The sequence below is a fragment of the Haemaphysalis longicornis genome, unplaced genomic scaffold (genome assembly GCF_048455015.1).
Source record: "Haemaphysalis longicornis isolate Haplotype H1 unplaced genomic scaffold, Haemaphysalis longicornis Haplotype H1 scaffold_6, whole genome shotgun sequence".
Taxonomy (NCBI): Eukaryota; Metazoa; Arthropoda; class Arachnida; order Ixodida; family Ixodidae; genus Haemaphysalis; species Haemaphysalis longicornis.
Window position 1 is genome coordinate 74,850,324 of NW_027526407.1, and position 130,141 is coordinate 74,980,464.

The following is a 130,141-nucleotide window of genomic DNA, read 5'->3' on the forward strand; positions in this document are numbered from 1 at the left end:
GATAATCGTTTGTTCAGAGGTAACATTCATAAACAGAATACGCCAAATTCCACCGGCCAGCTCAATGAATGAGCTTTTGAACCAGACGCCCTGTGCGTATCAGCAGCAAGCTCTTCTACACCTCAGCAGATCCTCCGTTGTCGATGAGCTTTGTTCCCACATAATAATAATAATAATAATAATAATAATAATAATAATAATAATAATAATAATAATAATAATAATAATAATAATAATAATAATAACATCCTCTATTTCGTGTGCAGGACAAAGGCCTGTACCATGCTCCTCCAGCCAGTCCCACTTATACGACGTCTTAGCCCATTCTTTGCCTTCGAATTTTCTAATTTACCGTAATTACCCGATTCTAACGCGCACCCGATTTTCCTGGCAAAAAAACCGAAAAAATTTGCACCTCCGATTGTAACGCGCAGGGAACTTTGTTAACAAGAAAAACGAATGCGAGAGAAACGGGCGATTTATTTCTCGAAATAATCTCACTCATCTCCCTTCTCGTCGCTCTCCGCTGACCACAACATCTCGTTCTTGGTGCCGTCAAGCGCGTTCGCGATGCCACACTTCATAACGGACGTTCAACCATGATCGATGGGATCGTGGCCCATGCCTCGCACGCCCATCCTGCGAGCCTCTCCAGAGGCGCACGCTTCAGCCGACCGCTCGTTTTGAACGCGTGAGAGCCGCTGCCGCCATTGCTGTTATCAAGCGCGCAAGTGGATCGATTTGACGATTTGTGTGAACGCCGATAGAAAAGCCTAGGCGCCTATGCTATAGTGCCTAGAATATTCTAGGCACTATACCTATGCTTCCTGCGTCTGAAAAATCGTTGCTAAAAGCTTTGGCGCCTGCTTGAGATGGCGATGGTGATGGGCGGGACGAAATTTCCGTTGTTTCGGCAGTTAGTGCGCGTTAGAATCGGGCAATTACGGTAATCCCTCCATCGTATTAAGGGTCTTCCTCTGCTTCTAGTCCCGTCTCCCGTTGGCCACTCTGTTACCCTAATGGTTCTCCTGTGTTCAGTGCTCCGCATAACATGCCCAGCCCACGCACACTTTTTCTTGGGATGTAATCCACCCGAGTTTCTTCTCTGATATGACCGGCTTATTAGGCGCCACAAAACACGAAGTCCCGTCCGAATTGTGCTCCAGACAGCTGAGGCATCGCGTCGTTGTCAAGGTCGCCACGGTAACATTTCGTTACTGCATGCGTCCACGCTGGCGCCATATGTTGCACTCGCGCAGACAGGATACTCGTTACGTGAATTTCTCCCCCCCCCCCTCCTTTCCTCTCCCCGCTGCATGAGCGCAGCCAGACTAAGCCGAGCCGAGCCAAGCCGAAGCATCTCATCGCTCCTGGAGTGAGCAGCGAGGCCATCATGGTCATCCGCTTGAGTGCCCTCCGGCGAAACCTGGCATCCGTGACTTCCGACGGCGATGCAGCCCCGATGCGCTGCCGTGTCGCGACCCCAAATGCACGCTTGACCGCCCGCCATCCCTGCCCACGAGTGAACAAACTTTATGGCCGCCCCGCCGAAGAATGGCACGTCCGCTGTTTTGGAGGCGGCACCTACCGCCGGTCGTGCGACCAGATGCTTGGCGAGTTTGTGTGTGTGTGTGTGTGTGCGTGTGTGTATGTATGTATGTATGTATGTATGTATGTATGTATGTATGTATGTATGTATGTATGTATGTATGTATGTATGTATGTATGTATGTATGTATGTATGTATGTATGTATGTATGTATGTATGTATGTATTGATGGTAGGGTTTAACGCGCCGGCGCAACGCAGGCGATGAGGCGCGCCGTAGTGGAGGGCTCCGGATTAATTCTGACCACCTAGGGATCGTTAACGTGCGCCGAAATCTCGTACACACGGCCGTTTTTGCTTTTCGCCTCCATCAGAAAAGCGGCCGCCGCGGCCGGGAATCGAACCCGTGACCTCGTGCGCAGTAGCAGAATGCCTTAGCCAATTAGCCACCGCGGCGGGTTGTATGTATGTATGTATGTATGTATGTATGTATGTATGTATGTATGTATGTATGTATGTATGTATGTATGTATGTATGTATGTATGTATGTATGTATGTATGTATGTATGTATGTATGTATGTATGTATGTATGTATCGTTTCAAGATGCCTTCAGTCTAGCGTGTATGACTGTCTGCATGTTTGTATGCATGCATGTATATACATATAGACATACATGTATACATATATATGTCTCATACGTATACATGCATCATGCATATCATACATGAACATCTATATGTATCATACCTATATCATAAATCTATATGTATAGATCTGTATGCATGTATATGCGTGTATGCATGCAGACATACAGGCATATACAGAAGTCCTCTTCCTGAAACGTCAGTAAACTGATTTTTTAATGTTTTCCCGTGTGTCTGCCTTTACTTATCTTATTTTCTCGCGCTCTTTGCGAGTTTTTTTGTTTCCAGGTATATATGAGTTCTTCTACTTTATGTCTTACTGTTAGCTCATTAATCGGCTTCTTTAGCTCATCAAACGAAAGAAGCCGATTAATGAGCTAACAGTAAGATGTAAAGTAGAATAACTCAGGATCACGCTTCAGAACCGATATTGTCTTACCGAAGAAACAGAGTTTGCGACACAAGAAGCCAGCGACAACCTTACACGCATTATCACGAAGTGTGCATAGAAGTCGGGGGCACGATGGCTACACAGGATACTGGTAAACTTCCCCAGAAAACGAAAAATCTAATTAGGAAACGGCAAACCATGACAATCTCCACCCCAGCTGACAGAATAGAACTAGCGGAGCTTTCGAAGTTAATCAATAAGCGTAAGACAGCTGACATAGGGATGTATAATATGGAAAGGGTCGAATACGCTGTAAAGAACCGAGGTAGCATGAAAGCAGTGAAGAGGCGTGTAGGTGTGGGGAGAAATCAGATTATGCACTTAAAGACAAGCAAGGCAATGTCATCACAAATAGGGATAAAATAGTCACAGTAGCCGAGGAGTTCTATAGGGATCTGTACAGTAGCCGGGACATCCAGGATAATGCCGAACGAGAAAATAGTTCAGAGGAGATAGACATCCCACCAGTAACGACAGAAGAAGTAAGGAAGCCTTTGAGAGAAATGAAAGGGGGCAAAACACCTGGTGAGGATCAGATAACAGCAGACCTCTTGACGGATGGCGTAGAAATTGTACTTGAAAATTACACCATCTTCCCGTGGGGAACCCTGATGAGGATGCGAAGCATCATGGGGGTTCCGTGTGGTTCCATTGTGTTGCCGTTATGTTTAGTGATCTGGTGTTTAGTAGCGCCAGAGGGAATTCTGCGTCCGGGTCCACACCGGCGGCAGAGGCACGCAAGTACTGTTGTGTTACGGTGAGTATAGGCGGTGGTTCTCGCGGCGCCGAAACTCGTCCATCGTGTTCTTGCCGATGTTGTCGTCTCTCTGGTAGAACCGGTAGTCTCCGTCAGCGTTGGTGAGGTAAAGGTTGTTGACGTTGGTGCACCGGCTGAGAGCAACGTACACGCCCTCCTCTTCGCAGCTTTGTCTTCTTCCCCTTCTTCTTCTTCAGCGGTTCCCCTACGGGAAGATGGCGACGGTGGTTGAACGCGAAGCTATCTCGTGATGGATTCTTTGGTTGGCCAATCCCTAGGGGCATCCTGCCACAATCATCATCAGAGGCGCTGCGGACGGGGCATGGACACGGGACATCCCACCAAGTAAGAGATGCCTCGCATCTAAAAACTGGCAAGCCTGTATACGCAATGCCTAATGACCTCAAGTGTACCGGAATCTCGGAAGAACGCGAACATCATCATGATCCATAAGAAAGGTGACATGAAGGACTTGAAAAATAACAGGACGATCAGCTTACTGTCAGTTGTATACACGGTACTCACCAAGGTAATCGGTAACAGAATTTCTGCAACCTTAGATTTCAGTCAACCTAAAGAACAAGCACGGTTCCGTAGAGGCTATTCAACAATGGACCGTATCCACACGATCAATCAGGTGATAGAGAAGTGTGCTGAGTATACTGAACCCCTATATATAGCCTTCATAGATTATGAGAAAGCATTTGACTCGGTCAAAACCTCAGCAGTCATTCACGCATTACCGAACCAGGGTGTAGATGACCATTATGTAAGAATACTAGAGGATATCTACAATGGGTACACAGCTACCATCATCCTCCATAAGGAGAGCAGTAAAATACCTATAAGGAAGGGCGTCAGACAAGGAGACACAATATCTCCAATGGTATTCACAGCATGTTTACAAGATGTATTCAGAACATTGAATTGGGACCTGGTGGGAGTAAGGGTTAATGGAGAATACCTCAGTAACCTCAGATTTGCTGATGACGTTGCCTTGCTGAATAACTCTGGGGACGCATTTCAAAGCATGCTTTCCGCACTGGACAAACAGAGTAGAACCGTGGGCCTGAAAATTAATATGCAGAAAACCAAAGTAATGATCAATACCCTCGGGACAGCACAGCGGTTTGAGATAGGTGGCGAGGCAGTAGAAGTGGTAAGCGAATATATCTACTTAGGCCAAGTTGTGACCCCAGATCCCAACCATGAGGCAGAGATAATTAGAACGATGAAAATGGGGTGAAGTGCATACGGCAGATATTCTCAGATAACAAATGACAGCCTACCATTGTCCGTGAAGAAGAAAGTGTATGACAGCTTCATCTTACCGGTACTCACCTACGGGGCAGAAACTTGGAGGCTCACTAAGAGGGTTCAGCTTAAATTGAGGACGACTCAGCGAGCAATGAAACGGAAGATGATAGCTGTAACATTAAGGGACAATAAGAGAGCGGAGTGGGTCAGGGAACAAACGCGTGTTAAGGACATATTAGTAGAAATTAATAAGAAGAAATGGACGTGGGCAGGGCAAGTAATGCGAGGCAAGATAACCGTTGGCCATTGCGACTACAACACCTTCGGTAAGAGGAAAAAACTGTACTTACGTCACATCACAAGCAGAACACGTCCGATCGCCGCCATGCTTCCTGGTTGTCCTTTTCTACCATCATGTGCGGTCACTTCTTTCCCAGCAGGGAAATAAGTTCCTACAACCTCCCACCGCGGCGAAAAAACAGTGATGCGCAGGGGACAGTCCTAGGGGATAGTCCTAGGTCTTTACGTCTGTACTTCCACCAGCGCCGTCGTTTACGGCATGGTCATTCTGCAGGCAGACGGTCGCCTCGCTGGCGGGTTTTGCGTCGGTATTAGTATGGCGAAGTCCGAGGAAATAATTTTTACGGTTATCATCGCTGGAATGTTCTTCTGTCGGAGATCTGACCCTGCCGCGGCCATGACCAAGACGTCTGCCAACCACGGCCTGTGCGACGCGAATTATTTGTTCCACGTTCGTGTGTCGGTACTGTGACAGGTTAGAGATGACCGTGTCGTGAATGTTGTCTTCATGTCTCCTCTTGTATTCGCGCCTATTTCATATGCCAACGTTCCGTTAGTTGCTTTATTAACCGGTTCAACCACATTCATGTCAGGTAGCCCGTGTTTACGGGACATGCCGTTATCGAAGATGTCGTCACCTCTAGCTTCATTAACCGATTGTTATTGTGCCAGTGGTGCTGTTCTGCGCAGTCCCACATGCGGTACTTGCCGTCTTCAGGAGGAAGCCAGGGAATTAATTTCGTTCTGGAGTCTTCCCGTCGAGACTCGTTACTTTGAGAAATGATGCCCAGGTCGAAGCCAGAAGCATCTCGGTTGCGGGAGGCCTCTATGTTGCCTGGCGGTTTCGGCACGGCTATTTCACTGTAAATTGGTGCAGCAAGGTCAGGCACGACCTCAGGATATGCATCCTCCTCTACAGGCACGCCTTGTGCTCCGTGTACCGGTTGAACGGTAACTGTCCACGTCGTTTCATGTATCTTGGTGTCGTGGGTGGATACCGGTGGATACATTCACACACGTGCTTGGCTTTGAACATATGTGTTAACCCGTGATGCATCACCGGGGCATTTGAAGTTGTTTGCGTCGGTGCAGACGAGAAGCTGCGACGCGACTTCGCCATATCTGAGACAAGCATCATAAAGTTCTCTTCGCGGGAACTGCATCGCTTGCCTTAAGATTTATTGCCAGGTTACGATGACCTCACGAAACTCGGCGGTGTCCATAAACTCTTGCTCAGCGTAGTTGCCAGGCAAAAAGGGCTCGATGTTCCGTAGTTGTCCGGACTCGTAGTCAAGGCGTTGGCTTATGGCGCAAATTTCTTCATCCGTTGTGTCCGCTTTCATAATGGCAGCCTTCGCTTGGGAGATCAGTCTCGTTGTGGTAGAGCGTTGAACACTTCGCTTTCGGTATAGCTGACCTCCAGAAGGCTTCGTTCGGGATTCGGTCATGATGAGAGCGGTTTCAGTTCTTTTCAGGCATTGGTCGCAACCGTTGAGGTACATACCATCGTTCGTTGATCCAGCGGGGATTCGGCACCACTACGTTGCGACTACAACACCTTCGGTAAGGGGAAAAGAACTATATTTACATCACATCACAAGCAGAACACGTCCGATCGCTGCCATGGTTCCTCATCGTCCTCTTCTACCAACATCTGAGATCAGTTCTTTGTCCTCGGGGGAAAAAGTTCCAATATATATATATATATATATATATTATTACGTGGCGGCAAGGCAAAGATGAGACGAATATTGGGCAATGATATAGCGATGTATTTACAAGAATTACAAGCGGCCAAGCGGCCATGCAAGAGCGCGCGCCAGCCACGTCCTCTTCGTCGCCTTCGGTGACTTGTCCTGGCCCGATGGGGCATTGTCCACATAGATGTTCCGTGACATCACCCCCCGGTCGAGGACGATTGTCCCGGTCGAGGCCAAGGCAAGGGGTGGATGGCGATGAGGATGAGCAACGCGGTGAGAATATATACAATGAAGTCCTTGTCGCTACTGATGATGGTGATGGTCGTGATGAGCACCGGCCCCGGAACAGCTGTGTCCGCCGCTGACCCCACGAAGCAGCATCCAAAGCCCTCGTAGAAGCGCCGGAGATCTGTGTGGCAGAACGTCGTCGGCTCGGCGTCTGGTCGTGGCTGGTCAGTACGTCTGGTCTCGGCGGCTCATGGGCAGGGGACACGGGGCTGGGCAATGGTCACGTCCATGGCTCACCGGGGCTGGCTTTCCAAGAGCCAGGATGACACCGCTTCATGAGCCGAGGGGCGAAGCTCGGGGCCGGGTTGGGAATGAACCCCGCGCCCTCCGCCAAAATGTTACGTGGCGGCAAGGCAAAAACGAGACGAATATTGGGCGATGGTACAGCGATGTATTTACAAGGATGAGCTATGTACAAGAGGCCATGCAAGAGCTCGCGTCAGCCACCTCCTCTTTGTCGTCTTCGGTGACTGGTTACGGCGCTATGGGGCATTGTCCAGATTATATATATATATATATATATATATATATATATATATATATATATATATATATATCTGTGAGTGTGTGCGTGTGACCAAAACCTAGTTTGGTATCTGAACAAAGTTGCAATATAATCAATAACTTCCGAAAGATACATGGCCTTTCAACCGTTAGGAGTTAGTTTACTTTAGGAATGTGCTCCCAAACTTTCAAGTCTCCGAGCCAAGCACTTGGAGCGCCGGGGCGGGTATCTTAGTCAATTTTACTTCTTTATGGCGTAATTACGGAAATCCCGCTCGCGCTTCTACAGGTTTATTAGGACAAAACCATGATATAGGTTGTTGAGCGTTTGTATGCGGGCGACATTTGTAAGCAAAACAAATTGGACATATCGACTGGCTACACACATATTCAGAAATCTATAAAAAGACACCTAATTTTCCCTGAATCCCGACTACCCCCATGAGGGATTTTTTGAAGGGAACCCTGTAAAACAAGTTCTTATACATTCGTATGGATGACATACATCAACGCGTTTCGTAAGCAAACAGAAATTTCATTCATCACAGCTGTGAGACATATCGGCCATCATCATCATCATCATCATCAACCTGTGTACGCCCACTGCAGGGCAAAGGCCTCTCCCCATGGATCTCCAATTGTCCCTGTCCTGTGCTAACGGCGACCAATTTATTCCCGCAAACTTCTTGATCTCATCTGCCCATCTAACTTTCTGCCGCCCCCTGCCACGCTTGCCTTCTCTAGTGATCCACTCTGTTGCCCTTCATGACCAACGGTTATCTTGCCTTCGCATCACATGCCCTGCCCACGTCCATTTCTTCTTAATTTCTACTAATATCTCCTTAACACGCGTTTGTTCCCTGGTCCACTCGGCCCTGATATCGGCCCGATACATCATCTCGAAACACAGGACTCACCATTCACACGGGTGCAGGCAGGAGGGGCGTGACCTCTCGTGACGTCACAGGTCCCAAAGTGCACAGAGTCGCACACGTCAACCGCAGTGCGTGCCTGAAACCGCTCATAACAAGTTCAAGGCTCCACACACAGCCACACGCAACAGACCGATGGACTGACGGCCGACCGCAAGCCGGAGAGACCGCGTGTATGGCTTAGAGAACGAATGACTTGCCTCAAACAATCGCGCTGCGGCGCGTTGAGAGAATTTGAGGGGAGGGCGCTGCATAATGGCGCACGCGCTTACGTCACGTGGCACCATTCATTTCCCGCTTCCCTTTGGGTCCCCGGAATAGCGTGCGTGAAGTGCGTCCACGCCCGCACAGCCCTCGCTCGCTTCGTGCCGCTAGGAAGCGGCCAGCGGAGCATTTATCCACGCTTGGCGGCAATTCTCGGATCGCGGCCGACCCTGACCGACTGGGCGTTCGGAGGAGGAAAAGCGGGAGGTCTCGCTGCACAGGCAAATATTACGCAACGAGAAAATCGGCATGGCTCACGCCGATTCTGCCTCGTTGTATGCCTTTCTAGTTGACGTAATGTAGCAGGTTTGGCCTCTCAAGTGAGTTGGCAGAATTGCCGAAGGTGGGGGTGTTAAAAGGCAATTGTCTTTTTTGGGTTTCCTTAACCATCAGATGTCTGTGTATGTATGTATGTATGTATGTATGTATGTATGTATGTATGTATGTATGTATGTATGTATGTATGTATGTATGTACGTACGTATGTATGTACGTATGTATGTACGTATGTATGTGTGTATGTATGTATGTATGTATGTATGTATGTGCAAGTATGTATTTATGTATGCATGTATGTATGTATGTACGTACGTATGTATGTATGTGTGTATGCACGTATGTCTGTATGTATGTATGTATGTACGTATGTCTGTATGTATGTATGTTTCTTCATCCGCCAGGTTTAAAAAAAAACAGGTGATAGAGTGCTTGAACTCAAAGTACATGCGGGCCGTGATAACATACAAGACCGTACCAAACTACTGAAACTGCTGCCGTGGTTCATATATCGCCTTATTCAGCGCAAAGGAAACATCACGCATATTTCAGACAAAATATAAGCATGCAGTACCTGCATACCACACAGCTATTATACCATACACCATACTGCAGTGCCGGCATACATAGTACCGAAAGCACCAGCGTTCTTCTAATTATAATACGCGGTGGATTGGATTTTACGGCACCAAACGAAAAGGAACGATACGTTAATAGCGGTTTCTAAGAGCGTAGAGGCAACATAAAACTCCAAAGCATTAGACGTTAACTCTAGCTGCTTTGCGTACGTAAAACAACAGGTCCCGGCAGACGAGTAGCGGCAGCGGAGGAGAAGAGTGCCAAGAGTAGGAAAGGGAGCGGGGAGAGGGGGTTGCACGGCAGGAGCAGCAGAGCTTGCAGCGAAGCGAGCGGATACGAGGAGAATTCCTTTAAAGCGAAAGCTTTAATGCTTTTCCCCATAGACCGGTTGGTCGACCGGAGAGCTCTGATAACATCTCTGGACACACGGCGCATGCGTGAAACGAGGCTCCCGTTGGGTCAGAACTGTTACTTGAAAATCGCGAAAAAGGAACGGTTGTAGGTAAGACCATACACGCATCAATCATAGTATACTTCATCTCATAAACCACATATCGGCATACATTTAGATCAATCGTAAATGCGTCTACTTAGTGCGCGAAAAATCGCCACACGGGAGAGAGAGAGATGAAACTTTATTAGGCAGCTCAAGTCCGAGCCGCGGAGATATCAGTCCACGGAGGAAGGGGGTGTTCCACGGTCCTCCGACGGTGGTGGGCTTGGCGGAGTCCACGGTCCTCCGACGGTGGTGGGCTTGGCGGAGGTGCACAAAGAGTTTCAATGTGGGCAGCCAAGAGGGACCACAGGGCTGCCCGTAGGTTTTCAGGGGGAGCGGCCCAGCTAGACCACGATTAGGGAATATCAGGGGGGAAGGGGTTGGTCGAAAGAAATGTGGAAGACGAGGTCGCCCGTACACAGCGCCAATATGTATGTTCATTGTCCGGATAGCCACCGCATACCTGACAGTGCGGACGGCCTGGGGACTTTTGTATGTAGTGGAGGAACAGATCACAGGGGAGGGACAATGTCTGCGCCTGTCTGATATATGTGGCGTGTCTCCGTGACATGAATTTAGATGGGGAGGGAAGTACCATTCTTGCTTTGCGGAGGTTGCCGAGATGTTCGCGGCGCCTTTTATGGTGCATTGCTCTATCCTCCTTTGGATTGTATTCCTCAAGCCACGGCTGAGGGCTGCCCGGGAAATGAGCGTCGCGGGCCAGAGCATGAGCTCGTTCATTACCCTCTATGCCTTGGTGGCCAGGGATCCATTCGAGGAAAACGTGTAGGTGGGGGTGAGCGTGCATGTATGTTGTCAGGCTAGTGTGGACAGGGGATGGAATGTCATTCGAGGCGAAGCTTCGAAGTGCTCCCTGACTGTCCGTGCGGACTGTAATGTGGGCGGTCCGATGCTGGTGAAGTGTAATGGCTTCTGCGATGGCTTGAGTCTCTGCAGCTGTGGGCGAGGGGACGTTGACGTGATGCCGTACGTGAGCTGTGCAGGGGCCAACCGATGCCGTAGTCGTTGTATGGTCCACAAAACGGGCGTCCGTGTAGTAGGTGTCATGTATTGGTTCGGGCAGATGTTGAGCGCGAGATGCTCTACGTTCTTGATCTGTGGCTTGACTCATGTGTTTTGGTATGGGTAGCACAGTGATTCTTGGTATGGTTTCCCAGGGTGGCGGCGAGGGAGTGATGGGTGGGAGGTGGTCGGTGGGATACCCGAGGGCGCGAAGAATCTCCCGCCCTTGCATTGAAGTTGTTAGTCGGTGGTGCTGAGCTTCATGACAAACTGAGGCTTTTTCTTCAAGAGGTCGTTCTTCGTTTTCGATTTGGGTCTTCCATGGTTTGACGATCGATTGGACGCACTTTAGCTTTCGCGCTTCTGTCAATTTTCTTCTGGAAGGGAACAGTAAAGTTTTTTTTTCTGATCTGGTTATTAGGAAGTGATGGTAATTTTTTTTCCTGTTCGTAAACACGCTCCAATCACGGAGTGTTACATACAAACGTGTCCTTTGTGCTAACACGTACAACACACGCTACCTGCTGGTATACACGAGCACGCTACATACTTCGAGCGAAGTCCGACCGTTGTGATTTCGTAGGGAAAGCAGGTCAAGAGAGTGAGAGAGAGAGAGAGATAATAGAGTTTGTTGAGTCAAATCAGGTCAGCATATATGTGGGATTGCCGTGAGAAAGAAAAAAGATGAAAATACATATACTACATAGGGGCCCACCCACGATGGTGCGCTAATTATCACCGCTTGCCTGAGCATGACGAATTTCGCTGATTTCCTTTGCCGCTTCCGGGCTGACCCAACTCTGTACTCCTTTGCAGTCGTTGGCTGCACATTGTGTTTCCGGGCCCTGACCAACCGCAACTAAGGGGAAAATAATACAGGGCACAGTGACTTTTCTAGGTAGGTAAAGCTAGGTAACTTTTCTGATTGGGATGACAGTGCCGCTACGGTTTAAAAGCGACGTAGTAAAGGGCTGATCTTATCTTAGAGCATCCTCCACCACCCTACAGAGCTTGTCCGTTTCAGTCACATTCCATCCCCGGTGTTCTGACTTGAAAGGTCGAATATTCGCAAACCTCTCTCTCTCTCTCTCTCTCTCTCTCTCTCTCTCTATATATATATATATATATATATATATATATATATATATATATATATATATATATATATATATATATATATATATATATATATATATATATATATATATATATATATAGTAAACATTCAGAAAGTGATATTTCTCACGAGCAAGGAGACGACTTGCATATGAACACTGGGAAAATAACTTGCAGAACTCCACATCGTACATCGTTTTTGTGGGATTGGAATTGGTAGTTTCCGTGTTACTATGGAACAAGGAGCAAAGCTCTGAACTTGAAACTGCGCACACAGCAAGCTCTCGCCTTCAGTATTAGCTGTGCGAAAATACTTTGTATTCAACTGAACAACTCCGGAGTATTAACTTTTCAAAGAACTGTGACGAGCCGGAAAGCTGCGTCTGACCACACTTCTGAGTTACCCGCCCTCGCTGACTCCACCTTGCAAGCTCGAGCGAGGAAAAGGACCAAAACTGCCAGCTTAATTGTTTACGAGCACGCAATGACAGAGAGAGACGGACACAGTGTTTGCCTGGGCCTGCGGGGAAATGTTATTTGTGACTCAGCTCAAGGAAAGTCACTGCGTCCGATGCGTATGTGAAATCCATTACTTTTTTTTTATGGGGAAGGGAAGGGTATCTTGGATGTGACTATCAGATCCTTTAGTAACCCACAACGTGATATCGTTGGCGTAGATGCTGTGATGTAGGTCGGGGATGCCGTAGAGCAGCGGCGCGCCTTATAGGGCCATATTAAAAAGGAAAGGGGAAAGAACAGATCCCTGGGGGGTACCTTTGCCATCGAGGGGTATTGGGGGTGTAATCAATTGTCCAGAGATCTATATCAATCCTGTCGTCGCCGGAAGGACACTGAAGTCGACCTGGAAAAAGGACCACCTGTAGGAACAAAAGTTTTATCTGATCTTTGAGGGGGAGGGGGGGGGGGAATCAGACTCAGTTATTTTCACTCTTGCCTGGAAATACCCTGAAAATCGCATATTTCGTGTTGCAATGATCCTCAGGGGTCCAGGTTTGAACTGGGAACTAGGGCGTCTGGCTCATCGCTTGCGCCCGTAAAATTTCCGAGCTATGTAATTTCCGAGCAATTTTCTTCACAACAAAGGACGTGCATAGTCGCTTCTTCTCCGCGCACTGTGTGACGTGCTGGAAGAAGCTGCCCACAAAATATGTCACGCGCACTTGTCCAAAACTTGCGTCAGGCTAAGCAGTGACACGTTCGCGGCCGGATGGGAGAGACTTCTGCTTGCACACCGAATTTCCTTAGATCACCGAGTAAGCGCAACAAAGCTGGCCGGGGCACAAAAATGTACGGTTCCTTCCGGAGTGCGACTTACGCCTGTGCTGCTCTGCAACTATGAATTGACGGTTGAAAGCTCACTTACCAAGTTCGCCCTGCATTTACAAGGGGGCAAGTGACAAACATTATAGGCCTGCGCATGCGCTCGTATGTTTCCACTGTTGGGGTTTGCGCATGCGCGAGAAGACGTCCTCTGTCTGTCTTCCCCTCACCCTTCTTGTGATATTTCATCATCACCATCATCATCATCACCGCCAGCCTATCTACGCCCACTGCAGGGCAAAGGCATCTCCCATTTTTCGCCAATTATCCCGGTACGGTGCAAACTGCTACCAATTTATCCCCGCAAACTTCTTGATCTCATCTGCCCATCTAACTTTCTGCCACCCCCTGCCACGCTTGCCTTCTCTAGGGATCCACTCTGCTACCCTGAATGACCAACGGTTATCTTGCCTTCACATTACATGGCCTGCCGACGTCCATTTCTTCTTCTTAATTTCTACAAGTATGCCCTTTACACGCATTTGTTCCCTGACCCACTCCACTCTCTTCTTGTTCCTTAATGCTACACCTATTATCTTCCGTTCCATTGCGCGCTGAGTCTCTCTCAATTTAAGTTGAACCCTCTTAGTGAGCCTCCAAGTTTCTGTCCCGTAGGTGAGTACCGGTAAGATGCAGCTGTCATACACCTTCTTCTTAAGGGACAATGGTAGGCTGCCATTCATTAGTTGAGAATGTTTGCCGTGTGCATTCCACCCCACTCTTATCCTTCTAATTATCTCTGCCTCATGGTTGGGATCCGGGGTCACAACTTGGCCAAAGTAGATGTATTCGCTTACCACTTCCACTGATTCGCCACCGATCTCAAACCGCTGTGCTGTCCCGGTTTGAGACAGCACAGCCCTGCTTCAGCTCGTAGCGTGTGATATGTATTTCTATTAATTTTCATTTCGCATTACCTTTGCATTGTTCTTGCTTTCTGAAATAGGGTTATGTGGCGGCAGGACAGATATGAAACGAACCACGGTAGATGGAGCGATCTATTTACACTATGAACGTGGTGGCCATAAGAGAGTTTGCGCAGGCTGCCCCCCTCAGAGCTTCGTCCTCGTCGGAGGCACTGCCCTCTTCATTGTTGTCTCGTGACAATAGCAAACCCAGCCGGCAGCCGGGATAACCTCAGACCTCATAGCCGACTCTTCTTTCCCCCTTCAGGCCCCTGGGCTCTGTTCGTGTTAATACATCAGTCACTCACTCTCGCGTGTACGAGCCGGCGATGCTGACACGGGGATGGATTTTACTCGCCACTGCAACATGCATCAAGGCATATAAGACCAAGGCATAAGACACATCTCTTCCCAGTCCCGCCCAGGTCTTATAAGAAAAACACTCATAAGAAAAAAAAGTTTTTCCATCCCTTCCTGAAGAAAGTCGAGAGGAGCGAGAAACCTTTCACATCAAAAGCGCGTCAAGACCTTCGCTTCAAATGGGTCCAACCTTCGCTGAAAGTGCGCCCAATCAATTGTCAAACATTAAAGACCCAATTCGCGAACGAAGAGTGAATCCACGCGGCGATTTATCGTGCAACAGGTAAACGCATGTAAGATCGACCCAAATGCATACGCCCATATGTGGTTTACGAGATGAAGCTGTGCATTGCACTCCTTGATCGATGCGTGTAATGTCTTATCTAGAACCCGATTTTCAAGTAATCGTTTCGACACCGTGGAAGCCCGGTTTATTCACGCGCGCGCTGTGTGCCCAGAGAACTTATCAGCGCTTTTCGGCCGACAAACAGGTCTGCGAGGAAATGCGTTGTTTTTGCAGCGTAAGGTACACACTGCCCGAGGTTCAGCAGTTTCGTGTGGACCTTGAAGCGCCGTGCTGCGCAAGCGCGAGGAGCATTGGATTGGATTGGATTAGATTAAATTGGATTGTATGGATTGTAAATCTAAACCGATTGGAGTACGGGTGTTTAGAGAATTGGGTCTGCGCATTCCAGAGGAGTGACGTCATAGCCGCGGCAGACGCACTGGCGCCGGCGCGTGCCCAGCTGTGCGCCTCCGTTGCTCTGACGCTGCGCCGGAGCCGCTTGACAGCCGTTTCGCGTGGCTCCTGGAGCAGTGACTGGACTGGACTGGACTGGACTCGTCGAGACTCGACTCGACTCGACTCGACTCGACTCGACCGGACCGGACCGGACCGGACCGGACCGGACTGGACTGGACTGGATTTGATTGGATTGCTGAACCTTAGCTCCCACTACTTATAACCTGGCATAGCCGAGCTAAGCCACTGCTAATTTTTTTACAGGACGCCATCGGTCCCACTAAGAAAGCTTTCGCTTAAAAAAATCATTTTCGTCTAGCCTCGGAGTAGCCTTCAGCAGAAACATCCTTTTAAAAATCGGACTGGTGACATCACCTTAGGGAGGACATGATGGGGCAGGCGTTGTGTGCGTGCCCGCGCTTCTCGTCGGCGCGACCGACAGCGCGAAGCTCATTACACGCGAGAAACCTTTGAGCGAAAGACTTTTTAGGCCCCTGGAGGTGCAAAGACAGTGCAATGGGAGATTTGAAAGGGTCTTGTGGGCTTCTTCAAACCCTCAGGACTGGAGGCCAGTTTGTGACTGTCGTCCTCTCTGCCTCGTTTCGTGCGTGTGTGCGTTTTTGTACAGTTGAACCTCGTTGCAACGAACACTGATATTGCGAATTATCGGCTATAGCGAACTAAATATGAACTTTGGTTTGTCACGTTTTATTTCAATGACACTTACTCTTTTATAACTTAACTGAAACCGTGAGAGCCGCGCGTGATATCGGATATAACGAATAAATATTTAACCAGGAGTGTTCTCTGAGAAGCTATTTGAAAAAAGAAACCCGTCGTCCGAAACTGTAGAAGTTTAAACGCCCTTTTGTTCGTGGACACAGTTGAAAACTCCGTTCTTCTCAGTGCTGCGAGTAGCCACCAGACGAATATCACATCCTTCATCAAATAAATGAGGATGCAGGCCTGTATTGTCAAGTGAACTTTGTTCTGTAGTAATTTCACGTACTCGTGTTCCGGTTCATTGAGGTTGAAATGCAACAAGGAGAAAGGTAAGGGTTACCTTGTTTATAGTGGATTAGAAGCCTTAAAAAAGCATTTCTGTACCAAGTATTTTTGCGTGAGCTAGATTTTTGATTTGTTAGAACCGATTTTTACCTCTACTTTTACAACAAATATTGGATATAACGAACTAATGTGCTCTCTCTCTCTCTCTCTCTCTCTCTCTCTCTCTCTCTCTCTCTCTCTCTCTCTCTCTCTCTCTCCTCGTTGTCGCCATCGACTTTGAGAGCCACGTTCCGTAGCCGAACACTGATGCATCCGCTGTTTGTTACAGCCAAATAGCGCCCGCAACGCGATAGCTACCCAATCGCTGCGGTATGTATACAAAAGCTTCTGCGTCCGGCGATGACGGATATCGGCATTTCCTTTTGGGAAGCGAGGACGGAGTGCACGGCATCATATTCACGCTTTCACGCACCGCCGGCGCGACGAGAAGTGGCCTCGCTACTAAGCCGGGCAGGAAGTGCGTCACAGTTCACTAACCTTCCACGTCACATCCCGTCGCCGGCGGGCCCGAATCCAGCTGCGGTTACGCGTGCCTGCGACCACGTGGTGATTTATGGACCGGTCGCGCCAGACCGGTTCAACACCCCGGTTGATGGAATAATGAGACGAGGGAAAGTGCTCGGAACAATATAATAAAGATGCAGGGAGCAGAAACGTGGTCTTCCTCCGTGAAGGCGGGCTGCTTCCGGTCTGGAGGATGCGCCGCGGTCCCGGCAGGCAAGTGTGAAGCGGAAATGAGATGTCGGAAGCAAAACCGCACGCTTCCGTCCTCCAAATCCCCGGTCGCGCGTCTTGATCATGTGCTCCTGGGAATCGGAAGGCGCGTGAAAATTTGGCAGCGAGTTCGAGGATTTGCCGGGAGCGCGGTGGACCCCCGTACGAGGGCGGTTTATTGAACGCTATTTTATCGAACTTCATTTTATGGAACGCCGTTTCAATGGCAGACGCTTCACCGAAGCCGTTTTATCGAAAGAGCTTTTTCGAAACAGGCTTTGTTGACAGATTTTTTGTTTGGCAAAATTTGTAGCAGTTATATTTTTAGAAAAATACTTCGTGTGGTTATGTTTCTCCAGTGCGCAAAATCTGTTATTTGTTAATTTAGCAGGAGCAACTGTAGCAACGAATCTAGGCGTTACTTCATCCTCTATCTGCGCCGTAGCATACTCCATGGCCTTACGCACGGCCGTGGAGTATGCTACGGAGTATTCTATTCTAGAATACTCCATATGGAGTATGGAGTATTTTAAACATTTTGCTTATGTTTTACTCCACTTTTCCTTCCAAACATGAAGTTATCACCTCTGCTCTACATATGTGCAGCACTTCTCAACGCTAGTGTGCCCTGTGTCAGAAAGTCGCATAGAAAGTTAAACACAGCATTAATATCCCTCTATTTCTACTAATGATTAAATGATTTCCTTCCCTGTATTTCTGCTAATAGTAAACGATTTCTTCCCATTATTTTATTAACGATGACGATTGTGTCACACATGAAGGCTCTTGCGAGTGCATTGCGAGTGCCAAGCAGAGGGTGCGTACGATTGCGCTTCCCTAATAAAACGAATAATACCCTTAATTAATACATTATGTGGGGTGTTCGAAATGGTAAAAAGCTGTTCCTTAAAACAAATTGTGCTTGATTTAAGATTAATTCGGGAAATCTAGGAACGACCTCTGTGAAAAGACTAATTGTTTTATATGTTGAAAGAAACGCGCCCATATACTGTGAGCTTGTCGCATGCAGTGCATGGTACAGCCACGATCACGTGGAGGCATCTGTAGATTAGCTTAGCGGAACGGCAAATTAAACAAGACTAAGAATGTATGTGAAAGAAAAAAAACAGCATTTTCGATAAAACCGGCGAATTTCGATTCGATAGATTCGATAATCGACAGGTTCGATAACCTGTCCGGGAGCTCTGAAGAATAACCCGCATGGATTTATTTACGAATACTCGAAAACGTCGCTCGCAGCACAAAACTCAGCAGCGTTTAATTGGACATTATTGCTTTCGAATTCACAATTCATAAGAAATGCTTAGGTATCTATAAATTTTTTTTTTTTTTAGTGGGCTAACATGGTTCGTGGCATGTTTGGTACGATCGCCAAACCCTGGTTAGTTTTTCTCCTTGGTTACTTTGGTTACTTGGTTAGTTTTTCTTCCCTTCTACCGGCTGGTCGATTGGGAAAATGGGCCATGGAACACTGAACTACATTCTAACTAACGACAACCAACAGGAGCACGAGGGAAGAACAGTTAGAAGAACTATAAGTGGCCTTCCCTAAATTCCACGCCAAACCAGTAGTGACGGACGCCCAAACGCGCACGAAACAATGCTTTCGACAACGCAGGCTCCCACGCGCGTTATTTTCTCTTTTCCGCCTTCCTATGCGTCAGCGGCTCCGAGATGACAAGGCCGGCGAACCGCGCCAACCGCCGTGCTAGCCCATTCTAGCCACCCTAGCCGTGCGGGCCAGGCGTCGACAGAAGATGAATGGCCCAGCGGCGAAAAACAACTAGAATCTTCTAGTCCATTGTAGCAAGCACGGAAGTTGGTTATAGGTCAGGCCTTGTTACCGGAGTGGCGTCGCTCGCACATCCGGAGCGCGTCACAAGAACGTCACTCATGAGACGATGGTTCGGGGAGGGCAGCGGCGTGCCGTGGTGTCTCGGGTAAAGACGTACAGTCTTGTAAAAATTTTCTGGGCCACACCAAAAGCTACTGGTCCACGGATGATTAAAAGCAAAGGCTTCACGTTAGAGAGTGACCGAGTTATTTTTAATTACGACAACTAAGAAAGGTGATTTCACCAGCTTTCTGGCATTAAACATTTCGGTTTCACTGAAAGGTAAGCTTGCAGTTCGAATTATTTGTGTCCTTATTAACTCCTTACATGGGCTAGAAACTTTTGACAATGAATGCACATCACTGCGAAGCGCTTATAAAACCATGGAGGGGTAAAGTTCAAAGCTGCGAATATTGTAGCGTAAGCTAAACTGGCCGAGGTTGAGCAGTTTCGCGTGGACCTTGAAGGGCCGTGCTGCGCAAACGAGAGGAGCATTGGATTGGATTGGATTGGAGTACGGGTGTGTAGAGAATTGGGTCTGCACATTCGCCGGACTGCGCATTCCAGAGAAGTAACGTCATAGCTGCGGCAGACGCACTGGAGCCGGCGCGTGTCTAGCTGTGCGCCTCTGTTTCTCAGTAGCCAAGTCTGACGCTGCGCCGGAGCCGCTTGATAGCCGTTTAGCGTGGCTCCTGGAGAGCCATGCTGCGCATGCGCGAGGAGCAGTGACTGGACTGGACTGGACCGGATTGGATTGCATTGAAAATCGTTTTAGCAGCAGTAAGCATGATAATCAGCTAATCCTAGACAACCAGGAAACCTAAGAATAACGAGCTGAATTTAAGCTCACGCTACGTATATCCTGGCATATATAGTCGAGCTAAGCCACTGCTAATTTTTTTCACGTTCCTTAAAATGAGCCTTGCCTGAACTCATTTAAAATATCGAAGCACTGTTAAGGCGCTCTCACTGTTAAGGAGAGCGTTTATGACGAAAAAAAAAACAAAATAAAGAAAGCTGCTGCGGATTCCACCCAAATTGTTCCGATTGATTTCTTCCGGTCCGGAAGGACACACGAACCTAGATTTTACGAAAACCCGGTTTTAAGAATTTCCCGAATCAACGAGCAAATCCAGATTACACCCCCCCCCCCCTTCCCACGCAGTTTCCTGGAGGCTTAATGCTTTCTCGGTTTTACCACCTTCCCGATTTTTTCGAGATGATTCACAAGTTCTGGTGACTTTGTTACATCCAGGTTCAACCAGTAAAGTATCGTTGTAACAAAATCGCTTTATTCGTATTACCGGTTTATTCGATTCTTTTTTCGCGGTACCAACTGCAGTGCAGGGAGCGCCAGCCACCCGCGATTTTAACGAAGCACTGCTTTTAACGAAATTAATCTCCAGTGCCGAAGATCCAGTGATTTCCAGTAATTAATCTCCAGTGAACGAAGCTAAAGCTTAGTTCCCCGGCTAAAGCTAAAGCTTCGTCATTTTTCCTTAAAAAATAGGATCTGTACTTTCGGTGCAGCGAAATCGTTAATGACGTAGATCAGTAAAGAAAATATTTTTGTTCGGCCTTCCGAACTTTTTTAAAATTTTTATATGCACCCGCCTCGGTGGCTCAGTGGCTAAGGCGTTGCGCTGCTGAGCACGAGGTCGCGGGTTCGATTCCCGGCCGCGGCGGCCGCTTTTCTGATGGAGGCGAAAAGGACGCCCGTGTGTACGAGATTTCGGCGCACGATAAAGATCCCCAGGTGGTCAAAATTAATCCGGAGCCCTCCACTACGGCGCGCCTCTTTCATCGCCTGCGTTGCGTCGGCGCGTTAAGCCCTACAATCAATCAATCAATTGATCAATCAATCAATCAATCAAAATTTTTATATGCCTACATTTGCCGGGAGGCAATGTTGTAGAGGGGAATCGTACAGACAATGGTACTAGGCGGGGCAAGTCCATAAAATATTTTAAGAAATGGAGAAAAGGGTGCGGTGTGGGCCGTGGGAACAGACGTGGCATAAAACATTCTGTTTACGCAGTTCCCCGTTAGCCGCAGCCACGAACACGTGCGTGCGTGCGTACGTGTGTTGTGATTGATTGATTGATTGTAGGGTTTAACGCGCCGACACAACGCAGGCGATGAGGCGCGCCGTAGTGGAGGGCTCCGGATTAATTTTGGCCACCTGGGGATCTTTAACGTGCGCCCAAATCTCGTACACACGTGCGTTTTTGCTTTTCGCCTACAACAGAAAAGCGTGTGTGCGTGTGTGTGTGCGAGAAAGAGCGAGTAAGCGAGCACGCGCGCGCGCGAGAGAGAGAGAGATAGAGAAAGATATAAATATATATATATATATATATATATATATATATATATATATATATATATATATATATATATATAGAGAGAGAGAGAGAGAGAGAGAGAGAGACGCCCTGCCCTTTTCAGGTTGATAACTTAGAAACGGAGTACGGCCCTCATTGTTCGGACGTATTTGTGTTTGAGCGAGAAAGAGAAAGACTCCAGTGAGCAAGTTAAACACCATGCCCTTTTTATGGAGGTTAACTTGGACACGGGATACAGCGCTCATTGTTTGGGCGCTTCGAACGACTGGCGATGACTCTCTGTACGGCCTTCAAAGAACGGTGTCGGCACACGTAAACACGTACAGTTCTCGGGCGGTTAGAGACAGGAAATGATGATCGGAATGAAAACGCAGCTGGGCAGACGGCCTTTTCACGTCCGCGTAGGATTGCCTTGTGTTGCTGCTTTACGAGGCACGCGTTTGTGAAATGTCTCACACGTTCTGGCAAAATACACCAACTAGAGTCACTCTTATTTAGTGACACTAACACCAACTATACAGCCCTCGCGCAAAAAAAAAAAAAAAATTGTTGCTATTGTTATTATTACATTTATTGTTATTTATAATATATGAAAGGCGGAGAGGCTCGAGAGGTTACAAGCATCGCGAAAAAAAACAGTCCGTGGTATTTTTAGTACCTTGCTTGTCTACTGCGTCGTGCAAATGATGATGCATGAGTCATTGTTTTGGGGCATGTTTGCCTCTGGGTGCAAAAAAAGAAAAATTCCCCTGTGAAAACGGAAAGAGCATTACTAGCGAGAAATTACAATTTCCACCTTCGTTTCTCACTAGATTTCTATAAATTCCAGCTGGAATCGACAGCTTCTGACTAGAAAAATTCTCAGTCTAGCTCTAGAGACGATTATTTCCAGCTAGCAGGTTTTTTTTTCTTCCCGCCGGACTGACAAATGCTGGCTGGAAGTAATAGCTGCCAGCCGGAACAACATCTCAATCCAGCTATAAATGAGCTAGGAACTTAATTTCTAGCTAGAAATTCTGCATATTTCTACCTAGAAGGAATTTCTGGTTCAATAATCCAGCTAGAAAAAAAAATATTGCTTTCACCTGGGTTCGAAAGCTTAAAATCTTTCGCGACTTTCACGCCGCACGCAGTGGCTTCAAAAAAAAAAAAAAAAGAACACGGGCGCCACCGGAACGGGTCCACCATCTGAAAAACCGGTTATGCAAAGAGCGGCCGAATTCGGTCGGGCAGCGACTTTTTACGGAACCCCATCCGTCGGGGTCCGACGACAACACGCGCCGTCGCAAGTACACGACGTATGTTTTTCTTTTACGTTGTTCCGTAGTTAATTTCCCGGTCGACGTTCATACGTTGTCACACATTTGCAGTGCAGGAATTTAAGCTGTAATACAAGTTTGTACTTCCATGTCTCAAAGGGCAAGAAATTGAGTAAATGTAGTTGAGTACCTGACGGCGGCAACAGCAGCAGCGGTGCATACGGGCGGGGCTCAGCGGAGTTCCGACTACGAACAAAACGATCTCGCATCTCGCACACGTATACGCGCGACAAGCTGGAATGCGAGACCTGCCTGCTGGGGACGCACGTGCAATGCGCCGGCGGCTGTTTCGGTTCGCATCTGACGCAGGAGCTGTTTCCGGTAGCGGCAGCCAATAGCAAAGCAGCAGTGATCCCAATTGGTCGGTTTTGTTTTGCCGCTTTCGTTTGAAACGAGCGTTTGAAACGACTGCTGAAGTTACTGAAAAATTGCGATTAGAGGAGGAATTTCGCAGTGTTTCACGCGCTGATTCTGATGTCACCAGTTTGATCGAAAAAAATTTATAATTAAGCGGTATAACAAGCAAACCGAAGGACCCGTAGGACCGCCCCATCGGCTTCCATCGCTGAACGCATGTGCCGTCAGCGATACTTGTTACCAAGAAAAACCGAATCGCGAGTTGGCAAAGCAATAGTATAAAGGTGTTTGAGTCTCTGCTGGATTGCATTACTTGGTCGCTGGAATGCGCTTAGCGTAGAAATTGCTGCTTTCCCACATACCCAAGTGACGTCAGTTGTGGCGTCATTTTGCCTAGTAGCGGGAATTTTGAAAGTTGGCCATCAGTAATAGGCAGAAAACAACGTGGTTTGCAGGCGGATATTAGTCGGGCGAGTTATACCAAGGAGAGGTTATTTGAAATGAAAGAACAAAATTTCCAATTCGATATCCCTGAGGGCTCGCTCTTATCGCGCATGCAGATATGTGAGCTGCAAAGAACAACGTACGCCGAGTACTCACCAGGGAAAACAGCGTGCAAATCCAGACGCGGCAGTTTGGAAAATGAGGAGACATTATGAAAAGTGACAACGAACCGGCGGGCCTTAGAGGGTGCCAAAATTAATTGCACGTGCCGTGAACTGTACACAAGACGATGGAGTTGTGACGACGAATATTTTATTTTTATTAGTATCACCTTTTGTGTAACTATTTGTGGTCGTACCAAGCTACCGACGGTTTATGATCTGGATGATCGGCTCCGGCACCGCGCGTTTTGTTCTGCATACCCCAGATAGCGCCGCCGTTCTAGGTTGTTCCAAAATATAGTGAATTAGAATAGTACAAAATGTCCAAGATGACCGCCATTTTCTTACCGGCAAAAATCGTTTTTATTTATTCGCTTGATAAGCCAATAAGTGCCGTCTATGTTCTCGGTGTTAATAAACCACAAAATGCGATCTTCGTGTGAAGTTCGGGCGCGAACGGAGAAGCGGTTCCCAAAGGAATTTTTTTAACACGTCCATTTATCGATACAAGACTATGTATATTGAAAATATGGTTCTTACGGATACTTAGGCCGCCCTCGGGCATTGGTGCCGACACGCCAGCTTCCGACACGTTTATGACGTGGCCGCTGTACTCACGACAGTACGGCGAGGTTGTCCAGTAAGGACACAATACACAACATGGCTGAGGGGGCTGAAACACGTACGGTCGTTCGATTTGATCCCCTTTCCCGAGTATGAAGCACGAGGGTGTTCACAATCAACGCCAACTGGCTGACACGGGGAACCTAGCGTCAGTAGTATTAACTCTATGCTAAAAATTTAGTGACCTAGGGGAACCGGAGAAGACAGCAGGCGACAGAGCTAGCACGCGCGCGCCCTTCCCCGAATGCGTCTCCGCGTTTTAGCGCGCAAAAGTTCAATGGTGGCGCCACATGACGGGACGAATACAAACTTCACGTAAAAGAGAGGGAAGCGCCGGCGCGAAAAAGAAAAGGTGTCGTCTGCTAGCCGGGCCGCGGTCGGTTTGGACTCGCGTTCGGGCTTAGTCTGCGCCCCACAGACCCTGGCTGTCGGCAAGAGAGGCCCAGCTACAGTTAACCACGAGAAAACGCGCCCAGCACTACTTATAGGTTCCGTGCAGTCAAGTTTGCCGAGCGGGCGTAGCGCCATCTACCGCGCCTCCGCGCAACACTGGGTAGGCCGAGCCGCACCGTCCTTACCGGCCGCCTGCTTTAGGCACTGTGCACGCGCCCTTGTTAAGTGGTTAGGTGCGCTTACGTGGCTCAAGTTTGCGGAATACGCTGCAACGGCGACAGGATGGCGTGTTATCGACCGAGAGGCTTTAAAAAGAAACAAAGCCCAGAAGGAAAGCTACTGCCTTCGCTGCCCTGAATCGTCCGAGTTGGGAAGGCTGGTCACAGCCTCACAGGCGGCACAATTCCGTGAATTTTTTAGAAAATGCAATGGCGTTGACTAACAAGCAGATTACATGCTGCTGTCAAAGTAAAGTATATCGGTTTGCCAGCTGTTAATACTCGTGAGCTTACAATAAATTTCCCCTCTTAGCGAATACCGCGCGCATTGGCAGTATTTGCACGAAGGTTGGTTTTTCTGCTACGTGCATGTGTCTTCCGCGGCGTTTATAATGAAAATTCATGCGGCACGTAACACTCAGCTTTCGTTTTAACGGAGCTCACAACAGCAACTTCAGAGAACAATAAAAATAAACGGAGTTTATGATGATTGTAATATTTGGAGGCCCTGCTTACTCCGTAAAAAGGAAGAGGTAGTCTTGCAACGAAACCCGTGTATATTGTGAATTTATTCACGGAAAAGGAGACGGAAGGCACAGAGGTTGTAGGCTTTGGCTCCTGAGGCGATAATTGACTTCGTGCACGGAGCAAGGATACGTGCTCGCTCCGTCTTCTCGGGGTGGGACGAACTGGTACCAGCGGAAACGAACTGTCAGGGGCGAGGAGCAAGACGCATTCTGGGAATGTTTGGCAATAATTCAAGCCGTGAAATTGAAAATCGTCGTCAGGTTCATTTCCCGGCCGCAGCGGCCGCTTTTCCGATAAAGGCGAAAAGCGAAAAGGCCCGCGTGTTGGAGATTCTGGCCTCGTGAAAGATGCCCAGGTGGTCAAAATTAATCCAGATCCCTCCACTACGGCGCGCCTCATCGCCTGTCTGGTGTCGGCGAGTTGAACCGCACAATCAATCGAAAATCTCCGCCATTTGGTGCGCAGTTCTCTATGATTCCCACCCGCATGATCCACACTGGAGCCCGCGTATTTAAGGTAATTATACTTGCTCTGAACTCAATGCTACTAGCACGTAGCGCAGCGTACACACCACACTACACCCAAACAATCGATCCTGTGAGACGGGCACCGTACTCGCGAAACCACGGCTGTCCGATTTCAAGTATGCGAACAAAACGGCTTCTTCCCAATGCTGTGAACAGCTAATTAATTTGTGCTTTCTAGTGGAAACACAAACTCACTGAAAAAACTATGTGGAAACGTGAAAACGTGCGCACAAAAGGCTCCACCTGCGTTCTGGCTATGCATGGCAAAGTCAATGTCGCTTGCCCTCCTCCTCCGTACGCGTAGTCAACAGTTTAGTAATTCAGTCTATTCCTAGCCCGGTGCGGTGGAATTACTGTAGTATCTTTTAAGTAATATAAAACTTAAAAATTGCGTATACTACATTTGATCCGGTGCCGCCAAGCAGGAGCGCAACCGAAACCCGAGCACGCTGGCGAGCGGTGGCCGACCCAGTGTTTTTCTTATTCCCCGATGGCGGCGCTGGGTGTCGCGGATCAGTGTCGCCCTCTGTTCACTGCACGGCGCCTATATATATAGGATGCAGTGGCTCGTTGAATAAATACAGGAAGGAAAGCCAGCAGTCCAGCAGGCCAAGGAAAGCAGGGGAAAACTATTTTCGTTTTTCGAATAAAGGTATACCATTTTTTGACAAGTTGGAGGGTGGCGAGAAAACACGCGCCTAAGGGGGTGGGGTCTTGACACACGACCCCGGTACTACACGTCCAACGTACCACCAAACGTGCTTCCTTACTGTGCTAGTCTTCTGGCTTTCCTTTCTACAGACGTACATAATTTCTTGGCACAAGAAAGCAAGGGCCTACTTTCGATGTCTGTTATGCAGTATTAGCCTCTGACGATTTTTTTTTCTCGCACGAAATACCAGTGTTTGGCTCCTGAACACAGAGGCTGCAACCATGGGCGTCGGCAGGGGGGTGCAAAAGGGGCACTTCTCTCCCCCCCGCCCCCCCCCTCAACACCAGCACTTGCCCCTTCCCCCTGCAATGCAACGGGCTTGGCCCCCCTTCAAAACAAAATCCTGCCGACGCCCATGGCGGCATGCAAGGAACACAAGGATACTTTTGCACACGGGAAGGTGAAACTATCGCCTTTGATAACCAACATATACCTGGCCCTACACCAAATGCCAAACGAGGGCCCTTTATAGCCTATAAATGCGGAAAAGAGGGGGAGGGGAGGGATCAACTGTCCCTTCGCACGGTTACCAGCACTACCAAACAAACGTTTTAACCTCACGTCACTGTGCCAAGAAGGACAACACTTTGGCATTGGCGTAATAGGGCCGTGATTACAAGTTTAGCTGATTTTAAAGGGCAAGCACTTTTTTGTTTTGCCTACGCGGATTAGATTTAGTGGCTCTAGCTTGTGTAGTGGCTGGAAGGTGGACTACAAGCAAACTGAAGTCCATCCTACTTTCAGGTGCAAGCCGTTGACGATAGCACTGTGGGATTTTCGATTAAGGTTCGGATTTGAGAGGTTTGGGTTGGTTGCTCTCCGAACCTGTTGATGGCGTGCACGACAAAATATGACATTTCAACGAATGAAAAAATAAAAATGGGAATTTTTTGCAATTCTTCCACAGTTAGCCCAGCAGAAAAACTTCCAAGGGCAGATTGAGTACAGTGCTCTATTTAAAAGTGTATTCTATCTCACCGTAGCGTAAACAGTTTCTATAAAACTTCCACCAAAAATAGCGCCTTAGGTCCTCCAGGTCAGCATAGGTAACGTGTTCTATTCCTGGCTGCGAGAGATTTTTTCCCTTGGTGACCTATGTGCCACAGGAGCTTGGCGTCTCAGGGAGTACACTTTGAAAGAGAACATCTTTTGAATGAAATAAAAGACGTTAGGTTAACATCCGGGCTGAATTTAACCTGGCGAAAGCCTTAAGTTCGTGTTAGGTGCCCCATTGGATGAAAAACCAGCGCTGTCTTTGTACGGCACAGAAATTTAAATGACTGCCACCCAGGAGAAAATGGTAGCTGGTCCCAGCTGGTTTAGTTGAACTCCCAGATGGGACCAGCTAGCTCGCTAGTTACAGCTGGGACTTTTGCCATAGAAAAACTGGTAGCTGGTTTAAGGTTAAATTCCCAGCTGGGCCCGGCTGGGAATTTAACAATAAACCAGATGGAACAAGCAACCATTTTCTCTTGGGGAGTAAATAAGAAGCAAATTTGAGTTGGTGCGGGAATTGAACCCAGAACTCAAGAGTAGAAGCTGAGTGTGTTACCACAGCGCCATCTGAGCATTTTGCCAGTGGTGGAACAAAAGTTAACCTAGTGCGTGTTGGGCAGTTGTCATATCACGTGACAGGTGACCGCGACGGCACCTGAGTAGAACAGATGCATTCCAGTCACGGAGAGCTCTGATTCCGCGCGACAGCTTGGGTTCAAGGTGGCCACCAGTCCGCCCTAAGCGGACTTGAGTGCTTTCCTCGAAGTCTTGTTTCTCAGACCATGCAGTCCAAGTATCCAAAGTGGGTTGTCCTCTTGATTGTGAAATTGCTCACCTTGAGGTCTTCGCATTCTTGGTTGCTTGTATTGCAAACCGCGTATACGATCATGGTTTTCTTACATGGCATTTGACGAACAAACAAAAGCATCTTTTGCCAACATTCACCTGGATTCCCACAAAAATAAACAGTAATTTCGAGAGGCATTCTGTGCAGTGGCTGCAAGTTTATTATTGCACGAGTTACTTGAGGTCAACAAACATGGCAGTTTCTTCGGGTGAAATTTGTGTGTGTGTGTCTGTAGTGTGAAATTTCACATTTTGAAGTGCAATTCAACCCAAGGATCCCAGACACAGTGACAACAATGTTCAAGAAATTTTGGAAAAAAAAAAAAAAGAATCACAAGGACACCCAAGCACTCTTTTTTAGTCGTTGATTGATTGATTATGGGGTTTAATGCGCCGAAGCTACACAACTTATGAGGCGCGTGTTCGTCTTGCGAGTTGTGAACATGAAAACCAAAAACGTCAGAGGACAACTGAACGCCGGTCAGTGCTTTTTTTAGTTCTGCGGCACGAGTAATGTTTTGGACTTTTACTACGAGCTACGTTTTTGAGTTTTGTGCTTAAATTGGTGCAGCTTATTTTTTTGAGTTTCAATGTCAGCATTTAGGCAGTAGATTGGAACCATTTGGATGACATAGCTAAGAACTGTACAGCCACGCAGAGTGGCCTGGCTTACTGGTGACTGTTTCGCCTTTGGGAGAGGCCAGCGGAGTACATGCTTGACAACAACACACTGCTGCCTCTGGGTGTCTCTCCGATTTTCCCATGGCTCTGCGCATGCCCAGGTGTTGGCTAGCAACACGATCCTTTCCTTGTGTTTTATTAACGCGAATCATGTGCAACGGAATGCTTGGCAGTAACTTCAGTTTAGGAGCCGTTTCTTTGCTTCCGATGTCGCCAATGCCAATTTTTTTGCTCAATGGGCCATTTATGCTTTCGCATTAAAGGCAGCCAAAATAGTTTCCAAGGCTCCAAGCTCAAACTGACAATCACTGCTTCATCACTGCTTCTTGCTTCATCACTGGGCACAAATAATTTTTTTGGCAGTTACCGATGCCACGTTTGATAAGGTGTGTCACGGCACAGAAGTGATCTTTTTGTACAGCATTTATTAGAGACAGGGTCTGGAAATGTGTTCTTACAAACGCATACTAATCTTTGACCCAAAAATGTCAACATCATCGAAACCTACCATTTGGGGGCATACAGTTATATTGCCCTTAAAAGACAGTACTGAATGTACAAAACCTTTTCACGTCGATGATGTGCCAAACGGGTAATGTACGGTACGATGAAACATTTCTGCATACCGAACACGTGCCTATAAAAATGTGCATAGCTTCCCAGAGGCTATCCATTCAAGAGGCAATCCATTCAAACAGCTTAACCCAGTCCTTATAATCACACTGGGTTTTAGACACGACATGCTACCAAGTTAAAAAAAATCGTAGTTTATGTAACAGAATAGGCGAGAAATGATACCAGAAAATAGGCAAGAAAGATGTTATGAACTTGAAATTTTGCAATGAAAGGTGGAGCATGCTTCACCACATAATAGGTATACATTAGCAAAAGCATTCAAAGCAATACGTTAAATTTCCAATACTACGTTTAGCCACAAATGCATTTAGATGTCCTTTTTTGCAAAAAATGGCGACAGACACATCTTACATGCAATGGATTTTTTAAACAAATTACAAAAACTGAGCATGACAGTTTGAACACGATTCGTCAACACGTAATAGGATGGAATCAGCTATATACAAAACTATGTAGGCACAATCAGGGAGTTGTCTATGCATTGCGTTGTGGCTCTACCGAGAAATACAACATCAGAGCACACTTACCGTTGCGTCTTCTATGGCACTTCATGATATGGGATAGTTTAAAACACAAAATTAGAAATCAAAACATTCCTCTGCAATGCACGTCGAAAGATGTGAAACAGTAGAAATTATATTTTACGTCAATCCTTGGGGTAGACTGGCTATTGCAGATCTGTCTCCAATCACCTAATAGTCTTTGTGACAACATAATCTGGAGCTTGGCTCCCACATTCATTTCAAATGCTTAACAAAAACAGTCTACTCATGTCACCGTGCCTCGCGTTAAATCAGAAATTTCTCCATGTGGGACTGCAATTCATGCACATTTCATTGAGGGAAAGCCTTAAATGCTAGTCAAGGTCACTAGCCACCCAACCTACAATGCAACCCCTACATGAGATCTCAATCACACCAACACTATCACTTGGAACTTGTTGAACGCTACTTTACATCTCTTGAACACAGCCAGCGCACAGCACTGGCAACAACACGTTGCGAACAGCCTCGCTTAAAAAAGAAAGAAAGAAAAAAAAAAAACCAACAACCCCGGACCCATCGAATCCTCTTCTCAACCAAGAACCACAGAGGCCCAAACGAAACACCACACGATCCGAAGTGCCTGCTAAATGTAGCTGCTGGTCTTTGCTGGACATTGCCCTGGAAATGGTTACCGGTACCGGCTTCTTCCAGGGGCAAAAAGTGCAGCTTGCTCCACTGGCAACATCACTGGTACCGGGTTATTCAACCGGCAACATCACCAGTACCAGCTTGCTTCCCTGGCATCATCACCTGTACTGGCTTGTTCCACCGGCAACATCGCCAGTACCGCTTGTTCCACCAGCAACATCCCCACTACCGGCTCGTTCCAACGGTACCAGCTTGCTCCACTGGCAACATCACTGGTAGCGAGTTGTTCAATCAACATCACCAGTACCGGCTTGCTTCCCTGGCATCATCACCAGTACCGGTTTGTTCCACCAGCAACATCCCCACTACTGGCTTGTTCCACCAGCAACATCACCAGTACTGGCTTGCTCCACTGGCAACATCACCAGTACCGGCTTGCTCCACTGGTAACATAACTGGTACCAGGTTGTTCTACCAGCAACAAGTGTGGCTTCTTCCACCAGCAACATCACCGGTACTGGCAACAAGTGCGGGCTGATTAGACCAGGCGGTACCCTTCAGCTAGCAAAGAGTAGTGATCCCGGCCTCTTCAGGTATGTCGCCGAGCCGTGGTCACTTGTCCGGTTCCCCCGGCGGCGCATCGGGAGGTGGCGCATCGTCCTCGGCCTCTTCAGAGCACTGGTCCTGGTGGCAGTGCCAGTCCTTGCGCTGGCAGAAGAGGCTGCAGTAGCTGATGCGGTGGCACCCCGTGCACTCCAGGAAGGCCTCCCGGTCACAGTTGGCACACCTCTGCACGGGCAATGAGAAGAACATGCAGGGCCCTCTTGTGGAGAGCATTTCGCACAAACACCCTGTTATACTCGGTGACAACTTAGGAATGGCACCGGAAGTTGCCGCTGTGCCTTATCACCGTAGCCGGATGTTTCTCCGCGCGGCGCAAGTAGGGCGTTGCTGGGAATATTTTGAACATGGCGTGAGCCATTCCCGTGATTTTTTGTACTTAATACGCTTATAAACAACTCCAGTGACGACAAACAAACTGCGTGAGACAAGGCAGACGATATCACGCATTCATAGCGAACCCCTTTCAAAACGTGCGTGCACTGATGTCACGGGTCCGGCGCTTTGGCGGAGTGATGCACTACATGAGGTGGTGCCGTTCTTGAGTTGTAACCGAGTATAGTAACATTTGTTGCACCAGAGCAAGAAAATTATCTAGATGAAAGGTGGCTACAAAAGAGGAGGAAATTATGAATCATTGGATGCCATGTAAGGCCCCCGTCAAAATTTTCAAGGCCATGCCAAAGGTTTCTGTCCCAAGAAGAAGCCAAAGAATATGCTTAACGTTTACGAAAATATCTTAGGACAAAATGAAAGAAAGGCGCTTTCCCTAGCTTTCTGGTATAGAATGTGTCAGCCTCGCTAGAGAGGTAAGCTTGTACTTTGAATTTTTTGCGGCCTATACACTCTTGCCACAGTCTAGAAAATTTTGACAAAGACTGTACCTTGACAGGATTAGGAATCGGTTCACCATAACTGTTGCAGCATGACATTGCAAGCTTGCAAGCTTTGCAACGTGTGTCACCGCATCACGTGGTCTTCCTTCCTGAGCCACCTTTATAGAAAAATTAAAGCTGTTCCACTCAATGTGAAAGCTGTCGGAATTGCAGAGCAGTGATTCGCCATAATGGGCTGTGGCGCCGTTATCCGCTCACTGCTACCACCCAACGCAATTCAAATTTCCCGCCTTCGCAGTGGTCGCGCACTTCCTGCCTGAGACTGCGCCAGCGGGAGTTCTGTTCTTTTTGTGCTCGCTTTTCCTCCCGCACGTGCCGGCGTTGCACTGCCACTTTTTTTTTGCTCACTAACATAAAAACCAACCCAACAAGCATTCCCAACTAAATGAACGCGGGTGCTGGTGGTTAATTACTCATATTTTGCCTCAAATGTACCTGCCGTTTCCTTTGCGCTAAACAACGAGGAGATGTATGACAAGCGCCAGCAGTTCACGAGTTTCGAAAGCTTACGACTACCGTAAAAACCCGCGTATAATACGAGGTTTTTTTCCAAATTTTACTATGTAAAATTTGTGCCTCGTATTATATGTGGATCCCAAAGTATTCAGCCGAAAATTTGCACTTTCGATTTCGGGTTCAGGGGAGGGAGGGCCATCTTGCTGTGGCGTTAGCTGGCTGCTGCTTCTCGCAGCCGGCGCCGTTTTGATTGTTTTGACCACGCGAAGGATCGCCACGTTCACTGCAAGTCTATCACGATGTCAGGTGCACGAAGGCAGTATTCAGTGGCAATTAAAAGAAAAGTTAATTCATGTGCCGAGACCATCAGGAATTGCGCCGCAGGACGGCAGTTTGGCGTCACCGAAGGCAGCATTCGCGGGTGGGGAAAGCAACTGGTGCTTGACTGGATAAAGTCTATGTGGTGTCGGCGGCCGGGAGCACTGTTGGGGGTTCCTGTCAGTGCTGCCACCTGGGCGATTCCGTGACGAAGTTGTTGAGCGAACCCCGAATCGAACTCATCGTCATTCCAGGAGGAATGACATCCCAGCTGCAACTGCTAGACGTTTGCATCAACAAGCCTTTCAAAGACTGCATCAGGTCCTGCTACCAAGAGTGGATGAGGTCAGGAGACTCGTAAGTGACAGCTACCGGATGGCTGATGCGGGCTTCTCCAGCGGTGCTTTGTGGCTGGATCGCGGATCCGTGGGCCAGCATCCCAGAGGAGCTCGTCAGTCGCTGTTTTAAGAAATGCGGCATCTCGAATGCCCTTGATGGCACTGAGGACCACTTTCTGTGGGAAGACATTTCCAACAAAGCGACTTCAGGAGACAGCGGCAGCGAACCTGACGATGACTGAACGGACGTCGGGAGACAGTGCCAGCGAAAACTGACAATGACTGAAGGGTAACTGCAGAGCAAATAAATGTTGTCTGTGCTGTTTCCCTAGTAATATATGTGGGTGAAAACTTTTTTTCTGATTTTGCTGTCCCCGAATTACACCTCGTATTATACGTGGGTCCGTATTATATGCGGGTTTTTACGATACATAAACCGCTTGGTTTTCGAAACTTCACCGTGACAACGGAACGCTGTGTGGCTCTACTTGGGCCCAGCAAGCGAGCTACGACAACAAGGCGGGCCCCTAACGTGCTCTGCACTTAATCACTGCTTCTTGCGTTGTTGGGCTCATTCCTTTGTACCGGCCGTTCCTCCGGCACCCACTCTTCATAGGAGGAGGAGTGCCAGAGTTTCTGACTATGCCAGAGAGCTAGCACTACACAAAGTTCCCCGTGCCACTTGCCTTTGGGCCGATGACGACCTGTGCGTCCACACTGCCCTGTCGCTGCTGTTCCTGGCTGGAGGGTGTTTCTTTATCGGCTCGGGATTCTGCGACACTCCTGGACAGGCTGACTTGTGCTTCGACCCACGTGTTGTTCATGGCCTGTGCTCGCGGGGGATGTTGACGCCATGGCGGACGTCAAAAAGTTTGCACCGGGCACTTATAACAACGTAAAAAGTTGATGAGCTGCTACACGGTTAAGGAACTGGCATGAACGAACAAAATGCACGGGTTGTTCTTACCCTTTCCTTCCATGCTACTGACTTTGCTGCTTCGATGAAGAATGACGAATCAAAATAGGCAGAAAATGCTTCAAACAAAACTATCACTTAAGCAGCATAACAGTCTCCACTGTCTTTTTCAAAACCAACCTAAAGAGCATAATAGCCTACTTAATTAAACCAGGCAAGTAAGCCAAAAATGAAATTTTACAAGGAGATTCTGTTCAAAGGTGATTCACTGGTTGATTTCTAGAATATCCTCACTTATTATATAGTACATACAGTAAACTCGCACTAAGATGAACTTGAAGGGATTATAAAAATTTGTTTGCACTACCAGGAATTCGTGCTAAGTGCCTTTGGTACTGCGTATGTCACAGGAGAGCAAAAGCGTTGTTTGTCTTAATCCTGAAATTCATCCTAACCGTTACTTTTTATTATGCCACCGTAAAGTTCCAAGGGAACGCCCACCCCTAAAACATCACCCACCCACATTTGGGGTGAAATATTCAATTTACTAAAAGACGCCAACGATCGCTGACCCCCTAAAATCGATGGCTTTAGTGAGCAAAATAAACACCATTCATGTGTCAATGCGGTCACTTATCGGTCCTTCGCACATTTGACCCGAAAGTTCGCCCATCCCGTATTTTTTCTCAACATCTCCACAGTTTTGTTTAACCGTGCGGCCACATTTTTACAGTTTTTCGCACCTGACCCAAAAGATCGCCCATCCCATATTTATCACTGGATATCTCTGCACTTTGGGTGGGCTTTCTTTCGGAACTTTATGGTAGTTCCTTGCTACACAATTTTCGCTTGTAGCACACTGCACTCGACAACGCGTAATTCTGTTGTAAACAGACCAGTAAGGCTTAGAACTGAAACCCCCCCATCCACGCGGAACAAACACCTACCTCTTTCTTCTCATTTTCAAGCTGCGTCCGAAGCTGCTGAAGCGCTGCTTCTCTCGCCGTCACGCTCTGGGCCTTCACCAGGTCGACCTGCTTCTGAAGCTCCTGCACTTGCTTCACCAGGTTTTTCACCATCTGTGAGGATCATCACCACCAGCATAAAAATGGTGTCAGTCCGAGGACACGGCTTCAGAATCAGCTTGCTCATGCATGCATGCATGTATGTATGTATGTATGTATGTATATATGTATGTATGCATGTATGTATGTATGTATGTATGTATGTATGTATGTATGTATGTATGTATGTATGTATGTATGTATGTATGTATGTGTGTGTGTATGTATGTAATGTATGTACGTATGTATGTATGTATGTACATACGTATGTACGTCCGTATGCATGTATGTATGTATTGTTCATTGGAAAGGGAACATCCACCAACAGGCGTAAATTGTCTCGCCTAGGGGGCGGACACTGGAACGCCTGCTGGCGTAGGGAGGAAAGAACACAGAGGAATGGGAGGATAGGGGAGAAGGTTGACATTATCATGTATGTAACACACTGGGCAAGTTGACAAGGATAAATATAAAACACAAAAGAAAAACAAAATTGCTCATTTGTCACATTCGAATATGAAAGGGTGGAAAGTAAGAAATACGCGGGCTCACCCAAATGCCCTCCTGCCTCACTCCACAAGCTGATAAAAGTCGTTTGGAGTAAATAGATGGTCCCAGGTGTTATCACTTCAGAAAGACACTTGGCGGAGAACGCTTTGTAATTTTGCCACAACTGCCCAGAAAAAGTGGCTTCTCTAGGAAAGTGTTTAGTGCTTGGCAAGCCACGCTTATCAAACTGTTTCTCAAACAAGGGCACTCTCAAGGTGAACCAAACAAACACGCCAGCCAGTATTGTCACAGATGTTTTGTTATCCACAAAACCAAAGAACTCGATGGCCTGGCATTAGCCCCAGTGAGAGGCGCCTCGGTCGATTGTAGGGATGTCAAAAACTTGGCTGCAAACGAAGACCGCCAAAGGAACTCCTGACAAAATGGAACAACAACAAAAAGCGCCCGCACTGGACGTTACAATGCACAACTTAATCTTTTGGGTGTGCCTTTCTGTGCTCACATCTTTGTTCCCGTGCATCGTCTGTCCTCCAATGCAACTAATTTATGGACATGTTGCACCGATAGGTCCACCTTATGCCAAGCTTGTAATAAGCCATAGAGTTTCATTCTAATATACGCAAGAGGAAAATCTAGCGGCAGTTTCTAGGTGAGCTGCGCTTCAGCGAGTGTGCTGCCACGTTCCACGTAAGGAACGTTACAGTTGTACTTGGCATGGTTTACCAACAAGCTCAAAAGTTGCCTGCAGCTGCAAAAAAACACAATATGTTACTCTTTAGGATTATTTAAATTTGTTTTATCAATAGAAAAGTGAAGCTTCCAAAGATATATTTGACTGAAATTATTTACAAGCTTCATACAACACAAACAAAACGTAACCTTTCTTTGTTGACTTCGGCATTAAAGGAGCCATGAAGAGAAAATACAAGTTCGTTTAATTTGAAAGCACTAGGACTCAGTATCTCACTCAGCTCCATTAGAGACACAAAAGGTGTTTTTTTAACAAAAAAAAAGCAAGAAGTATTTAAAAACTTTCAAATTTTGCACCACAGTGACGTGTCATGAGCAAGAATGACGTCATACGGGCCAACAATAAAATATAATTTTTAGTGCGTTAACTGCACGTTAGCATTCAAGTGATGCGGTCAAATGGAACTAGAGGCCCCATTACGGACGTCCAATCATGTGTCGTCGTGACAGGTCAGTTGGGCGGCCGCCAATCGCACAAACAAGGTTCCGTGACGTCATAAAAAAGTTGCGGGAAATTGCCTAGGGGGTCGCCACGGCTTCACACGTTTTCTTTAATATCTTCATTATTTGTTGGAAGATTGCGATGATATTGGTATCATTGTTATCGGGACTAAGCAGTCTTTCTAATAAACCCAACTTGTATTTTGTCTTCATGGCTCCTTTAAGAGTGAAAAGAAGCCACGTGGCAAGCCAAGCCGAATAGGAGAGGAAGGCTGCAAGCTGCTGTTGTGGCGTCCATGACAGCAGCAATACATTTCCCTCTAGTATATATTAGTATAAAACTCCGTGCAACAAGCAGACAACTTTTACCTCCTCAAGCTGCCACCACTGGCGCTGCTCAGTGAAGTCGGAGGTCGTGGGTGTCGGGCAAGGCGTCGCGGTCGCTGCGGTCGTCGTGGTAGTCTCGACGGTGGTGCCATCTATGCCAAAAGAACATGACCTAGTTGCAAAGTGTGAAACCTCTGCCACAGTTCTTCAATATACACTAGTCGGTGTATATATATTTACTTATTTTACCCTCAAGGAAGTGGGAACTCGTGTAGGGGGAGCAATACAACAAAGAAATAAAAAAAAAGTGCGGCAGCAACAACAACTAAACATGTTCACTTAACATGTGTTACATTGTTAGTAATGCAGTGCGGAACCGTTCGTTATCTTGGATGCCAGCAATCGGTCCGGGAAGGTGGTTCCATTCGTCTGATGTACGAGGAACGAATGACTGAAAACAAGTGTTAGTTAGACATGTCATAATGTCTACTTTCTGAGGGTGGTAAGTGCGGGACGAAACATACGAAGGTGGGGAAATGAGAGCTGTGCGTAAATAGAGTTGTGGTAATAAATTTTATGAAACAAGCAAAGTCTACTGTGTTTTCTATGAGTAGCCAGATGAGGTAACTGTAAGGAATTTTTCATGAATGCAACACTAGCTGTTCTGCTGTAATTGTGGAGAATGAAACGAGCGGCGTTGCTTTGGACTAGTTCGAATGATTTAATGAGAGTTTCAGAGCTGGGGTCCCAAAAAGAAGCTGCGTATTCAAGTTTTGACCTAACTAAAGTTTTGTATGACAGTGTTTTTAACGAGACCGGTGCGGAATGAAAAACTCTGGCCTCTGCGGCAATTATTCTGACATGCACCCTCCAGGCACAGCCCTGCGAAAGACAATAGCCCTGAGACGGCAATGTTCCGTGACATCTGAACACACTGCCCAGTCTACGTTCGCGCTTACCGGACAAACCATACACACACGGAACAAATGGTTGGACTGACAAAGCCACATAATGAATTCCACTGCATATGCGAGTTGACAATCAGACCTTACATCTGATAAACCGCGCTAACGAACAAATGACAGGAATGTGAAGCAAACCATTGAATAGAACAGGCTGAAGGGAAAATTGTGCGCAGTGCTGGGAAATAAAAAACATGGCATGTACAGCCGGTAAAACGCTTGTCTATAACAGCGATTTCAACTTCAACCAGCTACATCCGAAAACTTCCGAAACATACTCGTTCCAAACATGTCGGAGGCAAAAGCGAAGGGCTAAGACTTCAGAATTCCGCAGTAGTTTTATTCAAATCCCGCTCCGGCGGAGCAGGATAGGGCTGAGAGTACGAACGCTGTGTTATAGACAAGCCTTTTACCGGCTGTACATATTTTACGTGGTAAAGCTTGACAAATAATGCAGTTGGAAAAAGAAAAGAAAGAAAGAAAGGAATCAAATATACGCAGTCCAGGGAAATATTCCACATATACCACACGACAGTAAAAAATTAGCAGTGGCTTAGCTCGGCTGTGCCAGTATATACATAGCGTGAGCCAAGGTTCAGCTGGTTATTCTTAGGTTTCCTGGTTGTCTAGGATTAGCTGATTATCATGCATACTGCTGCTAAAACGATTTCCAATCCAATCCAATTTAATCCAATCCAATCCAATGCTCCTCGTGCTTGCGCAGCACGGCCCTCCAGGAGCCACGTCAAACTGCTCAACCTCGGCCAGTGTAGCTTACGTTACAAAACACAGCGTGCGTGATGTTTCCATGGCAACGCTCGACAAATAACGAAGCAGAAGATGAAGAGGGGGAGAGTGCATACTTGCGACAACGCCGCCATCAACGAGGCTGCTGACCAGCAGACGTGCCGCATCCGATACCAGCGTCGTCGGTGCCAGGGTGACCACAACTGCATACGAGAAAACGAATAATGAAAGTGAACAAAAGAAATCGCCACGATAAAAAAACAAATAAGAAACAAATGGCAACACATATGTCACGGAAATGCCTGCAGTCGAATGAAGGTGCACCTACAGTAATGTGTGCACTTACAGACGCCAGTAGTAAAAATATATTACTTTCACTACTTGGTTACACAAGAATGTAACCTTGTGGGTACTTGGCAGTTGGCAATTATAGTGGCTTTGCCACCCGACAGCGTAGTCATGTGGGCAGCCAAACAAGTGGTGATAGTACACAACACATATATACACCTTGTTTAAAGAGGACATGCAGACAAAACATGTGTGGTTGATTCGAAACATTGCTTCGTTAGAACCATACTGGCACTGCCTTTAACGTAAACTTTGCTCAAATAAGCTATATAATTAGGAAGAAAGGGAATGGCCATGCGATCCACTAGCTCAATTCCTGCAACAGAACCTATGATGTATATGTGGCAGCTCTGCGATTGGCTGAGGCCGGAAAAAGCAAACGCAAATTAGGCACGGCTTATAAACTTGCTGAACGAGCTATTTGCACTTAAATGTAATGCATATTCATTTTACTGCAGTACGAATGGTGGGGTAGACAATGAAAGTTACGAAATAGAAGTACCGATGCATACTGCTTTTGGAACTGCACACATGATGCTTGTTTTAGCTGCCCAACCCTGCGGCGCTTTGGGGTTGTCTCAGGCGACACTGGCCGAATGGTGCAAGCGACGGTATCTTACGTGACCATATTTGTCGAGCGAACACCATGTTTCACGAAACGATTATTTTCTACGTCAACAAAAACAAGCCACGCACAAATATGGTCAAAAACAAAGCAAAGCCAGAAAGCGGCCCTCCCTGGTATGGTGGCGCCATCTGGGTTGACTAACGGTAAACAAGTCTCTGCAATCGGCTGCAGAGTGCTTCCTGTGATGTCATTGCAGACGTCAATAAAACACACGATTTGGTGGGAGAATCAAAATTTGAACTTAAATTGATTAATTTCTCAGTGAAAAAGCATCGTTTGCATTCGGACAAGCGCTGGGGGCACTATAAAACACGAAATCTTTCGAATAAAACAAACTTGTATTTTGTCTTCATGGCTCCTTTAAAGGAGCCATGAAGAGAAAATACAACTTTGTTTAATTTGAAAGAACTAGAATTCAGTATCTCACTCAGCTCCATTACAGCCAAAAAAGATGTTTTTTTAACGAAAAAAAAGCAAGAAGTATTTAAAAACTTTCAAATTTTGCGCCACAGTGACGTGTTATGAGCAAGAATGACGTCACACGGGCCAACAATAAAACATAATTTTCAGTGCGTTAACTGCACGTTAGCATTCAAGTGATGCGGTCAAATGGAACTAGAGGCCCCATTACAGACGTCCAGTCATGTGTCGTCGCGATAGGTCAGTTAGGTGGCCGCCAATCACACAAACAAGGTTCCGTGACGTCATACAAAAGTTGCGGGAAATTGGCTAGGGGGTCGCGACTGCTTCACACGTTTTCTTCAATATCTCCGTTATTTTTTCGAAGATTGCGATAATATTGGTATCCTTGTTATCGGGGCTAAGCAGTCTTTCTAATAAACCCAACTTGTATTTTGTCTTCATGGCTCCTTTAAAGATCCCCAGCAGAAGGTCAAGACTAATCCGAAGCCATCCACTACGGCATGCCTCATAGCCCAGGTGAAGCTTTGGCACGTTAAACCTCAAAAAACTTTGAACGTATTTCAAGGAAATCTTTAAGACACTACTCCGTGTGTCATGATAACATCTACACCACACAGTGTATGTCTGAGCTCGAGAAGGACAAAATTGAAGAGACAGAGCTGTGCCGGGAACTCGAAGCCTAACCCTCATGAAAATCTGCCGAGGTTACCCCATCACGACACACAAAGCAGATCTAATCTTCAAACAGACTCTAGCACTTGGGGTGAGACACAGAGCAGACAAAGTGGCTGCAACAGAGGTTAGTGCCAACACAGCTGTGCTTGAAAGGGAGTTTGACAGAGCTGGCGCACGCATGCAATGTGGAGTTGTCTCGAGTGCACTTCAATCTGGGGTAGTTGCACGAGTGCAGCACTTACGGTCCTGAGTTTTGGATGGCGGCTTTGGAGCCAACGCTGGCAGCTTGACGGGCGGCTCGTCGGAGGACCTTCCGGCAGTCATCGCCTCTTCCTTCCGTTTCCGCTTGTAGGGCGTGTACAGTCGGACCGGGCCACTCTGAAAGTCGCATTCTCGAGCTCACTGTTCCACTCGTGACAAGTGAGAACGGCATGATGAATTACCGTATTTGTTCGAAAAGAAGGCAAGGTTTTTACCAAAATCCGTAGTCTCAAAGTCATACCCCGCCTTATATTCAGCTCAGTATATATATATATATATATATATATATATATATATATATATATATATATATATATATATATATATATATATATATATATATATATATGTATACATACATACATACATACATATATAGTGACTTTTCTGACACTGCACCCTCTTTATATTCATGACCGCCTTATAATCGAATAAATACGGTACTACTGTCTGTTATGAGAAGCAGTACTGTGATTCTGCTCGCATAATGCTGCCCCTCATGTTGGTGATGAGTGATAGCGGGCAACAATTATTATCAGCCCGATGTTAGTTTTTGTTAGTTCCTGTTCGATTATTGCACTCCTTAAAGGAGCCATGAAGAGAAAACAAAAGTTTGTTTTATTCGAAAGATTAGGTGTTTCATAGTACCCCTAGCGCTTTCCCGGAAGCAAATGATGCTTTATTCACTGAGAAATAAGGCAATTTAAGCCAAAATTTTAAATCTCCCGCTAAAATTGAACATTCCGTGACGTGTACAATGGCGTCATAGAGCCGGTCCATGAAACAGATACTTAGTATGTCGACTCCATATAGCACCCACACGCGGGAGTCGATCGAGACGGCGGCCATTTTAAAAATACTAGTAAAACTTAGTGCACCCGCAGCCCTAGTCATGGAATCGCCTGATCCGGAGAACAAAACTCCCGCCGAGGAGCTCGGGCTTGCATTTAACAACCTCACACCACTTGAACGCTCAATGCTTCTAAGTGCACGAGCGGCAAGAGTTGCGGGATACGCAGTGGACGGGAAAGCGACCATTCCGCGATAGCCACAACAGACGAACGCCCTGCCGTCGGCACCACTGCCTCGTCAGCCCCGTCGCGACGGACGAATACAGACTGGCACGTATGTGCCGTATTTTCATTATGGTTAATAATAGTTCAATTTCAGTAGCAGTATCGCTTATGCCAGTTGGCCGGTGTCGTGTATGGAAAGCCGTTCGCGCGAGCTCTCTGCTTCGACCAGAAAGATACGAGCGTCAATGTGCGGTGTTTACGGCATTTTTTTCCCCAAGGTCACAGCGATTTGACGAAGTTGGCGACGAGCGCCAGCATGTCCCAGGAGTGAGCTAACGTAAGGGTCCCTGCCGTAATCACTTCCTCGGAAATGAAGCGAGCACACTCGTACTTCCTTTAGCTCTCTTTCTTCTCCGTTTGCAAAGTTCACAAAACGTAGCCACTTGCTTCGCCGAGGTTCGTCGTTGGGCAGTACATGAAAGTAGATCTCCTCACCGGCGGGGATGTCACACTCCCTCGACGATTTGCCCGTACTACATGGGCATTTCAAAACGCAGCAACGAACTTTCATTGTAAAGTACTCGAACAAACTGAAGTTTTGAAGTTTTCAGTGGTTGTAAACTGGAAACGAGCTCGTAACGACAGCAGCAAGCCAACACCATTCGAAACTTCTGCGACGACTGGCACTATCTCATCGCTTCTTGCTGTTCCTTACTCCCCTCGTTTCTATTTTTACCTTTGCTGGTTGGCGATATGACGGCCAACCTCCTGTCAAGGGATTAAGATACAAAGCAAGGTCGCGGCTATACGTGCTGGAACGGTTCGTTGGCCCCTAAGAGCCTCGAACCCGAAAATTCGTCTGCGCGACGGCGAGATGTCGAGCTCGGCCGGCGGTAGTTTCGTACGCATTGGCGCACACGCTTGCGTGTTCGTTCGGAACTTCAACCGTTCACTCCACCGTTCTTTGTCATAAAAAGAATGTGCAGTATGTTTCACAGGCATTTAGCTCGCTATGCAAACTGTAAGCCCTGCCTAACGTGCGTTTGCTTTTGCCGGCGGCCTCCGCCAATCGCAGAGCATTCTCGAGTGACATCATAGGTCCTGTTGCGGAAAATGAGCTGGTGGGTCGCATGGTCATTTCCTTTTTTCCTAATTATGTAGCTTATTTGAGCGAAGTTTGCGTTATAAGTGGTGTCGTTATGGTTCTAACGAGGCAATCTTTCGAATGAACCAAACTTGTGTTTTCTCTTCATGGCTCCTTTAAAATAGTGGCCCCGGGGAAACACTCCTCCTTTCACTTTTTCTCCCCCTGCCTTTCGCTTCAGCAATAATAATAACTCCAGCATTAAGCCTTTTAGGGGTTAAGCCCCTCAGGGGCTGGGGCTGTAGGCGTCTCCTGTCGTTGTTGTAATCGTCGTCTCGTGTAGTCACGGTACGAAAACACCCGAAAACTTGTTTACGCCTTCGTCTGTCTGTCTGTCGCGCTAGAACATAACGTACTAAAAAACACTGGGACACTCGTTTAAGCCTCGAGCTAGAGAACTTTGTGCTTCAACGACACAAGACTTTTACAGCAAAGCTGTATACCTGTACCCCCCAACGGTTTCATCTCCGTCGGCAAAAACGCCAAGGCGTCAAGAATACACTTATACACTGCATGCTTCGCGCCCTCCCCAGGTTTCACGATAGTGGAAATAGCCCCGGATTTTTTTGCATTGTAGTAGCGAAAAGTAAGAAGCCTGTTGGTATGCCGTGAAGCTCAGCTGAAGAATAGGACGTGTGCCGCCGTGCGTGCACTGTGCTTGACGACAACTCCATCTTGTATTGTGCATGAGTGTTTCTCGCCGCACGTCGCGTTTGCGTACTTGGTGCGAATAAAGTGTTCGAGTGCGATTTGAGCTGGCATCTTTACAGCCCAAGTGGGGTACACTGGACTGGCCTGGCTGCGTTAGCTGTGCGCCGGGCCGGCCCAACGGAGGCAGCGCTGAAAGGTGGTCAGGGTGGCTGAGAGGGGGTGGCAGAATAAAAAGTTCTGAGAGGGCGAGAATACTACCTCTGCCCCATGCGCTGCACCTCCTCGCGTTGTCGCCATGACAGTTATAACGCTTTCAAGGCCAACATAGCGGCGGCTTCGCTATGGCAATTACCGTATTTGCACGATTTTAACGCGACCCCTGATTGTAACGTGCAGGTTAGTTTTTTGCATGGTACTGACTACACTGACGGGGCCCGTCACTTTAAAATCTGCACTACAGTGACGGGGCCCCGTCACTTTAAAATCTGCACTACAGTGACGGGGCCCCGTCACTTTAAAATCCGCACTAGTGACAGGGCCCCGTCACTTTAAAATCTGCACTACAGTGACGGGGCCCCGTCACTTTAAAATCTGCACTAGTGACGGGGCCCCGTCACTTTAAAATCTGCACTACAGTGACGGGGCCCCGTCACTTCAAAATCCGCACTAGTGACGGGGCCCCGTCACTTTAAAATCTGCAGTACAGTGACGGGGGCCCCTCAATATAACAAAATCAAAACCAGCCGGTTAGCCACCGTTTCTCGTCCAGGGATTTGGTGTAGTGGTTCAGCCGCTGACTACGGACGTTGTAGTCCGTGGTTCGATTCTCGCATCGTGTTTTTTTATTTTTTTTTTGTGTGTGTGTGTGGCCGCGTGGTTAGAGTTTTGTAACAGCAAAACAGTTCACGCGGTGAGAGCAGTCGGTCTTGGTTTTTTACTCAAGCGGCCGAACCGCTCCCGCTCACTGGAGCCAAGGCCGACGCAGCCATCGCCAGTTACGCCCGATCTCCTGTAATTATTACCAGTGATTAATAATTAACAGTGACTCTGGCTAGTCAGTGAGCGGAAGCGGTTTGGCCGGTTAGGTAAAAATCAAGACCGACTGCTCTTGCTGAAATATTGTGAAGCGGGCGTCGGGTGGCGGCTTGGAGATCCGTCCGGATAGAGCTAGAGTTAGTCCGACCATCTGTAATTATTAATAATGATTAATAATTATCAGTGATTCTGGCTAGTCAGTGAGTGGTAGCAGTTTGGCCGGTTGGGTAAAAATCAAGAGAGACTGCTCTCAACGCGAGTTGCGTTTCCTCTGGACGGAACTTTAGGGGGCCCCGTCACTGTAGTGCAGATTTTAAAGTGACGGGGCCCCGTCGCTGTAGTCAGTACCTTTTTGCATTGGGGAACTTCAAAAATATAGCTTGCCGCTGATTCTACCTTGCAGATGTAAAAAAATGACACTACGTTAAGCCGTGCACCTGGCAGAAGGCATTTTATTTTAGGAGACGTTTTAGGTACACCAAAATTTACGTACGTGATGTTGGCGGACTGTTTGGGATTGGATTGAGTTGGATTTCTCTGTAAGTCCGGTTTTGCTTTTGTGTGTGACCCGTAACATGAACACAAATTTTTGACCTAAATTTAGCAAAAAAAAAAGGTGCGCGTTTGAATTGTGCAAATATGGTACCACACTGTTTCCCCAGGCTCAACAGGGGAGGATCTGGCGCTAGTATACCAGAATTAGCCTGGACGCTGGGTTCAAGGCTAAGAGGCTGCCACCTGTTGTTACAACGTATTGTAGCATGCACTAGGACAAAAAATTTTTTTCTTGGAGCTGGATGTATGAACCATACTTCATGATGAATATTGAGTGATGCTACAATGTACTAGAAGGCAGAGGTGTGTCTTGCAGGGCGCGAACTAGTGGCGAGCGTGGATCCTTTTTGCAAGGAAAAAACTGTACAGAGCAGATGAGTTCATCAGTGAGCTCCTGCTAAAGCCAGTGCCACTTAAATTGTTTTTTAACTACCGTGTTTTCAACCCCAGAGTTCCATAAAGTGTCTTATATTCCCGCTACACTGGCGTCCGAATGTCATTCGAACCAACTGCAATTCGACTCAAATGAGGGGCTTCAAATGCCATCCAGAATCCGCCGTGCTCCACTACAATTTCGATGGCATTGCAAAGCTTTATCAATCGCTCGCCGTGTTGCGTGGCACTGCTGCTGTCGAGTTCTGTTTATACACAATAGTGCAACAATCAAATTTAGCAGCAGTCTTTGGCATTAAAATGATATCGAATTACGAATAACGCAAGCTTTGACCTGGTTTTTGCTTAATTCTGAATTGCAATCGAGCTCTTTTGTGCTGTCTGGCCACACTGGTTTGTCGCTTGCTTGCACTGGTGCTGAGAGTATGGAATTATTACATCCAGATATCATGATTTAAGTGAACGAGAAGTAAGCAAAGTCCCACAATTAAGAACATTTTGTTTGTTTTAAGTATGCGAGTAATGTATTGGTTTACGCTGACCGGGACGCTGTGAACGAGAGTGCTAGAAATGGCATTCGAGAACCCCAAATGTCTCTCCGGGTGCTCATTTGGCTCGAATGTCATTTGAGACGAATGGCATTTCAAAACCCAGTGGAGAAGCACAACTTCACATTTGAGTCAAATGGCATTCGGTTCGAAGGACATTCCAACGCTAGCGTAGCAGGGGTATTATAAAACTTCAAGCCATAAAAATGAGAAATAAGAGTGTTAATGGCAATGAATGAAGGGATATTGCAATAGACAAAAGTTGCGAAATGAACAGGTGAGCGTAGGAGTTTTTCATCAGGGGCGGTCTTCTCGTGTTTTGTCCGTTTCGTGTCCGTTCCAAAAATGTCCGTTTTGAGCAAGCCCTGATTGGCTAAAAGCGAACAACCGGATGTGACGCCATGCAAGCACGGCAAAGGTATGAGCGGCGGCTTCTTGGAGCAGCCGATTTGGAGCAGACGATTTTTCGTCACCTAGTTGTTGATTCGCTGGCAGAATAATACACACATAAAAGATAGTTTAAAATGGGTCTAGTCATTTAAAATGTGTTAACAAGAACAGCTGCGCAAAAGTCAATCCAAAGCCCACCTACAACTGGAAGTACGACACAATAAGACGGACGCAAAACGGACGTTTTCAAAACGGACGAACACGAGAATGCTGCCCCAGAAATGTTCACAGCACAATGGACCCCCCTGCAGCTACGCCCTCTTTTGGCGGCTTTCAAAGCTTGCGTACCACGACCATGTCGTCGCAGCATGCTGCGCAGGTGCAGGAGGTGGCATGGGGCATGAGGATGCCGTCCTCGATGAGGCAGAGCAGGGTACGGCCCGCGTATCGGATGCTCCGCTTCCAATCCTTGCTGTTGGCCCGGCCGCACAAGGCCTCAAACTCCGATGGAGTGTACCACCGCACGCCGGACTTGATGCACCGGCCCCTCCCTCCTGCAGAGGTTGGAAACACAGGGGGCGTACTTCAGCGCCCGACGTTGCAGAGGAAGAACTCTTTTTAAAGACGACAGTCTTTTTTGGGCTACTTAAACGCAGAAATTTTTGTCTCTCTGTCTGTCTGAGACTCGATTCAGCCACCCGGCCACAATGAAACAGAAGCTGCGCAGAGGTCTTATATACCCACAGCCAAATCTAAACGTCTAAGTCCTGTGCCTAATGCTCATGCTTCTCAACATTGCTGAACAAGAACAGGACATTACGCAAATGTGAGGCAGAAAATCGATATGTCAATGATATTTACAGTGTTCCTCTATGAAAAAAAATTTATGGATGCTTGATTTTTGCCATAGCAAATGAAATACTACATCAACTGCAGAAAACCGTTGCCTGCTGTTGCCAGCTCTATCTCCTGGCGGCATTTAAAGGGACCCTGCAACACTTGCCATTGACTGCTCTGAATGTATTTTGGGGTAAAGTCTATTGACCCTGCAATCTCCTCCCGCAAGAATTATGAAAATCCGTTCACTATCACTGAAACTACGCGCGACGAGAAATCGCGCATAATCGTTCCCTCTCAACGCGACTACGGACAACGCAACGAAAGCTGCGCGCTCTCCCCCGGAGATGGGGGGCGGCTCGCGGGGTCTTCTTCAGTGGCCTTCGATATATGACAGGCCAGAGAGTTTTCCCCTTTTCTCCGAAACATGGAGGGGTCAATTTCCGGTTTGGTGCCGCAAAAAAGCAGGCATGGCTGCCTGCTCGGAAACACGTGCTAAGGCTGGTAGGGCGTTTTTTAAGCAATAAACGTTTTTTGTCATCTGATCTGGCTGAAAGGGGAGTATTTGTTTATCACTAAAACTCCACGGGCACTCAAAACACAAAAGAAACGTCAAAACTGCATACAGGCTGGCTCAGGCATAGAAAAGGTTGGCACACAGCGCCGACGACGGCGGATCGTCATAGGAAATGTGAGAAATAGGTTGCGAAGCTCACCAGCGACAGCCAACAGGCAGCCATTACCTCAAATGACGTCGTTCAGGCCATACCAGGAGTGCATAATGAGGAAAAGTGAAGGGAGCGCGGTTGTTTTCTCTGCGTCTTTCACAGCGATTTGCGCGCTCACCGCTTCACGTGCACGTGTAATATTTGGCCCTGGTATTCCTGGCAGTGTAATCTAAACGTCATTCAGCTTTACTTGCACTGCTCAAAGAGTGTTGCAGGGTCCCTTTCAGAAATCAGATGGCAATACGAACGAAAGGTTCCACGTCCCAGTTGAAATGCTCGTGGAGTAGGCCAACGTGGTTGTATAAACGTAGAAGGGTGGCTCAATTCACGCGCGTCTCGCCGTACGGCAGCGCTGGCATCGAGGCACCCGACTTGGAGCAGTGAAACGTGGTAAATTTAAATTGACTTGAGCAAACTTCTAGTCTGTTATTTTGGGAGAAACAAGACGGGAGAGCAACAGCATGAGAGGTGAGTGGGAAAGAGAAAGGAGACACTTCTAAAGACACTGAGACAAAAATGCCCACGTATCTGCCACCTATTGATTGATTGATTGATTGTAGGGTTTAACGCGTCGATGCAACGCAGGCGATGAGGTGCGCCGTAGTGGAGGGCTACGGATTAATTTTGACCACCTGGGGATCTTTAACGTGCACCGAAATCTCGTGCACACGGGCATTGTCGCTTTTCGCCTCCATCAGAAAAGCGGCCGCCACGACCGAGAATCGAACCCTTGACCACGTGCTCAGCAGCACAACGCCTTAGCCACTGAGTCATCGCGGCGGGTGTACCTGCTCCTTTCGTTGCAAATGTCGATGAAAGGAGCAGATACGTGGCCATTTTTGTCTCAGTGTCTTTAGACGTGTTGATCTTCAGGATGTCCCAGACCGCTATCACCCCTATTTTCTCCGAAGGAAGCCGCGCCAAACACAGTATAGAGTAAAGAAACAATGTACACAACCACTTTCAATAAACACCCTTGGTTGGTGTAGTATTTGCTTCTTTCTCGAGTTTAACCCAACCAGACAGAGTTCTGTTGAAGTTGTTCACATACAAGCGCTTTTGTACGTCGTTTCTTTACTCTGTCCTGTGTTTGGCGCTGTTTCGTTCACAGAGGTACCAATTTCCCTAAATACAAACCCCTGTCTTCAACTCCAACTTCCCCCACTTTTTGCCCACACAAAAACTCTGTTTAATGCCTCCAGCACAGGATGCTCAAATCGTTCGAACAAACATTGGAAAGAACCAAGGGCCGTTGTTAACAAAACACTTTGCAATCTCTTCTGCAGAGTGTGGATTTCATTCCATTTCAGCCAAACATGGCAGACTAAGATGCAGTTTGGTACAGCTACTGTAAAGCTACAGATTGCAACAGCTGTGTGTGTTTGTTTGTGTGTGTGTATGCACTAAACCCTCATAAATACGAAGTCGTTGGGGCAAGAAACTGACTTCGTTACAGACAGTGCTTTATTGAAAGAAGGGTGATTCGCTTTGTTTGCACCAAAGTTCAGACCATGAATAACTTTGAATAAAGCAATGTCATTGCGGCAAGCATTTACTATAAATATATGGAGAGAGCAGTGTTCGAAGCGACATTTTATTCAGGGAGCTCGAGCGAAGAACGAGCAAGCAGACACCATGATGATGAGTATTACCAGAGTTGAGGACGAAATGCTGGAGCACGTACGCTAATGATGATTATAATGTGAAGATGAAGGGGAAACATCGAAGGCAGTTTGGAGTTCCCAGACCAAGAGCAGCTACGCCAAACGGCTCCGGTAGATTGACTAAGGACGCTCACAACATACAAACCGTATTTAGTTGAATATAAGGCGAGGTTTTCCCCCAAAATCCATACTCTCAAAAAAGTCATACCCTGCCATATACTCAAAGCTCAGTATTTATATATATATTTATATATATGCATATACGCCTTTTTTTTACTCTATAAACTGCACCCTCGCCTTATAATCGAATAAATGCGGTACATGCAAACATGACCATCAGGCATACGCAATCTCTATCCTACTGTTACTTAATAGTGCTGCTTCTCAGTGTCCTGATAATCTATTGCCCCACTGCCCTAGTTCACCACACAAATTGCGTTCAGAGGACAACGTTACCCAAGGCTTACCCAACCCAATGTTACCCAACCACACTCCAACAAATGCAGTCGTCTTGTCTCGGTACAGCACTCTAAAAATTGGCATGGCAACAAAAGATAAATGCCACAGCATTGCCTCTGTACATAGCAATTAGAGACAGCCAAAGTCACTGAGCAGACAAACAGCACGCCAACCTGAGCCAAACTTGTTCTTGTGGAGGTAGCCGCACACGTTCCGACAGCGCACCATCAGTTCCGGCTCGTGGACCGATTCGTCCCAGTTGTACTTGTACTTCTGCCCCGTCCCGCTGCCATCTTCGTTGGGAGACTGCGCTGCAAGCGATGCCTGCGCAGAAGTCGTGCAACCGATGGTGAAAGACGAGATGTGAGAGCTATAGTAAGGCGGACAGTCAGACTAGTTGGTCACTGTTAATTGTACAGTGGAGACAGGAAACTTCCTCCGTTGTGGGCGATACTTCATCAAAAGCAGAGATGATTCGCTTTCAGTGCGATGAAGGGGAATAACGTGCAACTCATCAACCAAAGTGATATCGTTATGATGAGGGTGCACCGTACTTATTTACAGCTCGGTTTACAGCCCAAAAACACGAAAAAACAAAGAAAGGACGAGAAGAGCTCACCCTCAACCGGATGTTGTTGATCATACACACACACTTAGATGGGTGCTTCACAAAACTGAAGCTCAAGGGTTAAAAATAAAAAAAGAGATACCGCGATGTTGCCTTCGAAGCTTCTAGAACAAACCCATGCACGCAGCTTGTTGTTGACATTTGTCTGCAAAACTGAATTCTGTGCCGTGGACAGAAATAGACATCTGGGTCCCACAGTAGTTTCCATTCTCTGCTATGTGTGGTACACTTCCACAATCTCCACTCAGTTTGATTGATTGATTGTACGGTTTAACGTGCCGACGCAACACAGGCGATGAGGTGCGCCGCAGTGGAGGGCTCCGGATTAATTTCGACCACCTGGGGATCTTCAACGTACACACGGGCGTTTTTGCTTCTTGCCTCCATCAGAAAAGCGGCCGCCCAGGTTTGAGTTTGACATAGGATGCCGGTTGTTTCAAATCTCAGAGTGCAGCCACACGCATTGTAAGGGGCAGTTAGATGGGAATACACGGTGGCTTTGGAAATATGCGGTGACTAAAGAACTTGTGTTTTTTAGTACTGGTTTTTGAACTATTTTTTCTTCAATACAATCGATCAACGCACCCACATCAAGCTCCTGCTACTGTCTTATGTCAGTGGACCAGCTTAGCTCAATGTTCCACATTCCACACAGGCGACTTGACAACAACAAAAATACGCTGACAGTTTCACAAGCTCCCTATGCACAATCGAGCGACCAATAAAACCCTCTCGGTCAAGAAAGGACAGCGTGGCCACTTAAACTTTTTCGGAATGGCGAGGTGTGAAAGTTTGCACTGCACAGATTATCAGGTGTCTTCTTACGGAGTGTGAGAGGTGGACTGTTTGCTGTTGTTCCAAGTGTGCTTGCCAAGGTAACGTGATAGTGAAATAAACACATCATTCATATTCCGTTCTTACCACCAGCATATTTTTACAGCCCAACAATGTGTGACTTAACTGAAAGGGGAGGAGTGAAGAATCTGTGGCAGACCACAAGTGATGTCATACGTCCAATCCATTATGCTTGGTGGCCAGTTGAACCATGTATGATACCAACACAGTCAACACGCAAGTCGACTCTGATTGGTTAGCTCGTAGGTTACCGATGGAGTGCGAAGCAGCATACAACATGTAAGGAGTGCATTCAGGTCCATATTGGCCAGATCTGGATGAATGCAGGGAATTGTGTTTTCAGGGCACAGTAAAATTTGGCTGACATGCACTCTGGACAAGCAAAAAAATTATTGGGCTTTACATGCCGACGCTACACCTGTACTATGAGGTGCACTGCAGTGGAAGGCTCCGGATTAATTTTGACCACCTGGGGATCTTTAACGTGCGCCGAAATTTCAACATACGGGTGTTTTTGCTTTTCGCTTCTATCAGAAAAGCAGCCACCACAGCTGGGATCGCACCCACATCCTTGTGCTCAGCAGCCCAACGCCTTAGCCACTAAGCCACTCCGGCAAGTTGCGGAGAAGCACGCTTTGAGTTTTTGCAAAGTACTGCACAAGCTGGAGTGTTCACATTGACCGCTCACAACTTTTAAGCTGCCATCCATTTTTTTGGAAATGATGTGCAGAACACCTGCTAGTAATTCTCAATCACGAAGGCTGCCTCATCGATATCGTAATTACACAAGGGGTAAACTACAGCACAACAACTCCAAGCATGAAGACATTACGAGTGGCTTCTTTCGTGTTTTTGTGTGTGTGTGTGTGTGTGTGTGCGTCGCTGAGTGTCCTGCTACTTCCCTACAGTTGTGCACAACGAGGAATATAATTTTGCCGGTGTGTAGCATTGACTTCAGGTGACCCGAACAAATACGAGACCACAACATTTGCAATCAAGTTCTTGTTTGTCCTTTTAACGCTAGAGGCGCCCAGGGGCACGTTCGTTTCAACTTCGTGCACGTTTTGAAGTACGTATTCCAGTGAATAGTGATTCCAACTGCGGATCAGGGCTTACCCGGTTTTTGTTCAGCACCGTATACATGCATAATGAGCGCCATGCACCGTACGACCACATATCAATCAACTTTGTTGACATGCCAATGTTACGCGAGGCAAATGCCACCAAGAGTAGTCAACTCGCTTAGAAAGGATCGCCGCGGACTTCTGAGAAAACGGGCGGATGGCAAATGGTACTTGCCTGCGCTGTTTTGAACACATCTAGGGCACTTTGATCGTGGATCACGATATGAGTAGCCTTGATGCCCGCCTGCTGAAGCTGCTCGGGGGTGATAATGCCTTGAGTGGCCAGGAGGACGTTCGGGAGGCTGTCCGTCATCACACTCACAGTCTGCGGCTCACCGCCGGCGAACGCAGCTTCGTCGGATCCCGGCGGATCCTCCGCAAAGTTCATGATTACGGGCGTCTCCGATGCTTCGCCCGATTCCATTATGATCATTCTCTGCGCAACAACACTCACACGCTGCGCCTCGGAATACGCGCACTCTCAAAAAACACTCGACATCGTCCAAGGTGCCCCATGATCATTTGTGTTTGTGAAGACTACGGCTCGGCATTTCTGCGCTTCTGTGCCGCGCAGCACATTCTCGGCGGTTTGAGGAGGAGGCAAAGGTAGAACGAGTTGTCGGCAATCGGGAAATCAATCTGACCAAGCGCGCGACCAATGTTGGCGATCCCAGTCGCTTATTTTCGCCCGGTTTTGACCCGCCCCACATCAAAGATGATGGAGGCCGCCATATTGTTTTTTGCTAGCCGCTTGCTTTTTTCCAACGCTTTGATCAACGCAGATGAGGATAGATGACCTTGATACAGCTATCTGACTCTGGCTTCAACTTACGGAACGTTTAAACTAATGATTACTGGCTCGAGCAGCCCACTTAGGACCGGACTAAATAAAGCTCTAGGGACCTTCTTACAAGAAACATAGAACTAGCCATATTGTAATCGCCGTAGTACCGTAGCTGAATTACAATTTTCTGCTTTATAGTGTGCTTATTAAAATAATAACTTTAGTTTATATAAAAAGTGCTAGTTAAATTATATTTGAGTAAGCACCATTACTTTTAGTTTGAAGTTTATTATGAGTTATGTAAGAAAATCGCCGTCTGTTTCGCATTTTGCCTCGGTTTTCCTCGTCTCGTTTTGCTCTCACCCAAACACTCCCGTTTGCTCCCGTGTGGTTCCAGTAATGTAGTTTCGGTGTGGTGTCACGTTCGCAATTTCAACTAAAAGCATTTTCAATTGTCTCGTGTAACAGGTTCGCCATGCGGAGCAGTGTCCCGTGAAGTGCGTGGCCGTGTTCCCCAGTCGCTGTGACCGAGCGTAGCGCCGCGGTGTTTCCCGATGTGTCAGTGTGTCTAAGCCTAACCAGCACCCTGATATGATACCACGTCGAGACAAGACCTGGAAATATCGCCTATCTCACCCGCAGACATGTCGAGAGGAGGACTCGGATTCCGCAGAGAGCCGCAGGCAAGTCACGCAGGGATTAGCGGGCGCCGTTTGGAGTCGGAAACGTTGCGCGAGCGGCGCTTTCGAAAACGTTTGTCATGACGTTCGGAGCTGTTGTGCCCGTCAACGCACGCGAACCATCATTTTTGGCAACCTGCCCTGACCCCCCAGCGTAAACACGCACATTCCTGTGGTGGTCCAGCTGAAATTTTATCGCAACGGCGCTTACTTGTATACCCCAAAGATTACTCAACATTTAAGCGCGCCAGCGCTGTTGTCACGTCTTTCAATCGAACCCGACCCGCACTAAGATACTCTTGTATTGCGTGCTCTGCCCAAACACAGGTGACTGCAGAATGGTTAATGGTAAATTCGATGTGAAATTCGAACTTGTTATTTGTTCCTGTGAAACGGCGTTCTCTGAAACCTGGTGAAACTTTTGCAGGGACTTCATTCACTGAATAATGACGACGATCTTTTGACGGATGAAGTCGAAGATGACTACGATGCCCTCAACGATGAGACCTTCGGAGGAGGTCTCGGTGAGCTGGGTATTCGATCTTTTCTTGTACACCTGCGTTTTCGTTGCGCGGGAAAATTGAGTGACAGACGTTGAAAATGAAGTGACATATCGTTTAAAGACTTACCACATTTCATTGGTGCACGCGCTAAAGTGCGTTCCTTGCTTTGCTTGCGCAATTACTTACATAGCACTTTTGCGGCTGGTATACATAAACCACAAACATTGCCTTACTGCAGTGCTTGTTTTGGGCCACTTTTTATTGAACAGCCAGTTTTGTTGCTTGTTTTAGGTAACCAGTTAACAAATGTTGAGTAGGCTATGCTGCGAACGTGAGACCACGAAATGACGTTCGCATCTCATGGGTTGCGCTTGGGAAAAAAAAAATTGTGGGAAAATAAGAAGCATGTTGGAAAATGGGTTTGTCAGGGTGATTCCCGTTTGTAGGAGTAAGTGACGTTATGTCACGTGTGAGTAGAGAGCTCCAGCATGTGTAGAATTGCTTCAACAGAATGTCGTTCACGTTGAGTTGCCTCCAAGCAGAATAGTGACCACAGAGCTACGGTGTCGTGGTTGGAAGGTAAAACTGCAGTCAGGGCAGGCCAGCCAAAGCAGTTTGGTGAGTTAGTTAAAAATGCTATGCAGAGACTGAAGCGACATGTCAGGCTTGCTTTGCTGTGAAAGCAAAAACGACAAAAAACAACACAGCTTGGACTAGTGGTGCAAGGCTGGAGAAACAGCAGAGCAGGCCTCCCCTCTCCTTTCGTCGGAGACCTGGCCGTTGCACCTCGCACGGATTTCCTAACTTGCCGCTGAAAAGTTCTCCATGGCCGGCACGCCTGAATCGTTCTGTCCGCGTTCTTTCATACCTCTCACAAGCTGGACTGCGTTAGCACGGGCTAGAACCAGTGTCATTCGGCTTCGCGAACTCGGTGGGGCATAAACACACGTGTACTGACAAAAAGAAGAGCATGCGAGATCACGCCCCAAGCGCTGGGCAGTGGTGCTGGTGCGCACGATGACCTCATAGCTAGGCGAGGCTTAGCTCCACATACGTGGCTGGGCGAAGGTCGTGCCGGGTGCCTTGCGCTGGAGGAGTTTCTTTTCTTGGTATTTCTTTTTTTTTTTCTTTTTGCCGTCACCAACGGACGAAGCTCAAACTTAAACGGCTGTGCTGTTAAAAGGCGGTTCGTTCGGCACTTCTTTTAGCCGACTCTGGCTCTGTTGGCCAGTGTAGACAAAACTGAAGCCCTTCTCATCTCATTCGTGCTTTCAAGCTGCTGATGATGGTTTGTTGCAAGGTCTTGTAGGTACAGCCAGAGTCCTTCAATACTTTACTGGTCACGAAACTTCGGCTCTCGGTTCATATAGGGACCGCGCGCGCCGCTACAGGCGCCACCTCCGCACGAAGGTCATCCAGCCGCCGCGCGTGCGGCGTATTGGCCAGCTCTTGGCGTGCAAACGCTCGCTGCTTTTGGTGTCTGCGCGCTGATTAACTGCGTTTTTTTTCGTAGTAGTTAGCTATGAATAGTCCGGTTATTGTATTAATCACCTGCCTTCAATGGGGTTTTATTTTTCGAAGTAAGTTACCGTAAACTTCGGCCGCGAACGGCAACGGCTTCTGTGTGCTCTGGCACAAGCGCTGCGCCGTCGTGTTTACGGATTTTAAATCTATATTGTTTCTTTTCTTAAAGCAAAGTTGTAAATACCACACATACGGTAGCTGTGTAGTCACGAACTGCTGCGGGCCTATCGATAATACAATAAAAAAACTGAAAGAAACCAAGTACGCGTCGTTCAGACTACGCTTAATGAATCCGTTTATTGCTCTGGAATGCACAGAACGCTAAAAGAGATCTAGCCCAATAGTATTGTCGTTTCGATGAGTGTGTACATACTTGAAAACATATAAAAACACTGCAGAAACGCGAAGGATCAAGACACGAAGAGATACAAGGTGTTTCAGCGAACACTTTCAAAAATTCTTAAAAATAGGCTCTTCGAGAAAAAAAGAAACCCTCTTCAGAAGGAGATTGCTAGCTGCGGCGGACACCAGATAGTATCAAGGGTGTGCACATTAGTTAGGTGGGTAATTAAACTCTACTAATGAACTTCTTAATTAGCGGAGTTTGGTGGTTGTTGTCAGTGGTGATTTTGTGGCCCCACAGAAGGTGATTTCATATCAGTTTTTAAAACAACGAAAAAGTCGGTGTTTAAAGCCCTGTAGCGTGAGGAAACCTGTCGTTGTTTTCCGCTCAAAAACGAAACTCGGCGCTGAAGGAGCGCTAAAAGCCTTGAGCGAACGCAACGTCGGCTGGTGACGTGTTTCAATGAATGTGGCGGCCAAGTCGAAATGTAAGTACAATTTTCCCTAGCTAGGAAGCCTAGCTCAGCAAGCAGCCACAGCCGCGAAAGCCCTCCTCGCCCAGCAAACAAACCTTTCCTTTGTCTGATGCGCTTTCTAACACACATCGATTATAAACGAACAGCAAATAAACCTAACGAAAAAAAAAAGGAACGGATGGTGACGTTTCACATCTTGCACGTCTGGTATCCGCGTCAGATGTGGTTGAGACAATAAAAAAAGAAAAGCAAAACTGTCGCCAACGCCCACTAGGACTCCCGAAACGGGCGACAGTGTTGTGGGCAATGGCTAGCCTCTTTCTTGCGCCTACCAACGAAACAAAAGATAACGCTAGCCGTGTTATAAGGTGGGCGTTGATCATTGAAAAAATACAAGAGGCGATGGAGTTGATATCAGCTGATTCCCTAGCGTGGGGAATCACCAGAGCTTTTTTGAATTGGGCGACACAGTCACTGCAACACGTCATCAGCGGATGTTGCGTTTGCACTAGACTTCTGGCGCACCATGTGCGCTGCGTTTCGGTTTCATGGGGGGAAAAAACTTGATTTTTGCGGGCTGCAGGGCTCTACAGGGTGCATTTTTCTTAGCTTTAAAAACTGGTCCGTTATCGTCGTTTCCGTGGCTACAAACTCGCCATTGGCAATAACCACCAAACTTCGCTAATTAAAAAGTTCATTACAGGGTTTTAGTTAATTAACTATGTAATTCGCATATTTCTCATAACCGCTGACGTCCGCCGAACCTGATAGCTTGTTCCTTAAGAGAATTCCTATTTTTCTTGAAAAGCCTACCTTCAGGAATTTTTGAAAGTGTTCACCGGAACACCCTGTATATGTTGCACCGTGTGTCCTTCCGCTTCCACGCTTTGCAATCCTTGCAAAAACAGAAAGCAAAAAAAGGACAATGAAAATGATTTTATCACACGCAACAAAAAATTTCAGTGTTACGAAGGGAAACAAAAGAGCGTGGTCCAGCGTACAAAAATTTTTTTCGCGCTGCGATGTGCAGCACACGGAGGAAACAGAATATTGCTACGTAGCCAAGAACGACGCAAAGCTTTTATGAATGCAGCGAACTAGCGATCTCCTGCACTACAAAAGACTAGAATGAAACACAAACGTCGAAGAAGCAGTCCGCAGTGTGACGTGAACAGATGAACGTCGATAAAGTGAGTTGCGCGGAGTTTGCTATGCATGCATTACTCTTGGAACGTTATTAATTTCAGATCCATGGAAATGGGATCGAGTACATTGTCGGAGAAACAAAAAATCAAGTTAGTGACAAGGTGGCACCCTTTCCATATCAAACAATATTGCCCAACGTACGTACGATCAAAAAGAGCAAACGGGCGCTCTGGTTGAAACGGCAGATAAGAAACCGGAATCGGCCACGCGCGGTTACAAAACAAACAAAACGAACCCTAAGGGATAATTCGCGGAAATATGAAAAGTAAAACCACAAGGACGTCCCGAAGTTCTTGTTAGACGCGAGCATGAGCACAAGGTAATACAAGTTTGCAAACAGGCAATGAAGCACCGCTACAACCTGACTGATATGACACAAATTCGGCTTTAAGTTAGCCTTGTACAATTCTAGGTCCACGATGCTCTCAAAAGGGTACATTGCTTTTTCCATTCTCACACACAGTGCATTTGCACACACTGTCGCACACTTATAATCGAAGCTGAAATCTCCCGTTGCTTGCCTTGGAATGGTGCCCCTCCATTTGTCACACAGCTGCCCGTCGCTCGGTCAAAAGAACAAGCAAACATTTTCTGTGGTATCGTTGTACAAGGAACGACATCCCGGGACGCAACTCATGTTCGACATCGTCGTTGCACTACTTAAGTCGCATCACTAGAGCGCGATATGCACGTTACGTTTTTTTCCCGCACGAAACAAACACAACTCGTCCCGGCTCCGCCGTTCGAGCCAGCGCAACGCCGCCCGAGGAGTGACCTCAGTGAGAGGGTGGCGCCACCGCGCGGCGGCCAAACACAGCATATGAAGCTCTCCCATTGAGTTACGGAGCAGTTTCGTGACCAGTAAAGCATTGAAGGACTCTGGTACAGCCCAGCTTTTGCCTGGACAGCTGTTCTCCCCAACTAAAATAGCAAAGTGTTGGTGCTTCAAATCAATGAACTCTCCTTCCTAGCACATTTTTTTTTTCTCTCTGGCCGGCTTCTACAACACCAGGGGTTTGTCCAGAATTTCTATTTTGGGGGGGGTGTCGAAGTCCTCCTATGGGGAAGGTGGGGAGCGGGGGGGGTGTAAACCACTGGGCGGGGTGCTCGTGGTTGTGGAATCTTTTTGGGGGCTGTCGAAATCCTTCTGGGGGGGTGTTGGTTGGGGTGTGTACAAATCCCTGTACAGCGCGAAAGAGGTTCCTACTCAACCCAGCTCGAACCTATCGATATTTGCACCCCATGCAACCAGTGCTGGAAGGACACGCGAGCGCAGTGGAACCACAAAATCAAGAAGCGCACGGTTGATCGCTTTGGGGACCGGAACATTGAACTTCTTCCCCACCCTTTAGTTATGTCGCTGCTGTGAGCGTGTTTGACGTCATCAGGGGGCAAAAACAAAACGGAATTCATTCTCGTGAAATGTTGCTGCTCTGTGGTGGAAGTGCAGCTGTGCCTACGTTGTGGGTCCGGTTGGTCGGCTCTCCACTGATAATTGTAAGGCAATTTGGAGAGGTAAAATGAAATCGTGAGCCATTCCACTCGGTGAATGTGGATGACCAGTGAAGGTCTTTGATGCACAACGTAGAGTGACAGAATTTAAGTGAGAGGTATCAGCAGATTTTATTTCTCTCGAGCATTGACGGCTGGTATCTGAAGGAAGACACATACATGCACACTTTTGTTTTGACTCTACTGGTCTTAAAAATGGTGCTTATTGTATGGAGCTCCCATCTGCTACACTACATTTAGAGTAGTAGTATTAGAATAGAATTGCATGCTGTTACTCTTGCTGCTCTCGTGCAGCACCAATTGCGGAGAAACTGCCCACCACAAGTTAGAGCGAACAAAACCGAAAGGCAGTGACGGCTCTCGCTGCCCATACACCGGTCACTCTAAAGGGAAGTGATAAATTCTTAGTACGAGGGTTTATTACGCGGGCAGACACGATGCAAAAACGACACTGCACTGACCCCAGGGGTTCAGTGCACAGCTGTCAACGTCTGCACGGCACTGACACCTGTCAGCGTCTGCCCAGCCTGGCATTGAGCGGTCAATGTCCACCTGCATAAGCTGACGCACGCACGCTGAGGTACAAGAATGCTGCTACGTTGCAAACCGGAGGGCTCATTCGGGCAGCGTTGGCGCTCGTCCGCTGACCTAAACGGTGCAAGCCGTTAGAGTGCGAATGCAGGTCAACTCCAAACACACGACGGAGAAGCCCAAGATTCTAGATGGCGAACTAAAGCCCGTCCTACGTGGTGTGATTTTCCGTGCGAATTCGCAGATGCGGTGCCGTTCGTGTGGCAAAACTACCTTTTTACGTTTCTGCGGCAAAGTGCCAGATGTTTGGAATGGTCGCACATCCTGCCGAATCGTGTGTTTTCGGGACATCTGCCATGAAGTCACACAGGGGCGGGTTTTGAAACGAACTTCCAGTGCGTCATTAGGCTCTGCAGCCTTGCTTGCTGTCAGTCCTCCCAGATGGCGCCGCTGCCATACTTATCCACAGACCTTTGTCCACCGTTGCTTTGTTTTTGACCGTACCTGCACCTGCTCGTTTTTGTTATGGTAGAAAGTAATAGTTTCGGGAAGCATGGGTTATGCTCGACCAACAGGGTCACGTAAGACAACGTCGCTGGCACCAATTGGCCAGTGTCATGTAAGAAAATTCCAAAGTGATGGACTGCTACGCAGCTGAAAGAAGCATGGTGCACCCAGTACCAAGAGCAGTGCGCATCGGTACTTCTATGTTTACGTATATTTTCGTAAGTTTCATTGTTTACTGCACCGTTCTTACTGCCGTATCATGAATGCATCACATTTAGGGGCAAATAGCTCGTTCGGCAAGCTTATAAGCCCTTTAAGGCGTTGCGCTGCTGAGCACGAGGTCGCGGGTTCGATTCCCGGCCGCGGTGGCCGCTTTTCTGATGGAGGCGAAAAGCAAAAACGCTCGTGTGTACGAGATTTCGGCGCACGATAAAGATCCCCAGGTGTTCAAAATTAATCCGGAGCCCTCCACTACGGCGCGCCTCATCGCCTGCGTTGCGTCGGCGCGTTAAACCCTACAATCAATCAATCAAGCTTATAAGCCCTGCCTAATTTGCGGTTGCTCCTGCCGGCCTCAGCCAATCGCACAGCTGGTCAGATGACATCATAGGTTGTGTTGCAGGAAATGAGCCAGTGGGTCACATGGCCATTCCCTTTTTTCCTAATTATGTAGCTTATTTGAGCGAAGGGTGCATTAAAAGTGGTGTCAGTATGATTCTAATGAGGCAACCTTTCGAATGAACGAAACTTGCGTTTTGTCTGCGTGGCCCCCTTTAATGGCAAAGTATGAATAAATAATTAAATGCAATTCATTGAGGGAGTGCAATAAGACTAACAGTATCATTCTATCTGGCCTGTAGCAGAAGTTATGGCCATTTGAAGTTTGGTCGTAACTTCCGCTGCAGACCAGATAGAATGATATGTGTTAGTCTTGCTGCACTCCTTGATTTGTGCGCGACTCACTGGTGCCTTGTTAAGCTGCATCACTCTAGCAGTTTTCTCACAAAAGCTGTGAGTATATCATAACTGTAAAAATAAAGTTTCTGATCAAAGACCCTAGTGCTTAAGCCAAAACCTTCCGGTGATGCTTTCTCTCGAGCCCTTCTTCAGCAGGGGGTGTGAGTGTTTCGACCTGGTGCTCATGTGTGTTGACTTGTGGTTATGTCATGCTTCGCAGATGATGGCTGGGAGGAGGTCCACGAAAAGTTTGCAGAGCTCGAAGATCGGGCCAAGCACCCCCCGGACTCCTCCTCTGGGGCAGTTCCCCTAGCCGAAGAGGACCCTCTTGCTCTAAACCAGGTGGGTGCCTCTCTCTCTCTCTCTCTCTCTCTCTCTCTCTCTCTCTCTCTCTCTCTCTCTCTCTCTCTCTCTCTCTCTCTCTCTCTCTCTCTCTCTCTCTCTCTCTCTCTCTCTCTCTCTCTCTCTCTCTCTCTCTCTCTCTCCATCTCTCTTCCACGATATCTCTCCCTCTCTCTCTCTCTTCATCTCTCTCCATTGCTCCCCTCTCCCACCTCCCCATCTCTCTCTCTCTTTTACCCATCTCTCTCTTTCTCTCACTCACTCGCAACAAATACACGCAACAAGTACAAGTTAAAAAAAAGCGACCCATCAGAACTGTCACAAGACTAAAATGGCATTCGTTAGCCACGAACCTGTTTGGCTTCACACAATGTCATCGTCGTTACCGTACTCTTTTTAGCTGGCACCCTTAGTGTGGGCACAGTGTAAAGAAGCTGTCGAGTGCATTTTCAATCCCACATTTTTTGAACGAGCCTGCGCCCCCAACCTTTCTGTGATGTCGTCCCAGACTAGCCCTGAGACCCTTTCTATAGTGGGCATTTCTTTCATTGATGCCGAGCTGCCACCTTGGCTGAGGGCTTGACGAGTTCCCGGCTGCGAGAACAACTTTCAGTTTAGAGGCGGCACTATAACGACAACGGTCTCGGCGTAATAGCACTGAGCAGGCAAACTTTTACTGCCGAGCCAATACTCTAGTCTAGCCACTATTGCCGAATACGGAGTAGGCGAGATCAAATTAGCGGCCCCATTGCTTATGCTTTAGATAAGGGGTTGGAAACCTGTGGCTTGCTGTTGCAGGAGGTGTTTACTGCTTAGGAGTATGATTCAGGCCCCAGAACGATGTCCGAACCCCCTCTTCCCCTCACCCTGACTTCCTATCTGAGGACCTACGTGGCAATTTTGACCTCAAATGGGGTTACATACCGTATTTTTGCACGTATAACCCGCCCCTGCATATAATCCGCTCCCCCACTTTCAGCCTGCCAAAAAATTAAAAAAAAAATTCCTCGCGTATTGCCTGCACATTTGATACAAGAAAGGTTGCACCAAAGCTACTGCTCAAGCAACACATCACGTACTATGTAGACAGAAAAAGCGCACATTTGGCAAGTGGAATACATTGACCGCGAGGCGGAAGTCACAGTTTGTGAATAAAATTCAATTGTTAGAGTTCGCTCGTCCTTGTTTTTTTCTTCCTTGTCTTGTACGTTTTGCGCAATCGCTGTCATGCAAGGCTTGGTCAGTGTTACTGCGTAGGAGCTTCACGGCACAACATGCATTGCCGTAAAGCAGCACTAAAGGAAAAACCCCGCGTATTATCCGCACCCCTACTTTGCCACTGAAATTTTCACATTTTTGGTGCACGTTACACGCCCGAAAATACGGTAGGAACAAAGCAAGATCATTTCTAGTTGGCAGTGTTCCTCATCTTCGCACTTAGCCAGGATATTGTCAATTATTGTTAGATATTACTGTCAATTCGGTGATTCTTCTTCCTTTGACCGCAAAGCCTTTTCCTTTCCTTTTCCTTTTGGCCCCCACCGTGTCAACATGCATATTGGCCCTCAGAGTCAAAAAGGTTGCCGACCCCTGCTTTAGATAGTAACTACAATACCCTGTATGCCTGTTTTGAGTGTTTGATGAGTACTTGTTGCATATTAATATAAATCCCTGAATGTAAGCCGGCTCATAAATTTTGTATCCCGCTTTAAAAAAAATCTGTTTGCTTAAATTCGAATAAATACAGTAACTGCCCGAGTGTCGTAAGTAAGCTTGGCTTATGTATGTATGTGTGTGTGTCACACCTGAGGATGGGCGTCTGAATGGATCTTTAGCTCTGCCATTTTGGTTCGTTGTTTCAGAGTTTTTAATCCTTGTAGTGCTGGAGTTCTCAGGTGTGGCACACCTCCGGTGTCGCACTTTCTCCTCCCCTTTTCGAGGAATTTTAACGGAGGTGGAAAACGTGCAGGTACATCGTTGACGTGGCTGCCGGAAATTCAGACTGGCACTGACACGTTAATGTTACAGAAAGGAAAAAAAAAAAGAGAGAGAATAGGCGCGTTTGAAAGTAACGGCCTTCATCAAGGTAAGGAGAAAAAGCTCTCCTTATTGGGATCCCACCAAAACTGTTTATGCCCTATTGTCAGTGCCCAATGCTGTGCAAATGACATGAGCTTGTGTCCCAACTGACTCGATGGAGGAATGAAGTCAGAAAACCCGGAAGCAAAGAATGGACTTAGGCGCCGCAAGGCAGGAACGGGTGGAGGCATTCGCGGATCCAGAGGGGGGTCCGGATGTCCTGACCCCACTCTTGATTTTTAAATTTATGCTCCCAAGAAGATGACCCCTCAGGTCGTACGAGAAGTCTAGTTTAAAAATTTGTTCTATTTCTTGTATTTTTTGTTTCCCGAAATTTCGGTGAAATAGAAGGCTACTATTCTCCTCCTCATCATTACCATCATTATCACTGATGGAAGCTGACCCCCCCTCAGAAAAAACCTGGATCTGCCCCTGGTTGGAAGGACGCGGGGGAGACCTTTGTGAGACCTTTGTCCTGCAACATAGATAGGAGGAAGATGATGATGACGTGTCGCAATTTTTCCGCAGGATGTGGTACAGCGGAGCATCTCCCACCTTGGCCTGGAGGATGACAGGGATGATGACCCGGCGATTATGTCCTACTCCAAGGCCACGGCTTCGGTGAGAGCACCGCCCTTTTTTTTTTCTCTCTCTCCTCATGATTGCTCTCTTGGTTGTTTTTCAGTGTGTTTTGCTTCCGTTCCCTTCGCTTGTGTATACCGCTTAGCTTGGTACTTCCCCCATAGTGAGTTGAACAGGGTAGCTCTTGGGAGGAGGGAACTGACGTCTGTTCTAGTCGTACGAAAGATTTATGTCCTGTGCTGCTGGGATGTGTTGGCGAGTTGGTTCATTTTACAACAATAAAATTGAACGCAGCAAAGGACACGGACGGTGAAAAGGCCCGTCCCGTCCCGTCCTTTTCACCGTCCGTGTCTTTTGCTGCGCTAAATCTTGTTGTTGTAAGGAATATGTTGTTTAGGTGAGCAATCTGTGTCAGGCGGGTGCTTTCTCGATGGGGGTTACATGTGTAGTCAGCATCTCGTGCCACCTTTTCGGAGCGTTCTCCGGTGCTTTGGAGAGCGCGCCTCAAACTTGGGAAAGTGCTTGGACCTGGGGTGTTATTTTTGCCTGGAGCGACTCCGAGATCCGACGAGGATAGTGGGGCGTGAGGCCGCGACTGTGCCGTGCATGTTGTGTAGTTAAAGCCGTTTCTTGCACCGTGTACTGTAGGAAGTGCAGGTTACGGGTGAAAAATCCAGGCATTCCCATAGTGTAGCAAGCAAGCAGTCAACCTTCACACTTAAGAACAGTCGGATAATGGGAAACTCAGCGAAGCTGTGTCGACGGTGCGACGACATTGCATTTGTGATGTGATTAGATGGGGTGATGGTACAGCGTTGCGTTAGTGATGTGATTATGATGTGGTGATGCTGGGACATTGTGGTGGTGATTTGCTTATGTTGCAGTGGGTGCTAGTAACTCTGTCGGGCTGGTAACTCTCTTACTAACACCATATTGTGTTCACAACTCCTCAGCCAGTGAACCCGGCAGCTGTCAATTGGCGCGTGGTGATGCCTTGGTTCACTCCCGCAGTGCATGCTGGGATGGAGCGGTCGGCCAACGCGGTCTTGCCGAATGCATGCCACCGACCGCTGCGCCGTGAAAATCTCCCCAGTGCTTGTCCTCTAGCGTGCATTGAGAGCCGCTGTTGGATTTGCCTAGTGTAGGTTTGGACGATCAGGAGCGATCAGTTTATCAGGTATTCGTTGTTGTGCAGAAGGCAGATGAAGTGCCGAAGGATATGCGAACGCAGATTGCGGCATTGTTGTTGTTGATCGCTTTTTGTGTGGCGCCCGGGCTTGTGCCAGTTGTTGACACCGAGCCAGACAAAAGAAATTTTCCAGGGTTCTGCGTTGACGTTACTTGATCTGACCAGAGAAGCTGCAACATTTTTCTTGTTTTTTTTTCCCCTCTCATCCAGTGTTGTTGTTTTTGAAGTTGAAGAGAGTAACGATCGTTTGCGCTAACCCGACTTTCTCTCGCCGGCCGCCGTCTGCCGCCCGTGCCTCTGCCGTGGGGGTGTGTCTGCAGCCGTGGCCCGCGGAGTGGGGGCGCCCCAGTTCACCACCTCCGCCGGCGATCCTGCAGCAGCAGTTTGGCGTATGTCCTGGGGAAGGAGACAACCCCCACCCTCGCACACATTTGATTGCTACCGCATCATCGCACTGCCAAATTGCTTCCCCACTCCCCCGATCTGTGCTGGCACAACCTAACACATGCAGCAGGGTTAGCACATGGGCAGATATTGAAGGGGATCACACTTCTAAAGAACCTTTCTGACGGGTAGAGCAAGTGATGGGGAGTTCTTGTGATCTTGTCTCCTTTGGAAAGGCCAGGTGGCACTTAGATGCGAGCACAGCTTCATTCAGTTCTTAACGGGCTATTGCCGGAAATGATTTTTGAGCTTAGACTTAGCCAGCTGATCTTTGAGGCTTTTCGAAGTGTTGCAAAATGCCATATTGCTTTTAGCTGTTAAGGGGGCAGGGTGGTCTTAGTACTATTTTTTTTATTTACTAACCAATTTTATGAAACTGCACAGAATTATAAAGTTCTTTGTGCTGATTTCAAATCTGCAATCAGATTTCCTGCAAGTTTGTTTATTTTTCTGAGATAATTATTAATTGCCGTTACTTTGGGTCACAATTACAAAATAACCACGCCACGCAGAATGGCTAGGCAGACAAATGGCTAGTGAATACAGTGTTGGAAGAACATTTTTGATTTAGCTATTTTTGGTCACTTACAACACACTGAACTTCGCTCCTCCCGCACTCTGCCAGAAATGGCTCACAGGTGGCGGCAATTGAACGCAATAATAGTTTTTCAAAGCCTCCGCTTGAAAAATTTGTTCCCAACATTGTATCCTCCACACATTTGGTATCAGAAGCAAAAAAAAAAAAACATTACAGTTGTATGCTGAGACATCCGAGGGTGAAATGCTAGCTTCACATTGCAAGAAAAGTGCCGTTTCACCAGGGAATCCTGCGTGAACTGAACTGTAGAGTGCACTTTAAAATGCTAGTTACAATAAAATATGGTGCCTTTTGATGAGTAAATTTGCGGATAGAAAAGTTGCCTTGGATGCCGAAAATGCCGTTAAGAAAACGATTTTTTTGGCCGTTTTTCGGCCCCAAAGACCCTACTGCCCCTTTAAGGTGGATTGACGCTACGAAGGGTAGGGTTTGGCAGAAGTTGCTTCAGTATGGGGTGTTCTAGGAACACCGGGGAAATTCGTGATGCAGTTGTGTGCTAGCCCTGACGCTTGTTCAAAAAAGGAAAAAAAAAAAAAAAAAACCAACAAAAACAGAACCCTTTAGTGGTAGTGGCTTGTAGCACCTTTGTCTCCTTTTCCAAACTGACGGCATGCCCAAATTCGAAAAGTGAGGGGCCATGTGCCCTGTGCGCTTGCGGGCACATTTTGCATGGGGTGCAGAGGTGGGGCCCGTTTTTTTTTGCGGTGCACCCATAGAAGAGTGAGAATGTGAAATGACCACCAGTAGTAGCACCTACATTCTTGCTCTTTCTCAGTTATCAGTTATGCTCTTCTCTCCACCGCAGAAGTGGTGTGTAAAGAAAAACAGATTTTGGGCGTACTTTGTACTAATTTCCACACATGCCAGTTTAATTAAAGGGGTCATTAAATCGATTGACTGGCTGGTAGTTTTGCGTTACTTTCGGGCACGCCAAATGGGAAGGAGCGTTAAGTGGCAGCTTCTACCTACCAGGTGCTTCACCGAGAACTTCCCAAGTTCCAACGGGGTTTGCTTCTTGGGAAATTTAGGTTTTAGGTCAGCACTTCATGCACGCACCGATGAGAATGTGAAAACTGTTGCATGTTTTGGTGGCTCGCCTCGCCACCAGGGATACGAAGTGGTCCGATCAGAGGCCTGCCTTTCTTTCTCATTGCACTGGGAAAACAGGAGATCTTGAGACTGGAGCCATGATACCTGTGATGTGTTTGCCTGTGGAAGTAGTTAGTAGTTTCTATCTCCATTTTTTCTGGCACTTGTCGTCGTTAGCCAAAGTTCCGATACACATTGTGTCTTCACAAAGACGTGTGTGAGTGAAGTAGTCGAGCTGACCGGCTTTGTGGTGCATTGTGGCTTGGCCAGGGATCCCCGAAGACCGAGACCATCTGGACGCCGAAGCCAGTGGCCCCGCCCGCCCCTGACGACCGCCTTTCATCTCTCCTGTGGAAGCTGCAGCACCAGCATCCACAGGCGCAGCAGCAGGCTTTGCCCAAGGTTGGTTTTGGTTCCTGCAAAGCCTTTGTCTGCGTGTGTGTGTGTGTTTGTTCAGCTTGAAGATTTGTCTGAAGGCTGCGTCGAGAGCTGTGGACAGGCCTGGAGGTGGAACAGACAAAAAGTGGACAGAAATTCAGTAAATTGTCCACTGTTGTGCGCTGTTCTTAAGCTGCTTGTTGGAGCGACTTTTTTATAGCCACATTTGGCTATGAGGAGCCAACAATGTTGGGTTACCTAATTCTCTTACAGTTTTTCATTGTTTGTTAGCGTGACTTATTTATAGCCACGTTTGGGTATGAGGAGCCAACTATGTTGGGTTACCTAATTCTCTAACAGTTTTTCCTTGCCTTTGTTTTCCAATTTACGCTACAGTAGCCGACTGATTTTTCGGATCTGGAGGTGAACGAAAAATAGTCCGAATAAAAGAGCAGTCTGAAAAGTCCGTGAGTCATTACTCCTATCAGACTACTGGCGGTTCCTCTGGAAAGCCCGGAAAAAAAAAAAAAAAAAAAAGATCGGCTGCTGTATTATCATAGGAGGTGTTAATTGCACAAATTATGCATTTTTGTGCAAATGTGGGGAATTACACAATTGGGCTTGGCTGGGGGTACTCTGAAAGTAATGCTACCCATTCAAAGTGCCGCGAGTGCAGGTCTTGTTTCGGGGTAGTGTTGCTGCCGTGTTCACAGCGGTGGATAGAGGTATTGTGGCCAGGTTACTGAATCAGGGCTCTGGAGGTTTGATATAAACTGCGTGCTCTCGATCCTGTCTCTTGGAAGGCGCTTGTGAAGCGTGTTTGAACTTTTCCATCTTCATTGCATGCAGCCACAGCAGCAGCCGCAGCAAGGGAGGTCTCCGTTGCCGCCAAACGTGCGCACGCTGGAAGACCTTGAGCGAGACATGCTGTACTCGGCTGGGAGCCACCCCGTTCCGATTGGGGTGAGTCGCAGGGCTCACGCGGGCCCAGGAAAGCTTCCGCTTCAAAACTTGTGCATTTAAGGGGGGACGCGGCTTTCAACTTCGGAAAAATGACCAAAACATCGTTTTTTTGAAACCCACATATTCGGCTTCTATGTTTCCTATTCTGTGCGTCTGCAAAGTTTTTACGCTGAAAAGCGTCGCAAAGTGGCATAAAAAAATACTTTTGTCAGGCGCGGTGACAAACTATCAGCGCAAAAGGGCGAAAAAACGGCAATTTTCGGAGCGCTCTATCTCCGCAACGGTGCTACCGGGCGCGGCCATTTTGATATGGTTAGATCGGCCGAGCGATCGTCTTTCCGGTTCTGCTCGTCTCTTTTATCTTCGTTCATTCACAAACGCACAAACGGCAGAAAAGAAACGACGCACAAACGAAGCTAGAAATAGATGCTGAAGCGCTATTGGTCCCCGGTCGGGGCGCGGAACACCGACCCTCCTGATTGGATGTTGCGGGCGCAACGCAAAATGGCGGCCGCCTGAGCTGCGTAGCGAGTGGATTGAGTTCATTTTCGCCGCTGCGCTCGGACGAGTTTCTGTTCAATCTGTGGTGTTCAACACGGACGTTATCGCGATGGGAATGCCAGAGATAACGAGCCGGATTACGGGAAGTTGTGTGGCTCGAAAGGCGGAGGTCATCGAACGCTTCGTGGGGCGCGTGACTCTACCGTCGCCAGACCCCGGAGGGTGACGCGGTGTGCGCGCTTGCGATAGCGGTTCGTGAAGTGAACTTTTAGTTGGATTTGCGATGTTTACACGCTTAGTTATTGCTGTGATTTGATTGTGGGCTCGCTAGCCTTGGGAAAGAAACAGTCGACGCGTCAAATGCTGCGGCGCGCACGGCATAGCCGACGCGCATTGGAGCATCACATGACTGGGCAACCGGTTACGATTGAACGCCAGTAGTTGTAATTAATGCCTGCGACGTTAGATTTAATCTTAAAAGCGACCTGACCAGCCATATCAGGTATAATCAAAGTTCGATATGTCGCGGTAAGCGTGCGCTGCGATGCGCGCGAGCCATATCGCCTTTCTTGCGCAACGTTTCCCGTGCACTTGTAATTTTCATGCAAACTGGTTTGAGTTAGTAATATAGGAATAAAAATATGCTCTCTGCGTTAAAAATGTACGTTACTGTGGCAGCATTTAACAGTGATTTTTTTTAGAGAAATTATTGATACCATTGCTCAGGGCATACTGGCTGTGCTGCGAGAAATATTGGATGCCTTGAATGTCAAAAGTAGTAAAAAAAATATGCTCTTGCATTGAAGTTGGGAGTTATGCAGAATACTCTACCAAGCTTCAAAGTAGCTCATTTTCATCCCTGTGGCATGCAAACTTTTGGCAATGAACACCTGCACATTAGTACTAAGTTGCTGTGCCAGGCAAGATAAAACATAAAAAAAGCCAAAAATGGTCAAATTTAAGTAAAAAAAATGCTTAACTTGTTGCCATGGTGACAACACTGCAAAAGGAGGTTGTCCAGTGCGATACAGCCAACCAACTAACCATACTTTGCATTGAAAGCCCATTGAAACCCATCTCCCCTCCGTTTGGTTTGCAAAGGGGGTATGTACTCTTCACGGAGGAGCTGAAAATGATGTTTTCTGGAAAGAGAAAGGCTGTAAAAGGCACTCCAATTTCAAGGCAAGGCCTTCCAGAAGCCCCATGTTCAAAAGGACATGAAAGGCTACAACCGTGACGACTTCTGATATGTGAAACCTATGTTGCAACTTCGGAAGCCGTTTTCTCAAAACGTTTTTTTTTGCCACCTGTTTCGCTTGTACCAGGGATTTCTTCATGACCGCTGGGTCTATTTTGATTCCGTTTCTTGCATTACATTCCTTGATGAACTGTTCAGGTCGTGACACTTTTGGTTTTCCAGATTTGTTTTTTGTGATTTTTTTATTCAAATAATCGTTCACAGTTGACATGCCTGTTGCACAATAACCTCTAAAAAAATGAAAACTAAAAAACATTGTGTTGTAAAAAAAAAATTCTAAAACTGTCACGACCTCGTCCATTCATTTGGGAATGCAAAGCACTTCGAACAAGTTTTCTATCGTGTTTTATAAGCCGCTCAAGCTCGGTACAAGCGGAACAGAAAGAATATTTCATACATAAAAAAGTTTTCAAAATATTACTTTGAAATTTTTATAGTGTTATCACAGAAGCATTTCCAGTTGCTGTGCCAATTTTCATCAAAATCCACAAAGAAATAAAAAAGTTGATTTTGAAAGCCACGTCCCCCCTTAAGGGGGGACACTGCTCTTAAAAAAATTTTAGTTAGTAAGTAAACCCTGTGAAACTTTTCAGTCTTGCTGCTTTTTCCACACTGATTTCAAGTATGGCATATTTTTTGAGTAAGTCAGTTAGTTCTCCGGATAATTAGAGATAATTAGCCATTTATGGAGGAACAATAGACAGAACAGTGTTAGCTATAAAACTGTAGTCAAATGCTATGAACCCTGATGGACCTGATGATGTGGACTATTGAGGTCTTCATCTCCCCTCCCTTCTCTCCCCCATGTGGCCTTGAGCCATCCCTTTTAATAAATGTTCGTTGTTGTTCGTTGAACCCTGATGAACGTAATAAGGGAATTCATTTCTTGATGCACCACTTGGAACTAATTTCACAGCTCATTAAACTTTGGTGGCACCAGTGGCAAGGAACCATTTTGAATGCCCATTTCAAACACCAAAGTTTAATGAGCTGTAAAACTAGTTCCAAGTGGTGCATAAAAAACCAATTCTCTTATTGCACTCACCAGGGTTGTGTTGGAAAATGTCAAGATTACAGTTTTATGGCTAACACTGCTCTGTCTATTGTTCCTCCATAAATGGCTAATTATCTCTAATTATCCTGAGAACTAATTGACTTACTCAAAAAAATATGCCATACTTGAAATCCGTGTGGAAAAAGCAGCAAGACAAGTTTCACAGAGATTACTTAAAAATTAAAGTTTTTTTTTTTTAAGAGCAGTGTTCCCCGTACTGACATGAAATTTCAAACCTCCCCAAGAAAAAAACTTGATGCCTAGCTCCATTTGATCGTGCCAGTTGAGCTGCCAATGCGCAGTTAACGCTGGCATAACTGTGTTTTCGGTGCTGACCCATATTATGCCACTCCTGCTCTTATCTTATCACTGGTAGTATCAAAATTGAATGTTTTTTCGAGATTTCTCGCGTTTCTTCAGGTTTAAAAAAAATCTCCTGTGGCTGTAATGCAGCCGAGTGGATTACCCAAGGCTAGTTCTTTCAAACTGAACAAAGTTGTATTTTAAGTGCAGAGCACTTTAGGGGCTCGCCTTGTCGTCGTAGCTTGCTGTAATGCACGATGTCAAGCGACTGCTGGAATCGGGCGGTGCAGCGAGATAGTGGACCCAAGTAGAGCTCCACGGCGTACCATCATGGGCTGTCCCGGGATGTAGAGGCTTCGAAAGCCCAGCAGTATAGTCATAAGCGTTCAAAACTTGCGAACCACCGGTACTTGTCATACATCTCCCCGTTGTTTAGCGCAAAGAAAACTGCAGGTAGATTTGAGGCGAAATATATGTGAATAACCGGCAGCACCTGCATTCGTTTAGTTAGGAACGCTCGTTGGGTTGGTTTTTGCGTAAGCAAGAAAAAAGTGGCTGTGCGCTGCCGGCACGTGCGGGAACTCCCGCTGGCGCCGTTTTGAGGCAGGGGGTGGCGCGCGAGCACTGCGGAGTTCGGAAATTTGAGTTGCGTTGGGTGGCAGCAGTGAGCAAATAAACGGCACCACAGCCCCATTATGGCGAATCGCTGCTCTGGACTTTCGACGGGTTTCACGTTGAGTGGAACGGCTTTAATTTTTTCACCATGTCCCCCCTTTTATCTCGTGTCATAATGCGGCTCGCGGCGTGCTCTTTCAACTGCAGAGTCCCCGCCGCGAAACTCCCTGGGGCTCGAGCGGAGGGGGTCGTGCTGAACGCCCCGAGCGTGGCGACTTTGCGGGGCCCTCGTCGCCGCGCTCGTACCCGAGCAGTAGTACCACGGCGAACCAGGTGGCCACTCCGCCCGTCCGGCGGGGCTCGGTGGACCACGTGCCCTCTGACGTCCTGCCTGGCTCCCCTTTCTGCGGCCAGCCGAGGTCGCCACAGTTCCGGTTCAACAGCCCGGTACGTTTTGCTCACGGAGTAAGAAATGAGACCGGAGGGGAAACTTTGTCTCCTGGGGCGGCTAAATAACGTCTCAAGCAGTTGGCGTGAGTTAGGCTAGCGGATTGGAGAAGAAACTTGAAAACCTGCCGCAGTGGCTCAGCGGCTAAGGTGTTTCCGCCGCAGGACGCGGGTTTGATTCACAGCCTCTGTGGCTGCTTTTCACACTGAAGTGAAAAGTAAGAACGGCTGTGTGTGGAGATTTTGCCGCCCTTTAAAGGTTACCAGGTGTTCTGGTATCATTTTCGCCTGCTCTGTTGGCTTGAGCGGGGACTGTGCTTCTCTAGACCAAGTCCAATCAAAGGCAAAATGGAGGTGCCAGCCATAGTTACCTGAAACTATGCGTAAACTTAGCTAAGCCTTTGAGCCACGGAGAGGAGAATGATAAGGGTGATGCTTAGAGATTGGAAGCGGATGACTTTAACTTGGGAGTTGGCTCGGGCGGACGATATCCTAGATCAGATCGAGGAGTAACTGCCGCGAAATGGGGCTAGAAGTTGAGGTAGACGGATAACTCGGTAAAGGGTTGAAATGAGAAAATGTGGCGGCAGAAAGAATGCGTTTGGACAGCTCAGTTTAGGAGCAGTTGGAAGCCGATGGCCAGAAGAGGTTTTTATACCGTGGTGGACGTAGAAAGAGGCTTGTGATGATGATGACAACTGTCCTTATTGAAGTAGTCTACCATTTTTTACGGACTCCAAGAATTTAAACTCGCTGGATATTTCGGACTTTCGTGGGGAAATGCCAGTTGTCCCAAAGGATTAATGACTCGGGCTGCTCTTTAATGCGGACTATTTTTTGTTCCCCTCCAGGTCCGAAAGATCGGTCGGCTACTGTATTTGGCCTCCCAGAAATTGCAAAAGATGGACGGGAAAATGTGGTTGAGCCTCTGCGTTGTTTGCGTGCCGTTCTAACGGGTTTTCCTTGATTGCAGGGTCGTTCAGCCTTTCCCCCTGGCATGCACGCTGCCGGGCCCGTCCCCCCTGCTCCGCCGATGGGCATGTCGCCGCCCCATGGCCGAATGCCCGGACCCCCCACCCACGGACGCATGTCACCAGGCATCCATCCCCCTGGCTTTGGTGAGTGTTTTCCACCACCGAAAAACTTCCGGTTTTTATTGAAATTTAGTGAGCATATGAGGATTTATCGAAAACCGTCTGCAAGGTTCGCACAGGTCCTTGAAAACCTTGAAAACCTTTGAATTTAGAAGTGTAAATTTCAAGGCCTGAAAAGTCCTGGAGTTTTTAAAGGGTCTTTGAAAACCCTTGATTTTTCTGAAAAGAACCAATGGCCCTCTCTTTTCACCAGAATTTAAAGTGTTTGTCATGAATTTTAGGTGTTAAAAATGTAAAGAAACATTGTAACGATCAAGTTTTAATGTATTGCGTGAAATTACGAGTTGTGGATTCTCATTATTACGAGGCAACATTGGGAGCAGCGCTCCTCAATAGAATTCATGTCACGATACAATCCCGTGAAAGCCGGCTTCGGTTCTGTATCTTGCATGTTCCATCTAGTCTGTGGCCGGCCTTCCATTGCATGTTTGCTGTGCCTCATACGCTCCATCTGCGTTTGCTTTTACGTGCAAATGGTGGACGTGTACATAGTTCATCCTGCCTTGCAGCAACACTTGCCGAGTTAATTTCAGCTGATACTCTTGCTGACAAATCAAACAGCCTCAGCAAAACACCAAGAAAAAAGAAAAACCTCTTAATATAAACTATGAAATAAAAAATAAAGCTGGGGGAGCATTCATGAACCCATAGCGCCTATCTAAATGTGCATTAATGTTCTTAGGTATTAGGCAATATCAAAATTTTGCACTGTGTTGAAGAAGTTATAAATAATCCCAGATAAAACATAAGATGGGGATTTTGAAAATGTGTTTTCTGGTCCTTGAAAGTCCTTGAAAACCCATGAGTTTTTGCTTTTGAAGCCCGTACGAACCCTGCTTCTGGTTTTCGATGAAATTTAGCGAGCATACGAGGGAACCTCTATCAAATTTTGGCGGTAGTAAATTTGCACCTTGTGTACCGTGAACGTAGTAACTAAACAACATTTTCAAGTTTGGGGGGAGAAAGATGGATTCGTAGGGTTTGGGTGTGAGAGTAACCTGGCCGCCATCATCACCGCCCCTTGTAGTCCAGAGAAGGTTCTGGCCTAGTGGCGGTGGTGTTTCTCTCATGTTGCGACTTCGGTTGGGGTTGCGGTGCCAAAAATGGCCATGAAGTGATGTCAATGCCGTAGTGATAGCCAGCTATTTTAAACAGGAAGTTATATTAGCTGTCAAAGAGCTTTCGGGCCATTGTGCTTCCAAAGTGAAGAGTGAATGAAGGGAGCGCCCATGGCTGCACCATTTCTGCAGGTAACAGATTGTTGTGGTTGATGTGGATGTTATGTTCTTCTTGTACAGTTTTTGTAACTCTGCCGGTGAAACTTTTTCCTTCCCAATTTTGCGTTAGGGCAATCAGCCCTCATGTTACATATGTGGGGGCTTTTGTAACAACCTTCGGAACTAACAACCTTTGCAAATGAGGGAGCCATTTAGGGTAAAAAAAAAAAAGGAAGAAAAAGAAAATCATCCCCTTAAAAGTTGCGTCTGCTGCTTTATCTCTGTCTGTGCTTGCAGATTTTTTGCCACTGTTTGACCCACACCGTTGTAGCTTCTCTGCTGTCAGCGAAGTGGTGTTGCATCTGTATCCAATTTCAGTGGGCTTGTGCTGCTTTCAACTAGAGAAACTCAATATACGCCAGTTGCGAAACTCCCCATAGGCCCCATGTATCAAAAGACGGTCCACGGCTGCCTCCCCCCCTGTTTGTGCTGGGGCAAACAGGGGTAAGTAGGGGCAAGTGTGCTGACTGTAAGGTTTAACACACTGACGCAACGCAGGCGATGAGGTGCGCCGTAGTGGAGGGCGCCGGATTAATTCTGACCACCTGCAGGGGATCTTTAACGTGCGCCGAAGTCTCGTACACACGGGCGTTTTTGCTTTTCGCCTCTGTCAGAAAACTGGCCGCCGCAGCCGGGAATGACACCCATATTCTCGGGCTAAGCAGAACAATGCCACAGCCGCTGAGCCACCATAGTGGGTACTAATCATCTGTCAGCAGGAAGTTGAAGTAGTACCCAGTTGCTTGCAGCGGCTGTCGTAAATCGTAAAAGGAAACACCGGGGAAGCATTAGTATATATAACCTAATTTACTGTTCCCTAACTTGGAAAGCAAGCATTTTCTTTTTATCAGGTCATGTTATTAAGTGAATGTGTAGCAGAGCTCAGTTTTTGTCCGCGAGGTGCTGCACCAGTACACTCACCCCTCAGCTTCCTCGAAGCGGGGGTGCTTGCACTGCCCGGATTATGAAACGGAGTTTCGCAACTGGTGTACATCGAGAAACAGGTTTTCGGTGTGTCGGGGGTCTTGACGGAGTGTTCCTTTTTTTGTCTTGGCGCAGGCAACCGGATGCCGTTGCCCCCCGTGCCTCATCCCATGCTGGGCCGTGGCCGGGTGATGATGCCGCCCCCGCACTGCTCTCCCATGTTGCTCAGTGAGTGTGTGTGTGTGTGCATGTGCTGCCTTTCAAGTGCAAAGTGCTTTAGGGGTGTCGTAGCTTAGCTCGTTTGTGGTCGTGGTATCTAGCCACCGTAGTCACAGCATCACGCACCCAAACAGGGGCTTCGTAAAGAAAACGCTTCCCCTGGTCGGGATCGAATGTGGGCCCCTTGCGTTGCAAAGCCGATGTGAATCCCATTGCGCCACACAGGCACAAGTTACTCATGGGCAAAGTGTTGGAGGTGATCTTTGTGCTGCGCCGCAAGTTGCCATGGAGGTTACCACTGCTAGGCTGCAAATGAGTACGCAATGATTTTAAAAGAAAATCATGAATTAACACATTAGTTAGCTCATATTAACAAAAACTTAATCCGTTGTCTTTTTATAAATTTTTTTCGGGCGCTGCGGCGCCCTCTCTTGACTACTTTCGGTATTAGCAGTGCCAGGCCGGTACTTGAAACTGTTGAATAGTTTCCTGGCTTGGGCGCAGTCTCGTCTGAAAGCTTGCTTGCGACGTGTGCGACAAAGCTGCTGCCGGTTCAGCACCAGGGATTGATAGGTCTTGGCCCATGCTTTGTCGTCCTGTATTGCGGTTGTGTGGCAAACGCTTGTCGTAACAACAAAGTGGCTTTCTTCGAAGTTGCCTCCCGTGCAATCTGTTGGGAGTGAATTAGCTTTGCTGTTAACAGAAATGTCTGTATATCGCAACAAGTCAAGGGAGGCCTCGTAGATTCCTAAATGTGTGATGAAATTCAGCAACATGATGTTGGGTCAATCTTGTCCACACCTGCGTTACTAGGATCGTGTGCTGTAGCAGATGGCGTCCGGCAGACCAGCGTAGCCAGACTGCCGTTGCAAACAGGGTTTGCGCTCCCTATGAACCATTTGTGAGGGATCTCAGAGGGAGTGAGTACACCCTTAGAGGCTAAAGAAAGCGTCGGGACGGGGTGATTTGTCCAGTAGCACGTCTTTCACACTGGACGGTGGTAGTTTGGTGCGTAGTGTTGTGTAACGGTTGAAGCATCGGCGTGAGGGCTTTGTGAGCTCAACGTTCGCGCCTTCTCTCCTTGTGCCAGACAACCCGGGAATGCGTGGACGAATGCCGCTGCCAAACAACATGCCGGGCTTCCAGCCGGGACTGTGAGTGCCGTTTATGACCTTCTAACATTCCTTTTTTTTTTTTTGCGTTTATTTGCACTACAGTATGCGTGTGTGCACACTAATAATTGATGGGGGTGGATTCGGTCAATTGACTGTTATAATCAAGAAACACAAACGAGAGACCGCGTATTTTTTCCTTCACTGGCTCAGAAAGGAAGGGTTGTTTGTTCCGAGCCTGAAAGCTGTGCGGTTGTGGGGTGGGGAGCTCGCAGAAGCGGATAGTGCTCAATGCAAATCTGATTGTGGGAACAGGAGTCATGAGATGTGTGCACCAAGGCCAGTGCATGGCTGGACAGTTGTGTATAGCCGAAAAGCAGAAATCGCACCATTGCGCAGGGAGGGAAGAGTGTCTGTGTAGAAAGTTTCAGGCTTCGAGGCTATCACTCTGGAATTCAGAGAGTGAAGGAAAATTGGGCTGCTGCCCGTTTCACGAGCGCAGCTTGGATGGAATCGAGCCGTGGTGATCAGTGCACAGAACCAAGTGGAAAAAGGAACAGAACGGCATCTTCTTTTTCTTTTTTTGCTGACGATACACGTGAGGATAAAGGTAGAAGCGCAATGGTGCGTGTGTTGTTTGACGCAGTTTTCCCATGACAGTTCTCTAGTGAAAACGCAGCCTAAAAGTTGGGTATTCCCCAGGGCATTCCTGTGGGTGGGTTCCTCTTCACTGTTATCCGTGCCCAACAAGTGCTCCATGCAAGCGCCGATTTGATGTTCGCCGAAGTGATGACGGAGTTGACGTCATGGGCAGGGTTTAACGTAGACGTCGTCAATGCTCCACATAATCGGGTATTCGTCGGCTGATCAAGGGACATGTCAGTGAGATGCTAATGGCAGAAATCAAGACGGCTGGGCTTTACGCCAGGAAGGTGCAGCAGGCCCTTAGCGTGCAGTGCTTGCTGATTGATGGATTATGAGCTTTTAACGCGCCAACACAACGCAGGCGATGAGGCGCGGCGTAGCGGAGGTTTCCGGATTAAGTTCGACCACCTGGGAATGTTTTAACGCGTGCCAGAGTCTCAAACGCACGCACGGATGTTTTTGCTTTTCGCCTCTTTCTTTTCTCTCTTTCTCATCTCTTCTGTGCGGCGTCTTTCGTGCAGCCCTGTCTCACCGTGCTCTCCTCCTCTTCCTCCTCCTCTTCCTCCCACCTGGGTCCTCTCGTCTCCTCCTCCTCCTACCTTTCCACCGCCGCCCTATCTTCCTCCTCATCCTCTTCCCGCTCCTCCCTTTTTACAACCGCCCTCTGGATGCGACAGTGCGGCGGCCATGGACTTTCGCCGGCTGCTGTACCCTCGCCAAGTTCAGCACCCACTGCTCAATAAGTACGTCCTGTGCACCATGGGGAAGCGGTATTTTCTGCCGAGATGGGTACAAGCCGCCGGCCGCTTCTGGTGTGAGGCGGAAACCTGATTAAATGGGTGGATATGCCGCCCTCCCGCACCCAAACGATATCGTATCGCCCTTATTTACAAAAGGAGTGCGTAGAAGTGAACGTAGAGAACATTTTACAGTAAAACGAAAAGAGGTCACTGGTCTTTGCAAAGCATTTGGCACTGCTGGTTCCTGAACTCGTGCGTTTCACGCCAAAACCTGTGGTTCTACCCTGAGGCTATTGGAGGCCAAACAGCAGGGCTTTCTTAGTGGTGGTTCAAAACATTACGAGGAGTGTTCGAAGCGAACCAGTCAGTGAGGCTGGGAATGAAATTTTGCTTTCACGAAGGGAGTCTGTTGACTTCTGTGAACGAGGTTGACGTTTTGGGGAGAAATTGGATGATTTCTCCCTGTGGGGGGGTTAGCTTCAAAAGGGAGGTCATGAGGGTTCTTGGATTCGCAGTCTCGGACTAACCGCGGATAGTCCAGCGGCTAGTCTGGGAATTCTCGTCACCGTAGAAATGTGTAAGTGAAAGACAAATGCCGGAGTGAAGAGCCTCGGTGTAGGTGCGTTTGCATTTGTACGAAAGCAGTTAACTTGAATTTTAAAATGCGTGAGCATTTCTCTGTAGGCTTGACTAAGAAGTGCGTGTGGCTGTCCGTAACACTTGATGTGCTGCAATTTTGCCGCATGAGAAAGGACTAACAATTAAGGGCCCTGGGGCCTACATACTTCGGTGTAAGGCTCGTTGTGTTGCCCCCCCCCCCCCCCCCCCCCCCCAACACAAGACAGATTTCTTCCTAGCAAGGCAGCTGTGCTTAGTAGTGAAGCCAACTTTACAAGAGGCTCGGTGTGCAGTCTGCAGGAACGTGCACAGTGTCTTACGGAGATATTTCAAGGGTGGGAACTAGTTGGCCTGTATTGGTAGATTACGGGGCCAAGAATATAAGTAAACCATTCTCGCAACAGTTTTTTAATTAATAAGGAAGAAAACGCATGAAATGTTGAAACAGATGACGACGCCCCGTATGCTTTCGGGTAGTACGGTTTGCGACGTCGCAAAAGTTGGGAGCAGTGAGAGCTCAGTGGAGAAGCATCAAAGTTTTCATCAAGTGAACAGTTCCTAAATGGTTGAGCACGCAGAATACATGTAAATCAATGCTTTCCGGGAGCTCATCACGGACTACAGCTTTTACACATTGCAAGATGGGCTGCGCCCCAAGTGCTGCAGAGTCGGCCATCATACTTTCAGTTTCGTTTTATGGAAAAGCATTGGCGTGAAATTAGTGAAGTCAATAACCTATGATGGTGAACGCCTGAGTTTCGGCAAGCAATGACTCCGGCAGGAAGTGACAAAAGGAACACCATGTGTTTAGGCGACCCGCCTAAGCTAATCTGCCATTCTCCGCGCGCGGAGGTTGCTATTGGTAAATCGTGCCCACGCCCAGTTTGAAACCTTATTACTCGTAAAACACACAGCGTACTTACTGCAGGTGGTTAGCCGACTGATCGGACCTTGCGCTGTTCTGTTCGCTGCGAGCCACTGTTGATAAACAGCCCGTGAAGGCGTGTGTCACGTAGCTCTACCCTTGTTATGTCGGGGTGCGGGAGAAGCGGGCCTATGTACGAAGACTACTTGACACGGCTGCCAGAAAGAGCGTTTATCTCAGGCTAGGTTCGTGCAAGAGAAGGGAATGTGAGATGGCCGCGATTTCAAAGACTAGGTGAGGTGAAGGCACGCCCTCCTGAAAGTGCCACAACGCCCTTGGCAGTTGCGTTTGCATGGCATTTGATGCGGCGCTTGTTGCTTCGAAAGGGGCTTTGCTGTGACTGGCTCGGCTCAAATGCGGTATTGGGGGCCAGTGTAGGCGTGTGTACTGTGGTGGCCACTTGAGCATCTAAAAAGCATTTTTCGTTCAGTTGGGAACAAACCATTGCAATTTAAACCAAGCCTCCTCGGCCAGAGAAACGTAGGGGTCGGCCATGACTCGTTGACCTAAAAGCTACCGCTGCCAGCATGGGAGAGCGTAGCGCCATGTAGCGCCAACCGTTTACGCGCTAGACCACACCAGTGCCTCGCTCCTACTTTGTGACACGATGGTTAGGTCATGAAAAATGAAAGGGAAAGGGGAGAGAGAAATGCCGGCTTTATTTACTTATTTCTCGGCAAATAACGCATCTTTGCTTGTCGAATAAAAGTTAAGAGAGCTACGGAATTTATGATCTTTCAGTTAAGACTCCGTTCAGCCTTTAGTGTCACTTTAATAAAAAACCTAGGCTGCTGTTGACACCAGACTCTGCAAATTGCCCCACAAAAAGTGTTTCCCTACAGTGGCATTTGTGTATAGTAGTCGAGCCAACTTCCAGGGGGGGCTCTGTGTTTACTAGAGCACTGTATGCATTTACCCAGGATTTCAGAGTTTGTCCAAATATTTCTTTTTTCTTTGGGAAGAGTGTGTGGTGGCATAGCATGTGCTCGGGGAAATGCATCGTAGCAGTGCGTTTCTTGTCGCACATCACTCTTTGCGAAAGTAAATGCGTCACTTATCCACACCCAATCCATGAGAGTGGCCTCTGGAGCAGCAGCAGCAGCAGCCCTTTTTGCAACCCTTCGTGTCCGCAAACACCAAGGGAAAGTGAAGAAAAAATGGGTGTCTGTGTTGTTTGGCCTCTCCTCAACCGCTTCCCTCTGTGGCCCCGTTGTTTCCAGGAACCAGGTCCGGTTTGGGCCTCAGAACAGTGGGGCCAGCCCGCACTACCAGCAGCACGCCTACCAAACGGTGTTTGGTAGCCCTGGCGGTGGTGTGCCGTTTGGCAGCCCTCATCAGGGTGGCGGCGGTGGGGTGCCGCACATACAGCACCCGTACCTGAGGACGCAATTCCCTGGCACCCTGGACCACCGGGACGGCGGCAGCAATGGTTCGTTCCACCCGGGTAAGGATCGTGTGGTGGTGGTACTCCGCAAGGTCCACCGCCGCGTTCTGTGCCCACTGCTGTTCGTTGGCAAGGAGACTCGAGGTGCCAGGGATTTTGGTTGGGTCGTAATAGGGGGTCGACGACACTCTGCTTGGCTTGGTATGAGACATTGTCCACTTATTAGCTTGAGTTCGATTTGAATGGCAGCAAGCTGCAGGATGAGGTGAGAACGCAGGCTGTCCTGACACAGGACACAGGCTGTCCTGGTAGCATTTTAAGCGTGAGGGACGGGGAGGGAAGGTCACTTCTGTTGTTTTCTCTTTTTTGTGTATGTGGGGTCCGATTGCTTGGTAGGGAGACATTGACCTTCGGCTAGAATTTCAAATCTAATAGCTTTCAGTGTGCAAGTTCATCAAAGTGTTTATAGTTGACAGTTTAGGTACAAAGTACAATCGATGCGGTGGCTCAGTGGCTGACGCGTTGGGCTGCTGAGTCCGAGGACATGGGTCCAATTCCTAGCCGTGGTGGCTCCTTTTCCGATGGAGGCGAAAAGCGAAAGCGCCCATGTGTTGAGATTTCAGCGCACGTTAAAGATCCCCAGTTGGTCAAAATTAATCTGGAGCCCCCCACGACGGCGTGTTTTATAGCCTGCGACCCGCCGCGGTGGCTCAGTGGCTAAGGCGTTGCGCTGCTGAGCACAAGGTCACGGGTTCGATTCCCGGCCGCGGCGGCCGCTTTTCTGATGGAGGCGAAAAGCAAAAACGCCCGTGTGTACGAGATTTCGGCGCACGATAAAGATCCCCAGGTGGTCAAAATTAATCCGGAGCCCTCCACTACGGCGCGCCTCATCGCCTGCGTTGTGTCGGCGCGTTAAACCCCACAATCAATCAATCATCAATCATCAGTTTTATAGCCTGCACGTGTAGCTTCAGCTCGTTAAGGGGACACGCGGGTCGAAAAAACGCGATTTTTTTGAAATACACCGATTTTTTGTTTTCCCTTGCATTAGCATCTTTGACTATCCTTCTTTCTTGGGTAAAAAAATGAAAACGAAATACGAACGAGAACTTAGTGAAAAATGTGTCTGAATGACTCGCGGTGACCCAAGAAATCGTGCAATCAAGCCAAATTTCGGCCAGGTTTGAGAATTTATTCCACACGACAGCGTGGCTCGCCGCCATTTTGGTCACTTGAGAGAGGTAGATCAAGCCTTCTTCTTTCGATTGAGCCGCTCGCCAGCTTCGTATCTCCGCGTAAAAAAAATTTTAAAAATGTTTCTTCCCGCTTGTTTTGCGAGCTCCCACTGGGCATTTAAATCACGTGACGCGAAAGCGGGACCGCCATTGGCTCTTGCCGCTTGTGAGCCGCCATCGCCCGCATCCTTCCGTTCGCTACTTCGCGCTATCTTTTCTATTTCCTTATCGTGTGTTTTTAATCGTGAACGGTGAGGAGAAGCGTGACTTTTGTCGCCGGAAGCAGCGTACTTCATGCCGGTACAAAGGAAAGCGCAAGCGGCGCAGCATTGTGACGACCACGGCCAATGCCGGCACGACCGGCACCGTGAGGCCTAACGGCGCCGGGCCTTCAAGCGTTGCAAGCGCGGCTCTACCAGGCGGGGCTGATTTTATCAGCGAAGATATCGACTTTATAAGCGCATCGGAGAAGAAGTCGGCAGCCTTCCAAAGTGAGGAGACAGCCAGCCACGGGAGCGGTGCAGTTATCTGTGGAGTCGGCGCTCTGACTGACCTTGAGTGCCGCCGTGTGCGCGACGTGCGGGAAGTGCGAACTCGTCGTAGTCGAGGTTGCGAACAAGCGGAAGGGCCTCGCATCGGTACTGGAACTGAAGTGCAAAAACGAGAAGTGCCCTGTGGGAGTGGCTTCAGGAGTGATTTCTTCTGTTTACTCGTCGCAGCGCGCTGCCGCCGTCGGTCGCGGAGGCCGCAAACCGGAACTCTGCAGTTCCGGTTTGCGGCCTCCCCGTGATAGTTTCGCCGTCAATATAAAAGCGGTACTCGCTGCACGCGCGGTTGGCATCGGACACGATCAGCTATGCAGGTTTTGTGCCATTCTTGGTCTACCAAAACCGCAGCATCAAAAGACGTTCTACAACACTGCCAAGAAAGTTCATGTTGCGGCCACAAAAGGCGCCTCTGACAACCTTGCTGAAGCAAGGCAAGTAACTGCGTTGCAAGCTGATCAGACTGACCTCAGTGTGATTTTTGATGGTACTTGGCAGAAGCAAAGACACGAGACACAACAGCACTGCCATTTCTCTTGACACTGGTCTCTGCCTGGATTTTGAGGTGCTGTCAAACTACTTGTACTTGTAGCCGCCACCAAAAGCTTGATGAGCAAGAGGAGGAAGTGTGGCAAGCCTTTCATGCCTCTTGTGTGTGAAAAAAATGTTGACTGCTCATCCCATGCCATGGAGACGGAAGCAGCACTGCGCATCTGGCACAGGACGCTATCGTACAACCTGCAGTTCACTGTAGTGGAGACTGCCACTGCCCTCACAGGGTTGTGGTTCAACAGAGGCCACACTAGCTTTGAGCAAGTTCTCCAAGAACTGGGAATCTTCCCTTCAGAAGAACTGGCCAGACTAAGCAATGCAAGTGACCAGCGGAGGGTCAGGCAGATGTGTGCAAAGCTGACTGCTAAGGCTAGCCCCACTGCCGCAGCCTGGTGAAACGGTCCCACACCAAGGACTACCCCAGCAAAAACCGTGAGGGTGCAACTTATGCAGCAGGAGCATTCTAGTTTTAGTACCTCAATGTGGACATTTCAGACTGTATCCCCACCAAATTTCATGTTGTTCGAGCAAGAATTTCTGAATCTGCCAATGAAATAAACTTTCAATTGCGTTTTTCTCAGCTTGTTGTTTTTGTCCGTTTTCTGAGTTTGTGCACACTTATTTTCCCAGTTAAAGTTGTCGTATCAGGATGAAATTTTGCACAAATGTTCATTATAACACGTAGAGTGCACAAATCTTGTTCATTATGCAATTTGTGTCCTTAGATATTTCTGGCGGTCATGAAACAAAAATATACAGAACAAAAAAAGGCACACTACCAGTCATTTTTTTTTCGTGGTGAGGAAAATGATGATGAGGCTTTTTTAGGTAGATTTGTGCACTCTGCAGTTCATAAGGAACCACCTAGGCTATTTTAAAAGTTTCAGAAAAAATTTTTACTATAAATAAAAGTGTGCACAAAAAAGCCATTTTTCTGAAAGCCATGCTACGTAACATTTTATCCGGAGCAGCTATTCAAAATCTGATTACATATATGACCAGAGGAGCTCAATCTCTATAAGCTGTGAAAATTTCAGCCTCCTAACTTCATTATTAAAAAAAAAGTTGTTTGGACCCAACAATCAATCGCGGGTCTAAAATGCAGCTGGGAAGGACATAGGAAGCATACCTTTTGTGTTTGCGAGGCTAGAATTTCAGGGGCATTAGTTTGGGAGGATGATGAATGTGTGCTAGGGAGGGGGCCTATCGAACCTTTTTTGTAATGCGCATATACAGTAAAACCTCGTTTTAAGAGACTCTCAAGTTAGCCAGAAAATGGGTCTCTAGTAACCAAGGTCTCTTGTATGCAATGTTGCTAACATGGCGAACCTAGGAAAACCAACCAATTTGCTTTCCTTCAAATGTCTCTTATAACCAAATGTCTCTTATAACAGTGTCTCTTGTAACGAGGTTTTGCTGTATCGGTGTTTTAAACACCAGCATGTGGGAAGGAGTTATTTAGTTACTGCCTGTTGATTCATGGCACTATCCGATCACCTTGCATGAACAGGACTTACCTCCACACTGCAAAATGGTCAACTTGGAATTACAGGTGCCGTGTGTGCAGACCTAATGACCGCGTGTAAAACTGCTTTCCTTGTTGCTTGTGTTCTGTTTGGTGGGCCTTGCATTGCTGCCAATAATTTAACAGCTGTGGGTGGGATGCAACAAGTGAGGACTGGTAATGTCGTGCATCAGCAACCTTGGAGATGTCTTGGACGACTTGCATGTGGTTGCGCTTTGCAGGTGGTGGCAATGGCGGTGGCAACGGCAACGAGCAGCGTTCGGATGATCCGTATGCGGGGCTCATGACCCAAAAGGAGAAAGACTGGCTGATAAAGATCCAGCTTCTTCAGGTCCAGCCAGAGAACCCAGAAGTGGACGACTACTACTACGTGGTACGTGGCTGTTTGCGCTGCCAGCGGGAACGGGGTGGAATCGAGTCTCTGGGCGACTTTCCCTTACCATGTCTTGCCTCCCCAACAATTTGCTCGTGTACTGAACTCACTCGCGTAATGAACCCTCCCCCCACTTGGCTTCTTGAAAATATATTTTTTTGTCATTTTGAATGAAAAATGCAGCGGGCGTATGTTATTATCTCGGAATGGTTGCCGATGCCGTAGACCTTTGCAGTAACTTGATATCGCGCCACAGTACGTGCAGAAATGCTAAAAAGGCATTCTAACAAAAATAAATCTCAACAGTAGCAGGAGGTGTGAGCGGGAATGCCGTGGCTCACAATTTAAAAATTGCGCACTTGCGGAGCGCCACCTGCTGAAAGCAAGACAAACGTTCTTGAGCCATAAAAACGTTGCTGCGTGCGAACAAAGCACAAAACGTACTCCGCACTCCTTCCCTGCTCTGTGCTGTTTTGGTGGCGTGTGAACAAAGCAGTAAACGTACTCCGCACTCCTCTGCTCTTGCTGTTCTGTGACTTCACCGTTACGTTCCGTGGTTTTGTTGTTTCGACCTTTTTGTGTTTCGACCTTTTTTTGCACTCCTGGTGCGCGCTGTACGCTGGGCCAGTACATGAGCTACACAGCCGGGTTTAAACTATGTCACCGCACACCCAAAGCACTGCTTTCGCAAAATAACAACAGAAATGGTCTGGAGGGTGTGTTTGATAGCATATATGACAGTCAGCGTTTTAATTATTTTTTACAGCATTCACGCTGTTTCGTTACCTGGCTGCTCCTTGGGCTCCTGCCTCCTGAAGATCTCCTTTTCCTTTGTCCCTCTGTGTTCGGTTGCCGACAGTAGGTTGGCCCAATCGTGAGGCCTAAGCAATGTTGGTGATGGGGAAAAATGTGGTTTAGAGGGAACTGTTTGGTCGACACGCTGGAAATCCTTGTACGTGATTCGACAAAATGGCCCTGAAGCAGGGCTTGAGTGAGCTTTTCGGATGCCTGGGGGTGAAAGAGCGCCGTCTAATCTGCGGCATTATTTTGTCAAAACGGTCGGTATAACCAGAGTTAACAGCGGTCAAAGCAACTTGGGTACCCTTCTTTGGTTGTCTGAAAACAGCAGTTGTTTTTCTTTCCGTACCTTCTTTTTTTCTGGTGGCGGTCTACTTTGAAGCCATAGCAATCTTGAGCTTCAGCCTGGGGTAGCTTCCCCCTTTGTGATGGCAGTAGCGCCAGAGATTAAAAAAAAAAGGGAAAGGCATGATGAGTTTTCAAGGGGATTCGATGGTTTTTGTTGTGCATACATACTTTTAATGTTTGTGTCGTACAGGACAACGATTGCATGCATATTGGTCCCCAGGCACTCTGAGGTAACTTTTACTGTTACCCCGCGCTCTCCAGTCTCCACAATGGTTTGTGCAGGCCCGGGAATTAATTCGGAGCAGTCTTTTGCTTCTACATATATATATATATATATATATATATATATATTTTTTGCGGTGCGTTTGTTATAGAACGCTTCAGTAGTGGCGTGGGAGCAGTTTGTCGGCTTCAAATGCTTGCTTCTTTGCTCAGTGCGTTGAATTGCTGCAGACGGTTTGGTGTCAACTGCCTAATATCGTGCAAATACCGTATTTTCGCGCGTATAACCCGCCCCTGCATATAATCCGCACCCCCACTTTCAGTCCGCCGGAAAAGGAAAAAACAATTCTCACGTATTGCCCGCAAATTTGATACAGGAAAGGCTGCACAAAAGCTACTGCTCAAGCAACACATCACATACTACGTAGACAGAAAAGGTGTTTATTTAGCAAATAGAATGCACTGACTGCCAGGCGAAAGTCCCAATTCACCGAGTGTCACTGCTCTCGCTAGAGCTATCACTTGAGCCACAGTCCTCACTGTTGTACACAAGGTCATCTTCACGGCACAACGCGCATTGTCGTGAAGCTGCACTAAAGGAAAAACCCCGCGTATTATTCACACCCCTACTTTGCCACTGAAATTTTCTCATTTTTTGGTGCGGGTTATACGCGCGGAAAGATGGTAACTTGGCATTCCGAACCCCATTTCTCTTTCCCTTGTTCGTGATTCCGTGATCTAAAAATTTGTTCAGCTCCTGTTGTCGTTCAATTCAGAGCCTGTCCACCGGTAGTGCGAGGGTGATCAGGTGGAGAAGGCTGAATAAGGCAAAAGAAAGGGGAAAGGACAAACAATAGAGAGATGAAAGAACAGAGAGAAGGAGGGTGCATCCCCACTGGCTTCAGGAGGACGTGTTGTTCAAAAACGGCACACATCTGAGTTTTTTCAGCGAAACGCAGGGAACCAATCCTTGCCGAATATTATACCCCTGCTACACCAGCGTCCGAATGTCATTTGAACCAACTGTCATTTGACTCAAATGCCAAGTTTTCATACTCTCAAAACCAGTGGGTCAGTTGCAAAAAAAAAAAAAAAAAAACTACGCAAACAGCCACCACATTAGAGTCAAAACTGGTGTCTCTTCTAATTTTATATCATTCTACTGCCTTAGACCGCTCCAAAATTTTATTGTTGTACAGTCGAATCCCGCTACAACGAAATTGACGGGACATGCGAAAAATTTCGTTGAAGCGAAAATTCGTTGAGGCGAAATCTGCCCCAACACACCACGGAAAGGCCAGAAAAATAGCCCCGTGCGTTTCCGCAACATTGGCAGCATAATACAATGTTTAGAAAAAGGAATGACGCGCAATAACTCATGTTTATTCGGATAACAAACATACCAATGGTTATCTGTTTTTTCACCACCCAAAGAACCGCTCAAAGAACGCAGGCGTGTCCACCGAGCTGATTACTTGCAGATAGCTGCTAGGCCGTAGGAAGCCCCCCTCTCGCTTGTGGCAGGAGCAGTGCCGTTATCTTATCCTCTGACAGGGCACGGTAGCTACTGACCTTGGCAGGCAAGACGCGCGCGCTTGCATTTAACATGACCGCGCGCTCGCGACTAAGATAGGATGACTAGGCTTCAAGACCAAATGCGCAAACATGATTTTCGCTCTTGGCTTTGAAGAATGGTAGAAGGAAAACGGCAAGGACAGCTGGTCACAACGCATACATGACGGCACCGCGCCAGCAGCGGAGCACATTCATGCAATTTCAACTGGATACGGATTGGCTGTAGCTCTGCGGCTCCGCCTTGGCGAAGCGGGCCTGCGCCTCGTGTAAAGACGGCCAGCCACATCGTTATCACCATCAAGCAATGGCGTGTGCCTATGAGTTATTTTTTGTTTTGTTTTGGGTGGCGGTGTGGTCGCAACGCACTTTTTCGGTGAAACTAAGCGTCCAGAATGTATAAAAAGTTACAGATAGCTGGCGCTATGCTTATTTTATTGTAAAATAATTGTTCAAACCCAGCCCAAATCATCGAAAATTTCGTTGAAGTGAAAGCAAGCCTGACAAATGGTTCGTTGTGGCGAGGACTTGGTTGCATTGACTTCTATGGCTAGCTGACGGGGAATTGGAAATATTTCGTTGAAGCGGAAATTTCGTTGAAGCGGCGTTCGTTGTAGCGGGGTTCGACTGTATTATTGTACGAAAATGGAACGGGGTGACGACAGTGCAACTACAGCACGGCGAGCAATTGTGAAAGCTTTCAAATGCCATCAAATTGTAGTGTGGCACGGTGGATTCTGAATGGCATTCGAAGCGGTGCATTCTGAATGGCATTTGGACCCTAGTATAGCCGGGGTAGAGACCAAGTGTAACGACTGAGGCCTGCTTTTAGGCCTAGTTAGGAGTTGAGATGGGGAGAGAGGTTGAATCGTAACGAGGCATGTGAATGGGCAGAAGCGAGTTGAGGGCTTGCTCTTCTGCCTCCCAGATGTCCACCAAGAAGAAGGCGGAGCGGCGGGAGTCTCCGACAGTGGACAACGGGGACGGCGACAAGCTGCGCTTCATCCGGCCCGAGCGAGTGCGCACAGAGTCCAAGAGCTACACGCCGAGTGAGTGTGCCTCTCTGTGCTCCTCCTCCCCCACTCTGTGCTCGAGCGAGGGAGGGCATCTCCAGGGAAGCAAGCTTTCTCGTCACCCCAGTGACGGTCCTCCCCCTTCTCGTCCCAATGATGCAGTCCAGTTTGAGCGGTCGCTGGGCAAGCTCCAGGTGGTGAGCGTCAACTACCCGCGCAAGATCCTCGACATGGGCGTCCAGCGGCTGTCCGAGGACGAGGAGCGCAAGGTGCCCCCCGACCGCCACCTGCTCTGGTTCCGGCAGCTGCTGCTGGACATCGAGAAGGTGGGCAGGGGGAGGGGCTCTGGACGTGAGGCTGTGCAAAGGATCAAGGGGTCGTGGGGTGTATTTGTGGGGCGCTGGCAAGTTACAGGCGGCCACAGCAGAAAGAGGCCCGGGGTATTGATGACTGATTGTGGGGTTTAACGCGCCGACGCAACACAGGCGATGAGGCGCGCCGTAGTGGAGGGCTCCGGATTAATTTTGACTACCTGGGGATCTTTAACGTGCGCCGAAATATCGTACACACGGGCATTTGTGCTTTTCCTCTCCACCGGAAAAGCGGCCGCCACGGCCGGGAATCGAACCCACGACCTCGTGCTCAGCAGCGCAATGCCTTAGCCACTCAGCCACCGCGGCGGGTCCTTGTAGGGGTTGATGAGAGGTCCAGCTAAGCGAAAAAGGGCATTGGAGGGGGCCAGCCCACAGATGCTGCAAGGGTGGGCTGGCCCCCTGCTGTAACTGAGCCCGACATGTAGTTCGAGCGCCAACAGATAACATGTGTGCTTGTTATCTTACCTAAAATCCCGGGCTTTCTCTTTGCTTCGGGAATCCTTCACAAGATGTTGTACATTCAGTATTGGAGCAAACACATTCTCATAGTTGTTTAATGGGCATCTACAAGTTGTCTGCCTTGGGTGTTGAGGAACTGTCCTTGGACAGGAATGGCCAGCCGCAAAATTGGACGAGGCCTTGCATTTTGGACAGGATCTTGAGATTTCAACATAGAGAGCCATGGCAAAAGAAGGCAGTATCTCTACCAAGCACAACGTTATCGCTGCTCCTTCTTTCAGTGCGCGAAAGTGTGGGCGCAGCATGTGGCCTGGCCAGTAGACCTCTCGTGGGCACTTCAATTTATCATTTCGGACTGCTCTAAAACTGCTCCACAATTGCTCCAGAACTGCTCCAGAGCTGTTCAAGAACTGCTCCAGAGCACCTACATATCCTTTCCTTGCCTATGGAATTTCTCTTGCGAGAGCAGTCCTGGACTGCCCACGAACTGCTCAGAACTGCTCTGGACAGGCAAATAAAAGAGACTGTCTCTCCCTGTCTTGCGCTTGCAGATGTACTCGGCAGTGCTGGAGCATGAGGACCCCAGCTGCTCCCCGGAGCGCCAGGCGGAGATAGCCCAGAAGCTCTTCCAGGAGCTGCATCCGTCGGACGAGCGCTTTGTCAAGGTGGTCGGCGTTCGGAAGGGGCGCTCCCTCGCACTCCGCGTGCTTCCCAAGCTCAAGCCCGTGAGTGCCTGCCCTCCCAGTCCCGCTCCCCCCTCATTGGCAACACGTGACAGTCACCGCTGTTGAAGTTCTAGTTTTATGGTTTCCTCGTGGATGAATAACCTTCACTTTGAAACCAATGAAATTGCTTTCATGGGGAACATGGGGGAAAAAGGAAGCAAAGGAGACATGGGGAAAAGGAAGCAACAGCATGGCGCTAGCACACAGCTCTAATGCATGCGTGATGCCTTGTTCGAATTGCATGGCGTTCAAGTAGCCTCCCGAGTGCCTTTCAATTTTTCAGATTTTCTCCTTCATTTTTTTTATTGGGGAATAAAAAGAAAGGCCCGCAAGTTCGGACTTCGGAAATGACTGAAAGTGTCCCCAAGCCTGGATTCCTGAAGTGAATCATGGCACTTGGTGTAATGGGATCTTGACTTTGATTCTGTGGAAGTGTCGCTGAGGGAGATGGGATCGGGTTGACTTGCATGCCTTCGCGTAGCCTGGACGTAATGTGTCTGTTATGGGGATTTGCGACTATCGAGAGGCTGTGTGTGATGCTGATCTAGAAAGCTAGAGTGCTTGAACCAGAGTTGCGATCGACCACGCAGCATCGCGAAGGCGCCACTGAGGGTTAATCAACTCGCAAGAGGGTGAGTTGATTAAGGGGGGACGCGGGTCTTAGAATGGTCAAAAATGGCCAAAATATCGATTTTGAGAAAATCCAATTTTTGGAATTATTGTACCTTCAAGCACCTGCCTTCAAAATATCAACCCGAAATTCCATCGGGAAATACTCTAAAATCATGTTTTGAAACGCCTCGAGGGCCACGAAATGCCCCAAATTGGGCAAAAGTTGCTTCAAATTCCCGCGCGCCCCGCGGGCGAAGCAGCCGACCGATCGCCGCCATCTTGGTCTTGTTTTGGAGCTTGTTTCTTTGTGCGCATTTTGCGGTATCTCAAAATGGCGTCGCTTGAGTAGAGCGACCGCCCTTGCCAGTTTTCCGAAGGCACCTTCTCGGCCGCCGATTGGCTAGAGCGGGCGCGCGCGGTTTGAGTTGGCCATACGACCCCTCCCATTGGTCGGCGCGACTGCTGTCATGGCGGTCGCCATCATGGCGTCTGCTACGCGCGTCTGACGGAGTCCGCTCTTCTGGCGCAGCGCTCGCTTAGAGCAGTTTTTTTTTACAGTTTCTTCTAATTCTTCCATCGCGTACTTTCGTGAATGATGCCAGGAGACGTACGTTTGAAGAAGACGACCCGTCATGCGCACGGGAAGCGAAAGCGTCGCCCGCCTATCCCAAGGTCGCGTGGTGCGACTTCGGGCCGCTCGACTCCGCCGGATGAGAATCGTTCGCCGCCTCGTATTGCCTCGCCTGCCCCATCGCCTGACCAACCACCTCCGGAATCCATACCTGGTCCAAGCACATCCTGCCGGCTTGACACGAGGTATTACACGGCGGAGGAGATCGCCGCGCGTACGGAACACGCGGACGAGGTCAAGCGCGGAATGGAGACCAAGTCAGCAACGCAGCGGAAATTCGACCTCCTTGAAGTGGATTTGGCGCACTCAGAGGAAGAATCCGGCACAGATTTTGTCCTAGTGGATTTTGCAATACTGAAGGACCTTTTTGCGCACGTCAGGTGCGGCAAGTGCGGGCTGGCGGCGCCGGATTTGAGGAAGCCTGACCGGCAGTACGGCCTCGCCGTGAAGCTCGAGGTGACGTGCTCGGTTTGTGAACACCGTGTGGAACGTTTTTCCTCGCCAAGGACCGAAGGATCTGGCAATATCACTCTTTTTGAAGTGAATATGAGGGCCTTGAAAAGTATTCAAAGCATCGGGAAGGGGGTGACTGCTCTGTCAGATTTTTGTGCTGGTATGAACTTATCCCACCGAGGCCTGCACCACAAGACATTCCAAGCGCACTTGAGGAAAGTGGTTCAGGTTTGCGAGGACACTGCAGCAGCCTCTGAAGCTGATAGTGTGCGTGCCATCAAGGACTTGTACTCGGACCTTGGTCAGCCGCCAAACAACATAGATGTGATGTTTGATGGCACGTGGATGACAAGGGGACAGTTGTCACACATTGGAGTGGGCTGCATCATTGAAGTGTACACCGGCTTAGTGATTGATCATGTAGTCCTCTCTAACTTTTGCTTAGGTTGCGCCATCGGACCCAAAGCTTCAGATGAGGGCTACGAAGATTGGCTGGCAGACCATGAGTGTCAGCGAAACATTGACTGTGGTGCAGGACGCATGGAGGTAGAGGCAGCCCTGATAATGTTCAAGCGCTCGCTCTCCAAGAATGGGCTGCGGTACACAACCGTGATGTCCGATGAAGGAAAAAGGCGTCTATGGGTTTATCCCCATAGGCCAAGAAAGTTTGCCTTTCGGCTACATTTATTTTCCCCAAAAGACTCTTTTGAGGGCCAACAACATGATGCATTTGCGGAAAACGCACTGCGCAGTGTCCCACCCCTGTATCCTCTCAAACTTCCAGCATAAAAACCGCGAATGAAATAGCCTCACCAAAGAACAAAAAAAGGGGCACCTAAAGCAAGTTTCACCCTCATACTTTTGCCGTACACAATATTGTGGGTACCACCGTGCACTGTAATAGATGATGGCACTTCACGAAGGACTGTTGCAGTTTTCACGACGCCAGCAAGACACCACCAGATTTCACAACGCTAACAAAATGCCAACCGATTCGAAGTCGATAAATTTTGCTAAATTCCTGATGGGGTCCGTTACTTGGCCTTTTGTATCTCCAGTTCTAGTTGACATTTTTGGAATCCAAAGACAGATTTGAAAATGGGAAGAACATGTCTTTGTTACTGGGAAATTTTGAAGCTACACTACTGACGGTTCATCTCATAACACATGGCCAAACTTCAAATGCAGTTTTCTCAGTTTCATATTTTTGGTCACTTCCCTCAGCCTTACGCAGCTTTTTGGAAACTTCTTTTTGCTTCATAAGGTCAATCTTGGTACCATTTTTTTCAGTACAGCCTGAGGCAGCCGATGACATTCTTAGTTTTTCTGTTTAGGCTACGCATAAATAATGACTTGCAGTTATTTTGATGAGCCAAAATATCCAATACTGCCATTTTTTGTACTTGACATATTTTTTTAGGATGCCGTGACTTTAGAGAAAAACGAAGAATGTCATCGGGTATGGGAACACTCTGGCTATCCATTCATGTAATTAAAAGCGACAAAATGCAATGCGAAAGTTCATTAAAGCTGCGTAAGAAATTACCTAATTGCGGTTTAGACTTTGTATGATAACTTTTGAACTTACAGCACCAGCTCAAATATAATTGCATATTTGAAATCTACAGAGAAAAGCACATCCGTGTGCAAATTTTCATAAGTTTCTACCCATAAATAAAAAAGTTAGTTTTAAGACCCTCGTCCCCCCTTAAGGGGGCTCAATGGTCTTGAACCAAAAAAGTTTATTTTGTAGTTATGATGATGAAAATTGGGGGGCACATGTAGTTTTTCATTCTGATTGTAGATATAAAATTTGTTTTTGAGTAAAATGATTATATTCAAATTTATTTGGATTTTCATATTCAATTTTTTGACAGCCTTTGTAAAAAAACTGCTGGAGCGATGCAGCTAAACAGGGAACCAGTGAACTGTGCACAAATCAAAGAGTGCAATAAGACTAACATTATCATTCTATCTGGTCTGTAGCATAAGTTACGACCATTTGAAGTTTGGGTTTGGAAGGCAAAACTGGTTTTTCTGGTTGCCACCTTTTGAAATCGCGTACAAGTTTACATTAATTCTAACTTCTAGGTTTGAGGTACCTCTGCTAACCAATTATAAATAATGCATATTAAACAACTACTGAACAAACAAAATGCAAAATCTGCGTCCCATATTGGATGGTTTGAACATTCAGCTTCACAAAGCAAGAGAAATGATCTTCCTAGCTGCACTGCATGCTGTGATGTACCTCTCGAGAATTTCCTATCCCTAAGATACCACTTGTAGTGTTTTTTTTTTTTTTTTTGAATTTGGGTTTTTATGGCTATTGTGAGTACCCGGTACTGTTCCAAGTATTTTGGAGGGAAAACTGCAAATCAGGAGTAAGTGATACCTGAAAAGATGCCTTTTTGGACGATTTTTCTGCCCCAAAGACCCGTGTGCCCCCTTAGAGAGGCAGTCTTTGATTTGATCGTCCCCTGATGGTCCTCCCTGTCGACAGGAGCAGCAGGTGGCCCTGATGGCAGCCCTGCTGCGGCACTTGGCGTGGCTGCAGCGGCGAGACCTGAAGGACGGCGTCCTGGACCGGGGCGTGCCCAGTGCCTTAGCGGTCATCCAGGGGGCACCCACGCTCAGCGACCTCATCCAGCTGGCCGCCAGCCTGCTTATGAACCCGGGGGCCGCCTTCCCCGGCACGGTAAGGGCGCACTTCGCTACTGCTCCGTCCGCTTTTGCACTGCCAGTAGTAATGGTGACTGCTGCACCGCCGGGCGAGGCCAGCGATTTTTGGGCTTGACATGATGTGCTGCTGCCGCCGAACCCCGCGCTCTCCAGTCTCCACAATGGTTTGTGCAGGCACGGAATTAATTCGCAGCGCAGTCTCTCTCTCTCTCTCTCTCTCTCTCTCTCTCTCTCTCTCTCTCTCTCTCTCTCTCTCTCTCTCTCTCTCCTCTCTCTCTCTCTCTCTCTCTCTCTCTCTCTCTCTCTCTCTCTCTCTCTCTCTCTCTCTCTCCTTCCTCCTCTTCTTCTTGGTGCGTTTGCTATAGAACGCTTCAGTAGTTGCGTGGGAGCAGTTTCTCGGCTTCAGATGCTTGCCTCTTCGCTCAGTGGGCCATTTTGTGCTTTTGCGTTGAATAGCTGCGGACGGTTTGGTGTCAACCGCCTAATATCGTGCAAATACCGTATTTTCGCGCGTATAACCCGCCCCTGCATATAATCCGCAGCCCCACTTTCAGCCCGCCGGAAAAGAAAAAAAAAATACTCGTGTACTGCCCGCACATTTGATACAGGAAAGGCTGCACCAAAGCTACTGCTTCGAAGCAACACATCACATACTATGTAGACAGAAAAAGCGTATGTTTAGCAAGTAGAATACACCGACTGCAAGGCGAAAGTCACAATTCACTCAGTGTCACTGCTATCGCTAGAGCTATCACTTGAGCCGCGGTCCTCACTGTTGTACACAAGGTCATCTTCGGTTCCATCCATGTTGTTTGTGTTGCAGTATTTTTTTAAAATCTTTTTTGCATCACCCACCTGGAATCGCCCTCCATGCCTTGGCAATGCACTTGCAGAATAGTGCCACGGAAGACTTAGTGAGTGTAACTGCGTAAGAGCTTCACGGCACAACGCGCATTGCCGTGAAGCTGCACTAAGAAAAAACCCCGCGTTTTTTCCGCACCCCTACTTTGCCACTGAAATTTTCGCATTTTTGGTGCGGGTTATACGTGCGAAAATACGGTACAGTGCATATGTGCACTGAGGGTGCGTAACGAGTGCGACCTCGTCTGTGCCCGCTTTGCTGCAGTTTGCCCTGCGTGTGGCGTGTGCCATGGTTGCCCGAGCGGAGTACCACTTTGGTCGGGAGGACTCCAGCACGACCATATGCAACGAGGTGCAGCGGAAGTGGTGAGCCGTTTCTTTCTTCTCGCTGGGAATTGGCGGTAACCCATGCGTGCCTCCAAACACCCGCTTGTAAAGGCAAACAGTTCTCCACTTCTGTTGTTGTTTGGGGTAGTCTTTATTCGTGGCTGCAGTGTCGGCAGCAACGCTTAACACTCGTACTGTGTTCTGTCAGCAATTGGGAACAAAACTTCTAATGAATGGAACAGATGTTCGTGTGCTTTCACGTTCTGTTTGAGATTCCACTTGACGTGTGCGCGCGTGTGTGCAGCTTTAAATGATGCATTGTTCCCTCTTGTTGACCGTATCACTTCAGTTGTGCGTTGTAATCTAAAATGGCTTCATAGTTTTTACATTTACTTGTATACATTTCTGTATATATTATGCATTCTAAAACTTTTTGAAGCTTTACGGTGACCTTGGCTGTTTTTCCACGGAGAGTACCCGTTTTTTTTGTGGTGCAGATTTATTGCATACAAAAAGCATTTTGTCGCAGATTTTGTTTGACTAGTGAGTGCAATGCACGTTGCTTACGAAGCCGAACTGTTGAAAGTTTTACGAGTACAGAATGTGAAGGACTATGATTTGAGGAGTTTCGTCTGAGTGTGAGCCTCGTGCTCTCGCAGGGTGAAGCTGCTCTCAGAGATGGCCGACTCGCTTGTGTCGGCGCACTCGAAGCTTAGCGCCGATGCCGGCAGCGGCGAGGCGGAGAAGAGACCGGACGGCCTGGTGACCACGCTTCGTCTGTTCCCCCACGAGCGGGCGGCGCTTGTGTCTCAGCTTCGCCGGTTCGCGATAAACTTCCCCCTCGTGAGTGCGCTCTCGGGTGACCCCGGAACCACACTGGATTCGTCGGCAGCGCAGGGAAACCTGCACCTACTCCACCAGCAGAATGGATTCGGGGACTCTGTTCTCACCGTGGACTGACTGGTTCTGGGAGTGATCGTGAAGGAAAGGCCAACACTAGATCGACTGGAATGTTCCGCGGCTTGAAGGACTGTTTCTTCCTCCTTTATTTTTCTTTATTTTGTTCTCCTTAGACTTTTTTTTTTTTTTTAATTCTTTGCCTCTGTTGTTTATTTCTGTTCGAGTTTTGTGTAGGCAGCTGATGTTAAAGGTGTGTTTTTCCTTGTGCTACCTGAAGCAGCCTTCTCGAATTTGCATTCCTATCCACTGTTTTTTTTTTAACTATTAGGCTGTCTGCGTTAAGAAGGATGGAAGGTGGCACGGGTAGTACAAGGCAAAAACAGGCTTACTTATCAAGCTTTTTGCAAATGTCTGGAGGACTTGCTGTACGTGCTGTAAACTTTAGAATGTTTCAATTGACTGTGTGACAAAGAGTTGAAAAGGTGAGTTAAAGTGCGCAGTCTTTATAGCAGGTGCTAATCGGTTTACGAATTCCGCCAGCCAGTTTTTTTGCGGAAAGCATGCACAAAACCCTGAAGGCTTACCTGTCCTGTCTTCTCTATCCCCCTTTTTTTCTTATTCCCTTTGTTGCTTTGTTTAACTGTGAGAAGAAAGATTTTGGAAAAGCTGGGAGGTGTTTTTTTAGAACAATTTGGGCTTTGTTTTTAACCTGCGCAATCGAGGCCCGTGCCAGTGAATGGCACGTGTGGTGCTCGCATGTGCAGTGTTTGTGTTTAAAACGCTCCTAGCATAGCTTGGGAAGTGAAGCCTGCACGAGTTCAAAAATGTGCGCGGGTATTGATTCAACAATGTATGCAAAAGTGGCCGCATTTTTGTGTTTCCTCCCGGCATTTTTGCGAGTCTCGTGTGACGGCATTCATTTGTGAGCCATTTGTATCATTTGTTCCTCAAATTGCACCGATGTTAGCTTGCAGAGCTTGTACAAACTTCACTACGCAAAGCTTTTAAAACGTTCATAGGTTCTGCGAAACCGTCGAGATGATGTCTGAGTGCCACGTTATTTATGTAGCATCTCTTCAGAATGTTCATTACGTCCTTTTCTTTCTTCCAAGTTTAATAACGTCTCGCCACCGCGGCCCTGACTCAGTTATGTCCACTCCTTTGAGCTGATGCCGTTAGCTCCTATATCGGTATCGGTGCCCAACAAAATGCCGAACTCCATTTGGCACTCCTCAAGGTTTCGACGCGCGCCTACACTTTAGTGGACGCTGTGATAGAAGCGGGCTTCGAGTGTTGTAAATTTTGGCGACAAGTTGTACTGTAACTACGCGCTTCTCCCCCAGTTCGCCTGCTTTGAGCAGATGTTGTAATTCAGTTTCACCTAGGCTTTGTGTGTTCTTTCGGACAGCGATGCCCTTTTTCGTTTGAGAGGTTTACTGTATAGGATCCCCTTTGCTGTCGCCAGTTCCCCAGCTGTCTTCTGCTCTCGAAGTGCTCCCCTTACATTTGCTTCAGGGGTGTTCTTCTTTCTAATCCGCAGAGCACAAAACTTTCTCAGTGTCACTTTGTGCGTTCCAGGTGAGATTTCCAATTCGTTTATTTTCTTCCGTCTCGAATAACCTGTTTTTCTTCGTGCGTAGTTGAGTTGATGCCTAGTTTCAGCTGTGCTCGTCATTTCGTTCCCTTTTTGTCTTTTGTTGTTGAACGCATTTGTCAGGGCTTCAGCTCGCGCAAGCCATTGGCACACTGTTTTCTGTACCACAGTTCTGGTACGTGGTAAGTTTAGTAGTTGGAGGTTCCGAAAGAAGCATTGTTAGTCACTGTGCATTGTTCATTTCAGAGCAGAGAAGAGTGTCATTGAAACCTCACTTTTCATCTTGCTTTCTAAACACTTCTTTTGTGAAAAGCCATCACTGTACAGTTGTAAACGACTGCTGTGAACATAAATTTGTTGCAAAATTGTCTGGTGTACTTTTTCCGCGTTGAAAGCTCTACTCTCGTAACATTACAAGCCTTTACAACAGTGGGATGATGCTCATTCCCTGAGCTCATCGAACTTGGCGTCTGAATCCCATTTCAGGCGCGAATGCACGTGAATTGTTGAGGAGAACTGCACGCGAGAGATTGCGTCATAAAAGCTGGGCAGATTGTTCTCGAAGGCCGAGCTTGCTGACGTCGGGCGCTCCTCTTGAGGCGCACCCTCACGTGCGCTCGGCTGGTTGAGTTTTCTGGCAACGCTCGACGGCGGGACTAAAAGGCTAAACATCTCTGCTGTTCAAATTTTTGACCTCAAGAGGGAAATTAATGAAAGACTGAACTCATCCCGGAGGTAATGGATCTGTGGCATGGGCGGTGGTCGAAGAGCGAGCAGAATCACGCCGGCGCTCAACCTGTAAGTAAGGACCGAAACGTTCATATTAGATGCGACGCATTTCTTGCTCTCGGGTATGTCCCTCCGTCGTCGCGGCGTCCGCACGCTCACTGCACATGTGCAACTCTCCTCCGTTCTTCTCTCCGACAGCTGTGCGCAGCGCTCTCACTCCGTCTCTTTATCATAACATCTGGTGTGCGCGCGCTTCGCCTACGTTCGTGTCTGCTCCGGCGCGCAAGCGTGCGCATGCGCGGGACTCTGCCCCCGGCTCCTCTCCTTTCAAAAGCGGGAATATAAGCGGGGGAGCGCACGGCGCCGGATCAGTCAATTGCTTGCTCTCGCCCTTGACTTGACTTTGCTTGACGATACCTCCGTGCTTGACTTGAAGAAGATCTTCCGATGAAGACGTGATGGAAGCGACAGTCCCTTCAGCGAGTGGACTGACGCAGTCCAATACCAGCGTCAGTCAAACGCTCATACGAACACATGCAGGTGTTCGTATGAGAACACTTGCATGTGATGGAAATGCATCATACGCGTTCACAACACGTTTCACGCGATTTAGAGAATCAACCCAATGGAAACGCCAATCGAACCCCCCCCCCCACCCCCGATGCATCGCATCACATCAGGGTTCCCTCTCGGGAAGATGGGCGTAATTTTTTTTAACATGAAAGTGTTTTATTCCCGGATACATGAAGATTTCGCTGACGTCATATCCGTCACGGAAGCGACGCCTCGACAACGAAGCAAGCAGCCTGTAAAGGGTGCACCCTTGCACACAGGGTCTTCTTGCGGGGAAGCAACCTTTAGTACTGATGAGTACGCTATACTTAGGGTTGTTCATTTTCGGGTTTTATATTTTAACGAGAAAGTGTTTTATGGCGCGATACCCCAAGATTTCACTGATGTCATATCCGTCACGGAGATGACGCCAGTACACCTTTGCCGAAGCGACCCGCCAGCAGGACGTCGCTTGCCAAGCCCACCCACAAGACAGCCGCTAACCTGCAAATAATGCTCAGCTGCAGTTTTTGCTGCGGAATTTACTTTCGTGTTTTACCGATTCCTATAACGGGAATCAACCAGTTTTTTTCCTTGTTACTACTTGAAAGGAATTGTCTTCATTGCTACTGATTTGCGAAATGGATTACGCGTTACTTTTGATGTGACTTTGATTGAAGAGGGTATCACGCCGGTCATAAGGTGGTAATACAGAGATCAGCAGGATTTAGTAGCAAAAACTGAGCAAAAAACCGATGGGCTAGCATGTGTGTAAACATTGGTGTTACAACAGAATCTCAGAGTTGGGTAGGATTTCACATTTACTTATCACTAGATGTAAAGCAAGGACCTGAAAAGCAACATACCGATAAGTTCAGAATCAGCAACGTCAACGTGTCCAACCAAAACTGGTTCTCGTTACAGTTCTGGCAGTTAGGTCCGGTTTGAGTCAGGCTGTACGAGAGAGGACCGTGCTTTTTGCTGTTTTAAACTGGCAGATAATATGCTGAAAGCAGCATGGACTAATGCCACCACCCACTCACCCTAACCGACCCCTTTTTCCTGAAAGAAATAAACGTTAATCCTCCTAAATTAGCGTCCTAATATGTTTTCGCCGCGCAAAATTTTTTTTCCTAATGGGTTGCTGAACCAGAAATTTCTTCTATCTAAAATATTTCCAGCTAGCAATAGGTAGAATTTCTAGCTATAAATTCAGTTTCTAGCTTATTTGTATTTGGATTGGGAGCTTGTTCCGTCTGGCAGCTACAACTTCCAGCTAGCCTTTGTCAGTCCAGTTGGAAGAAAAAACCTTCAAGCTGGACAAAATCGTCTCTAGCCAGGCTAAGACTTTTTATGGTTAGAAGCTGTCGATTCCAGCTAGAATCTAAACCTAGTCAGAAATAAAGCTGGAAATTATGACTTATTGCTATAAATGCTCTTTCCATTTTCAGGGGGCACGTGCTAATAAACGCAGCTCCCTTCCTAATTATATTCTTCCCCTGACCCACTTTCCCAAGTCTCGCCTTCCTCGCCCTTCCCTTTTTCCCATTTTCCTTTCCCTCTCTTTCCTCCCCTCTCCAACTCCCTCATATCTTCCCCACCCTCTTGCCTGTAATCTCCATCGCCCATCCTTGCTCCTCCGCGCGCATCCCTGTCTCTCCCGTTTTCCTTCCCTCCTCCCTCTCACCCTCCTTCCTGCCCTTTCCCTACTACCCATTTACAGTAGACTAGTGTCACTAGATAAGGTTACAGAGTGTCGGCACTCTTTTCTCCTATATTGTTCCGTGCCGCCGCCGTGATCATTGGTCAGTTCGCATCACGTGACATTTGTTTACACTGCGACGGTTCTTGGGTACCGCCATTTTCTTGTTTATGCATTCTAGTCGGTCAACTCTGGTAGGCTTAGCTTGTTCTCCCTGCTCTGCGGCTGCGCGCGACTTGCGTCGTTCCAGACGCGAATCAAACGTAACGCGCTTCGCAGCATTTCGGCTGCAGAAGTGTGTCCGAAGATGCCGTGTCGCTGCGTCTTCGGCAGTGTTGTTTACAAATGAACTCGTCCAAGTTAGCGGTGAGGACGCCGAAGCGGCAATCTGGCAACACTGATAAGCACAAAAAATGACCGCCGTTGCTAACTTGCGTGCCTCAGTGGCGGTGCTCTGTATCTTATCTAGTGACATTATACTCGGTGACAACTTAATGAACGGGACCGAAAGTTGCCGCTGTGCCTTTTCACCGTAGCCGGATGTTTCTCCGCGCGGCGCAAGTAGGGCGTTACTGGGAATATTTTGAACATGGCGTGAGCCGTTCCCGTGATTTTTTGGACTTGATATGCTTTTAAACGACTCCCGTGACGACAAACAAACTGCGTGAGACAAGGCAGACGATGTTACGCATTCGTAGCAAACCCCTTTCAAAACGCGCGCGCACTGACGTCACGGGTCCGGCGCTTTGGCGGAGTGATACAGTACATGAGGTGGTGCCGTTCTCGAGTTGTAACCGAGTATAGTAGAGACTATACTAGGTCATCTGTCTCCACCATCGACTTCACAGAAGTCGACGAAAGCCCTTCTACGCGTTTCCTGAGCGAAACAAACTTGCATGAGCGAGGGCGACGAACTGGGCAAGTTGGTGAATGTTCCTGGTGAAAACGGCGCATAAAAGACGAAGACAGAGAAGGGAAAACACAAACACGCCGCTGAACGACTCCTTACCACTCCTATCTCTTCCTCTTCTCCCGCCCTCTCTTTTATCCACTGAACCCCACACCCCCATTGCAGGGTATACCTAACCAGGCTCTACACCTGGTTAACCTCCCTTGCCTTTCCGTCCTCTCTTCTTCCTTCCGGCTCAGGTCGTTCGCAGATTGGTCACCACTGTGGCCCTCCCCCGAGTCGGTGACCACCAGCGAGCAGACACACCAGTAACTGCACTGGCTGATTCGAGAGACAGACAGACGGACCAACGGTTTTCCGTTTACCTAGCCCTATAAAGGTTCGTCTGTAAAATAGAACTGGGTTGCCGACGCGTTGTTCCGTCGTAGAAATTTTATTGAACTTCCATTTATGAGTGCTTCTGCCACGAGCCGGACATTAAATACAACTTCGTTTAATTTGAAAGAACTAGTCTTCGGTAACTCACCTGTAATCCAACTATAGGCAAACGTTTTTACTGCGATGCAGTATACCTCTAACCAACCGAGGAAATTTCGTGTCCGCGTCAGCAGAAAACTCCAAGGCTACTACTGGCGACACAAAGAAGCGTCCCAGGATACTACTGGCTACACCCAGGCTACACAAACAAACGACTGGTACTGCCAGGGATCGAACCTTGGCCCGAAGAGAAGTGGAGCGAGAGCCCGACGCCTTTCCGACGAAGCTACGCCCACACGCGGAGACGGGGAGACAGACGGTGGTTTGAATTGTGCGTCAGAGGATGGGGAGGGCACTTTTTGGAGGCAACACGCAAAACAAGAGTGAGGGCGCAGTGTGAGAGATGACGCCATGGCCGCGCGTGCCGCCCTCCTCCTCACCCTTCGACCGACGCTCCTCTCCGTTTTGTTTCTGACGATGCTGCTGCGTTCGGGATTCCGCCCCCACGGATCCCAGGTAACGTGTTTTTTATTCCTTTCTAGGGAACCAAAATTGTCCCGTTGGCATGTCGGCGCTGGGAGAGGTTGTCGCTGGTCTGAACCAAGATCACGGCGTACGTTATAAGTGTTCCGACCATCTGGAATGGAAAAGAAAAGGTAGGGGGAACTAAGTGACACTTTACTGAACACCAACCTGTTTCACGTGAACTGGAATTAGGTTAGGCTGTATTCTTCTACGTACCAACATGTGTGGTGTTTATCTCACAAAAAATTCCCCGCATTTCCCCGAGGGGAAGAATGTGAAAGTGCGAATGCACGAGTTGAATTTGCGCGGTTCGGTAATGTTCGCGAAAGAGAGATCACACACACACACACAACTACAAAGAAAGAAAGATGCATTTATTCACAGACACCTATTTGTGTTGTCATTGTACTTGATTGCTAGAGCGGATCTCAGCCTTGAAATTTCGTGTCAGTACTCCTTTAAGCGGGCGCATTAGCCCTTCTCACGCCCGATTCCTGGCCAATCCCCCACGTGGGTATGTGCCATGTCAGCGGCCAGGCAGCGCGCGCCCATCTCCCCCCGTTGCCAAGGAAGACGAGGAGATTCCTGGCCAATCCCCCACGTGGGTATGTGCCATGTCAGCGGCCAGGCAGCGCGCGCCCATCTCCCCCCGTTGCCAAGGAAGACGAGGAGATTCCTGGCCAATCCCCCACGTGGGTATGTGCCATGTCAGCGGCCAGGCAGCGCGCGCCCATCTCCCCCCGTTGCCAAGGAAGACGAGGAGATCCCTGGCCAATCCCCCACGTGGGTACGTGCCATGTCGGGGGCCAGGCAGCGCGCGCCCATCTCCCCCCGTTGCCAAGGAAGACGAGGAGATTCCTGGCCAATCCCCCACGTGGGTATGTGCCATGTCGGGGGCCAGGCAGCGCGCGCCCATCTCCCCCCGTTGCCAAGGAAGACGAGGAGATTCCTGGCCAATCCCCCACGTGGGTATGTGCCATGTCAGCGGCCAGGCAGCGCGCGCCCATCTCCCCCCGTTGCCAAGGAAGACGAGGAGATTCCTGGCCAATCCCCCACGTGGGTATGTGCCATGTCAGGGGCCAGGCAGCGCGCGCCCATCTCCCCCCGTTGCCAAGGAAGACGAGGAGATTCCTGGCCAATATCCCACGTGGGTATGTGCCATGTCAGCGGCCAGGCAGCGCGCGCCCATCTCCCCCCGTTGCCAAGGAAGAGGAGGAGATTCCTGGCCAATCCCCCACGTGGGTATGTGCCATGTCAGCGGCCAGGCAGCGCGCGCCCATCTCCTCCCGTTGCCAAGGAAGACGAGGAGCGCGCGCACCCGCAGCTGTTGCTATGCGGACGGCGGCGGGCGCTTCAGGCTCGCTTAAGAAGTGCATTCGCACTTAAAATTCCCCGCATTTCCCCGAGGGGAAGAATGTGAAAATGCGAATGCACGAGTTGAATTTGCGCGGTTCGGTAATGTTCGCGAAAGAGAGATCACACACACACACACACAACTACAAAGAAAGAAAGATGCAGTTATTCACAGACACCTATTTGTGTTGTCGTTGTACTTGATTGCTAGAGCGGATCTCAGCCTTGAAATTTCGTGTCAGTACTCCTTTAAGCGGGCGCATTAGCCCTTCTCACGCCCAATTCCTGGCCAATCCCCCACGTGGGTATGTGCCATGTCAGGGGCCAGGCAGCGCGCGCCCATCTCCCCCCGTTGCCAAGGAAGACGAGGAGATTCCTGGCCAATCCCCCACGTGGGTATGTGCCATGTCAGCGGCCAGGCAGCGCGCGCCCAATTCCAATTCCATGTTCCCTCCCTTCCCCGTCAGAAAAAAAAAGAAAAAAAATGTGGGGAACAAGACCTGCTCCAGCTAGGCTATGGCAGGTTTAAAGCCAGTATAAAATAAACAAATAGGGCGAAAAGCCAAACAAACATTTTTAAGAAAAACCAATTTGATGATTAAAAAAAAAATACCCCGACGTACGTAACAGCAGGACAACCAAGCAAAGTTTAAAAGACTAACTAAGCGCGAAGGAACATCAAACAAAGCATAGGGAAGAACGTTCTCAAGTCAGTTCGGCACAAAAGATCGCACAACGTAGCAGTTCCACTCTCAAGTGTGTACAGCACCCTCAAAGAAAGCCCGAGTCAGAGCTGAGGCGGCATTATCAACTCTCACAGACACCAGGTGACACGCTGTAGCACAAGGACCTTGGGCACACAATATCGCGGAGGTGCAGTCCATGGATGGCACGTATCTAGGTGTTAGTTCTACTAAAAAGGCGGCAAGCGGGGGTGAAGGTATAAAAGAAACACTGAGAAAAAAAAAAAATCACTGAACACACGTAAGCGTCACACCTCGGGCATAGATCGGGAAATAAAATCGGTGAGGTCCATGAGAATCTTCACGGCTGTTGAACTGTCCAAAAGGTGACGAAGCTGTGGTGGCTGTAACGGTGAATTCGACAGCCGACGAAGTCTCTGAATATAGCTGGCCGTTTTCGGGCATTCTGTTAAATAGTGCCCAACCGAAGTGGCAGGCGCACCGCAGAAGCACTGACAGTTTGGCGTGAGTTGTAGACGGTGAAAGTAATGAGGAAATCGACCGTGTCCAGTTATCAGGTGAGCTAGCTTCTTGGAAGGCGGGAAAAAGGTCCAATACACTGGGAGTCCATCGATATAATTCAGTGTCGCAGTTGTTAGTACTCCACGTCTCCTGCCATACCAAGCGACCGACCTTCTTCAGCAAAGAACGCACTCTGGTTCTCGACCACCTTCCACGAACCTCCTCTCCTCTTGTGGCAGCACTGCGGGCGACAGTATCCGCAAGCTCATTCCCCCACACACCAGAGTGAGCTGGCACGTGGTATATAGATACAGGCAGTAAATTTGAGAGCAGGGAAATATTCTCTTTTAGGCGATGAATGGTAGCGGACTGATTAAATGAATTATTGAGAGCCAATAAAAGCGAAAGACTGTCTGAGTAGATACTGACGGGGCAGGAAGGTCTGTCGTCCAAGAGAAACCGTACGAGTTGTTGCATGGCAATCACCTCGGCATCAAAGGAGGTGGTTGGACACGCCAGACGGAACCTCCTCACCGCATACACATGGTCTGCCCCATTCAAAATAACAAAGGCTGCTCCTGATGCAGTCGACGTGTGTGATCCGTCTGTGAAGGCGTGCAGAGTGGAGAAGTACAGCCTGCGGTTTGCTTCCGTTCTGGTGAGACGGTCGTAACGGACACGAAGTCGTCGCGCAGGGTGTGTGTCGACCTTGATGGGCAGGTCCACATCAGAAGGATCGAACGATGCCGTGTTGAAGGTCACTGGTTGCTGGTGATGAAACAATAGAAACATGCGCACTGTGATGTCTAGGTGGATGTGAAGCGGAAGCGCATCGGCAAGGACTTCTAGGGCGGCGGTCCGTGGGGTAGTATACGCCCCGGTGACGGCGAATAATGAAGATCTTAGCAGCGAGTGTACGCGGGCTTTCAGCAGATGGTGTTGGTTGATGTGCCACCATGCAGGCGCTGCGTATGAGACTGCTGGAAGGACCACAAGGTGATGTAACTGACGGAGATGAGATCGACTGACTATGGTATGCATGCGGGCAAATCTTGTGAGCGAAACTGCCATCTTTTCAACTGTGAATTTCAAGTGGTTTGTGTGCGCCACGAATGTGAGGTGACTGTCGAAAATCACTCCGAGGAGTTTCATTTCCGTCACCTGCTTGATAACTGCGCCGTTGAGCTTGATGGTTGGTTTCCTAATAGCCCCGCGGTCACCTTTGGAGACAAGAAGGCAGGAGCATTTAGCGGGGTTCAACTTTAATTTTGCGGCTCCGGCCCAAGCAGTTATCCTAGAGAGGGCTACGTCAGCAGTCGCCTCCAATTGTCGACGCGTACGACCATGAATAATGATCACGGTGTCATCCGCATACGCTTGGATGTATGCATCTTGAGGCATGGGCAGGCAAAGCATATCATACACATATGCGTTCCACAAAAGTGGGCTGATAGGAGAGCCCTGAGGAGAGCCTTTTGAAGTGGCATGGGTAGTGCTTCCTGAAAATGTGTCAAAGGAGACGGTGCGACCCGTTAGAAACGATTCCAGGAGCTGGTAGATGTTGCGGGGGCAATGATGAGATCGGAAAAAATATAATAATCGGGGATGCCAGATGCTATCAAATGCGCCTGTAAAGTCTAGTGAGATTACGAGTGAAAGTCCCCCACTGTCTTTATGCTGCTGCAGTCGATTGCGTAAAGCAAATAAGGCAGACGTCGTGCTTTGACCGGTAGTGAAACCATATTGCTGCGGATGAAGTAAGCGAGATCGTTGTAGGAAATAATATAAGCGGCCATTTAACATTCTTTCCAAAAGCTTGCCAATCATAGATGTCATGCATATTGTCCGGTACGAAGAAGGTGCAGTGGGTGAGCGTCCTGGTTTTAACAGAAAGGTGACACGTGCTTGTTTCCAGTGGGGGGGAAAGTGACCGTTCGCGAGACAACAGTTGAAAAGACACAGTAAAAAATTAGGAATATGATGAACGAAAAGACGAACCATGGGAGTTGTGACACCGTCGAGACCTGGCGCTGCATTAGCATTTAAATTTCGAGAGGCCAATTGCAGTTCTTCTAGCGTGAATGCATCATCTTGTTCTTCCGCGGGGTATGGAGTTGAAGCCACTATGGTTCTAATTGCCATGTGGGCCAGGGTGTCATCACGTTTCATCAACAGGAAAGTGAGTCCGCATAAGCAGATCCGCCGACTGTATTGTGGATGTTGTCGAAGTGTCGTCCGTCACATGTAGTGAAGGCAAAACAGAGGGCGCTCTAAGCTGGTTAAACGCCACATTAAAAGGTGGTCCAAAAAGGTTCTTGCCGGACGCTCTCGAGCATGCCTGTCGCACAGCCTTGTCTTTTGCAAGCTGAATATTTTCCCTGTACGCAGCAAGTCGCCGATAGTAAATGAATTTGTAATCCGCTCGTAAAAAGGGGTCGCGGCACTGCTGGTACCGGCGGCGCAACACTCGCACGGCTGATCTCTCTCTCGCAATGGCGTCACTCCACCACATGTTTCCCTTGTGCTGCTTCGGAAGCCGCTCAAACTTTCTTTTGAGACAGTCCAGCTTAGAGTAAAATCTGTCCAATGACGAGTTGAGGGCGCTTGGTGTAGCAATATCTTGATGAGTGAAACCTTCAATCCAGTCATCACTTGCTAATTCTTCAACCAGATGTTGTAATGCGGCCTTGCTTAAGCGTTTTTTCTGCGGTAATTGCACCATTCTGGGACCAAATACCACATATTTATGATCAGATAGAGTTGGTGTGTCTCGAACTTCCCACAAGGGGTTGCCATCCCAGATAGTTCCGGAAACGAGGGTGAGATCAATCCAAGACTGAATTGATCTCACCCTCGTGAGATCAATTGATCTCCCCCCGTTGCCAAGGAAGACGAGGAGATTCCTGGCCAATCCCCCGCGTGGGTATGTGCCATGTCAGGGGCCAGGCATCGCGCGCCCATCTCCCCCCGTTGCCAAGGAAGACGAGGAGATTCCTGGCCAATCCCCCACGTGGGTATGTGCCATGTCAGCGGCCAGGCAGCACGCGCCCATCTCCCCCCGTTGCCAAGGAAGACGAGGAGATTCCTGGCCAATCCCCCACGTGGGTATGTGCCATGTCAGCGGCCAGGCAGCACGCGCCCATCTCCTCCCGTTGCCAAGGGAGACGAGGAGCGCTCGCACCCGCAGCTGTTGCTATGCGGACGGCGGCGGACGCTTCAGGCTCGCTTAAAGGGACACTGAAGTGAATTTGTCAAGCTCCCGTTTTTGCTTGCACTGCGTAGACTGGCTCAAATTAGCACACTTTTCATCGTTTATCCGGTTGACAAATCGGTAATTATTTTACAAAGCGCGAAAGAAGAAAAACTACCATGCGCGGTTTGCGGCGGCCGCACCAACTAAGGCTGTGACGTTGGGAGGAGGGGCGCCGTGATTGGACGATGCCCAAGGTTAGCAATCACACAAGTTTCGGTTTCTGTTTCGGTTCTGTAAAACATAACCAATGGCTTTGTTGGATGGGCATTCTCAATATCTCAGTAATCATCGTACCGCGCTTCTGCCATGTTGTCGGCTGTAAAATGCACAAGATAAGCCTCCCAGGACGGCTTGTAGTCGTAGCATTCACTAGCCGAGACCTACGCAGTGCATGAACGCCCTCCGCGTACCCGCAGACGCCCAAATGTCATGCGCTTTTCCCCCATATTTGGAGCTTGCCTCCCTCATGCCTGTATCGTAAAAAGCGTGTTCGCACCAGGCCAAGGGTCTGTTCATTCTGGCCTGTGCCCACTGCCTGCAAGCAGTCGGTGCTTATGGCAACACCACGCCAACGAGAACTCGCTAGCGCGCCAGTGCCAGCCTGCGCGCGTTTTGTGAACTAGTTCGTGTAGCCATGAACGTTGCGGCCCAAAAAAAGGTGAACTCAATATAGAAAACATCGGCGGAAAACAAAAAAGTTAACTTACAAAAAAAAAAAGCACGTACCCGCGGGGATTCGAACTCGTGACTCGCAAAACATTTGCGGGAAATTCCCAGCGCCCCAGACCGCTAGGCCACGCAGCGGGATGTGAATGCCTTGCTAATATAGGGTATATATTGTACAACCGGTTTACACTTTTATTTAGTTTTGGCATTTCAAGCCGCTTAGGTGACTATTTGTTGTACTGCGATCGTGCAGTAAGCGTCGCCCGAGTTTCCACAGTAGCTCACGTCTAGCAATTGCATTTCGTAGACGGAAAAGCGTTCGCAGATGCGTAGTGCTGCTGACCGCTGTGCTTGTTCGCCCAGCGCAAAAAAGTGCTTCCCGCGCCCTAGTTTTACGCTGTACGGTAAAAATATCAGTTGATTTTATTTGCTTAGTACCTATATTGACTTCGCTGACTCTTCTCCCGCCTTCAAGAGGCCTTATATTTTCCTACTGGCGTACCAGTCAGCGAAGCGTCGCATGTGCAGCGCTTGTGTGAAGCGACCTTGACTTGGAGCTAGATACAGTGTACAAACAAACCAAGTAAAGAAAGGCACATTCTTCCATTCACAAGTGTCCTGGCTTCGTTTCAACTAAGCGAACGAATTGCGCCCAAGCAATTTTTTTTAACCTCCTTGATTGCGACGACCCGCCGGCGGCCGGCGGACGAAACGCTGGGCCGACTGACTCTGTCGGCCGGGGAGCCGTGCAGTAGCGCAGCCGTGGCGCAGACAATTGCCAGCTCATCCCCTCCTGACGTCACACGAAAACGCCACAGAAAATGGGCGAGCGTAAAGAGAGGAGGACAGCGTTTTCGAATTAGTTTTTCTACTAAATAAAATCGCGTAAACGCGCCTAGAGTGGTCGAAACATGGCCTGGGGACTCCGGACTACAATTTGCGCTAGTAATCCCGCAATGTTTACATATCACTTCAGTGTCCCTTTAAGAAGTGCATTCGCACTTAAAATTCCCCGCATTTCCCCGAGGGGAAGAATGTGAAAGTGCGAATGCACGAGTTGAATTTGCGCGGTTCGGTAATGTTCGCGAAAGAGAGATCACACACACATACACAACTACAAAGAAAGAAAGATGCATTTATTCACAGACACCTATTTGTGTTGTCGTTGTACTTGATTGCTAGAGCGGATCTCAGCCTTGAAATTTCGTGTCAGTACTCCTTTAAGCGGGCGCATTAGCCCTTCTCACGCCCGATTCCTGGCCAATCCCCCACGTGGGTATGTGCCATGTCAGCGGCCAGGCAGCGCGCGCCCATCTCCCCCCGTTGCCAAGGAAGACGAGGAGATTCCTGGCCAATCCCCCACGTGGGTATGTGCCATGTCAGCGGCCAGGCAGCGCGCGCCCATCTCCCCCCGTTGCCAAGGAAGACGAGGAGATTCCTGGCCAATCCCCCACGTGGGTATGTGCCATGTCAGCGGCCAGGCAGCGCGCGCCCATCTCCCCCCGTTGCCAAGGAAGACGAGGAGATCCCTGGCCAATCCCCCACGTGGGTATGTGCCATGTCAGGGGCCAGGCAGCGCGCGCCCATCTCCCCCCGTTGCCAAGGAAGACGAGGAGCGCGCGCACCCGCAGCTGTTGCTATGCGGACGGCGGCGGACGCTTCAGGCTCGCTTAAGAAGTGCATTCGCACTTAAAATTCCCCGCATTTCCCCGAGGGGAAGAATGTGAAAGTGCGAATGCACGAGTTGAATTTGCGCGGTTCGGTAATGTTCGCGAAAGAGAGATCACACACACACACAACTACAAAGAAAGAAAGATGCATTTATTCACAGACACCTATTTGTGTTGTCGTTGTACTTGATTGCTAGAGCGGATCTCAGCCTTGAAATTTCGTGTCAGTACTCCTTTAAGCGGGTGCATTAGCCCTTCTCACGCCCGATTCCTGGCCAATCCCCCACGTGGGTATGTGCCATGTCAGCGGCCAGGCAGCGCGCGCCCATCTCCCCCCGTTGCCAAGGAAGACGAGGAGATTCCTGGCCAATCCCCCACGTGGGTATGTGCCATGTCAGCGGCCAGGCAGCGCGCGCCCATCTCCTCCCGTTGCCAAGGAAGACGAGGAGCGCGCGCACCCGCAGCTGTTGCTATGCGGACGGCGGCGGACGCTTCAGGCTCGCTTAAGAAGTGCATTCGCACTTAAAAAATCAAACACTAAGCTTACTTTACTAAATCGCTGTTGGTTCAATTTGGCCACGCTGTCTCCATCTACGTCTTTGGTAATGGATATCTTCGGTTTCATTTAATGCTGCTTTTAAATTCATTAAATTTCTTTGGATTGGATTTTGTTGGAATTTTTTTTACTTCCGATTTATCTGTTACGTGGGCAGATGATGGTGACGTGTACTCAAAGGCTGATATGGAAAGCTCCAACTGCCCTGATTTGCTGGTTCCAGCGATAGCCTTGTGATCGCTGCATAGTTACTGAAATGGAGCGCATCATAGTGTGGTACCTACTGAGACGATGACGGACTTCTTGAGGAGGAAGAAACCGCCACCGCTGAGGCACATTCCTTCAGGGTCGATGGCGTCGTGCAGGAAACTGACCTGCGAGTGCAAGAGGGTCGACAGTTGTGGCAGAGCGGAGTGCGGTCTTGTTGTGGTACGTACTCAGCAGCTTATTTGCCTCGGCAATTTAAATGAAAGGTTACACCAGGATAAGGGGAAAAAAACACAGGTACATAAAACATTACAAAAAAAACATTAAAAGTATAAACAAGAAACAAGCATCTTTTTTCATCTGTATACCAGATTTATAAGAGTGGTACTGATTGTGTAAGCATCCCTTCTGTTGCCGTGTCTCCAAAGCAGATAGCGTTTATTGAAGACTAACCTTTATCTTTTACGAGTGAAATGGTCGAACTGGTATAATATGCTTGTTTCTTGTTTTTGCTTTTGAATGTTTTTTGTAATGCTTTATGTCTGTATTCTTTCCCTCTTATCGTGGTGTAACCTTTCGTTTATATTGCCGAGGGGCAAATAAGCGCTTTGTTGGTAGTCAGCGCAATGTGTGTGTAGCCTCTTTCTTTGTGTCCCGTCTTGAGCGCTGGTTTTGTACGATGTATGAACCAACGAGCCTAAACACTTCCATTACTCAGTAGCACTCACGTGCGAATGCGGATGGGGGGTTTTTAGCCGTCGAAGAGAATGCGAAGAGATTATTGATTTCCTTCTAATAATTTTAATTATTTCCCAGTGTACCAAGTACAATCCCAGGTGAAAATGTATGTTTTTTACTAGCTGGAATATTGAACTGGAAATTTCCTCTAGCTAGAAATATTCTAGCAAGAAATAGCACAATTTCTAACTAGAAATTCAGTTTCCAGTTTATTTACAGCTGGATTGAGATTTACTTTCAGCTAGCATTTTTCAGCCCAGCTAGAAGAAAAAAAAAACCCGCAAGTTGGAAATAATCGTCTCTAGATAGACTAAGAATTTTTTTAGTTAGAAGCTGTCGATTCCAGCTAGAATCTATAAATTTAGTCAGAAATGAAGCCGGAAATTATGATTTGTTGCTATAAATGCTCTTTTCATTTTCACGGGGGATACGTTTTATTTTTGTTCGTTCGTCTAGCTGTCGCAAAAACGGCCCCACACCTAGAGCAGCTAAACCGAAACTATGCCATTCGTAATGACTCTGTCCTCTATCAGCCGTGACATGTTGTATGCTCTTCGGCTTTTGCGCCTCTGCGGTTCACCAAATGAGCCTCTATGTTCGCTCTCAAAGTATTTGCTCGCACGCGAGTGCGTTAAAACGTGTTCGCGTGATATACCCTTCCGCCACATGAGTTATCCTATTTCAGATTCTTCCCCGCTCTCGAATGAACCCAGGAACACGTGGTTAAAATGCCCGCTTTGCACAGAACGCCTGCCGGCCACGGAGGCTATATTCCGCTCCCAACTAGGTACAATCCCAAAACTTCCGGTCAGAAGCAGGACGTTAATTAAACGCGTTGATATGCCGCATCACACCTCTAAACCGACCTAACGACACCAAACCACCCCTAATTATATACGGAAAGAATGAGCAGGCTACTGAGACCCAACAGGCGAGTTCTTTTAGCCGTTGAGTAAAATAATAGAAGCAGTGTTATAAGCGAACCAGCAGGAGGCGCTTGGTGCGCGCAGGAAGTACCGGGTCTGTAGCCACAAGGAAACGGAATGTCGAGTTCCTTAGGTTCTACTCTTGTTACTTTTTAGCTTGTCCTTGTTGGCTGTTGAATCGTTACCATTGCACGCGTTGTTAAAACGAAGGTACTCGGATGGTAGTAAGGTGTATCACGGTCCTTTTCCCATTTAACGAAGAAGCATTTTCAAATGACATTGAACAAATTAATGAATCGATGCATTTGATAAGGTATAGTGAAAGACTGACCTCATCATGGAGGTGGGGATCTGTGGCGTGGAGCGTGTCCGAAGCGCGAGCTGAATCTCGTAGGCTTTCAACCTGTCGATGAAGATAAGATATTTTCACACTTTTTGTAGCGTGAGCTACACTGGCCGAGGTTGAGCAGAAACTGCTCAACCTCGGCCAATCTCAGCGTGGCTCCTGGAAAGCCGTGCTGCGTATGCGCGAAGAGCAGTGACGTCACACGGCGCACAGTTGGTGCTCAACCTCAGCGTGGCTCCTGGAGAGCCGTGCTGCGCATGCGCGAAGAGCAGTGACGTCACACGGCGCACAGCTGGCGCGCCAGAGCCGCCGCCGTGACTGGATCGGATTTGATTGGATATCATTTGATTGGATTAGAAATCGTTTTAGCAGCAGTAAGCATGAGCTAATCCTAAGCTAATCCTAGACAACCAGGAAACCTAAGAATAACCGGCTGAACCTTAGCTCGCGCTACGTATATCCTGGCATAACCGAGCTAAGCCATTGCTAATTGTTGCCCTTGAAACTAAATTAAGGGGGAACCGGCTTCATCGCTACTGGTTTACGAAATGAAATAAGCGCTACTCTTGACGTGACTTTGATTAAGGAGGTGTCAGATTGATTATTTGGCGTTGTTAGCAAGGTTTGCAGAATCTAACAGCGAAACCAATTAAGAAACCCATGGCGAAGTAAGGGTTTACAACGGGACCCGGATGGTCTCACAAAAGCATTTTCAGAGTTATGCAGGACATATAGTTTACTTATGACTAGTCCAAAAAGAAATTACGGGAAACTCACTCTCGAGCTTAGAAATTAGTAACATCATCAGGGTACCGAGCCGAACTTTATTTCTGGTCATGCACTATCCTGGAATTATTTAGGTTCTGTTCAAGTCCTCCTCCACGAAAGAGAAAAATAGCGGCTCAATCAAACTGTTCGAACCGGTTCGTTCCAGTTCATAAAGATTCAGCTAGAAGCTAAAATTAAAACGGCACTTAATTTTAAAGACGATCATTTTCTTGCGGGAAGTGAATTTTCACCGGGTGTCACCAGAGACAGCCATGAATTGTTCCTGGCAGGTCGGCTCACATGTTTGTCCCTTATTAATTCCCCAAAACCCTCCCGCAGTGGCGACTAACCCGTGAACCACCAAGCACCCAAGGGGGAGTCACCGATCAGTAAAGCACTCATTTGATTAGTTGTCTAGTTGCTGAACGTAGGCTTGGATGCCTTGCACTTCATAGGCAACCGGTGCAAGAGAAGGATGGTAGAAGAAGCACAACACGACACGATGGGCGCAAGTTAGACCGGCCAGTAGCTCTTGACCGACGCTTGACCGACTTATGATAGACCTATAATTCCCTAAAGTAATGATCAATAACCTCGAGACAGCACAGCGATTTGAGATAGGTGGCGAGGCAGTAGAAGTGGTAAGCGAATATATCTACTTAGGCCACGTTGTGACCCCGGATCCGAACCACGAGGCAGAGATAATTAGAAGGATAAGATTGGGGTGGAGTGCATTCGGTAGGCATTCTCAGATAATGAATGGCAGCCTACCATTGTCCCTGAAGAAGAAAGGGTATGACAGCTGCATTTCACCGGTACTCACCTACGGGGCAGAAACTTGGAGGCTCACTAAGAGGGTTCAACTTAAATTTAGGGCGACTCAGCGAGCAATGGAACGGAAGGTGATAGGTGTAGCATTAAGGGACAAGAATAGAGCAGAGTGGGTCAGGGAACAAACGCGCGTTAAGGACATATTAGTAGAAATTAAGAAGCAGAAACGGACGTGGGCAAGGCATGTAATGCGAAGGCAAGAAAACCGTTGGTCATTAAGGGTAACAGAGTGGATCCCTAGAGAAGGCAAGCGTTGCAGGGGGTGGCAGAAAGTTAGGTGGTCAGATTAGATCAAGAAGTTTGCTGGGATAAATTGGTCGCAGTTAGCACATTGGAGATTAATGGGAGAGGCCTTCGCCCTGCAGTGGGCGTAGATAGGATGGATGGATGATGATGATGATGATAATTCACTAGTGGGTGACGTGCCCACGAGTCAATAGCGTGGCCCAGACGATGGATGAAGAAATAGCTGGGATGCGGAAGAGAAAGCGGGAATGGGGAGGCGGAAGGAATACCGGGAGCGGAGGAGAGGGAATGGAAGAGAAGTTCGCACTCCCTCGTACTCCTATTCCCACTCCTCTCCCCGCTACTTCTAATGATACTCTTAATAAAAAATAGCAGTGGCTTAGCTCGGCTATGCCAGGATATACGTAGCGTGAGCTAAGGTTCAGCAATCCAATCTAATCCAATTCAATCCAGTCCAGTCCAGTCCAGTCCAGTTCAGTCCAGTCCAGTCCAGTCCAGTCCAGTCCAGTCCAGTCTAGTCAGTGCTCCTCGCGCATGCGCAGCATGGCTCTCCAGCAGCCACGCGAAACGGCTATCAAGCGGCTCCGACGCAGCGTCATACTTGGCTACTGCGCAATGGAGGCGCACAGCTGGGCACGCGCCGGCGCCAGTGCGTCTGCCGCGGCTGTGACGTCACTCCTCTGGTATGCGCAGACCGGCGAATGTGCAGACCTAATTCTCTACACACCCCTACTCCAATTGGATTGGGTTACAACCCAATTTAATCCAATCTAATTGAAATCCAATCCAATCCAATCCAATCCAATCCAATCCAATGCTCCTCGCGCTGGCGCAGCACGGCCCCTCAAGGTTCACGCGTACTCCTGTCACACGGGAACTTTCAATCCGGATTGAAGCGAAGCGCGATTGACTTTTCGAGCGCTCTCGACACCTCGCCGCTGCTTCACGACACCTTTCGATCCCGATCGAGAAGTTGCACCGTTTGCACTCAAGTACGCCAGATGGCGCTAAAAAAATGTACTTCTCGGCCGGCGTCTGGTAACTTTGCGCTGTCGTAGTTTTACGGAACAATATAAATGTTACTGCACGCTTAATTGGCTGAAGTTACTTGATACAATTTGTGACGTTCGTTGAAGTTGTCACCTTCTGCGCCATTACTCAGCGGGGACGAGAGTATTACCACTTTCGTCCGATCGCGCTTGGAAACCTCAATCGCAATTGAGAAACCAGGATTGAGTTCGAGAGGGATCGGGCTCGATCGCGATTGACACTGCCGTGTAGCAGCGCCCGATCCACATCGACTCAATCGCGATTGAAAGTGCCCGTGGGACAGGGGTATTATTAACCCTACTACCGAGGCGATACGGCACGTAGGCTCTTCCACTAGCAACTGCATGGTTAGGAAATAAACTGGGTGTAGGAAAAAGTCTACACTAGATTAAGATCATTCTTATGATTAGGTTATGCATGGAAAGTTAGTAAACGAATGTAGCTCAGAAGGGTGTTATCGCTAGGACTTTACTATAGTGAAGGCATTGGGGCCTGCGTCAGTTAGTAACCCTGGCTAGTGCCGCATTTACTACCTCCGGTTACTAAGTACCTAGTGTATACTGGGACAAGTAACTTGCTAGCGTTCCGTTAGGGAATGCAACAACCTTTTTTTAAGAGTGTAGGGTTCTAATGCTGTAGTCAGTGCCGTTTAAAAGTTCTACTCACCTCGTCTCTCAAGCCTTGACTGATGAGTACAATGTGCAGAAAGCTCAAAGAACTGTACGCCGTGTAGGCGCAGCACTGGTACACGAATAAGGCGTACGCGTCCGTGCAGATAAGGCTGTACAAAGTCATAGAGTGCGTCCACAAAAGCAACACCGAGGCCACCGCAAGAGCCGGATTCCAGATCTCGTTGATGCAGTTCTTCAGTCTTGTGATCTCAATCACGTTGAGGCGCACTGACTCGACCTTCGCAGACGGTGACAGACGAGCCAATGACGTCACCGACTGTCCTCCGACAACCTTCAAACACTCGTCGAACGCTTCAGTTTGTGCCCGGACGTACCACACCAGGACTTCTCCAGTGGATGCAAGGACGACGTAGGGGAGCGATTCGTATAATAAGTACCCGACCCAGCACGCGAGGTTGATGATCCCGGAGGCAAAAGTCCACTTGCCGTGGGCGGCAGGGTTGCCCGCGTAAAAGGCGACTACGACAAAGCAGTAGCACGTGGCGACCCCGAAAAGAATCAAATTTCTCAAGACGACAGCCGAGTAGGTGCTTCGACGGACGTCCTGCAACCTGGGTGGGCGAAATCCCGATGACTTCTCGAACTCCGCGCACTTCCGGAAGAAGTCCAGAAGCCTGGGGGAACTGGCCACCATGGTGACGAAGTTTACCACGACCTTCACCGTCAATGCAGCGTGGACGAGAGCTGTGAGGGACTCGGTGAATTCACGGACGACGTCGGAGCGCTGGACTCTTACCGCAATGGTTCTACCTTCGAAGTAAGTAATCGCCAGTATCCACGCTAGGGAGTAAAAGGTGTAGGGACGCTTCCAAGTTGCATTGGCTCTGTGAACTGTCTTTTCCGTCATGTTTTGAAGGAAGGAGCATCCGAAGACTCGGCAGAGAATTTCGTATCGGGAGAAGCTTCGGATCATGTAGCACTCCATCTTGCCTTCTTTAAGCTTACTTTCTGTGGAGCGTTGGGCAGGAACGTATCGCTGTAGATTGAGTTAGCTTGACTCTAAATGTCTAGGGGTGGGGAAGGGGAAAGTAGACGAAACAAAGTGAAACACAGATTTCGTTCTAAGTGTTTTTTTTGCTGTCGCGGCATCTGGTTTTACGTGCAACGCCAAAAGCTCCAACGACCCGTGATATATACTTTTATGTCGCGCCACTTGTCCTGATGGTTGTTTGGTTATTAATTTTTAGCAAACTGTGATCTACGATATAGTTTGCTCGCACTTGCGTACCCCATCATGGATCGCCACCACCATCATCGGCATCGTCATCATCATTGCCACCACTAACAACAACAACAACAACCCTTTCACTAACCGAAGGGATGACTGGCTCTTTACGAGGATTAAGGTACCGCTCACTGAAACAGCGGTGGAGTGTGCTTTCTAGAAGGTGGGCAAAAACATGACTTTAGGTCTCCTGCAAGGTAACAGGGCATTTTGGAGGTGACCTTTGAAACTGCTACTTCCCGTGACAATGGCACACAAAGGGGCTCACCAAAAATTATTTCACTGTTGGAAATGCCCTCAGTAATGTCTTCGGTAATGTTTTTAGATATATTAAAGTTTTTTCGACCTCTCTTTCAAACCATTCCTGGTCTCCACCATGCCCTATACGCTGACGATTTAACTCTTTGGACCACCACTGGATCTCCTGGCACACAACAAGGTAGCCTACAACAAGCCATCGACACCATTCTCGCTTATCTCCGACCTCGAGGCCTCACGTGTGCCCCCGGCAAATCAGCACTCCTCATCCTCCGCTCCCGAACTCGTGGGCGATGTCCAGTTCCCACAACCGATCCTGCTCCAACAATCGGTTCCATACCAATTCCTAAAGTACACACCCTTCGTATACTCGGAGTCCAATTCCATCAAGATGGCTCTGGCACTGCAAGTTCTTCCCCAGCTTCAAGCCACTGTCACCCAACTCACCCAACTCATCAAACGGATCACAAACCAACGTCAAAGTCTCAAAGAAGACGATACAATACGACTAATTCAAACACTTTTAATCAGTCGCATCACATATTCCACCCCATACATCGGCCTTAAACCCAAAGAACGGGAGAAAGTCGACATACTAATTCGAAACGCTTTCAAAATTGGACTTGGCCTCCATGCTCAAACCGCTACTTATCGTTTCCTTCAACTCGGAATCCACAACACCCTCGAAGAACTCCTGGAAGCTCAACGCAACAGCCAACTCACCAGACTCCTCCTTAAGCGGGATTCACACGACGGAGAACCCCTCTCTTTTTGGCCCGCGGGAGCCGCTCACGTGACCGGTTTTAGGCTCCGCCCCTCGCTGGGGATCGCCCGCGGATGCTCCGGGAAAGAAAATGCCACCGCGTGTTTTCTCTCGGCGGCGGCGGCCCTCCGTAGGGAATGGAACCAGTTTTTGGCACATAGGGCGAGGCTCGCGCGGAGGAAGCGAGCCTCGCCCTCGCTTCCTCCGCGCTGTCGTCTGCTAGTCACTCCGCGCAGCTCCGCACGTGTGGATGCGCCACCAAGACGGAAAATCCGGTCACGTGGTGTTGACGTCACATATCCGTCCGCCTCCGTGAGAGGGTTTCTCCGTCGTGTGAATCCCGCTTTACCAGTATACCGACGGACACGTTCTCCAGGCCCTAGGATACCCGACCCCACCTGCTTCACAAGCCCTTCAATGCATTCCATCTTCGATCCGGTCCGACATTACTGTATCCAAAATTCCTAACAATACGCACCCAGAATTCAACCAAGGTATTAGACTCTCCCGGGTTAAACATCTTCGATCCCAATTCCACTTTCATCCCGATACTCGCTACAACGACGCCGTCCTCTATACCTCATGCCAGGCTCGAGCTCTGGCAGTTCTCAACTCAAGGTACACTTCTCACCTCCCTCACAACTATCTCCACATCAACCGCCACTAACGGAGAAATTGCCATAGCCATCGCCGCACAACTGACTCCGAATACCTCGCGATAATAAGATTCCCAGCAAACTGCCGTAACATTCAACGTGGATGCATCTCACTTCCCGCCTTACGCATACTCGCATTGATCAATCCCCTCCCCGAGCTGTACTTCGTCTGGAATCCTGGCCACTCGTCCCTCGACCGAAATGAGGAGGACAGAACCCACGGTCCAGCCTCCTCAACCTCCCACTGTTCCATCACGCTACCAGACACCCTGCACCATTATCGCAATCTTCGCCTCGCCTTGCCTCAACCTCGCCCTCAACTAACCAAGGAGGAAGCAACCATCTGGCGTCGATTACAAACACCTGTTACAACGCACCCATCCTCCATGCTATTTCCCCTACCCAATACACCCTCACCTGTCACTTCTGCCCCTCTGTTAACTCTACCTACCACACGGTGTGGGCATGTCAAAACACCCCATCGCTTACCCCCAATCCCAACCCTTCCCCAGAGCAGTGGGAAGGCCTGCTGACCAGCTCCCGTCACGCAGGCAAGATCTTTCTGGTCACCCGTGCCAGGGCTGCAGCCAATGCCCGAGGGTACCTGGACTGAGGCGAACCCATCCCACCGAGTGACGGCTCAACCACCACCGTTTCCCTATTAAAAGTTTATTCTCTCTCTCTCTCTCTCTCTCTCTCTCTCTCTCTCTCTCTCTCTCTCTCTCTCTCTCTCTCTCTCTCTCTCTCTCTCTCTCTCTCTCTCTCTCTCTCTCTCTCTCTCTCTCTCTCTCTCTCTCCCTCTCTCTCTATTTTTTAAGCGGTAGAAGGGCAGAAGCGGCCGCTGTGCCTGCAGGAAGTGTGGCGGTGCTCCGCGCACAGCGTCTGCCTGACTGGCAACTGCTGCGCCGCTAGATGAGGCTGCGGCGGTGGTTTTAAAAAAGCAAAAAAAAAAAGCTTCATGCGTGAATGGCTCTATTTTAATACGTTTCGCAATGCCGACGATTGGACGACTGGTGACTGAGCGCTTTCGCAGCGGCCACCGAATGCCAGCCACCCGATGTGCCCGTCGCTTCCACCATAAGAGTAAGCTACTCGTCGAAAGGGTATCGCGGACACTGCCCATCGCGATCTGTTGCGCGAGAAATGCTTATCCCAGAATACCTCGCCCCCACTCGCTGCGCGGCGACCGGGTTCACACACTTAACCCGATATGCGCAGTCACATATCAAGCTACACCGTGCTGGGGCAGTTCGACTTTCGAGTTTACACGACGTCGATGCGACAGAAACTGGGTTCTGCGCGTTTCTGTCGCAGCTTCGTAAACGCGGTTAATGGTTGGTTAATTCATCGTCTTGACCACACCGTTGCGTCGACGAGACCACCATGACAATAATTGGTTACACTTATCTTTATGGCCAACCCGTTACGTCGACAGTGAAAAATCACGGACACAATGACGTCAGCAGTTTTTGCACATGAATTTGCTGGCGCCTGACGTCGATACGTTAAAGTCTCCGCGCCCAAAGTTTATTTCCCGTCGCTGTCAGATTTTTTTCTTTGTTGTTGCTCTAATGTACAGTCTTTGTCAAAATTTTGTGGGCCACGGCGACCATGGCCGGAGCAGACGCGCGGCCGAGCAGGGGCGCTGCGCGTGTTGCTGTCGGCTGGTTACGCGGCTAAAGAGAGTGAGGGGAACTTTCGCGCTTCCTTTCGTAGCATAGCTGGCGCGATAAGTGCAGCGGGGACGGTTTCTCCGACCAGGCGCGCTTCGGTTCAGCGCAGGCAGTTTGCGCAGCAGTTGTAGATCCGGACGCACTACAAAAGCAAAACCATAAGTTCCCCTCGCTCTGTTTAGCCGCGCAACCAGCCGACAGCGGCAAGCGCAGCGCCCCTGCTCGGCCGCGCGCCTGCTCCGGCCACGGTCGCCGTGGCCCACAAAATTTTGACAAAGACTGTGTGTTGCAACGGTGGTGTCTGCTTTAATTTAAGGAACGTCAGAGAATTTTACTTACAATTATTCGCCGTCTTCGCGATGCCAAATGCAGGTGGCACGCGTTCTTCTTCGCGGGGCGCCGTCATCTAGAGCGCGACCTTTAGTCAAATGGAAGTCATCAAGTGCTACTCTGCAGCTGGTGCTCCGCTTTTTTTTTCTGTTTTTTTCTTTTTTGCTTTTGGCATCGGTGCATGCCGTTGTTTTCAAAGAATAAGACCATTCGCTCACGCCCATACACTTTTCGAACCGGAGGCTCTCTCAGTTTGGCTATCGCTTGACTACGCTGATTGATTTCCCGCAGAGCAGTACGCATTGCATGCTTGAAAATGCGGTATAAAGCGCGAACTACTCGCCTGCCTTTACAGGAAGGAAATGAAAGGGAAATGAAGAAGGGGAAAGAGATTTTATCGTAACTTTGATAGGCCTTTTCGTGCAGCGCATGTCTCACGATTTCACTCCCGCTGATCGCACGGGAGAGAGATAAAACCAGGAACGTTAATGTGCCGTTTCTCGAGCACCATAATGAAATTTGATCTTAAAGTGTATTATTCGCGATAGGGTTCGGAAAAGCGGAAATTAGTATGGTCCTTGTTAGTCGCCAAGATGCGCGTGCGGAGCGTGATCATTCTTTTATGAACTGAATGATTGAATAGAGTTGCCGAGTCTCCGATTTGCATCTCTCCATGATGGAAGCTGTTAAGTTTAGGCACCACTAAAACAATTTATTGACTGACTGGGTGGCTGGATGATTGATTGCTTTTTAAGTTTTGTAGTTTTATGGTAAGCAGATGAAACAGCGTTGATCAAGGGCAGCCTCAGTCCGGTGCCAACATTTGGTCAAAAAGCCATGTCATCATCGTACTAAGAGAGAGAGAGAGAGAGAGAAGGATGGGGAATGAGAGAGACGGAGAGAGAAAGAAAGGGAGGGAGGGAGTACTTTATTATCTAAACAACCCTAGTCCGGGCCGTCCTGCCACAGTCTCTTCATTAAAAGACGGCTGGTCCAGAATTCCCAGAAAACCTCCCTAACCCGAAGGCAGTGGGCCGGCAGGAGTTCTTGCGTCGACTTCACGTCCACGTCAGGACCCGTTGAGCAAGTCCTCCCAGGAAGCGATGCGGGAGCGGAGGTGCGGTGGTAGGTCGGGTGGATGGCATTCCCAGTAAACGCGTTGTACCGATGGGCAGGAAGGGCAGTTGGGTGTATGTAGGGCAAGTTGTGCGCGAGAGGACGCCATGTACGGTATTTACTGGCATAATGGTCGCACTTTTTTAAATGCAGAGCATTTGTTTAACTCACGATGTCACCCGTTCTAGGCGTCCGTAGTAGTCCGCATCGCTCGCCTCGACATGCCCGGCTCAGACGTTTCGCTATCGGCGCGATCAACATTCGATAGCGCGCCCAGGCACGTTTCAAGGACACTCTCTCCCCTCTCTCGGACTCAACGTGCGCCGGGGCTGCCAATTTTACTGCTGACGAGCGCTCTCTCGTCAGCAGTTGCCACAAGTGCAACAACATTAACGTAACGCTAACTACTTAACGTCGTGCGCCCCCGGAAATGCTCTGCATTTGATCGTGCCCCTCGCGAGGGGGATGTTTCACTGCGTCGCCATGCGAACAGTTTGCCACGCTTTAGTTTCGAGTTCGCCGCATCTTTCGCCGCCGCTCACTTCTTCGTTCGTGCACCGGCTGCGGTTGTCAGAGAAGGCGCTTCAAATCCTACCGCGTTGGTCGCCCCTTTGTAATCTGCACTTACGCTACTTTAAAGACGATAGTCTTTCTAGGGCTACTTAAACCCAGAAATTTTGGTCTGTCTGTCTGTCTGTCTGTCTGTCTGTCTGTCTGTCTGTCTGTCTGTCTGTCTGTCTGTGACTCGATTCAGCCACCCCGCCAAAGTAAAATTGACATTGCGCAATAGTCTTATATACTCACAGCCACATGTAAACGTCTAAGCCCGGTTTATATGTTCATACTTGTCAACTCTGTCGAACAAGTACAAGACATTACGCAAATAAAAGGCAGGAAATTAGTACATGTCACAAGGGATATTTACAGTGTTGCTTTATTTATTTAAGAAAAATTGATGCAGGTTTAGGGGTGCGTTCATTAAAGGAGCCATGAAGAGAAAATGCAAGTTGGTTTTATTCGAAAGATTTCGTGTTTTATAGTGCCCCCAGCGCTTGTCCGGATACAAACGGTGCTTTATTCACTGAGAAATTAAACAACTTAGGTTAAAATTTTGATTTTCCCGCTCAATCGTGCGTTTTCGTGGTCCCAAGTGACATCACTGAAACCGACCGCTCTGCATTCATTCACGCATCCGCCGTACAGGGTAGAGACACGTATACGCTGGCGCCGCCATTTTTGGTTGCTCGCTCGCCGCCGAAGCAAGTCATTGTGTCAAAACCGCGCTAAAATTATCGCCGCAACGCGGTTTACTGAAGAAGTTTCAATCATATTGTCTGTTTCGCGTTGCTAGGTCTCGTGGGAAACGAAAAGAATAACGCGCTGAGCCCATTGGCCCAATTGCGGCGGCACGGGACCGTTCGAAGGTTGTCTCCACCCTGTACCGCGGTGTTGGTTTGTTCCCGCGTTTCTTTACGTTCCGTAACCTAGATGGCGCCACCATACCGTGGCAAGTGTTTGGTTTGTTTTTGCCCGCATTTAAACCTGGCTTGTTTTTGTTCTGGGAGAAAATATTCGTTCCCTGAAACAGTGCTCGCTCGACAAATGGGGTCACGTAAGACACCGTTGCTTGCGTCAATCGGCCAGTGTCGTCTGAGACAACCCCAAGCCCCGTAGTGCTGTGCAGCGAAACCAAGCATGCTGTGCGCAGTACGAACAGCAGAACGCATCAGTACTTCTATGTTTACATGTGCTTTCGTAACTTCCACTGTTTGTCCCATCATTCTTATTGCTTTGTAAAGAATGTGCCCTAAATTTAAGCGCAAATCGCTCGTTCGTCTAGTTTGTAAGTTCTACCTAATTTGCGTCTGCTTCTGCCAGCCTCCGCCAATCGCAGAGCTTAGCTCATGTGACGACATAGGTTCTGTTGCGGGAAATGAGCTGGTGGGTCGCATGACCATTCCCGTTTTTCCTAATTATGTAGCTTATTTGAGCGAAGTTTACGTTAAAAGTGGTGTCAGTATGATTCTAACGAGACAATCTTTTGAATGAACCAAACTTGTGTTTTCTCTTCATGGCTCCTTTAAGCGGGGCAAATGTCTCGCGAAAAACTTTTGAGCACAGAAAAGGCAAGCAAGTTGCGGGTCAAAATTGTGAAGGTAGGTCTCATGAACATAATAAAAATAATGAATAAAACATAATAAACCTCCGCACGCCGCCGACAGCCGCTTTGCAAAGTGACGTAAAATGCAGTGTTTTCATGAATTACGGAACGCGGCGGAACGAGTTTGCTGCGAGGTGACAACAGGGCGACCTATTATAAGCGGCTTCCGCTGTCACAGTGCGGGACATAAAAATAGACATGGGGGCCGACGCAGCAAGCTGAGCGCATTTTTTTCTTTATCTTGTGAGTACATTGTGTATATAGTGAGAGTTTCTTCTTCATCAATATTGAACGCATGCTTGCCGATATCGCTCATATCGGCAAGTCTGCGGCAATACGATGCATGTCCGCTTTGAAAGGGAAGGAAACAGAGGTAAGCACGATCATCATGAGCTAGACTTGGCACACATACCAGACACTGCTGCGGCAAGTTCAGGGTGCATTCATTGCGCGGGAAATAAAAAAAAAAAGTCGAATTTTGCCGATAAACTTCAGGGTGCGATCATGACGCGAGTGCGATCATTATGCGAGTAAATACGGTAGGTGGTGGATACGGGGTGGAGTAAGAAGAGAGAAGGTTTGCGCTTTCCGACCCACAGATGCGGACGAGTTGGGCGCTGGGCAATGGCGCGCGGCGTTCGCCGGTGAAAAAGAAAATGGCAAAAAACGAAGGAACGAAGGAGCGAAGGAGTGCGGGTGAGGGCGAAAGGCGGCGAGATCATAAGATGGCGCTACCCTAGTTATATTAGGGGCCTTAGTACCTGAGAGTCCACCGCGCCCTCTAGCGACGGGTCTGGAAACCTGCGTGACGCCCGACCTTCAGCAGACGGACGAAAAGGCTCGACCTACCACAGCTCCGTTGTCGAAACACAACAGACTGAATGTGTGTGCGTAACTTTCGTCCCGATGACCAAACATCGAGACAATAAATGAGTGCGCGTCTTCGTTCAAATTTTTGCGTCACTTCCGGCTTCGCTGGTCATCCACCTTCACAGAGTGGATTGGCGCGTGATTTTTGAAATGGCGATTCTCTGCTGGTGCAACCACGGCTTTCGAGGCCGTTTCTGCATTTGTCGCCAGGGGGAGGTTGCCGCGCGTTTGCCGAAGACTGGCGCGGCGCAGGCAGGAAAGGAGGAAAGCCCCAAT

At 48.3% G+C, this 130,141-nt stretch overlaps 4 protein-coding genes across 10 annotated transcripts in view; 1 reads left to right on the forward strand and 3 right to left on the reverse strand.

Moving 5' to 3' along the window:
- Positions 1 to 23,039, reverse strand: part of Insc (spindle orientation adaptor protein inscuteable) — a 58,905-nt gene extending 35,866 nt beyond the window's left edge. The window contains exon 1 of one of the 4 annotated variants that reach the window (XM_077675278.1): positions 22,915 to 23,039. In XM_077675278.1, coding sequence (XP_077531404.1) covers positions 22,915 to 22,944 — 30 coding nt within the window. In that variant the 5' untranslated portion in view covers positions 22,945 to 23,039. Of the gene's footprint in view, positions 1 to 8,369; positions 8,594 to 22,914 lie in introns of those variants that run through there. The other 3 variants (XM_077675276.1, XM_077675277.1, XM_077675280.1) reach the window with 3 other exon arrangements.
- Positions 23,040 to 28,735: 5,696 nt separating this feature from the next.
- Positions 28,736 to 54,681, reverse strand: Deaf1 (deformed epidermal autoregulatory factor 1). The gene is made up of 9 exons (XM_077675286.1): positions 53,924 to 54,681; positions 51,315 to 51,465; positions 47,802 to 48,007; positions 41,703 to 41,838; positions 39,503 to 39,589; positions 37,720 to 37,829; positions 35,533 to 35,664; positions 34,356 to 34,496; positions 28,736 to 31,829 (listed from the first exon to the last, which is right to left on the reverse strand). The coding sequence occupies exons 1-9, from the start codon at positions 54,179 to 54,181 to the stop codon at positions 31,653 to 31,655; spliced, it is 1,398 nt and encodes a 465-aa protein (XP_077531412.1). The 5' UTR covers positions 54,182 to 54,681; the 3' UTR covers positions 28,736 to 31,652.
- Positions 54,682 to 54,887: 206 nt separating this feature from the next.
- On the forward strand, positions 54,888 to 101,779 carry Patr-1 (Protein associated with topo II related - 1). Of its 4 annotated transcripts, none has more exons than XM_077675282.1 (20): positions 54,888 to 55,215; positions 55,640 to 55,745; positions 62,991 to 63,112; positions 65,720 to 65,812; positions 67,283 to 67,351; positions 69,364 to 69,495; positions 70,321 to 70,434; positions 74,373 to 74,612; positions 75,586 to 75,730; positions 78,103 to 78,195; positions 79,277 to 79,340; positions 80,621 to 80,686; positions 83,447 to 83,670; positions 87,689 to 87,840; positions 91,709 to 91,829; positions 91,956 to 92,119; positions 93,178 to 93,351; positions 97,551 to 97,745; positions 98,856 to 98,956; positions 99,577 to 101,779. In XM_077675282.1, exons 1-20 carry the CDS (start codon positions 55,177 to 55,179, stop codon positions 99,875 to 99,877), a joined length of 2,715 nt encoding a protein of 904 aa, XP_077531408.1. In that variant the 5' UTR covers positions 54,888 to 55,176; the 3' UTR covers positions 99,878 to 101,779. The 4 variants fall into 4 exon arrangements, with proteins under 4 accessions (XP_077531408.1, XP_077531411.1, XP_077531409.1 ...); XM_077675283.1 differs by having other exon boundaries at positions 54,889 to 55,215; positions 55,640 to 55,736; XM_077675285.1 differs by lacking the exon at positions 67,283 to 67,351.
- Positions 101,780 to 106,093: 4,314 nt separating this feature from the next.
- LOC144141679 (uncharacterized) lies at positions 106,094 to 121,806 on the reverse strand. Its single transcript, XM_077673206.1, has 4 exons — positions 120,788 to 121,806; positions 117,212 to 117,283; positions 115,294 to 115,383; positions 106,094 to 106,418 (listed from the first exon to the last, which is right to left on the reverse strand). The coding sequence occupies exons 1-4, from the start codon at positions 121,736 to 121,738 to the stop codon at positions 106,320 to 106,322; spliced, it is 1,212 nt and encodes a 403-aa protein (XP_077529332.1). The 5' UTR covers positions 121,739 to 121,806; the 3' UTR covers positions 106,094 to 106,319.
- Positions 121,807 to 130,141: the final 8,335 nt, after the last annotated feature.

What these genes read in the sequence shown, in the direction of transcription:
- Patr-1 (XM_077675282.1), top strand. Translation starts at nt 55,177, where the DNA reads ATGTCGAGAGGAGGACTCGGATTCCGCAGAGAGCCGCAG. An exon ending in ACTCCAAGGCCACGGCTTCG is followed by an intron (nt 65,813 to 67,282) that starts GTGAGAGCACCG and finishes GTGTGTCTGCAG; the next exon opens with CCGTGGCCCGCGGAGTGGGG. An exon ending in TGCTGCTGGACATCGAGAAG is followed by an intron (nt 92,120 to 93,177) that starts GTGGGCAGGGGG and finishes TTGCGCTTGCAG; the next exon opens with ATGTACTCGGCAGTGCTGGA.
- LOC144141679 (XM_077673206.1), bottom strand. Translation starts at nt 121,738, where the DNA reads ATGGAGTGCTACATGATCCGAAGCTTCTCCCGATACGAAATTCTCTGC. An exon ending in ATCCCCACCTCCATGATGAG is followed by an intron (nt 115,384 to 117,211) that starts GTCAGTCTTTCA and finishes TTGCACTCGCAG; the next exon opens with GTCAGTTTCCTGCACGACGC. An exon ending in AGAAGTCCGTCATCGTCTCA is followed by an intron (nt 106,419 to 115,293) that starts GTAGGTACCACA and finishes TTTCCATTCCAG; the next exon opens with ATGGTCGGAACACTTATAAC.
- Deaf1 (XM_077675286.1), bottom strand. Translation starts at nt 54,181, where the DNA reads ATGATCATAATGGAATCGGGCGAAGCATCGGAGACGCCCGTAATCATG. An exon ending in TGATGGCGGCGTTGTCGCAA is followed by an intron (nt 37,830 to 39,502) that starts GTATGCACTCTC and finishes CTTTTGGCATAG; the next exon opens with ATGGCACCACCGTCGAGACT. An exon ending in TTGAAAATGAGAAGAAAGAG is followed by an intron (nt 34,497 to 35,532) that starts GTAGGTGTTTGT and finishes CCGCGAGCACAG; the next exon opens with GCCATGAACAACACGTGGGT.